General features: G+C 40.3%; 4 protein-coding genes and 1 long non-coding RNA gene across 10 annotated transcripts in view; all 5 read left to right on the top strand.

Moving 5' to 3' along the window:
• The first annotated feature begins 47,980 nt into the window (after positions 1–47,980).
• On the top strand, positions 47,981–133,989 carry antxrl (ANTXR like). Of its 2 annotated transcripts, XM_002940640.5 has the most exons (18): positions 47,982–48,211; positions 71,578–71,649; positions 74,842–74,913; positions 77,507–77,588; positions 78,997–79,030; positions 85,737–85,816; positions 88,069–88,137; positions 93,100–93,180; positions 95,186–95,246; positions 113,237–113,335; positions 113,459–113,528; positions 113,613–113,691; positions 117,292–117,387; positions 117,910–117,948; positions 127,859–127,957; positions 128,588–128,755; positions 128,831–128,911; positions 130,950–133,989. In XM_002940640.5, exons 1-18 carry the CDS (start codon positions 48,093–48,095, stop codon positions 131,139–131,141), a joined length of 1,593 nt encoding a protein of 530 aa, XP_002940686.2. In that variant the 5' UTR covers positions 47,982–48,092; the 3' UTR covers positions 131,142–133,989. The 2 variants fall into 2 exon arrangements, with proteins under 2 accessions (XP_017951356.1, XP_002940686.2); XM_018095867.2 differs by lacking the exon at positions 88,069–88,137 and having other exon boundaries at positions 47,981–48,211.
• LOC116412024 lies at positions 53,000–54,881 on the top strand. Its single transcript, XM_031905222.1, has 2 exons — positions 53,000–53,902; positions 54,323–54,881. The coding sequence occupies exons 1-2, from the start codon at positions 53,540–53,542 to the stop codon at positions 54,776–54,778; spliced, it is 819 nt and encodes a 272-aa protein (XP_031761082.1). The 5' UTR covers positions 53,000–53,539; the 3' UTR covers positions 54,779–54,881.
• Positions 96,107–101,395, top strand: LOC116412023. 2 transcript variants are annotated; one of them, XM_031905221.1, is made up of 4 exons: positions 96,107–96,209; positions 96,277–96,436; positions 96,518–98,148; positions 99,279–101,395. In XM_031905221.1, the coding sequence occupies exons 3-4, from the start codon at positions 97,585–97,587 to the stop codon at positions 99,630–99,632; spliced, it is 918 nt and encodes a 305-aa protein (XP_031761081.1). In that variant the 5' UTR covers positions 96,107–96,209; positions 96,277–96,436; positions 96,518–97,584; the 3' UTR covers positions 99,633–101,395. The 2 variants fall into 2 exon arrangements, with proteins under 2 accessions (XP_031761081.1, XP_031761080.1); XM_031905220.1 differs by having other exon boundaries at positions 96,107–98,148.
• Positions 133,990–137,247: 3,258 nt separating the features above from the next.
• Positions 137,248–140,356, top strand: LOC116412222. Its single transcript, XR_004223592.1, has 3 exons — positions 137,248–138,098; positions 139,093–139,143; positions 139,880–140,356. It is a non-coding gene; the product is annotated as an uncharacterized LOC116412222 (long non-coding RNA).
• A 645-nt stretch (positions 140,357–141,001) lies between these two features.
• LOC101733394 overlaps positions 141,002–144,179 on the top strand; it is an 8,822-nt gene continuing 5,644 nt past the window's right edge. For all 4 annotated transcript variants that reach the window (XM_018095854.2, XM_018095852.2, XM_012967726.2 and 1 more), the window contains exon 1: positions 141,002–144,179. This exon is cut by the window's right edge. In XM_018095854.2, the coding sequence (XP_017951343.1) occupies positions 141,209–142,321 (1,113 nt within the window). In that variant the 5' untranslated portion in view covers positions 141,002–141,208 and the 3' untranslated portion in view covers positions 142,322–144,179.

Here is a 144,179-nt window from a genome sequence, read left to right as displayed (position 1 = left end):
AGCACATAATACGCTGGACAGGGGGCTCTGTATGCAAAAGCTGGGTTTGCAGGCGAGAAATCCATATGCGCTATTTTCATTTTGGGGTCAGTACATACCACAGACTTTGGTATATCTATGCATATTGGGCATCAAACTGTTAAGTAGACCTTAGGTGTTCCTATTTGGGGTGATTTGCCTTTGTACGCAAGAAATTGTGTGATATAAATGCGGCAAACTGCAACATTTTTAGACGATTTTCTGAAATATTATAAAAATCGGCAAATATAGGAAAGCTTTGTGGCTTTGTACTTTGGAGTAGAAAGACATGGGTACCCATTTTAGATTCGGGGGAAGTGTACTTTCCAAAAAATATATGGCTTTCTGGGGTGAGCGTACTTTTTTGTAGCATTATCCCACATAAAGGATGTAAATGTGTTGATTTTTTTAAATGACAATTCATATGGGGGTATGTTCCCATTGGGGCCCCTACATGCCACATATTTAAATAAACCTATACATATTGGGCATCAAACTGTTCAGTGGACCCCTGGCATTCAAATTCAGGGTGCATTATCTTGGTACCTAATGCTATCTGGGAGATAAGATGCTGCAAAGTGGAAGCTTGGAGCGGATTTTTGGAATTGTCATCAAAATTGCTAACTTTAGAAATGCTTTGCGGCTTGGTACTTTGGAGTAGAAAGACATGGGTACCCATTTTAGATTCAGGGGAATGTGTTCTTTCCAAATATATATGACTTTCTGGGTGAGCGTACTTTTTACTAGCTTTATCCCTCATATAATGATGTAAATGTGTTGATTTTGCAGGAGCTGAAATGACAGAAATGATAGATCATATGGGGGTATATTCACATTGGGGCCCCTACATGCCACATACTTAGGTAAACCTATATATATTGGGCATCAAACTGTTCAGTGGACCCCTGGAGTTCAAATTTAGGGTGTTTTACTAGCTTTATTCCACATATAATGATGTAAATGTGTTGATTTTGCAGGAGCTGAAATGACAGATCATATGAGGGTATGTTCCCATTGGGGCCCCTACATGCCACATACTTAGGTAAACCTATACATATTGGGCATCAAACTGTTCAGTGGACCCCTGGCATTCATATTTAATGTTACTTTATGACCTGTAGGAGATAAGATACTATAGAATGGAAGCTTTGAAGCGATTTTTTAAAAACTTCACAAATTTTGATAAAAAACTATAATTTTAGGAAAGCATTGTGACTTGATAGTTTGGAGTAGACAGACAATTGTGCCTATTCTGGATTCCCCAGAATCTTTTCTTTCCAGAAATATGTAATTATCTGGGATAAACATTCTGTTAGTGGAAGTTTTGGCCTTGAAATCTAAAGTATGCAGCTTTCTGGAGAAGTGCTTTGGAAATTTGGTAGTGTACTGCTGGGAGTTTTTGACCTATACACGTGAGAAATCTCCATAAAACTATATATATTTGGTATTGGCACGTTCAGGAGACATGGGACTTTCCAAATCAGTTGTATTTTATGCATAAAATAATTTTTGTTTCTGGTATGTGTGTTTATATTATGAAAAATATGATTTTTTTAAAATTTTTTAGACATTTAGAGGCCTATATCTTGTTACAGAATTAGAATTACACCAAAATTCTACCATATTTTGAAAGCTTAGTTTGTCCTGAAAAAAACAATATATTGTTTTCCTGGGTAAACTAAAAGTCCCCCCGAGGAAAGGCCCCTAAAGTGAAACAGTGCAAAATGTTCAAAAACTGTCTGGCAGTAGAAGTTCCACTTTGGTCCAAAACGGCTGGCAGTGAAAGGGTTAAGGCAGTAAAGGTAAAGGAAAAAAAGTTTCTGTACAAAACATGGCACAATAAGATCCCTAAGTGAAACATTGTGCATACAAATTCTGTAGATTATATTGAATAATGTATCCCCTACTGTAATTTATAAAGATATCAGAAGGAGTTACGTGACCATACAAAAGCATAAGGGCCGCAGGCCTCGCACAAAATTCTTTGGTGACTTCCAATATCTTAATAAATTACAGTAGGGGGTACATTATCTACTATATAATACATAAGTCCAATTAATGTCCTGTAAATTATAGCCTTATAAACTGTGCCATCAGTTATAATTGGTACTTAGTGATGTCATGTCACATGACTCACTGGAATTTATTAAAATAAAGTACCCTCTGTTGTATTAATATTTGATATTATATTAATAATTAATATTAAAAGTAACCTGGCGTTCCATGACCTGTATTAAAGTAAGAGGTAGATTATTCCTTATATTACAAGACAATTACTATGTGGAACACCGAGTCTCCTGCACTGCAATTTGTTGATTTTCACTTCCAGCTCTGTTCTTTTATTGGTTGCAAAAGGGGAAAGGATGTAGGTAGTTAATCATGCACTGTTGTGTACAACAGAGTAGTATTAGAGAAGCAGCTGAACTATCAGCTTGCTGACAAGCAGTTATATGATGCTGTGCTTGCTTTCAGTGGAGCATACTTTGCATTTGTAATGGATGGTTATGGCAGACATAGTTACAGAGTTAAGTAGGGTTGAAAAGAAGTTTAACCCCTCCAAATATATATATATACTTATACAGATCTATCTATACACTCACATATGTAAACTATAAATACCAATATCTACACTACACAATGGGGCCGATTCACTAAATTGCGATAAAACGTGCGCTATTTATAGCGCGCGGTAAAAATTTTATTGCGTCTTAATTTTCGCGGCTTTTCGCACGATTCACTATAAGCATACTTGCTTGCTTGCTATTTTACGCGCGGTATTTCATGCGATAATTTTGTCGCGATAAATAACGTGCGCGGTATTTTTCACATGCACGCTATTTATCGCAAACGCTAATTGTCGCGTCATTACGCACGCGACAATTGCCAGCATAAAACTGGCGACATTTTGCCCTGGGAGAGCAAGAGAGGTGCTGTATAATTGTTTATTTGCAAAAAAAATCCCAAAAAAACAATAAAAATATAAGTAAGAAAAAAAACAAGTGCTAGAGATAATAAAATGGGGGGGGGGCACTGGGGGGCCGGTGGAGGTCGGGCCTTGGGGGCCGGTGGAGCCTGGTGGGCCACAGGAGCCTGGAGGGCCTGGGGTTGTGCCTGGGGATGAGGCGCCAGCTGAAGTTCTGTGAGATAGTATTGCAAGATGTTATTTTGTGTAATATATTATACATATATATATATATATATATATATACATTCATACACCATCATAAATAACGGGGCCCCTCACAACAACATTTTTTTGGGCCCCCCTCCTCCCACGCCCCCACTGACCCCTCCCCCTGTGAACCCTCACATCAATACAAAGGACACACAGACATTGTAAGCCAGGGCCCCCTAAAACATTCGTGGCCCTTCCCCAAATGACTCACACTATGGGCCGCTCCCTGCTGCTTCCCCCCTGCTTTAAACTTATTTATGCATATGTATTTGAAAATAGATGTGTATATATATATATATATATACAATACGAAGTGCTGGGAAGCTGCACACCATAAGGAACAATAATACCTGGGTGCCTGTGGCAAAACAAAATCTAGACAGGCATGGGGTGACGGCACACACAGGATTTTCACAAGGAGTCACAAAGATGTGAAATAATATTCAGAGGTTTATTGTGACCAACGTTTCAGTTCCTCACTGGCATTATGGTTGAACGTGATGGACGTATGTCTTTTTTCAACCCAACTTACTATGTTACTATGTCACTTTCGTCATCCCTGACATTTCTTACATTTGTACCTTTAGTTCAAATTACTTGCTAAATCTTTTACTGAACATATACTGTAAAAGCATAATAAAGTACAATAATTACCTTCCGCAATTTCAGCCACCAGGTCTGAATTCCTACGCTTCGGGTCAGACCATAGGCGCTGGAGCTGGCGGAGGTCAACATCAAGGGCAAACCCGGCGAGCAAACCTTCTCTTAGCTCGCGCAGGATTGCCCTCTTCCTCTCGTGGACCCCTAAGGGCCCCAGCGGCGGGTCGTCATATCCTGAGCATAGGAGAACGGTGATAATATAGCGCCTCTCCCCTGGTAGCAGATTAGAAACCCCAGGCATGATCCTCTCTGTATTGTGACTGCAGGCTCAATGACACAAAATGGCCCCAAGTCGCACATGTCACGAGATTACAAAATCGCTACAAAATGTCCGCAAGTTGCGAGATTACAAAGTCGCGACAAAAAAATCACCAAAATATACATAGTAATGTATTTTGTGCAACAAAATATTTACCGCTATAGTACTGTATATTATCGCGTCTAAATATTTACCGATATAGTACTGTATATTATCGCGACTAAATATTTACGCTATAGTACTGTATATTATCGCGACTAAATATTTACCGCTATAGTACTGTATATTAGTAGCAAAATTCCATACATGCCAAGACTTTAGTAAAATTGAGTAAAAAGACACATACTTGAATAAATAACACTGTAAGTCCATATTTTATTAGCAAAAACTCATTTACTGTACTTTTCTATAATTTTTCGCCTGCCTGTAGTAGGTGTTAATTTTCGCATAGACCAATGCGATATTTAGCGCGCCTAAGTGTTTGTGAATCATGCGATCGTATTCTTTTCAGTGCAAAAATTAACGAATGCGTTAAAACTAGCGCGAAAAATACCGCATGCAAAAATGGCAACTTAACGCACGCGATAATACTATGGTGAATCGCGCGCTAATTATCGCGACTTATTTAACGCAAGAAAGCGTACGATAAATTTTATCGCACTTTAGTGAATCGGCCCCAATAACTCTTTAGATCACAAAAGCCTTGGATATTATGCTTGGTCAAGAAATCATCCAAGCCACTTTTAAATGCATTAATAGAATCTGCCATCATAACTGCCATCACCCGGCAGGGCATTCCACAATCTCACTTGCCCTCACCATGAAGGAACCCTACACTGCTTCAAATTAAATTTCTGTTCCTCCAATTTAATGGAGTGGCCTCTGGTGCATTGATCTTTTCTATGAGAAAAAAGATTCCCCCATTATCTGTCTATAATGCCCTCTAATATACACTTAAAGAGTAACTAAACTAAAATAACCCCAACCTTGACAGTCTACCCTCATAGTTTGAATCATCCACCCCTTTTACCAGTATAGTTTCACATCTTTGCATTCTCTCTTTATTCAGCTTAATAATATCCTTCTTAAGCACTGCATATTTAAGGTGAGGGCTTACCAGGGATCTATAAAGAGGCAAAATCATTTTCATACCTTAAGTTAATGCCCATTTTTATGCAAAACAGTACTTTATTTTCTTAGTAGCAACTAACTGAACTGACACTGCTTAGAATTCCATAGCTTGTAACCTATCTGGCCCCTTTCTCACTGCACTCAGAAGCTTTTATCAATCCCCAACCACTTACTTGAAACTTCTGGGTCAAACAAATAAGCCAATCTAAAAAGGGAATGGGGCTAGACAGGGGAGCCCCCTCTCACCTCTGCTATATGCAATAAGCATCAAACCCCTAGCTAGCAATATTAGGAATAATCCAAATAATTCAGGGATACTTTTAGGGTCTACTGACTTTAAAATGGCACTCTTTGCCGACTATGTTAACAATGTCTAATCCCTTTACCTCACTACCTAATTCACATGTGACTTTAGAAAAATATGGAACTCTTTCAGGGCACAAATTAATGAATAAGCAAATCTGAAGCCTTTGAATATCCCATCTAATATGCTGCAGAACTTGAAAATTGGAAAAGGAAATCCATATCATATTTAGGGACACAAATTACCACTAGCTACAATGTTCTTTACAAAAATTATTTTACCCCACTAATACAACAGACCAAGAGTTTATAAACAAAGTAGGCCAGACACCGTCTCTCATGGTTTGGTAAAATCGCCTCCATTAAAATTAGCATTTTACCCAGATTTCTGTATCTATTTGAGACACTCCAAGTGGCAGTTCCCTACAACACTCTTAAAGAGATTTAACCCTTATGTCATAAATACTGTACATATGGGAGAGCTGCAGACACAAGATACATAAATCAGTCCTGACCTTATTAACTAGCAAAGGGGTGTGGGGCCCCTCTTTTGCTAAATACTACGTAGCCTTGAACCTGAGGCAAATTCTAGGGTGGTCAAGCTGGCAACCTGTCACAACATGTAGTCAAATTGAAAATCTGAGCTATAAGCGGGTTCATTTGAATTCTTTGATCTTGATCTGGACCACAACAAAACTGCTTGATTTGCTTTCTTCCACCCAGCTTACATTACATATATGGAATAGACTTAAATGGAATCTGAAACTCTCCTCTACAAAACCCTTAGGCACAATACATCTCAGTAATCCCTCTTTTTCCCCTAGTTGATCTTCTGACTTTTGCTCCACATGGGCGAGGACAAAACTATACTCTATCAGAGACATGCTGAACTCAGCTACCTGTAGGATATTTCCCTTTGCAGATATCATTTGCACTATCCCAAAAATATGCCTACAGCTTCCAATTAAGAAATTTCAATAGTGCCCCAACAGACACATAAACTACCTTTGAAGCCATAGCCAGAGGAGGCTTACCCTAAAAAAGACTGATCTCCAAAATCTATAAACTACTGTCTGATTCTCCATTCCAACACCCTTATATGCTGACATGGAACAATATACTTCCTCATCCATTAACTGATAAAGACTGGGACTCCATTCAGCAGCATGCTAACAGCTTAGGTACCTGTGTTAAACAGAAGGTGCACATATTCAAGCTTATGATGTTCTTGTATCATATCCCTTAAAAATTGAATAGTCTTATTCCAAATCACCCTCTGGACTGCTGGAGAGGATGTAGAGAGGTGGGTTCATATTTTCACATGTTCTGGTTGTGCCCACTAATAAAACCCTTATGGGACAAAACGTTGAATCTATTTAGCACTGTGATACGTCGTGTACAAGAATCCCAATCAGCAAGAATGAAAATGCATATTTTAACATATATGTGTACTCAAGCAACCCTGATCATCATACTTACCTGATTTTCCTACATATTTTTCCTATTTTTCCTTTCTTCTCTGTGTATGAATCAGCTGGCACACTAACAATAACAGAATGTTTTAATTATGTTGGGTTAAAAAACCCAACATACTGTTCTTCGACTTCAGCTTATTCTTCCGCTTTTTCTTATTATTATTCTTAGCGCCCCCCATTTTCTAAACGCTACTCCTCCTACAGTTTTAGGGGTACAACACCCGAACTCTCCACACTTTTTTGCCCTATAGCGGAGCAGGTTGCTTGTGCTTTCTAAGTGATCCCGCCCTCTGTCTTATTGTGGCTTTGCTCCGAACACCCCAATTTTTCCATTGACTTTGACAGGGAAGATTTTCAAACTGTTGCCACACTTACAGATTTGAAGCTACACCCCCCAAACTTGAATATCATAATCATGGGGTCCCCCCGAATAAAATAAGGACATTTGTTGGATGACCCCAAAGTGCGAGGGGCAACAACAGCCAATCAAATTTCACCCATTTATTTTAATGGGGAAATTGAAACTCCTGCCAATTTTACAGCTTTAAGGTTACACTCACTAAACAGATTTTACCTATTGACTTTTAATGGGGAAATTCAACCTGCTGCATTCTCACAGTATTTGCAAAGTTGGTCACTGGGGGACTGAAGTTTAAAAATAGGAAAAGTGGGTTGGGTCACTAACAGCCAATCAGATTTCATCCATTGAATTTTATTGGTTTAAATTTAAAATGCTGCCATTCTCACACTCATTCACACTTCTCATTTATGCCAGGGTGCCCACTGTTTGTCACTGGCTGACTTCGAGTCAGTGTTAGAAAAAGTGGGCACACCCACCAATCACAATATATATATTTAACAAGTTATCAGCTATGCATTAGATTTATCTTCGATGCAGTCTTTGAATGTATTAGCTGCCGTACTATGTTACCTTATTCTATTTAGGGTAACATCATATATACAGGATCCATAATATGCAGGGTCCACAAAAATGCACAGATAATAGACCTATTCTTATGCTTAAAATTGGCAATATTGCCAAACAGTACCTGGTAAGAAGAACCGCCTACCCCTTAACTGTTTTCAGCAATTCCAAGCTAAATAGATAAATTAGCAGTACAACAGACTGACAATATATCACTGAAAATGGTCCGAAATGTGTAATCAAAAGGGGTTGCTAGATGATTACCAAATGTTATTCTGACAAAGGTGAAACTGCTTTTATGCCTATACAGGTATGGGACCCATTATCTAGAATGCTCGGGACCAAGGGTATTCCGGATAAGAGGTCTTTCCGTAGTTTGGATATTCATACCTTAAGTTACTGTTCTATTTTTACAAAGAAAAAGAAAATCTAAAATATTTAATTAAAATGGAGTCTATGGGAGACAGGCTTTCCATAATTCAGAGCTTTCTGGATAATGGGTTTCCAGATAACGGTACAACTACAGGTTGAAAGTGAAGGATAACTTTGTGCAGGCACTATATGATATACTCCCAGGGGATGCTAAATGATAACCTAAATATATATAAATATAGTAAACCTCCCTCTACCCACGGCACACAAAGAAAAGCTATAGTGAGCAGGCCTTAAATGATATAATATCTGGGGCTGCCGTATTCTACATATTTATGCACAGATATGGTGAAATTTCATTTTAGCCCGAGACGTCTCCAAACAGTGTGCTGTGAAGTTTCAACTTTTGCAGGAGCGTAATGATATTTTCACAGGGGCTGCTGGATTGCAGCCTAAGTATATATAAATATGGAAGAAATGTACTGTAGGATATAACAGGGGCAGCTGGAATGTTGTCCAAATATATATACAGCTAGCCTAGAAGCTCTGCATGGACAAAATCATCTACACAGTGATTAATTCAGAGAATAAAAAACCCAGTAAAATTTGAGGATCAGGCTGCTGAATCAAGTAAATTTAAATCTGTGGAAAACCCGTGCAATAGGCAGACTTAAAGCAAAGGCCAGGACAGTTGCTGTGTTCAGGTTTTGCACCTTTCCCACAGCTCTCGGCATACTCTAATTACAGCTCTCTGTGTACCGTAATGAGTTGCAGTTAGCAGTGTCACAGCCTGGATTTTTATATAATATAATACAGTGGATATTTTTTGGGCCCAGACTGACTTCCATGCTGCCATAGTGAGATAAACTGCTCTAAAGCAGTTAATATACACTAATAGCCTGACAAGCAGTCTGCCCAAATAATTCTACTCCCAAAGCCAGCAGTATAGTGAGGAGTTAATGTGTATACACAGCACTTAATAACATTATATGACAAGGGAGGTCTGCCTCTCCTTTAACTCTTTCCTTCTCACCTACTTATGGTGGCACCTAATTCTGCCAATCTCTGAACATAAACCAGTGTAATCTGGCTTCTGGTTATTCAAATCCCTTGCCATACAGCCCCTGTGCTTATAGCTCCAGGGCTTTCCTTTTCTACCACTGATGTCAGACTAACAGACCTATAGTTTTCAGGCTGAGAAAATCATCCTTTTTTTAATAACAGCACCACATTAGCTATTTGTCAGTCTCTCTGTATTATGCCAGACCTCAATGAATCCTGAAAAATTAAGTGAAGAGGTTTGGCTAAACTCATTTAGTGCTAAGCTCGTTTAGTACCCTGGAGCTTAGCTCCAGTCTAGACCTTTGTTTACCTATACATGTTCAGGTCCCTTTTGAATTTCCTCCTGAGTGACCCATGCATCAGTAGATATATTGGGTCTATTAAAATGGAAACTTTCATCAGCTGGTTCCTCAGTTGGGTAGACACAACTTTTACCAAAGTATCTGCATGGCAGATACTTTGGTAATTCTATGCATCAAATTGTTTGGTGGATGAGCTAGCAAAGTGAAAGTTATGAGGTGATTTTTAAGAATTTTCATAATTTTTTGATGTTTTGTAGAAGCCTCAGAAAAGCTTTGATATTTGTTAATTAGGAGTAGAGAGACATTGCTACCTTTTTTTGGATTTGGTAGAATGTGTACTATATATATCTGATATCTGAACGTGTACTATACATATCTGATATTGGCATGTTTTAGAGACATGAAGCTTTCTAAATCAGTTGAATTTTTATGCTTAAAATAAAATATTTCTATAAATCCCTATATCATGAAAAATAGCAATTTTTCCTTTTTTTAAAAAAATGCTCACATCAAATGCCCCCTAAAGTGAGAATATAAAATGTATTGACATTTACTTTTTTGTGGTATAAAGCCATAATGAAATACCTTGACCTCTCCCAGATATTGGATCTATAGAAGTCAAATATCTCCATAAAACTATACTTATCTGCTATTGGCAGAGAGACATGAGGCTTTTTAAATCAGTTGAATTTGTTTGCAAAGAATAAAATATTTTTTATTTTAAAATATTGTTTTAAATCTCCATATATTGAAAAATAGCATTTTTTCTTTTTTTTGTATTTAGAGCTCTACATCTTGTTCTGAATCTTCACATTCACATTAGAAATCAATATGATTTATAAATATCTGGAAATATAGGGGGTGCTCATTTTAGTTGTTTTCTTCTTGCAGTGCTTTACTCAACAGTAACATAAGGTTAGCACATTTACTTTGCTAGCATTTTTTTTCATACAATAAATAATACTGTTTTTATTCTGTCCTGCTTCTCCTTTTGTTGATTTGCAGAAAAGGCCAGTCTACAGTGGCAGCATCCTGAGGCTAGTGTCAATGAGAGGAAAACAAAAACTGACAGTAGGGAACAGGAACAATGCTACTTAACATAGACACTAAATGACATTCATGCATGCTCATTGTTTTACTCATTTTGAAGTTTTCATTTTTTTCATATTCGCTAAATGCTGAAAGTGCATCTGAAAACAAAAAGATTATAAAATAACTGTATGTTAAAATAGTATCCTTGCAGACTGATGCAAACCAGAACATTTCATATTTCCACAAAACTAGTTTTATTTAAATATGACTTTTATACATCCAAACCTCATAATAGGCATATAGTCTTATTAGTGCTCATCAATACTAAACCCAATATAACCTAAAAATTTGTGGTAGTGGCAATTTTGTATGCTAAATGTTCACCCCTGCTCTTATGGGTTCTGCTTTTTCCCTATTTTACTGATGCCATTTACATGAGATCTAGCTTTCGCTCTGCTCTTATCTCCAACATTTACTTTATTTCCTTTGTTCTCACACCCTTTACCTTGCTGTTCACTGCACATTTGCTTTTTTTTTTCATTTATTTCTTGTTAGCTCTCTCTGGTCAGCTCCAGATGTTCTGTACCCTTCACTTCTGGGACATAAGATGGCAACCATAGGGCAAACCTATTATCTTTAAAACTCCAGATGGAGGGCGAAGTGTATGACAAAGGGTGGAGCTTCTGACATTGGGGGTGCGTCATTGCTGATTGAGGAGTAGGTCACTGTTGTTCAGGGGTGGGGCGATTACACAGTGGACTGTGTTTGGCTAAATACCACATCCAGGACCGTGGGAAAAGTAATCAAAATTGGAATTGTCCCATGGAAAATCAGGACAGTTTGAAGCTATGTAGTGATTTGAAGCCTCAAAGTTCCAATGCAAGTAGCGTCCCTAAGGGATTCATATTAGACTTCCGCTTGCCCACCCCCAAGCACGAACCAAGTGTTGGCGCTTTGTAGGAAGTGATGTAATACACATGCATATTACCACGCACACACACTACATCTCTCCATGGCCCTTCAAGTACCTACCCCCCTCCACTGCCAAATATAGTAGGCAGGTATCCAGCAGTGGCAGGAAGAATTTTTTTTTTGTTACCATATAGGCACACAAGTCCATCGCCCTTGGCTTGGGGCCTCAACTGTCTATATGGAAAATACAGCCCCATTTGTAAGTAGAAAGTGTGAGGGACAGCCAATAACAGGGTAAGGTATAGACAATAGGGTAACTATGGTTGTCACCATAGTTACCCTACTGTCCTATACCTTGTAGCAAAAAACATTTATATTAATGTTTCACAGACTCTGTGTCACTGTGTCACTCTAAAAAACAACCACCAGCTCTTAGATTGCAGAAGATTTGGCCATTACTGTTCTGGACATGTGAACCAATATCAAAAGAAGGCTGGTTGTATAATTTATACCCACTTTAAAGGAACAGTAACACCAAAAAATGAAAGAGCTTTAAAGTAATACAAATATAATGCACTGTTGCCCTGCACTGGTAAAACTGGTGTATTTGCTACAGTAACACTACTATAATTTATATAATGAGCTGCTGTGTAGCCATGGGGGCAGCCATTCAAGCTGGAAAAAAGGAGAAAAGGCACAGGTTACATAGCAGATAACAGATAAGTTCTATAGAATACAATAGTGTTTTATCTGTTATCTGCTATGTGCCTTTTCTCCTTTAAATGTTTGCCTCCATGGCGACATAGCAGCTTATTTATATAAATTATAGTAGACTTTCTGAAGTAAACACACAATTTTACCAATGCAGGGCAGCAGCACATTATATTTTAGTTACTTTTATACACTTTAATTTTTTGGTGTTACTGTTCCTTTAACCCTGATTTATAATAAAAGGCTCTAAGGCTCTAACAAGTGACTAGTAAATGCTACCTGCTGATTGGTTGCTATGGGTTACTGCAAACGTAATTCTTTTTATTACATAACGCTCTGAAAGTCTTAAGTTTGCCAACATCTAGTAATCCCTAGCAACCAACCAGATGGTTACTTTAAAACAGCGATTCCCAACCAGTAGCTCCTAAGCAACATGTTGCTGACTAACCCCTAGGATGTTGCTTCCAGTGGCCTCAAAACAGGTGCTCATTTCTTAATTTATGACTTGGAGGCATAAAAACCACATGCACTGCCAAACTGAACCTCCTGTAGGCTGCCAGTCCTCATAGGGCTAGCAAATAACCAGCCTCAGCCCTTATTGGGCATCCTCAGAAAAAAATGTCATGCTTGTTGCTCCCCAACTTTTTATGTTAAAATATAACATAAAAAAGCTTGGGGACCCCTGCTTTAAAACAAATGACATGGAATAAAATTGCTGGTAAAGCGCCACTACATATTTCAGTTCAGTTTTATCTGGAATTCTTTCTGTAGCAGTAGTACAATTCTATAAACACAAGGTGGTGCAGTTTGTTAAAAACTAATCATACTAATCAGCGTAAAACTGATGACCATAGTGGAAGCTTCCAGTAATTCTTAGCAAATGTCTTTCTAAGAAAACAGTTCCAGGCGAATAAGGAAATATATTCTGCGTAGAAATGATGGGCTAATATAGCCTGGTAAGATAAAAATCTGATAATGTATAAGGCAGCTTCAACTATCTCTGAAATTACAGGATCTGCCCAGTTATTACAGTGAATATTTTTTCTCACCTTAAAGACACAGTGGATGTTTCTTTCATCTGTGCATCTGACAGCAATGAAACTTATGGTATTTATAGCTGTGTTTGACACATCACTCTGACCAAACAATGACCCTTCCAAAATGCCATGAGTAGGGTTAACTTTGGAAAACATCTCTTTAGTCTGTGCAAGATAAGAAAGTTTAGGAAGATGTCTTACTTCCATGGCAAGGAGACCTTAAACATAGAAAATCCAGCATATCCATTAAATCCTTATTTAATAATGAGTTAATTAAAAATTAACATATTATATCTACATAAACAGCAACCCATATCACTACTAACTAAGGCAGAGCAAACAGAGCTTAGAATCCCAAAATTATATCATTAGTACTTTCTAGTGAGTCACAACTGGCTAGAATGCTGTTACCAGGGGGTTTATTTAATTTCTGATAATTTCTCGGCCAAAAGAGAAGGCTGTGCTACACAAGGATTTTTTATGTTGAATGAATAAAAATAAACAAATGAAGGGGCAGGGGAGTTGAGTATGATGCATAATAATTACCTTGGTAACACTCAAGTCCATAATACCTGAATATTTATTTATTATTTATAACATAAGGACACTAAAAGGATACACTAGTATAGGTATGGGATCCATTATCCAGAATGCCTGAGGTTTCCCAGATAATGTTGTTTCTGTATTTTGGATCATATTCCTTAAGTCTACTAAAAGAGATTTGAACATTAAATAAATTGTTTTCCCACCAATAAAGGTTTGTACTACAGGAAAAGAAGAAATAATTAAATTAGAATTATTGCTTAAAATGATATTATGGGAGGTGGCCTTTCTGTAATTCAGAGCTTTCTGGATATTGGTTTGTTATTTAATAGGCAGGGGCAATTGTAGTTGTTTGTCCACCACCGCAAGTTATTTGCATATTTGCAACAGGGTGTAGAAACTGCAGTGCACTGTGAATTCATATTTGAAAGAAATAAAAAAATAACACTAATTTACTCAATTAAAAGTTTTGTCTCGCTCTGTTACATTATAAAAACTCCAGTCATTTCATGATAAATGTGACATTGTTTACATTAATTCCATTATTCATATTTAGGGATTAACAACAGCATTTTATTTAACATTCTAAACATTTTTATAGTTATTTTGTCCCCTAAATTGTATTTATAATTCTATGTCTTTTCTAGAATATAATGCATATATGTATGCTAATGTGTATTCATTATAGTGTGTTTAATTCTCTTTTAAAAGTATATTTATTTCTCTACCAAAATCTTTAAAATCATGTTAGGCACTAAAAAACAAATATTGTATTTAAATATGTATGTATCCAATATACAAAATCATATGTGAACGTATAAATCAGAACATTACCTTTAACTGTGAATGCAGTTGATTCTTTAATACATTATCAACCTTAAATACATACTGATCACTCTATACTTTGCATATCATGAAAGCAATTATATGCTGTATATGCTTCTTAAACCACTCATAATTAACCATTACTATCTCATTAGCCTTTAAAACATCTTACCTATTATGTTTTTATTAGTATCTCTATTTATTCAGCATCAGCACAGTCAGTATGAAAAGGTTCCCTAACTAGACTGACAGTTGTTAATTTTTTTGCACCTGACATGAAAAATCAGTAGTTCATTGTTTGTGCTAAAGCCAACCCCTGCAAAGGGGGAATTGCTTACCTGCTGGGCTCCTTAAAAATGACACCTTGATGAGCTAAGGACCATCATCTGCTTAAAGTATCCAGCAGACAGCCAGGGACACTGACAGGGGGAAAAGAGGTTCCAAGCATATTATGGGCAGCCACCAAAGAGAGCGAGAGAGGGAGGGACCAGTGTCTACAGTGGGGGAGAGTGAATTTGAATGCCTGAAGGGGCTGACTTGACAAATAATATTAACAGTTCTGACTCTGTGCCATAATGGTTAGTTCCATTAAAGTATTTGGGGACCTTCCCATATACATGATGAACTCTTTGTGTTTGATAAAAGAATAGAAAAGAGATGAAAGCCTATAAGGGCTTTAGATCATTTCTAAAGACACAGCTGTGCATATCTTGCAGCTCAGATCTTATTAATGCATATCTCAGATATTCTGATAGAATTATTATAAATTATTTTCTTTTAGAGGTCCCCTTCTTGACTCTATCTACATAAAATAATATTTTTGAATGCAGTGATTTTAATTTTGAAAAATAAAAATACTTGAATCTCTTTGTAACATTCTAAAAAATAGCTAGTACAGTATTGCAGTATCATGAAATAATCACTGTTCTCTATTTAGAAGTAACAGTTTTCCATTACATATGGTATTTTCTGACATTGTCTAAGTGACTAGGGCTCATATCACACAGTAGCATTATGCACATTGTGGTAGAATGGCCCAGCAAATGAGAGAAAATGTGAGTTTTCCCTTCAAGTTCTCCATAGTGGGAGATGTAATCTTTAAGGGAGAGGATGATAAACAGAGAAGGTTTGCTCTGTTTAACCCTTTAAGTGCCAGCAGAATTTGACATTTCGGTTCCCCTCAGTGCCAGACGTTTTGTAAACATTCTGTTCTCTCTCAGTTTAGAGGCTTTTACTGGGGGCAGGGTTAAGTTTAGGTAGGCAAACAAATATGCCTGAGTTTTTGTGTATTTCCACTTCTGGAACAAGATTTAGAGCTTGAAATACAAAAAAAAAAAAGAAAAAATGCTATTTTTCATGATATGGGGATTTATACCAGAAACATATTTTATTTTATGGACAAAAATTCAACTGATTTGGAAAGCCTCATGTCTCCCAAACGTGCCAATACCTGATATGTATAGTTTTATTGAGATTTCTGACTTCTATAGATCAAAAACTCCCAGCAGTAAATTACTAAATTTTCAAAGCATTACAGCAGAATACGGCATACTTTACATTCCAAAGCCAAAAATCATGAAACATTAGGCTTACTCCAGGAAACCATACATTTTTGAAAACTACACATTCTGACGAATCTGAAATGGGTAACTATGTCTTCCAACTCCTAAATACCAAACGGCAATGCTTTACTGAATTTAGCATTTTCTATAAAAAATTATGAAAATTCAAAAAAATTGCCTCAAATCTTCTATTTTCAAGCATCATATCTCCCACATAGTATTAGGTACCAAGAAAACACATCCTAAATATGAAAGCCAAGGGTCCACTGAACGGTTTGATGCCCATTGTGCATAGGATCACTGATGTATCTGGAATTTAGAAACCCCAAAAGGAAGTTAGTACATACAAATTCCCCCGGAGATCTACTGTATTTTAGCTACTGAAAATTCAACACATTTACTGCATTTTCTGTGGGGTAAAAACACAAAAAAATACATTGACCCCCCCAAAACCATATATTTTTGGAAAGTACACATTCGGGCGAATTCAAAATTGGTACCCATGTCTTTCTACTCCAAACTACAGAGTCGCAGTGCTTTCCAAAAATTGCTAGTTTTGGTGAAATACCTGAAAATCACATCAAATCTTCCACTTTCAAGCACCTTATCTCCCACATAACATTGGTTACCAAAAAAACACACCCTAAATATGAAAGCCAAGGGTCCGCTGAACAGTTTGATGCCCATTGTGCATAGGATCAGCACTGTATCTGGCATTTAGAGACCCCATAAGGACATTAGTGCATAGTGATTGCCCCAGAGGTCTCTTTAGCTACTGAAAATTCAACACTTTTACTGCATTTTCTGTGGGGTAAAACACAAAAAAATACATTGACACCCCAAAACCATATATTTTTGGAAAGTACACATTCGGGCGAATTCAAAATTGGTACCCATGTCTTTCTACTCCAAACTACAGAGTCGCAGTACTTTCCAAAAATTGCTAGTTTTGGTGAAATACCTGAAAATCACATCAAATCTTCCACTTTCAAGCACCTTATCTCCCACATAACATTAGGTACCAAGAAAACACACCCTAAATATGAAAGCCAAGGGTCCACTGAACAGTTTGATGCCCATTGTGCATAGGATCAGCACTGTATCTGGCATTTAGAGACCCCATAAGTAAGTTAGTGCATAGAGATTGCCCCAGAGGTGTCTTTAGCTACTGAAAATTCAACACGTTTACTGCATTTTCTGTGGGGTAAAAACACAAAAAAATACATTGACCCCCCAAAACCATATATTTTTGGAAAGTACACATTCGGGCGAATTCAAAATTGGTACCCATGTCTTTCTACTCCAAACTACAGAGTCGCAGTGCTTTCCAAAAATTGCTAGTTTTGCTGAAATACCTTAAAATCACATCAAATCTTCCACTTTCAAGCACCATATCTCCCACATAACATTAGGTACCAAGAAAACACACCCTAAATATGAAAGCCAAGGGTCCGCTGAACAGTTTGATGCCCATTGTGTATAGGATCAGCACTCTATCTGGCATTTAGAGACCCCATAAGGACGTCAGTGCATAGAGATTGCCCCAGAGGTCTCTTTAGCTACTGAAAAGTCAACGCGTTTACGGCATTTTCTGTGGGGTAAAAACACAAAAAAATACATTGACACCCCAAAACCATATATTTTTGGAAAGTACACATTCGGGCGAATTCAAAATTGGTACCCATGTCCTTCTACTCCAAACTACAGAGTCGCAGTGCTTTCCCAAAATTGCTAGTTTTGGTGAAATACCTGAAAATCACATCAAATCTTCCACTTTCAAGCACCTTATCTCCCACATAACATTAGGTACCAAGAAAACACACCCTAAATATGAAAGCCAAGGGTCCACTGAACAGTTTGATGCCCATTGTGCATAGGACCACCGATGTATCTGGCATTTAGAGACCCCAAAAAGAAGTTAGTGCATACAAAGTGTATACACTGCAATATAAGCTACCGGCATGTGCATTATGCGGCATAAGACCCCCTAACAGTAAGGAGACCCTAGAAAACTATACATTTTCCAAAAGTACACAATCTGACAAAACAAAAATGGGTAAATACATCTTTCTACTGCAAACTACCAAACTACAAAGCTATGCTAAACAGAACGTTTTTTTTTACATTTCTGAAAATCGTCACAAAGCTTGCATTTTACCCCATTATGTACGCCACTAAAAATAGTGCATATGAATTTTCACATAAGATGCTTCGGCTCATGCAGTTTTTGCACCCGGTATGTGTATTATGTGCCATACGACCCCCTAACAGTAAGGAGACCCTAGAAAACCATATATTTTCCGAAAGTACACATTCTGACAAAACAAAAATGGGTAAATACATCTTTCTACTGCAAACTACCAAACTACAAAGCTATGCTAAACAGAACGGTTTTTATGACATTTCTGAAAATTGTCACAAAGCTTGCATTTTACCCCATTATGTACCACCACATTTTGTACCGTATCAACATAAAACATTCTAAATATGAACGCCAGGGGTCTACTGAACAGTTTGATGCCCTATATGCATAGATTTACCAAACTATGTGGGGTACAGGGGCACCCAAGTAAAAATAGTGCATATGAATTTTCACATAAGACGCTCCGGCTCATGCAGTTTTTGCACCCGGTATGTGTATTATGCGGCATAAGACCCCCTAACAGTACAGAGACCCTAGAAAACCATATATTTTCCGAAAGTACACATTCTGACAAAACAAAAATGGGTAAATACATCTTTCTACTGCAAACTACCAAACTACAAAGCTATGCTAAACAGAACGGTTTTTATGACATTTCTGAAAATTGTCACAAAGCTCTCATTTTACCCCATTATGTACCCCCACATTTTGTACCGTATCAACATAAAACATTCTAAATATGAACGCCAGGGGTCTACTGAACAGTTTGATGCCCTATATGCATAGATTTACCAAACTATGTGGGGTACAGGGGCACCCAAGTAAAAATAGTGCATATGAATTTTCACATAAGATGCTTCAGCTCATGCAGTTTTTGCACCCGGTATGTGTATTATGTGCCATACGACCCCCTAACAGTAAGGAGACCCTAGAAAACCATATATTTTCCGAAAGTACACATTCTGACAAAACAAAAATGGGTAAATACATCTTTCTACTGCAAACTACCAAACTACAAAGAACGGAAAACAGAACGGTTTTTATGACATTTCTGAAAATTGTCACAAAGCTTGCATTTTACCCCATTATGTACCTCCACAATTTGTACCGTATCAACATAAAACATTCTAAATATGAACGCCAGGGGTCTACTGAACAGTTTGATGCCCTATATACATATATTGGCCAAACTACGTACCATACAGGGGCACTCAAATAAAAATAGTGCATATGAATTGTCACATAAGAAGCTCCGGTTCATGCAATTTTTGCACCCGGTATGTGTATTATGGGGCATAAGACCCCCTAACAGTACCGAGACCCTAGAAAACCATACATTTTCCGAAAGTACACATTCTGACAAAAAAATGGCAAATACCACTTTCTACTGCAAACTACCAAACTACAAAGCTATGCTAAACATAACGGTTTATGTGACATTTCTGAAAATCGTCACAAAGCTTGCATGTTGCCCCATTATGTACCCCACATTTAGTAACGTACCAACATAAAACACTCTAAGTATGAACGCCAGGGGTCTACTGAACAGTTTGATGCCCAATATGCATAGATTTACCAAACTATGTGGGGTACACAGGATGCCAAATTGAAATACAGCAGACAAAATATCCATGTGCAAAGACAAGTAATAAAGAACAATGTGAAATGCAGTAAAATTGATAAAAATAAAGAAAAATCACTAAAATCATTTTTTTTTTTGTTGCCTAATAATATCTGCCGTCAGAATAACAGTTTGAGTATTTTGGTTTGGACAAATAAGTTTTACAGACAAAGCCAAGCGAACAACAACTATACATAACTGCAAATGCAATAACATGGCTAAACATGCAGTAAAATACCCCAAAATGCACCAAAATCACAGAAAATGTAGTAGAAACACCAAAATAATACACAAAAGGTATTGCACAGTGCAGTTAGCGAATACACTATCCGCAATGGCAATAAAACATTTTTTTCAGGCAAGAATAAAAACGATGCGATAAAAAAAAAAAATTACAAGTGTGTGTGTGTGTACACATGGTAAAATGTGTTTTGTGTGCATGTGTGCAAGTGTGAGTGCTATATATATATAGATAATTCCTGTGAATGTGTGAAAACGCCCAAAAATGCATGTGTGTGTGTGTAAGTGTGAGTATAAGTGTGTATTGGTGTAATAAGTGTGTGATTGTGTGTGTATTTGGCACCTACCTAGGCAGAAGTAGCCTGAAGATTGAAGAGACACGCTGGAGAGGCAGCTGCAGCCACTCGTGAGTAGGAAGTGAAGAGGGGGGGGCCAGAGCAGAGGGGGAGTGGAGGGAGGGAGAGAAACTGCAGGGAAAGCCCAGCACGTAGAATACACGTGTTAGGCTTTCCCTATGGGGCCCCTGGGCGATCGCGACCCAGGGGCCACTCGTTCCCCACCTCTGACTATTGTCTGGAGGCTTGAAAAGCCGCTTCTCTGCTCCCAAACCCGGAAGTGCACCAGGACGTAGAATCTACGTTCTGTGGCACTTAGGTACTTTAGTACCCAGGACGTAGAATCTACGTCCTGTGGCACTAAAAGGGTTAAAAGGTTGTGCTGTCTGGCCCTGGAAGCTATAGGGTTCTGGATAGAACAAGCGAATCAGGCGATCCATTCCAGTAGTCCAGCTCACCTATTGGAGCTTACTTTCCACAGGAAGTCTGTCCTATGGAAAAGGTATTTAATGGTATAGCAAGGTGTGAGACAGTCTCTCAGAGCAGGAAGGATACCTCTCTGTGTTAGGACTCCCAGAGGGGCTGGGGGTGCTGCCTTCCACTGCCAGAAGCAGAGGGAGCCCAGAATTGAGAAAGCTGCCAAGAGACTGAGGATCTAAGGAGCTGAAAGGAAAGCCAGGAGGCTGAGCTAATTCCCCAGAAGTGTTGTGAGTACAGGGGTGACCCCAACATTTATGTTTTCTTACTGGTAGTCCACAAGGGACCCAGGTTAGTGAGGGAACTAATCTAATATGTGAAGGTAGTGCCCAGAGGGCAGGATTTATTTTTATGATTTGTTTTTGTATGCTAGGAAAAGCAAAGGTTTGAAGATTTAAAGTGACAGACACCATCTTAAAGGCAAGGTTTAAAGCTGACCAACAACAGTGAAGTTGTTAAAAGTGTACTATGAGTTTAAAGGACACCTGCTGTGTGTTGCAGTTGCTGTGGGACTGTGTGAAGTAAATTTGGGCTAAAACAAATGTTTAAAATCCTATGAGAGGTGTGTGGAATTATTGCTTGTGATTCAAGCTGAGAGTCTGCTAACCGGTGCAGGACAATTAAAGTGGCTAATTGAGTCAGCCTGATTATTCAATGCTCAGAGTGCAAAATGGGCAAGCAAAGCAGAAAAGGTTCTGTGAAAGCAAAGTGTTTGCTGAAAATGTGTCTTGAACAAGAGAAAAGTTTGGGATACCAAAATTATGAGTGTTTACTGCAAAAAGATGTGAATTTTGTGATTAAACATGAAACTGCTGTTGGTGTTAAACAGAAATGGGGCATAGACTGTGCAATGCTTGGGGATGTGAATAAATGTGGTGCACGTAAAATATCTCTTTGTCAAGCTGAAAATTTTGCAGCTAAAGTGTGTATTTCACAGCCCAAGGGAGTTAACACAAAAGCAAACTTCCAGGTGCAGCAATAGTTAAATAAAGTGAAGACTGACAATGGGAGTCAGAAGCTGCAGTGCCTTGCTGAATTGATTCAGTGGTTAAAAGAAAGGACTGTAAAGTGTGTTGAAAGTTTTCCAGTACAGAGTGTTGTAGTTGCACTGGTTAAACTGCTGGAAATGAACCATAACTTTGATATTATGAACTTTACCTGCCAAGCATTAAAAAGTATTTTGGATGTATTTCCTCTCTTCTGAAGTAGTAGTTGATGCAGTCCACATACTACTGGAAGAGGTACAGCGTGCAAGAAACCTTGATGTGGTGGAACAAGCTTTTGCTATCCTTGAGATTTTGTCTCATACACATGGCAGGGCCATATTACTGACTAGTGAACTGGGTGATTGTTTCTATGACCTAGAATGCTTCAGCATCCAAGCAAAGAGAAATGCTTTAGCCATGGGGCTGCCCAATGTTGCCAGCAAATTCAGCCCAATGAGTTTCATTTGATTGCTAAAGCTTTGCCAGAATTATCACAAAGGTTAACCCATCAGGACAAGGCGTCAGTGGAAAGTATACTCCTGTGTTTCCTCCATCTCATTAACAACTTTCAGTTTAACCAGGTGATGTTGGGAGAAGTGCTGTGTCCTGAACTGGTGTCCCACATCCAGCAATCTGATGGCAAGGGGAGCAACACTGTGGCATCCCGACTCTCACTGGTAAAGGTATTGGCAAATAGTGAGGAGTGTATCCTTGGTGGGAAGTGTGCCCGGTATACAGAGTGAATATGCTGTAAAGTCTCAAGAGGTTGGTGCCTCAAATGTACCCAAGGCAAAAGAGGTAAAGTTGTCAGCTAAAGTGAAAGTGCCCACTAAAGCTGCGGTAAAAGAGACTGAAAGGAGTGATCAGTCTGAACAGGTAAAATACATTGAAAAGTTGAAAGTGATGTATGCTCAACTGGTCAAGGCTTTTAAAGAGAAAGAAAGCCAGCTTGAACAATCCCAAAGAGGAGTGTCACTTAAAGAGGCACACTCTATAGAGATTCTTGATATGGAAAGCGAGATCAAGTCTCTAAAGGAGAGTCTGGCTTCAGAGGGTAAGAGAAATGCACTGGAGTCAGAACAGAAAAATAAAGTTGTGATGGAGCTACAGAAGGAGGTCGCTGACCTGACCAAGAGGCTTGCTGAGGCCTCAAACCTTCACAAAGATACTGCTGAGAGACAGCAAAAATATGAGGAAAAGTGTACAGAGTTAGCCCAAGCAAATGCAGCACTGCACACACACGTAGTAAATTTGCAAAGACAATCTACAGAACTGACTGATGCCAAGGTCATATTGGCTGAGAGAAAAGAGTCTGCAGGAACAGTTGAGGAAAGACACTGCAGAAAGTGCAAAATTGGAGTTACAGTTAAATAACCTTTTCAAGTCACACGGGATGCTGGAGACTCAGCTGTGTGATTGTAAAGCCCAGAAAGAGGATCTGGAGCAGTGCCTACAGGTACAGGCCAAAGCTGTGGAGCAGCTTCAGGCCCAACTAACAGTCAGTCAGACTGAGGAAAAGTTTCTGAGGCATCAGAACTTTGATTTAAAAGTTGAGAGAGGTTCCCTGGAGCAAAGACTTTGCATGTTACAGGAGGAGCAACACAGAACCACTGTTCTGCAAGAGATGGAATCTTTAAAACAGTGTGTTGGTAAGAAGGATGCTGAAATCCAGCTGCTAAAGGAGCAGTTGCCACAGTGACAGGAAAAGCTGGAAGATAACCTTCCAAAGAAGAATCTAGTTGCATCATCTCCTAGGCCTGAGGAGGTAGGAGGGGTTAAGTTTTAAAGTCTTATCTTCTGATGAAGTAAGTGATGTGGTTGTGCCAGGACTGGAACCCCAAGCCTTAAAAGTGCCAACAAGGTTATCTGGGGGTGGGTTCTGTACAGACCAGGAAGAGAACCTGATGGTAAGATTCCAGTGGTGGTAAGTATACCTCAAGGTAAAGAACTGAGTGACTTTTGAGCTAGAAAGTCCAGTTTATAATGTGCAGCCATTTAGTAGTCCTCCTGTGGATTCTGATGACCATAGTCCTGATGCTGTAAAGACTTCAGATAAAGGATTAATTCTGTGTGACTTGCAACCAAAAGTAAAGCGTGCTAATGACATTGAACTTTCTCATGTAAAAGATCAAGAAGGACTGGGAACAAGACAGAACTATGGCAGGACTGTTGCACAAATATATGACAAATGTTCATGCTCTAGAACTGTGATGCCAAGTAGTGATAAGGAAGTGCCTTACGCAAAGGAACAGTTTAGAGACTCTAAAAGTGATGTTTTGTTGTCTAACAGTTTTTCTCCGCAGGTTCCAGACCTGGTTGTGTTACAACAGAGAAGTATTGTAAATGTAATGCCAATTATGCTTTTGAAAGGAGACTTTAAATTGCTGTGGGAGTCACTAGGTAGGAAAAATGTACCCCTAGGACAGGTGTCCCAAGCTGTAGGAATTCCAAAAATGCATTTAGGTCCACAACTATGTGGTGAAAGGGATGTTGAGATCACGGTGAGTAAAAATGGTCTCGCTCCAAGTTCCACTTTGTTAAAGGAGCAAGAGTGTGTGGAACTGAGCTTGAAAAGTCAGAGACAAGCTAAAACTGGTGAAGGTCCTGAAGGAAAAACCCCTAAGTCCCTAGAGCAAGAAAGCAATGTGATGGCTTATTGTGCTCACCACTATGGGCTGAATCAGAGGGGAGGGATATGTGGTAACATGGCCCAACAAATGAGAGAAAAGGTGAGTTTTCCCTTCAAGTTCTCCATAGTGGGAAATGTAATCTTTAAGGGAGAGGATGATAAACAGAGAAGGTTTGCTCTGTTTAAAAGGTTGTGCTGTCTGGCTCTGGAAGCTATAGGGTTCTGGATAGAACAAGTGGATAAGGCGATCCATTCCAGTAGTCCAGCTCACCTATTGGAGCTTACTTTCCACAGGAAGGCTGTCCTATGGAAAAGGTATTTAATGGTATAGCAAGGTGTGAGACATAATCTCAGAGCAGGAAGGATACCTCTCTGTGTTAGGACTCCCAGAGTGGCTGGGGGTGCTGCCTTCCACTGCCAGAAGCAGAGGGAGCCCAGAATTGAGAAAGCTGCCAAGAGACTGAGGATCTAAGGAGCTGAAAGTAAAGCCAAGGAGGCTGAGCTAATTCCCCAGAAGTGTTGTGAGTACAGGGGTGACCCCAACATTTATGTTTTCTTACTGGTAGTCCACAAGGGACCCAGGTTAGTGAGGGAACTAATCTAATATGTGAAGGTAGTGCCCAGAGGGCAGGCTTTATTTTTATGATTTGTTTTTGTATGCTGAAATGGGCACTCCTGTGTAAATAAACTGCCTTAAAGCCAAGAAAGTGTCTGTCCTGGATCCCGCTAGTCTACAACATGTATAAAAGATGATTCACCTTGATAGCAGATCAACTTGATGTCTCCAGAACTACAGAAATGATGCAAAAACATATGCCAGCCCATCCAAGTGCATTGTTTCTTGGATGGTTCTATGAGCCATTCGAGTGACTTTCTGGCAGGTCATAAGAAAATGCTTAAAAATAAATTTGTTTATACAGCAGCGTGTTCCCCTAGCAGCATTTGAAGCTTGACACTTGAGTATAACAAATAAAGGTGATTGGTCAGACTCAGGGATTTATAACAACTCAATGAAAACAGCATGCCCTTGGCACAAGTTCAAAAATATTAAGGGGCACAATGGCACATTTGACATGCCTGACATGACCTGCAAAACATTCTCAAACCTCAAACATGGAGTGCTACATACTGTATATCCCTTCTGTGTGAAAATCTTCTGTTTCACATGACTTGTTTTTTGTGCAGTTTCTATTAGTCATGTATAATTATGTTTGCACCAGAAGTATAGCTTTCACAATTTACAGTATATAAGTGCTCATAAGTAATGATATCTGTTACTATATCCTGTATGTAGCAAAGGTACAAAAGGTGCATGCAACATGACTTTGATCTGAAATCATCTGTCTGGTAAACTCTCTGGTGACCTGGCTGCTGGCTCTGGTGGTCATCATAATTATTGTCCTAATACACTAGAGACAAGGAAATTGAGAGATTTCCAGTGGCAAGTGACATGACCCCAATTGCAAAAATGTAATCTGATTCAGCACAGCTTTTTATGGTGCACAATTGTACAGAACATGACAGACAATGGTTAATATAGGCAGATGAGTTAAGTAACTTCACTTGTCCTTTTATTGTGGCAGTAAGCAAACTCTATCCTTAGTAAACTAAGGTCTATTGAAGTCATGCACATAGATAGAAAACTGGCTACAGGATCAGGTACAGAGGGTGGTTGTTAATGGTACATTCTCTACTTGGAGTAAGGTTCTCAGTGGGGTCCCTCAGGGTTCTGTACTGGGGCCACTTTTGTTTAATTAGCTCATAAATGGCTTAGGGGTGGGTATTTTAAGCAATGTATCAGCAAAACTCTGCAGACCAGTCAATTCTATCCAGGATGTGGCATCCTTGCAGCAGGATCTTGACCAACTGGCAATCTGGGCGGCTAAGTGGCAGATGAGATTTAATGTGGATAAATGTAAGGTCATGTACCTGGAATGTAAAAATATGCAAGCCACTTATACCTTTAATGGGACTGGACTATGAGTCCCTGTAGATAATAAACTTGGCTGTAGCAAGCAATGCCAAGCAGCAGCTGCAAGGGTAAACAACGTTTTGAGCTGTATTAAAAGGGGTATAGATTCACGGGAGGAGGGTGTTATTCTTCCCCTTTACAGAGCGCTGGTAAGGCCCCATCTAGAATATGCTGTTCAGTTTTGGTCTCCAGTGCTCAGACGGGACATTATTGAATTAGAGAGGGTCCAGAGAAGGGCAACTAAGCTGGTAAAGGGTATGGAAAATCTCAGTTATGAAGAAAGACTGGCCAGGTTGGGGTTGGTTACACTGCAGAAGAGGCGCTTAAGAGGTGACATGATAACTAGGTATAAATATATAAAGGTGATCATATAATAACCTCTCTAATGCATTATTTACCAGTAGGTCCTTCCAACTGACACAAGGGCACCCATTCCATTTAGAAGAAGGGAGGTTCCATTTAAATATTCGGAAAGGATTTTTTACTGTGAGAGCTGTGAAGTTGTGAAATTCATTCCCTGAACCATTCATACTGGCTGATACATTATATAGCTTTAACTTTTTAGCAAGTGAGGGAATACAGGGTTATGGGAGATAGTCCTTAGTACAAGTTGATCCAGGGACTGGTCCGATTGCCATCTTGGAGTGAGGAAGGAATTTTTCCCCTCTGTGGCAAACCGCTTCAGATGGGGTTTTCCTTCCTCTGGATCAACTAGCAGTTGGGCAGGTTATATATAGGCATTATGGTTGAACTTGATGGACGTCCATTTTTTTTCAACCTAGCTTACTATGTTACTATGTAAAGGAAACTGTTACTATGTAAATGTATCCTGCATACATTTCAGTACCCTTGATATTGAGTTTCTGTGTAACAGGTTTTGCTATTCATAAATGTAAACAAAATAGTATTAACCTTTTGCGATATGTAGGTGGGTGTTTCTCAATCCTGTGGTGAATAGGCACATTCTCTTTATATTTCTCCATTTTACACAATTTAGTTTTCAGTAATGTAAGTGTAACCCTATCCTCACCGCTTCTGGCACTTTTGACAGTGTTACACTCCACGTGTGGCGCTTACCTGATGGCACGGGACAAACCTGAATCACTCCGCAGTGGTATTGGGAGAGACTGGGTACCTGGTACTTATTAGCGCAGTGCCTCCACCTAGTGGGATCCGGGAGTGCACCTACGGGTGGCCCCACTAGGAACAATAATAATGCACACACAGTACTTGATAAACGAAATAACTTTTATCTGAATAAAGGGGAAACTAATACAGATAACACTCCTATCAAAGTGGCAATAAGGGCCTTACTAACTAGCTTTGCCAGCGCAAGCTATCTCACTAACTATGTACAGTCCTTTAGCTCCGTCCAAAGGAAAGTTTATATACTTTAATCTTCAAGCGCTCCTTTATTAGTTTCACTTTAATGATACTCACTCCAGGGATCTCTTTGGGCGATTCACACAGAATCTTCAGGCGAGTCCAGCACTCACAGCCATGCAGTGCGACTACTAGCCCCTTTAGGTACTCAGATGGGATTCCCCTGCAGGTGTTTGTTCCTCCAGTCAGGACTCCTCACAGGATCTCTGTCTCTCCAGGTACAGGGTCTGCCTTCCCTGTACCAGCCTGTTCCAAAGGCCAGCTTCTTCTTGTGCTGCTCCTCTCTCTGAGCCCACGTGCAGCTTCTGGAGCTCTAGGACTTTCTGTCTCCTCCCTCTGGCTTCCTCTCCCAGGCTGCTTTGCAACTTCCGGCAGCCCTGAGCTTGCTGTTCACCTTGTTGCTAGGCAGCAGCTCACAGCACAAAGTCTCAGTGCCAGCTCCCCTACAGGGAACAGCAGCAGGAGGGGGTAAGTGCAGGGACCCAGCACTACCTCCCTACATAAGGGTTTACAATAATGTGCTGTATTTAAAAAGAGATACATATACTGCATATATGTGCTGAGATATATGCAGGAACACATCAGGTATATTTATATCCTTCACTGTTATGGTAAAAGATTATAAGTAAAACTCCAACAGTGCTGTACAAAAAAGGGGTTTATACTTCAGGTATACAATGATATAGGGTAGTGCTGTCTAACTGGCGGCCCGTGACCCCCCTCTATGTGGTCCCCCACCTGTCTGGCTGCTTTGATGGCTTAACTTTGCATAAGCTTTAAATGGTATCAGTACTGATCTTAACTGGCCCCCTGCATGGTTCTCACCTCAGATTCAGGCTGTAATCCCCCTGTATTGTTTAAAAATGTAATCCCCTGTACCATTCACACCTTTTAATCTCTGCATTGTTTACCCCCTGCATTGTTCACACCTTAAGCTCAGGCAGTAATCACCCATATTGTTCTCCTGTTCACACCTCAAATTGTATGTACTGCCTGACCTATGCTGCCTGTGTGTAGGCAGCATGGGGTAGGCAGAGTATGGCACATAGGCAGCATAGGGCAGGGAGGATATGGCACACACAGGCTAAGAAAATTGCGTCAGATATAGAAAGCACTAGGGAATACACGGGAGCACTTACCGCTTAGACAGTGTGCTGCACGCGGATCCTCTCCCTCAGGATCCAGAAATCCACATAGCAAAAAGAACAAAAAGTGGAGCACCACTGAAGATAAAAACAGTCTTTTATTCCATATTTCTTAAAAGGCACAAGTACATCCCTTGAGAGGACTTTGGCGCTTGACGTGTTTCGTGGCCTCCCGCCACTTCCTCGGAAGCATTAAAATCCTTAAAGGGGAGGGGGATTATATACCCTTGACCTACAACCCCCGTTCAAAAACCAGGGACAGTTAACCCATACCTCCCCACAATAAAGCGGAATACACAATACCGTAATATAAAAACATTGCACAATACATAAGAACAATATACAAATCCATAGTAACCCGGAACCAGGAAGGGTGGGTGAATCCAGGGAATAATAAAATGTTATTTTGCCTAATAAAAACAGGACAATTCCCATTCTTTGTTCATACCACCCTTAGTATCTAAAGAATTTAAATTAAAGATCCAGAAAGCTTCTCTTTTTAGTAATCTCCTTTCCCTATCTCCTTTCCTCACTTGAAAAAGGGGTCTATCTATTATCTGGAAAGAAAAACTACATCTCCCATCATGCTTCTCTATAATATGTTTTGCTACTGCAGACCTTAGATCACCCCTTTCTAGAGCTGAGGCATGTTCTAATATTCGTGTAGCAACATTACGTTTCGTTTTCCCTACATATTGGGAGCCACAAGCACAAGTAACCAAATAGACCACCTGTTTAGATAGACAGTTAAAATACTGTTTAATAGCAAACTCTTTCCCTGTCTGGGTGCTAATGAAAACTTTAGAGACTTTCAAATAATGACATGCCTTACATCTATTCCTCCCACACCGATAGTTTCCTATAGTTTTTAGCCAAGGAGTTAACTCCTTCCGTGAAGTGTACATACTCGGAGAGAGCCAAGATGCCACATCCCTCCCTTTTCTATATACAAAGGATGGTTTCTTATCCAACACTTGGGCTAAAATGGGATCCTGTAAAAGGACTCCCCAATATTTATTGACACTTTTACGAATATAGTGAGCATCTTTATTATATACCATAGAAAACCGTGTCTTAGGTTCCTTCTTAACTTGTAAAGAGCGACTACCTGTATATTTAATTTTATGTTTAAGAAGGTCCCCTCTGTTACTACTCACTGCCCAATCATAGGCCATCTTAATAACCTCAGAGGTGTTTCCCCTTTCAAGAAAGCGATCCCATAAATCCATAGCCTGCTGTTGGAAGGCATCCCAAGTGGAGCAGATCCGGCGCAATCTAAGGAACTGCCCCACAGGGATACCCCTCAAACAGCTGGCCGGGTGTGCACTCCCAGAATGGAGCAAAGTGTTACGTGTAATTGGTTTTCTAAACAAATCACAATGTATTTGACCATCACAGACTGAAAAATTGACATCTAAAAAAGAAATAGTATCTATATGTATCTCAAAAGTAAATGCTATACCCATTACCTGGTCATTACAATACTTCACAAAACTCTGAAAAGTGATCTCATCCCCATCCCAAACACCAATGCAGTCGTCGATATAACGAAAAAAAGAAATAACATGTGCCCGAAAAGGATTACCATCTCCAAAAGCCTTTCAAACCAACCCATGAGGACGTAGGTGGACGACGCAGGAGGGCAACAGGTATTTGTAAAACGCTCCATGCGGAACAGGAAACCTCCGCGTTGGTAAGAGATATTTGCCATCCCGATAAAGAGGTAATAACTACATCTTTTTTTGAATTCACCCCGGAGTCTTTTTTGAGCCATATACCTGTAACCCGGTCCGATATAACTATTAAGCCTGACTATGTGAATTTTTCCCCGTCTGGTTCAGCACCTGTAAGTTCTTTTGTACAGGTTTCGGGGAACGTAATTGATAAGAAGTCTATTTGTAATACAGTGAAGCCTTCTAGTGTGATAAATTTATCATCTAGGTGTTTATCGGTCGAGGAAGAGAAGTTATTATCAAAAGGCCTTAACTTTATTCCTGATGACAATTTGGATATTTTCTCTACTATTTTGGACTTGAATAAGTTTGTGAGACTTTTGACAGTGAAACGCCATTTTGCTAGTACTGATAATATCGGAAATGGATGTATGTCTGATAATGGGAGCAACAGCAGTGTACCTGCACAAGATACATCTTCTCGATGTAATATCTTGGACGAACAGCCCTATGATAGTAATTTACCTGTGTCTCTGGATGATTTCCAGGATTTTTGTGCTTTATCTGATTTGCAGGATTTGGAACAAGAGAGTGCGACACGATCTGAGATTGTTTCTGGTGATATAGTAAAAGTGACTGGATTAAGAAAGAACTCTAAGTTCTACCCTATTCATGCAAAAAGTCAACAAATTGCAATGTTTCAGAAATTAGTACAATGTGATATTGAAATGTTGGGTAACGAGGCGAAATCTTAATGGATTTATGGGATCGCTTTCTTGAAAGGGGATACACCTCTGAGGTTATTAAGATGGCCTATGATAGGGCAGTGAGTAGTAACAGAGGGGACCTTCTTAAACATAAAATTAAATATACAGGTAGTCGCTCTTCACAAGTTAAGAAGGAACCTAAGACATGGTTTTCTATGGTATGTAATAAAGATGCTCACTATATTCGTAAAAGTGTCAATAAATATTGGGGAGTCCGTTTACAGGATCCCATTTTAGCCCAAGTGTTGGATAAGAAACCATCCTTTGTAAATAGAAAAGGGAGGGATGTGGCATCTTGGCTCTCTCCGAGTATGTACACTTCACGGAAGGAGTTAACTCCTTGGCTAAAAACTATAGGAAACTATCGGTGTGGGAGGAATAGATGTAAGGCATGTCATTATTTGAAAGTCTCTAAAGTTTTCATTAGCACCCAGACAGGGAAAGAGTTTGCTATTAAACAGTATTTTAACTGTCTATCTAAACAGGTGGTCTATTTGGTTACTTGTGCTTGTGGCTCCCAATATGTAGGGAAAACGAAACGTAATGTTGCTACACGAATATTAGAACATGCCTCAGCTCTAGAAAGGGGTGATCTAAGGTCTGCAGTAGCAAAACATATTATAGAGAAGCATGATGGGAGATGTAGTTTTTCTTTCCAGATAATAGATAGACCCCTTTTTCAAGTGAGGAAAGGAGATAGGGAGATTACTAAAAAAGATTACTAAAAAGAGAAGCTTTCTGGATCTTTAATTTAAATTCTTTAGATACTAAGGGTGGTATGAACAAAGAATGGGAATTGTCCTGTTTTTATTAGGCAAAATAACATTTTATTATTCCCTGGATTCACCCACCCTTCCTGGTTCCGGGTTACTATGGATTCGTATATTGTTCTTATGTATTGTGCAATGTTTTTATATTACGGTATTGTGTATTCCGCTTTATTGTGGGGAGGTATGGGTTAACTGTCCCTGGTTTTTGAACGGGGGTTGTAGGTTAAGGGTATATAATCCCCCTCCCCTTTAAGGATTTTAATGCTTCCGAGGAAGTGGCGGGAGGCCACGAAACGCGTCAAGCGCCAAAGTCCTCTCAAGGGATGTACTTGTGCCTTTTAAGAAATATGGAATATTTTGCTAAGAAAATTGCGTCATCTGATTTGCTGTTTGAACAGGCTGCATTAGGTCTTTACAAAGCGGTTTAAAGCAAGGGGTTACTCTAACCAGAAACTGAGCAAAGCACTCAATGAGGCAAGATATATCCCGCATGAGTCCTTACTAGTGATGGGCGAAAAGTTTCGCCAGGCATGGATTCGCGGCGAATTTCCGCGTTTCGCCATTGCCGGATTGTTTCGTGAAATGGATGAAAAATTTCGCCGCGGGAAAATTCGCCGCACGCCCAAAAATAGTGCGCGCGACGAAACAATAGCCGCGGGCGACGAAACAAGAGCCGCGGGCGACGAAACAAGAGCCGCGGGCGACGAAACAAGAGCCGCGGGCGACGAAACAAGAGCCGCGCGACAAAATAATAGCCGCGGGCGACGAAACAAGAGCCGCGGGCGATGAAACAAGAGCCGCGGGCGACGAAACAAGAGCCGCGCGACAAAATAATAGCCGCGGGCGACGAAACAAGAGCCGCGGGCGACGAAACAAGAGCCGCGCGACAAAATAATAGCCGCGGGCGACGAAACAAGAGCCGCGGGCGACGAAACAAGAGCCGCGGGCGACAAAATAATAGCCGCGGGCGACGAAACAAGAGCCGCGGGCGACGAAACAAGAGCCGCGGGCGACGAAACAAGAGCCGCGGGCGACGAAACAAGAGCCGCGGGCGACGAAACAAGAGCCGCGGGCGACGAAACAAGAGCCGCGGGACAAAATAATAGCCGCGGGCGACGAAACAAGAGCCGCGGGCGACGAAACAAGAGCCGCGGGCGACGAAACAAGAGCCGCGGGCGACGAAACAAGAGCCGCGGGCGACGAAACAAGAGCCGCGGGCGACGAAACAAGAGCCGCGCGACAAAATAATAGCCGCGGGCGACGAAACAAGAGCCGCGGGCGACGAAACAAGAGCCGCGGGCGACGAAACAAGAGCCGCGCGACAAAATAATAGCCGCGGGCGACGAAACAAGAGCCGCGGGCGACGAAACAAGAGCCGCGGGCGACGAAACAAGAGCCGCGGGCGACGAAACAAGAGCCGCGGGCGACGAAACAAGAGCCGCGGGCGACGAAACAAGAGCCGCGGGCGACGAAACAAGAGCCGCGCGACAAAATAATAGCCGCGGGCGACGAAACAAGAGCCGCGTGACAAAATAATAGCTGCGGGCGACGAAACAATAGCCGCGCGACGAAACAAGAGCCGCGCGACAAAATAGCCAATTTTTTTTGTCGCACGACATTTTCGCCGTTTCGCGAATTTTTCGCCGTTTCGCGGATCTTTTCAAAGATTCGTGAATTTTTCGGCAAAACGGAACAGATTCGCTCATCACTAGTCCTTACTTGTACATAAATCAAAACAATTAAATCCCAATAGGTTAACCTTTGTAAGTAAATATGTGAGCCATGGGATTGAGGCTATTAAACAATTTTGGCCACTATTACAAATTGATAAGGAATGTGGAGAACTCTTTAAAGAAATCCCACAGTTTGCATATAAAAGGGGACTTTAAAAAACCTATAGATTGGTAGGTGTGGGTTGTGTGTGCTGGGTTTACTTGGATGGGTTGAACTTGATGGACACTTTTTTTTAAACCCTATGTAACTATGTAAATTAACATTTATTTTTTTAAATAAAGGTGAAAAACGACACTCGGCTGGACACTCATCAAGTCAGCTCCACACCAACAGGCTCTTGAAATGGAAAAAAGAATGTTTAGTGGTGATAGTGCAAGATGTTGCTCGTTTTTCTGATGATGAGATCTCAGAATGTCCCCAACAACCACTTGTTACACATAAGGCCATCAGTCTCTGATGAAAAAAATGCGCGTTCTACACCTAGATTTGTGGGTTGCCACAACAACTTACAACGAGTCAGGCACGACTCATACGAGGCAGCTATGTTAAATCTGCATGAGCAGCACTTAAAGGTACAGGGAAAAAAATTGCTTTGTTGGAAAAACAAAATGCCATTTTAGAGAACATGAGTAATTCACAAAAGGAAATGAACAAAAACTTGCTAAATGTTCTAGAAACCAGTCGAGTAATGCCAACACGCTACTAAAGATAGTGCAGATAGTTCAGCAAGCACTTCTGCAGCTACAAATCGACAGCTGAGTAAAAAAAAATAAATGTCCATGTTTTCTTGATGTCCTGAGGGACAGATTTGTTTCAATTGTTTCATTATACTTCCTCACTGTACATTTGCAAGCAAAGTGTTATTTTACAATTTGTAAGAAATCTTTGATTTTTCTGTTTTTCAGGGGCAAATTTGATTTTAAGCAATAATATTAATACACGTTAGTCCTAGTCAAAGGGATATGAGCCTTAGTGGATCAGATCCATTTTTTTCATATACAACTGTTTTCAACTTAGCTGTTGCACCTTTAATGAGTTAATTATTATTAGCAATAAGCAGTTACTCAATCCTAGTTCCTGGCAATGCAGAAATGTTGCCTATTGCCACTCACTACTGCTTTGAGAAAATAAATAAATGAGCATTTCTTTTGTAAGTGTGCAACTATTCTCACTGTAAATAAAAACAGTATTGTTTGAGATGTTGTTTTGTGGTTCTTTTTTATCGATTAAAGATTGTAAGTACTTACAGTCAAAGTAATTGTTAACGATTTCTCCCCGTACTTAATTGCCTCTGTCATCAGCACTTTGGACAGGATGTATAGGATGAATTGGGTCATCCAGGTCCTCAGCCACAATCATAGGTAAGCCATGCCAGTTAGCTACATTGTGCAGTACAGCGCAGACTACAACTATCTGGGCAACTTTAGCGGGGCTGTACATAAGACTTCCTCCTGACTTGTATAGGCAGCGGAAGTGGGTTTTAAGAACTTCAAATGTTCTCTCAATCACAGAATGCGCTCGTCTCTGACATGAGCTTCATTAAAAGCACATTCGGCCCTTGTAGTTGCTTTGACTCTCCCACTGTCAAAAGAGGGCCCTTTTGCAATTGCAAACCATGCTTATGGCAGGCAGGCCCTGGTTTGACAGTGGGAGACAGAAAGCAAATGTGGGAAAGTTGTGCTAGACATGACACAAATACTTACCTTATGCAAGGAGTCTGACTGGTAAAATGGGAGAGCTGGAGGTACTGGCGTTGGAGCGGAAATATGACGTGATTGGTGTTGCTGAAACTTGGTTGAATGAGTCTCATGACTGGGCAGTTAATATTGGGGGTTATACATTGTTTTGGAGGGACAGGGGGAATAGAAAAGGAGGAGGGGGGGTGTCTGTTTATTAAGCAGGAATTAAAAGCAAATATGAAAGAGGAAGTGATGGGGGTAACAGAGGGAGATGAATCCTTATGGGTTGAGCTTCTCACAGATAGTAAAGAATCTACCAAACTAATTATAGGGGTATGCTATAGACCACCTAATGTAAGTGAAGAGGAGGAGGCCCAGCTCCTGTTGCAAATAGAAAAGGCTGCTAGTTTGGGGCAAGTGATAATAATGGGGGATTTTAATTATCCTGATATTGACTGGAGCCATAGTTCTGCCAGGACAGTAAATGGGGAAAAAGTTTATAAACTTGCTGCATGACAACTTTATGTCACAGGTTGTTGAGGAGCCAACCAGAAACCATGCTATACTGGATCTAGTGTTCTCTAATGACCCAGAATGTATAGGAAATGTGCAAGTGATTGAACCCCTGGGTAATAGTGATCATACTGTTTTTCATTTGATGTTTGGTGCAGGAAACAAATTTACACTGGGGCAACAAAGACACTGAATTTTAGGAAGACAAATTTTAGCTCCTTAAGGGCAGCACTTCAGGGCATAGATTGGGGCATTATGTTTTCTGATAAAAACACAGAGCAGAAATGGTTGTCATTTAAAATGATATTAAATCATTACTGTTCTCAATTTATTCCATTAATAAGAAAAAGTAGAAGTGTTAAGACTCACCCTATGTGGCTTAACTCTGAGGTAAAGAAGTTAATAGGAAAAAAAAGGAAAGCTTTTAAGAAATATAAGTCAGAAGGGACAGTAGCTGCGTTTAATGAATATAAGCACTATAACAAGTGTTGTAAAACAGCAATCCAGAAGGCAAAGAAAGAAAATGAGGAGCGCATCACGGCCGAGGCCAAGACTAACCCCAAAAAGTTTAAGTATATTAATAGTAAAAAGATGCAGGTTGAGGGTGTGGCCCCATTGAGTTATAGTAACAATATGGTTACAGCGGATACAGAAAAGGCAGATGTGCTTAACCAGTTCTTTTCTTCTGTGTATACAATAGAGGAGCCAATGGGCCAAGTCCCACCCAATAGCTGCACTGTTGCCTCAGCTCCAACTACACAGTGGTTGGCACAGGATATGGTGCTTAAAGGGTTACACACGATAAATGTAAACAAGGCACCGGGGCCAGATGGAATACACCCTCAGGTACTGAGAGAGCTTGGGGCAGAATTACAGTGGCCTCTGTTTCTGATATTCTCAGACTCGCTTTCATCAGGTATGGTACCTAGGGATTGGAAGAAGGCGAATGTCATTCCTATATTTAAAAAGGGAGTAAGATCTCAGCCTGGCAATTATAGGCCTGTAAGTTTGACATCCGTGGTGGGCAAGTTATTTGAAAGCTTGTTAAGGGATCACATACAAAATTATGTACTGGAGAATGCCATTATGAGCAGTAATCAGCATGGCTTTATGAAGGACAGGTCATGTCAGACCAATTTAATTGCTTTTTATGATTTGGTAAGTAAGAAGCTGGACAGTGGGGATGCAGTTGATATAATCTATTTGGATTTTGCCAAAGCATTTGATACTGTTCCCCACAAACGACTGCTTTCTAAGCTAAGGTCTATTGGTCTTAGTGAAGTCATTTGCACATGGATAGAAAACTGGCTACAGGATCGGGTACAGAGGGTGGTTGTTAATGGTACATTCTCTACTTGGAATAAGGTTCTCAGTGGGGTCCCTCAGGGTTCTGTACTGGGTCCACTTTTGTTTAATTTGTTCATAAATGACCTAGGGGAGGGTATTATGAGTAATGTATCAGTGTTTGCAGATGACACAAAACTCTGCAGACCAGTCAATTCTATCCAGAATGTGACATCCTTGCAGCAGGATCTTGACCAACTGGCAATCTGGGCAGCTAAGCGGCAGATGAGATTTAATGTGGATAAATGTAAGGTCATGCACCTGGGATGTAAAAATATGCAAGCCCCGTATACCCTTAATGGGACTGCACTAGGTAAATCCATAATGGAGAAGGACCTTGGAGTCCTTGTAGATAATAAACTTGGCTGTAGCAAGCAATGCCAGGCAGCAGCTACAAGAGCAAACAAGGTTTTGAGCTGTATTAAAAGGAGTATAGATTCATGGGAGGAGGGGGTTATTCTTCCCCTTTACAGAGCGCTGGTAAGGCCCCATCTAGAATATGCTGTTCAGTTTTGCTCTCCAGTGCTCAAACGGGACATTATTGAGTTAGAGAGGGTCCAGAGAAGGGCAACTAAGTTGGTAAAGGGTATGGAAAGTCTCAGTTATAAAGAAAGACCGGCCAAGCTGGGTCTGTTTACACTGGAGAAGAGGCGCTTAAGAGGTGACATGATAACTATGTATAAATATATAAGGGGATCATATAATAACCTTTCTAATGTTTTATTTACCAGTAGGTCCTTCCAACGGACACGAGGGCCCCCACTCCGTTTAGAAGAAGGGAGGTTCCATTTAAATATTCGGAAAGGATTTTTTACTGTGAGAGCTGTGAAGTTGTGGAATTCCCTCCCCGAATCAGTTGTACTGGCTGATACATTATATAGCTTTAAGAAGGGGCTGGATGGATTCTTAGCAAGTGCGGGAATACAGGGTTATGGGAGATAGCTCTTAGTACAAGTTGATCCAGGGACTGGTCCGATTGCCATCTTGGAGTCAGGAAGGAATTTTATCCCCTCTGCGGCAAATTAGAGAGGCTTCAGATGGGGTTTTTTGCCTTCCTCTGGATCAACTAGTAGTTAGGCAGGTTAGATATAGGCATTATGGTTGAACGTGATGGACGTATGTCTTTTTTCAACCCAACTTACTATGTTACTATGTATGTTACTATGTTACCAAAGGTATTTGTCCAGTTTGAAAATCATCATAAAATCCGGACTGCCTTAGGATGTAAACATCGTGTGAGGAGCCTGGAAATCCCGACACAATGCTCCTGATGTTCACAGACCACTTTGATGTTCAATGAATGGTAACTTTTCTGGTTCCTAAATATATGTTCTAGGGGGGGATTTAAAGCCACGTGGGTGCAATCTATGGCACCCAACACATTGGGGATGCCACCGACACCATAAAACTGTCTTTTGATGGTGTTCCACTTATTTCTATTGGTGGGAGATGTAATTGACACCGAATGTATGGCATCCAGGACCTGGTCTAGGCACCGTGAGAATGTGGGCTGTGACACTCCCCCGTAGATCCCTCCAACCTTCTGAAAACTTCCCGTGGCAGTTTTCAGACTTCTATAGCACAGTCAGAAGTTTTCAGACTTCTATAGCACAGAAGTTTGACTATGCCAGGAACAGCATGGCTTCTGCGTGTTAGTGGATGCAGGTAAGGCTCCAGTACCTCATACAGGTTGTATATTGCTGCTCTATTTAAACTGTAGGGCCTCACTATTTCCTCCTCTGTTAAGCCCTCTAGAGTTGACCTTGCATCACTCTAGGATGTTCACATACTTGTTGATAATCTTCTTCCAAATCCTTCAAAAATACAACTGCAAACTCCATCTTGTCTTCACAAACGCTCACAAATCAAAATGTTCTTTCAGTACTTAATATTAGCATAGATTATCGCAATATTTTGCGTGTTTAACACTTCATATGCGCTTGTGAATCATGCGTTAGTATTCTTTCTATTCTATAATTACCGCAATGCGATGTAAATAACGCATTTTTTAACGCATGTGATATGAGTGATAACACATGCAAAATTACATTGATGAATCGGTACTTATTTATCGTATACTTTTTAATGCAAAAAAGTATGATATAAGCGTTAACGACCTTTAGTGAATCCGCCCCATTGTTTATTAAATTATATTAAAAAAAAAAATGACAGGTTGATAAATAACTTATATGAACTGTCTGACTAAAAGACATACAAAAACCCTTCAGCAAGTGGCCCATGAAAACCTTTCACACCAGCCAGAGCATTTTACCTATTAATAAAAACTGATACTTGCTAGATGCCACCACACTGACTTATCAAGTGCTACCCACCAACCAGAACTCTCCACTGCACAGGAGGGGCCTATATATAAACTCCTCTATCTTCTCCAATTTGTGGAAACCTATAACCTGTTCCCATGAGCCACCACTTTTTGCTATAACAACCCATTAACCACCCATTGTTCCTTTGACCATATAGCCCAGTACTTGCTGTTACCCTGCACTTACACCCCTGGAGTAGGTGAGTGGGTGATAATTTCAGCTAATGTGTACTTTTGAAATGGTACCAAACTAACATTGTAAATCCAGTTCCTCTTACTCTGCTTAATCCTGCCCTGCAACCATTGGCACTGCATCTTCCCAGCTACTAATGGGATGGCTCCTTATGCTCCCTGATGCCTGGTGCTTCCAGGATTCCAGGTTCTTCCTACTTCTATCTCTATTTCTTTTCTTTTTCTAGATCTATTTCTTCTTTTCTAGAAAATTGCTATGGAATAAATAACAGTTAGAGTGATACATATACCCAAAGGTAAACTCCATGGGGCCGATTCACTAAAGGTCGATAACGCTTGCTTTTTTTCGTTAAAAAGCATGCAATAATTAATTCCCGATTCATCAAAGTCATTTCACATGCGTTAAGATGCATATTGCATGCACAAAAAAAACGCATCACAATGCATTATTTACCTCGCATTGCGGTAATTCTCGCATAGAAATAATACTAATGCATGATTCACAAAGAAATATGAAGCATTAAATGCGCTAAATATCGCATTAGTCTGTGGGAAGATTAACACCTACTTGGGGTAGGCGGTACTTAAAGAAAATTGTGGTTCGTGAGCTTTTGGCAACACAGCATGGAGTTTGCAGTCGGATTTTATCAAGTATGTGTTGGCCCTAGAGCGATGCATCCTCCAGTTTTCAGGGAAATTGTAATTTTCAGAACAGTAGTTTTCCAAAAGTAATGGTTACATGTGTAAAATCGTGCGCTAATATAGCATTCGGTGAAATATATCGTGCGCAGCGGGAAATAACGCACACGGTGGAAAATAACGCAAGAAAACCGATCACAGCGAGTTAAATAATGCAAACAACATCGCTTCTTAATTATGACGCATGTCCTTTTAGTGAATTGAGCATTAAGTCACAAAAAATAAGAAGCGATAAAATTTTTAACGCATGCTATAAATAGCGCTCGTTTTATCGACCTTTAGTGAATCAGTCCCCATGTGTATTATAGCCTCCCCTTCCAATCCTTATGATTTGGCGGCAGCTGGAGCAAGCATTCAGTTATGGCAAGGATGGCTTATGCAGATATATGTTCCAGCAGTAGTAGCTGAAAACATAAAATAAAACAAAAAAAACTTGTTCTAGATTGTAAAGACTACAATCACTATTAAGAGTAACTTTGCACTAATAACAACAGCTGTTAAGGAAACAAGCTAAGCAATGTTGGAAATATCTCTGAGCTTACACCAGGTTAAGGAGTGATAGATTAATTGCCATACTAGAAACCAAAGCTGATGACCTGGAGAATAGACTACGGAGAAATAATATCCATATACTAGGTCTACCAGAAAGAGCTGAAGGCAACACAGCAGAAAAATTCATAGAACAATGGTTCACAACATCCTTTGGGCATGCAAGTTTTCTCACCTGCCTTTACAGTAGAGAGAGCACACAGGGTCCCGGGCAGACCACCTCCCCCGGGTGCCCCTCCAAGACCCCTCATAGCACGCCTGCTAAATTATAGAGACAGAGACATAGCACTGATGGAAGCGAGGAAAGCGGGTGAACTCATATATGAAAATCAAAGAGTATCAATATACCCAGACTTTTCAACCGAAGTGCGAAAGCAAAGAGCTAAATACACAGAAGCAAAAAGACAACTGAAACTGAAACAAATCCCATATGCAATTTCCCTGCAAGACTAAGAATTACAGTCAACGGCAGAGCACACTTCTTCACCTCACCAGAAGAGGTAATAAGCTGGCTGGAGAAAAGACCTCTCAACTCACCCCGACGGGAATAAGCAACCTCAGCACATCCTTATTTCGCAACAAACAACAAAGGCATAATGGACAAATGACAGACCAGGATACCTGACTTTACAAACTGCCCTATTACCTCCACATCCAAAGACGACCGTGAAAAAGAGAAACGAAACAACCGAAGCGACAGATGAACCGCAGCAGAGGGCGGCAAAGAAACCAACTCCCCCCCAGAAGCAAGGAGACTCAAGCAGAGAACGACTTGGACAATCCATACTCGGACTCAATGAAGACACCAACCCCCAACAAGTTTGTTAAGTATACTAGTTACGGGTGCAAACCCACTCTACGGCAGTTCATAGAGTGGGTGGGGTGGGAAAGGGAAGGGATAACAATGTTATTCTTGCTTGTTTTAAGTTTAGATGGTGCAATTACTAATGATAATATACTTACGGTAAAACGGGAGAACCACATACTCCCACTAGAAAATAGTACCCTACCCTATAAACTACATAGCTACAAAAGTCATGGCCACACTTAAAGTCCTATCATGGAACGTAAGGGGCCTAGGTAATGCAATAAAAAGAAGACTGGTCCTAGACTTTATTCGTAGAACCAATCCACAAATGATAATGCTACAAGAAACGCACTTAATGGGAAGCAAAATTTTAGCACTAAATAACCATGGATAGGTTCGACTTACCATTCTTTGTACTCAAGCTACTCTAGAGGTGTTTCCATACTAATATGCAAAACCTGTCCATTCGTGACAGAGACACTTATCTCTGATAGAGATGGTAAATATATTATACTACGTGGTACAATACAGTGGAAAAAGGTTACCATAGTAAATGTGTATATCCCACCCCCATTTGCTGAAGGACCCTTAAGGGAAGTGATGAACAAAACTTTAACCCTCCCAATGGCGCCAATACTGCTAATGGGAGACTTTAATGCCATGATAGATGCAAAAATAGATAAACTAAACCCTCCACGGTCAATAGACCAGCATTCAATAAATGGTTTTCTGGTTTCCAATTAATAGACCTCTGGAGGGTACGTAACCCAGGAGTCAAGCAATACACTTGTTACTCACCTGGCTCCAACAATATGTCTAGAATTGACTTAGCCTTGGGCTGCGATGACATGAACAAAAAAGTACAAAAGGTTGAGATACTTCCCAGAGGTATATCAGACCACTCTCCTATAGTAACCACTATGCTTATTTCCCCAACCCCAGCAGATCAGATATGGAGACTCAGCCCTTATTGGGCATCCCATACCCAACTAAACGAAATTATCCACAACAGCATAGAAACATTTCTTGAAACAAATACAGATGAAGTACCTCCAGAGGTCACCTGGGATGCTTTCAAAGCATACATTAGAGGGGTCTTTATTTGCAATATTAAAGCATTGGAAAGTAACCTAAGAACTTAAATAACAATGAAATCCCAAAAGGTATATGAAACAGAAGCAGCCTATATAGCACACCCAAACACACAAACCCAGAAAGCATGGACAGAAAGCCAAAGAGAACTTAACCTAGCCCAATTAGAGCTCACAAAGAAACACATGCTATACCAAAAAGCAGGAGTCTTTGAACATAGAGACAAAAATGGTAAACTACTAGCTCTCCTCTCCAAAGACAACTCTGCTACTATGCTTATCCCGGCGATTAGGCTGTCTAACGGGGAAATAACCTCCTCCCCAGAGGAAATAAATAAAAGCTTTACGGAATTTTACTCAGATCTATATACTTCCAAATTGCAAGTCTCACCTGCAGAGATACAAAGCTTTTTAAGAGACATAGATATCCCTAAACTAGACATACAAACTTTCCAATACCTAGCTACGGAAATAACGGCAGCTGAAGTAGAAGCAGCCATAGGAACCGCCCCGTATAACTCCAGGTACAGACGGTATACCAATGGAGTGGTATAAACAGCACTCCAAACTTCTGGCACCACTACTAGTGAAGTTATAAAATGGAGTAAATGAAGGGAAACCCCTACCTAACTCAATGAAGGAGACTCTTATTATCTTAATTCTAAAACCAGGCAAAGATCCCCTAGATTGCTCCTCTTACAGGCCAATCTCGCTTATAAACGCAGATGCTAAAATCCTAGCAAAGATTCTAGCCACCAGAATAGCTCAAAATCTCTCCAAGGTAATTTCCCCAGACCAAACAGGCTTTATGCCCGGGCGCACAACAGATATCAACATTAGAAGGCTGTTCACAAACATTTTGGCAAACCACGATAACCCAGGTAGTAGACTGGTTGCCTCCTTAGACAACATCAAGGCTTTCGATTCAGTGGAATGGGAATACTTATGGGCCACAATGAAACGGGTCCGAATACATCCTATATACATCAACTGGGTAAAAGCGCTATATCACCTCCCAGTAGCCAATGTAAGAACTAATACTAAATTATCCACACCCCTCACTATAAGTAGGGGCACCAGACAGGGATGCCCCCTCTCCCCGCTTTTATTCGCACTTGCAATGGAACCCATGGCCTGTCGTATAAAAGCCCAAAACAACATAAAAGGTCTGAAACTGGGCCCCAATAAAGAAATCATTTCGATGTATGCAGATAAGCTAAAAGGGTTGAGGAGACCGCCTCATACGTATGCAAATAAGTCATAACAGGATTCTGGGAAAAAATTCCTTAAGGCTCCTAGAAAAGTCCCATTTACATGGGCTTTGTCCCATTTACATGGGTTTATCCTATAGGCTAAAGCTCACCCACTGGGTTTAAAGCAGAAGCCAGGATAATAGCTGATCAGATTCCCAACTACAGACCGGTTTCGCCCTTTTTGGGGCTCATCAGTGTAGTGCAGGGTTTTCTGATCAGCTTAGGTATATGTAAATGGGACAAAGCCCATATAAATGTGACTTTTCTAGGAGCCTTAAGGAATTTTTTCCCAGAATCCTGTTATGACTTATTTGCATACATATGAGGCGGTCTCCTCAACCCTTTTAGCTTGTTCGTGAATCCCCACTCCTGGCTCTACCTAAGCTGATCAGAAAACCCTGCACTACATTGATGAGCCCCAAAAAGGGCGAAACAGGTCTGTAGTTGGGAATCTGATCAGCTATTATCCTGGCTTCTGCTTTAAACCCAGTGGGTGAGCTTTAGCCTATAGGATAAACCCATGTAAATGAGACAAAGCCCATGTAAATGGGACTTTTCTAGGAGCCTTAAGGAATTTTTTCCCAGAATCCTGTTATGACTTAGATGTATGCAGATGACACCCTCATTTACTTACCCAACTCAGAACATGCACTAGAAACGGTACTGCAGGTAATTAACTCCCATACTACTTACTCTGGCCTAAAAATCAACTGGGAAAAATAAGTGCTATTCTCAATAGACCCTCGACCACCAGACGCCCCCACTCAGACTAAAGGTCTACAATGGGTAGAGTCCTTTAAATACCTGGGAATTTGGATACACGCTAACCTAAATAAATTCGAGGAACTCAACATACACCCAGTTCTTAAGCTAATAGAAAAAAAAACTGAACAATATGCAAAACTACCCCTGTCACTAATAGGTCGTATAAACCTGTTTAAGATGGTAACTCTCCCCAAACTGACCTATATTTTTAGACAAGCCCCAACTGTCCTTCACAAATCCATCTTTGCCAAACTAAAAAGCCTAACGACCACATTATACTGGAACCACTCACCCCCGAGAATAGCCCTCACAACCCTGCAACTCCCTATAAATAAAGGAGGACTAGCGGCTCCAAACCTATTTTTGTATTATCTTGCAGCGCAACTTACAACAGCCAGAAACTGGACAGTACCCACCCTAACCAATACTGCAACTATCCTTGAAGCCCAAGTAATAGGCTCACTGGAGGAGCTAAAAAACCTCTTATACAGAGGCACTAAATATACAAAAAAAGCCTCTCCACTAATGAAAGCAACTGTGAGAGCTTGGCAAACTGCAAATAGCTTTTACCCCAAGCCCCAACAACATTACTCCTTATATATGCCACTTTGGCACAATCCTCACCTAAAACACTTCAGATCAATCCCAGACCCGCAACTATGGGCACAATATAACATAAAATATCTGGAAGATATCGTGGAAAATGGCACAATACTTACTTATCAACAACTTAAACAAAAATTCTTGCTCCCTAACAAGATGCTCTTCAGATACCTACAGCTCAGGCATGCTGCAGAGGCCCAATTAGGCCGCATGCCAATTGATACAAGCCCAAGACAAACAGAAATAAGAACGCATGCGGAAAGCCTTAAGAAACCGCTATCGAGTTTCTATGCACAATTACTGGAAGTTCGTAGCACATCTCTGAATAGGCTGTATACGAAATGGCAGAATGATATCCCCCAGCTTACAACAGAGCAATGGGAGGACACTTTAGACTCTGCCTTCGAAGGGATCATTAGTAGTAAAGACAAGTTGACTCAACTAAACTACCTAAACAGAACCTATGTTACCCCACAGAGGCTACACAGCATGAACCCTAACTTATCCCAGAACTGCCCTAGATGCCAATATGCCCCAGCAAGTTTTATCCATATGACATGGGAATGTCCTAAAGTCAAACGTTTCTGGAGAAAGGTAATACAGTGCATAAAAGAAAAAACAGACATAATACTTCCAATGGATCCCAAAGTTACACTACTCAACCAAGTAGAAGAAATATTGCCAAGAAGGGCAAAAAGAACATTATTGTCAATACTATGTATGTACGCAAAAAAATCAATAGCAATCCACTGGAAATCCAATGGAACTCCATCTATTCACTCCTGGGAACAGTTAATAGAAAAGGCCATTCCGCTTTATAAACTCACCTATATGAGAAGAGGTTGCCCAGACAAATTTTATAAAGTATGGGAACCCTGGTTAGATGCAGACCCAGCAGTAGACTAAACCCCTACATGACATAACCAAACAGAACGAAACAAAACATACACTGAATGTTATCTCCCCCTAAGTATAGACATCAAAGAGAAACAGTAAGGAATAAGATACCATCAAGGTTAAATTCGGTTAAAACTTTATTTTTATTCTTTTTTTTATCTTTTATTTTCAATATTAAACATGGCATGTATAATACTATTACTTTGTTCTATTACAAGTAAATAAACAATGTAAAACGCAATCTTAACAATGCATGTAACATAACTGTATGTAATGCTTTGAAATGTTTAATAAAAGAATTGTTAAAAAAAAAAAGGAGTGATAGATTGCTAGTGTGTACAGCTCAGATATAATTCCCATTTTATGTTTAATTCTCTACAATAGGCCTTGCTGATATTTGTGTTGTATGTACTGCACAGTATATGTTTTCTCTATGCAAGGAATGTATCATAGTAACGTAGTAACTTAGGTTGAAAAAAGTCTCCATCTCCACCCTTTTGTTTCCCATTAGCCTTACCCTGTCCCATAGCAACCAATGCATTTTCTCATAACCTACAAAAAGCACTGAGAGTTATTCTTGGACTAATTACATAAATTCCCAGATGCAAAAGATGGGAATACAGGCAACAGTATTAGATCCTAGTTACACTAGGCTTTTAAGCTAAAATGTCTTTTTTGTTATTATATCTTATTTCTTAGTTGGGAGCAAGTTTAATGTACAGTTTTAATATTACAGAAAAGGAGATCAATTTAAAAAAAAAAAATGTAATTATTAATTATTTTATTAAAGTGGAGCCTATGGGAGATGGCCTTCCTTTACTTTGGAGCTTTTTATTTGTATATTGTGTCACATACTGTATGTATCACATACTGCCTTGCACAGTTGTTTCTCTGCTTGATTTACACAAAGTCAACACTGAAACCTTTAGTTGCTCATTACAGAAGTTAATTCTTTCTAACATAAAAGACCTGTTGTCTGTTTTGTAGGTCTTTAGTAGGCAAAGGGTTAATATCCTCTCCTCTAGCTCTCCAACACCCTCCCCCTGAGGTTTGGGTAGTCTGTGCATTCCTCTCCTCCTCCCTCACATCCCCTTCCCACTCCATCCCTTTCTCCCCCCACCTCTGGTTCCTTCTCCTCCTCCCTCTTTCTTTCTCTCAGAGTAAGCTGAGGAAAAGACACAAGGCGACGAGTGGGCCATGAAGGGAATTAGCCTTCTAGCCCTGGTGGCTATCCTGCCCTTGCTGTGCCAGACTCAAGAGACTGAAGAGCAGCGGTCCTGCCATGGGGCATTTGATCTTTACTTCATTCTGGACAAGTGAGTCACTGGGATAGAGTTTGTGATGCAACAAGGGGATATAAATCAGGAATATTATTATAAACTGGCATAAAGAGAATTAAAAACACTATCCAACACTTGACAAAGTTACAATACTAGAGAAGCAGTAAAGGGATTAGGCCAAAGAGCACTAGTTTACCAGATAACTGTGAGGGAAATATGTAACAGTACATTAAAAGACAGAAAAACAGGAAAGGCTTAGTATATATAGACTAAGCTATCCAGGCAGCTTCTAAAAACAGATATTCTGAGAAACAGGAACTGTACATTTACATTCATTTCTAAAACAAAGAATAGTCTATAAAAGACAGCTACACAAGGATAAAGATGCAAAAGATTGGTAAAGATGGTAAAAGAGACACCAGATTACAATTAATCAAGGACTACTATAGAAGTTTAAGAAAGTGGCCCTGAGCAACTATAGAAAAGGTAAGAAGACACAAAAACTCCTCCAAATAGTGTCTAGGTACATTACTTGCAATAGCTTATTAGCTTAGTAGGCTTCTGTTTTGCCTTCTTCTGCTTAATCATATTCAAGTTTTATAAAACTTAGTCCACCAACATGAAGGTTTTACATTTGAAATTATTAAATGTATATTAAATTGTCTGTTTTCTCTATTAGAAAATAAATAAGTTGTGATACCATTTGCCAGCCAGAGTTCACGCTGGAAAACATAAAACTTCCTTTGTTAGATTCCTTTACTGGTGACATGATGCTGCACAGCGCCTATGTGGTGTGAGTGTTTACACACAATTAAAAAAATCCCTAGCCACTGACACACCAACAGGAAGGCTGCAAGTTCCACCAAAACACATTCAGCCACTTCACACAGAACGGCAGACAAATATCTTTGTACTCTGATGTCACATTATGCTGTAGACAGTGATTGTGAGCTCTGTGAGTGCTAATTACTTGTGCTAATTATATGTGTGTGTGTGTGTGTCTGTAAAACCTCACATTTAAAAGGATGTTCTGAAACATATCCTATGCTTTTAGAACATGCTGGCAGACAAGGGGTTATTTTAGGTTAAATATCCCTGCTGCTCTATTTAGCTGCCAGATGAGGAGCTTCTTTAATGAAATATGATGGTTATCAAATTAAGGTCAGTAATTTGTGGTCCTTCTCATTTGCTGTGCTTGTAAGTCTGCTTTCATAACAACCAGTGTGTGTCTGTGTGGTTTAACAGACAGATAGGTTCTATGAGGTTTAACAACTAGGTATAGGTCCTGTAATTCTGTGTCTTCTATCCTGTCTGGTATACATTGGGTTTAAACACAATGCCTAAATAGGTTATCTAAATGCTGAAAATGAAAAGATTTTATAGATAAAAGATTGGGTAAATATGCTCTAGGGTTGTTCTATTTCCAGTGATGACAGACTGTTTCCACAGTCAGGAAATATGCCTTTATCTGTGGATTTGTTTACATCCTGACATTAAATCTGATTCCTTTTTCCTGCATTCTATAGAATACTGTTGTTTCTGTCATGCACGAAAATCATAACTTAATTTTGTGTATGTATATCTAGAGGATTCCCATATACTTAAAAAACAGTACACCTAGCAATAATACGCAAATCATCATAGTACATTTACCTTATGCTTTGTACAGTTCCCAGGGGTTAGAGGAACTACACAAGTGTCATGAATATCCTTGTATGTCTTCACTCATTAACAGCACTTAGTGAATAAAAATTGTGTGTTATAACAATAATTTTTGTGAAATGTGATTATATTAGATGACATCTCTGAGTTTGATATCCTATTAGAAAGCACATGATCTCATGCGACAGAAGTATATGACTATTATTACAATCATTTATTGATATACCTCTGACATTTTTCACATCAGTTTACAGAAAATACATATAACGTATATACTCGTATATAAGCCGAGTTTTCCAGCCCAAAAAATGTGCTAAAAAAGGAACCCTCGGCTTATACTCAAGTATATACGGGTAATTGTGTCCCACGAAGCAAGACTCCTCTCGCCTGTTTCTCACCTTATCACGGCTGCAGCCTTGCAGGGGAAGATGCGCTCGGCACGCAGGCACGGGGGGGGTGCGCTCGGCGCACGCAGGCATGGGGGGGTACGCTCGGCGCACGCAGGCACGGGGGATGCGCTCAACACGCAGGCACGGGGGTGCACTCGCACGCAGACAGGGGGGTGTGCTCGGCACGCAGGCACGGGGGGATGCGCTCGGCACGCAGGCACGGGGGGGGGCGCTCGGCGCAGGCAGGCACGGGGGGGTGCGCTCGCACGCAGGCAGGGGGTTGCGCTCAGCATGCAGGCATAGGGGGGTGCGCTCGGCATGCAGGCACGGGGGGGTATGCTCGGTGCATGCAGGCACGGGGGGGTGCGCTCGTCACACACAGACACAGGGGGTGCGCTCGGCACACGCAGGCAAAGGGGGGGTAGAATTACCAGAAAAAAAGAGATATGAGGAGTTCTTTAGAGCCTGCAGGGCCAGGTACAGGTAGAAAAATGGATCACAGCAACCTGTGTTTGCCCCATAAATACAGTCCTTCTTAATTTGAAGTGATTCCCCCTCCAGTCCCCTATCTTGTGTGTCAATTTAGATGCATTTAGGGAGTACCAGCAGTCACTTGTTACACGCAGGCTTGCGTGCGCACGCAGGTACGGGGGTGCGCTTGTCGCACGCAGGCATGGAGGGGGTGCGCTCAGAGGCACGGGCGGGTGTGCTGAGGCACGGGGGGTCCTTTCATTATATATTTGATTATTGAGACTTAGCAGTAGCGGCTGCATTTCCCACCCTAGGTTTATACTCGAGTCAATACATTTTTCCAGTTTGCTTAGGTAAAATTAGGTACCTCGGCTTATACTCGGGTCGGCTTATACTCGAGTATATACGGTAATTATTTTTAATAGATAGACCTATAAATGTCTCACTGATCAAATGGGATCCAGTTATAATGGTCAGGAGCTACCCTTGGTAAGCTATCAATGATATTTCTGAGAAGCTACCATTGGCAGGTCAGAAAGCTTAGTTTCCCATAAATCATAAAGAGTAATGAGTCAGAATATATGGTATCAGCATCACGTTATTTGCTTCAGTGAAGACAGTAAAAATAATTGAAAGAATCCCTTTCATTTTAAATATGGTGAAGTGCTGTCTTGTATAAAAAAGGGCATTGACTCAAGGGATGAGAACATAATTTTGCCCCTTTATAGGTCCCTGGTAAGGCCTCACCTTGAGTATGCAGTGCAGTTTTGGGCTCCAGTCCTTAAGAAGGATATTAATGAGCTGGAGAGAGTGCAGAGACGTGCAACTAAACTGGTTAAGGGGATGGAAGATTTAAACTATGAGGTTAGACTGTCGAGGTTGGGGTTGTTTTCTCTGGAAAAGAGGCGCTTGCGAGGGGACATGATTACTCTGTACAAGTACATTAGAGGGGATTATAGGCAGTTGGGGGATGTTCTTTTTTCCCATAAAAACAATCAACGCACCAGAGGTCACCCCTTTAGATTAGAGGAACGGAGCTTCCATTTGAAGCAGCGTAGGTGGTTTTTCACGGTGAGGGCAGTGAGGTTATGGAATGCCCTTCCTAGTGATGTGGTAATGGCAGATTCTGTTAATGCCTTTAAGAGGGGCCTGGATGAGTTCTTGATCAATCAGAATATCCAAGGCTATTGTGATACTAATATCTACAGTTAGTACTAGTGGTTGTATTTATAGTTTATGTATGTGAGTATAGATTGGTAGGTGTGGGTTAGGTGTGCTGGGTTTACTTGGATGGGTTGAACTTGATGGACACAGGTCTTTTTTCAACCCTATGTAACTATGTAACTATGTAACTATGTAAGTGACTTATCGTGATTGGAGAACTTACTTGCTTAGCGTAAAACTTTGTGAAAAGATTAAAAATGTTACTGATATGAATTGGAATCAATCAGAAAGCAATTTTAGTTCTGTGGTGTAACTCCTCTCCACTATGTTACATCTCTTCTTTACAGAAAGAAAGGGTCCTATATTGGCTAACATGGCACCTGAACAGCTCCTTAGGTAGACAGAGGGAAGGCTGGGGTGGACTTAGTTCCCACTGGTTGATGCAAAAGGGTAGAGATTTTTTTCCTGGTGAAATAGACCGCATCAAGAAATTCTAGTGTAGATGAGTGAAAAAGTTCAAAAATGTCAGAAAACTGCTCCACACCTTGTTATACAGTATATTCCAAGTGCTAAATACCATGGCGCATCTTAAGTTAACTTTTAGTATGTTACAGAATGGCCAATTCTAAGCAACTTTTCAATTGGTCTTCATTATTTATTTTTTATGTTTTTTTTAATGATTTGCCTTCTTTTGCTGACTCAGCTTTCAAATGGGGGTCGCTGTCAAACAAAAGCAAGCAATTGCTTAAAGGAATACTGTCATAGGAAAATAACTTAAAAAACTTCTCCAGCGGAATCCTGCATTGAAATCCATTTTCAAAAATGCAAACAGGCCATGTGACCTGTGCTCTGATAAACTTTAGTCACACTTTACTGCTGCGCTGCAAGTTGGAGTGATATCACCCCCAGCATCCGATCAGCAGAATAATGGGAAGTTAGCAAGATAGCAGTTCACAGTAGATTCAGACTAGCACTCAATAGTAAGATATTAAAGTCTGGCTTGGGACTCCTCCAGTTACATTGGAGTAGGAGAAAAAATAGGTTACCTAATAGCAGTTCTAATGTGTAGCACTGGCTCTTTCTGAAAGTTTAGACACAATGGGGTTGATTCACTGAAGTGCGTTAAAATGAGCGCAATTTATAGCATGCAGTAAAAATTTTATTGCTTATTTTTTGCAACTTAATGCACAATTCAGAAAAAGGACACGCATCAAAATTGACGCGGTAATTGGCGCACACGCTATAATTGACACACGCGGCATTATGGCGCGAAATTCTGCACGCAAGTGTAACGTGTCATATACCACATGACTAATACCATTTTGCGCAGTTGCGCTGTGAGAATGTAGAGGGAAAGCACGGAAGGTGCTGGTGCGCAATTGGCAAAGTGATACAAGGTGACCCAAGTGATGGAGAGCTGTGTGGAAGCCAGCAGTGGCAGAGGAAAAAGTGGCAAAAAGGAGGGAACAGCATGGTAGGCCACAGGAGTCTGAGAAGAGGCACAGGCACCCTGGAGGAAGCCTACAGGAACCAGGCAGGTTCAATGTCAGAACCCACACCACCAAAGCTGCAGAGGAAGGGACAGCAACCCACACCTGCAAGTATTCCCGCTTCTGCTTGTCACACAGCTCCAGCAGTGACACTGAGAAAGTGAGGTCTGGCTTCATCAGCAGCCCAGATGTGTCGGATGTGGAGGGCACTGATCAGCCACAGGAAGCCAGTGGAGAGGAAAGAGAGGAGCTTCCACCCCCCTCATCACCAAAAAGGAGCCACAAAGGAACAGCAGGAGAGCAGGCTGCGAAACCTGAAATTCTCAGAATTTGAGAATGAGGCTTTGGTGGAGAGGATCATGCCGGTCTTCCACAAGATAATCGGCAAATATCCCTTCGATTCCCACAGGAATGTCGGCAAAGGTAGGTGTAATGACATTAATACAAGTGTAATTACTATTAATGTAATCCAATGTTTTCTAAAACAGATTCATCCTTACCACCACCTGGCAAAAGCAGACGCAGACAATCGTCATCTGCTCCCATTCCAGGTATTTTTGTTACCAAATTTTGTTGGACATGTGTTTTGTGTTAGGCTTGTGCAATGGCGTAATAGTGAATTGTGTCCGTGTATATTGCAGGTGTTTCAATTACAGAAGTGCAATGTATTTTATATTATTGCTAGGTGTGTTATTGGACAAGTGTGTCTTGCTGGGTTAGGTGCAGCCAGTTCATCTTGTACTTTTGGACAGTCAAACTTTTCAACTTGATTTTGCCCTTGCACTCTGTATGGCAAAACATTTTACCTTTTTTGCTCATTTGGAATGAATCAATGTCCACAAATAGTTTTTGCAAAATAAACTTGGTCATGTTTTAAAACAAATGACAATCATTATTGTCCATGAAGTTTGCCTGGCATCATGAACATAATAACAAAAAATTAAATAAAGTCTTTTTCTTTTTTCCAAAAGGTGGTCACAGACGCTCCACTGCTCCACTCCCCACAATGCGATCCTGCAATTGTAGTGGATGTATCAAGTAACGTGGCCTTATTTTCGAATGAGGAGCCAGCACACATTCCCCAACAGCAGGTCACACCTCTTGCCAGAACCAGCACAGCTAATGTGCCCCCCAAAGAACCTGAGAAGGATCGGTTCCATAGATCCCTTAGACGCCACAACAAATCATTAATGAAAAAGTTGGACACATTGCATGTGGACTTGTGTGTGGCCACTAATGCCTACAATGTGAGTCAGGCACGCCAAGCTGTGCACGAGGCTGCCATGTTAAGCCTGCAAGAGGAGCGTTTACAAGTCCAACGTGAAAAAGTGGCATTGTTGGCTAAGCAAAATTCTCTTCTAGAGAAACAAATTGCATTGCACGAAAAAACCCCAAAAGGAAATTCAGCCAACATGCTCTACCACTAGAGATAGTGATGAGAGTTCAGCTACCTCTCCTGCAGCTCCCACTAGGCAGCTTCGTAAAAGAAAATAAATGTGCCACATTAGGGATCTGTGGAACCTATCTTTTCTTAGACCTATGTTCTTTGTAAATAGTTCTTTCTCTTTTTGCTATTTGTGTTGGGGGAGGGGGAATCACCTGCTCAAATCCACATCAGCCTTAGTTGCCACTCACTATTGCTGTGACAAATAAAAGAAAGGAGCATTTCTTTTGTAAGTGGGCAACTAATTTCCCTGTAAATAAAACCTATTTTTTTGGAGAAGTTGTTTGTGGGATTAAAGACTGTAGGTACTTACAGGAAAAGTAATTGGTAACGATTTGTCCCCGGACTTCATTCCCTCTGGCTGCTCTCGGACATTATCTTGGGGATGTATGGGGTCATCCAGGTCCTCAGCCACATCGCCTGGTAAGCCAAGCCGGTTCGCCAGCCACACGCAGCCACAATTTTGGCAAATTTAGAGGGGCTGTACATTAGGCTGCCTCCTGACTTATCCAGGCAGCGGAAGTGGCTTTTAAGGACCCCAAATGTCCGCTCAATCACAGAACGCGCTCTGACATGTGCTTCATGTGATGAGCCACCAAGAGCATGGGTAGCCAGCATCTCCTAAAATAAAATAAGATGTCATAAGATGCTGCAAACAAATAAGCTGCTTCCAGTCTCCCTGTCAAAACACGGCCCTTTTTTTTTGCAACAGATGTGACAGTGTGAGACAGGTGACACTACAAGTAGCTGCTTTGACTCTCCCACTGGCAAAAGAGGGCACTTTACAAATTGCAAAACAAGCTTATGGCAGGCAGGGGCCTGGTTTGACAGTGGGAGACAGAAATCTGCCCCAATGAATTGAGAATTTTCCTGTCGTTTCGCAAATTTTTCGGTGAAGCGAAACAGGACAGAATTGCTCATGATGGGCGAAATATTTCGCCAGGCATGGATTCGCTGCGAATTTCCGCGTTTCGCCATTGGCGGATTGTTTTGCGAAACGGATGAAAAAATTTGCGCGGAAAAATTCACCGCACGTCAAAAAATTGTCGCGGGCGTCAAAAAAGAATAGTCGCGGGCGTCAAAATAATAGCCGCAGGTGACGAAACAATAGCTGCGAGACAAAATAATAGCCACGCAACAAAACAATAGCCGCGCGACGAAACAATAGCCGCAGGCGACGAAACAATAGCCGCGCGACAAAACAATAGCCACGGGCGACAAAACAATAGCCACGGGCGACGAAACAATAGCCGCGCGTTACTGCTGGCTTCTGTTTCATTGTCTCAATAATCAATAACCAGCAGTGCAGAAATGGACAGACAGATGCTACATTAAATAGCAATATTAAATAGCACATTGTGTCTCAGAGCATAGTTACATAGTTACATAGGGTTGAAAAAAGACCAGTGTCCATCAAGTTCAACCCATCCAAGTAAACCCAGCACACCTAACCCACACCTACCAATCTATACACTCACATACATAAACTATAAATACAACCACTAATACTAACTGTAGATATTAGTATCACAATAGCCTTGGATACTATGCTTGTTCAAGAACTCATCCAGGCCCTTCTTAAAGGGGAATCTGCCATTACCACATCTCTAGGAAGGGCATTCCACAACCTCACTGCCCTCACCGTGAAAAACCACCTATGCTGCTTCAAATGGAAGCTCTGTTCCTCTAATCTAAAGGGGTGACCTCTGGTGCGTTGATTGTTTTTATGGGAAAAAAGAACATCCCCCATCTGCCTATAATCCCCTCTAATGTACTTTGTACAGAGTAATCATGTCCCCTCGCAAGCGCCTCTTTTCCAGAGAAAACAACCCCAACCTCGACAGTCTCACCTCATAGTTTAAATCTTCCATCCCCTTAACCAGTTTAGTTGCACGTCTCTGCACTCTCTCCAGCTCATTAATATCCCTCTTAAGGACTGGAGCCCAAAACTGCACTGCATACTCAAGGTGAGGCCTTACCAGGGACCTATAAAGGGGCAAAATTATGTTCTCATCCCTTGAGTCAATGCCCTTTTTTATACAAGACAGCACTTTATTTGCTTTAGTAGCCACAGAATGACACTGCATGGAATTAGACAACTTGTTATCAACAAAAACCCCTAGATCCTTCTCCATTAAGGATTCCCCCAACACACTACCATTCAGTAGATAGTTCACGTTTATATTATTTCTACCAAAGTACATAACTTTGCACTTATCAACATTGAACCTCATTTTCCATTTTGCTGCCAAGTTTTCTAATTTTGTCAAATCGCTCTGCAAAGCGGCAGCATCCTGCATGGAACATATAGTTTTGCACAATTTTGTGTCATCAGCAAAAATAGAAACAGTACTCTCTATGCCCTCCTCCAGGTCATTAATAAACATGTTAAAAAGCAAAGGACCAAGGACTGACCCCTGTGGTACTCCACTAACCACACTGGTCCAATTAGAAAATGTTCCATTTACCACCACTCTTTGTACTCTATCCTTCAGCCAGTTCTCTATCCAATTACAAATATTATGTTCTAGGCCAATATTCCTTAATTTGATCATTAACCTTCTGTGAGGTACTGTATCAAACGCTTTAGCAAAGTCCAAGTAGATGACATCAACTGCCATTCCAGCATCGAGGTTCCTACTCACCTCCTCATAAAAGGTCGACTAAATTAGTCTAGCAAGATCTGTTACGCATAAAACCATGCTGGCATAAACTAATAGTATTGTGAACTGCAATGTATTCAAGTACCCTATCCCTTATTACAGTGCTGTCCAACTTCTGTGGTACCGAGGGCCGGAATTTTTCCGACCTACGAGGTGGAGGGCCGATAATGGAAGCCAGTTTTGACCACTCCCCTTTTTGAAACCGCACCCACTTGAAAACACACCTGTGTTATCACATGACCATACCCATATTAATGGTTGTAGTACAGCAAAAACCTGCCATACTCTGCCTTCCCTACCCTGCCTGTGTGTGCCATACTCTGCCTTCCCTACCCTGCCTGTGTGTGCCATACTCTGCCTTCCCTACCCTGCCTGTGTGTGCCATACTCTGCCTTCCCTACCCTGCCTGTGTGTGCCATACTCTGCCTTCCCTGTCCTGCCTGTGTGTGCCATACTCTGCCTTCCCTACCCTGCCTGTGTGTGCCATACTCTGCCTGCCCTACCCTGCCTGTGTGCCATACTTTGACTGTGAATGCCATTCTTGGCTGGTTTGTGCCATACTTGGCCTGTGTGTGCCATACTCTGCCTGCCCTACCCTGCCTGTGTGTACCATACTCTGCCTGTCCTACCCTGCCTGTGTGTACCATACTCTGCCTGCCCTACCCTGCCTGTGTGTGCCATACTCTGCTTGCACACACAGGCAGCATACAGTGACACAATGCTGGCACTGCTCCTACAATCTGCACAATAACTATTGTCTGAGGTGTGAACAGCAGAACAATGTGGGTGATTACAGCCTGAGCCTGAGGTGTGAACACTGCAGGAGGTGAACAATGCAGAGATTAAAAGGTGTGAACAACACAGGGGATTACATTTTTAAACAATACAGAGGGTTAACAGCCTGAATCTGAGGTGTGAACCATGCAGGGGGGGCAGTTAATCTCAGTACTGATACCATTTAAAGCTTACACAGGTGGGGGGGCCACACAGAGGGGGGTCGCCAGTTGGACAGCACTGCCTTATTACCCCTTCCAAAAGTTTTCCTACTACTGATGTCAGACTAACAGGCCTATAGTTTTCAGGCTGAGAACGGGATCCCTTTTTAAATAACGGCACCACATTAGCAATCCGCCAGTCTCTCGGCACCATGCCAGACCTCAATGAATCCTGAAAAATTAAGTGAAGACGTTTGGCAATCACAGCGCTCAGCTCATTTAATACCCTGGGATGAATCCCATCCGGCCCTGGACCTTTGTTTATCTTTACATGTTCAAGTCTCTTTTGAATTTCCTCCCGAGTGACCCATGCGTCAGTAGCTAAATTACTAGAACTGGGCATATTAAAAAGGAAGCCTTCATTATCTGGCTCCTCAGATGTATAGACAGATGAAAAATAAGAGTTCAAAATTTCAGCTTTTTCCCCGTTCTCATCTACCAACTTACCCCCCCCGTGATAATAAGGTTCCCACCCCTTCTTGCTTCATTTTTTTACTATTCACATAATTAAAAAATAATTTTGGATTCTTTTTACTCCTAGCTGCAATATCCCTTTCCATTTCTATTTTAGCTTGCTTGATAGCTTTTTTGCATGCTTTATTTGCTTCCTTGTACATAGAAGCTAAATATGTAAATTAATATGGACGTCACTATTCTGCTTAAGTAAAGATGTTTACTGCTTTATAAATCATAATAAGGTGTCATTTTATCTTCACCCAAGCACAAGTGCTAAAGCAATAGTGCACCCTTTAGAGTACATTTAACATTTAAGTATTTGCCCCCAGGGGAATGTAGCACTTTAGATGCAGCGTCAGGGGGCACAGGCCAGAGCTGTCCTTACCGCCTGTCCTAATGACAGTCCTGTCCTTACTGCATGCACAAGAATGGTTAGGGGAAAGGATGCTTGTGTGCCTCCCACCCCTTACCATTACAGTGCTGACAGTGCTGGGGGTATGTCTTTGCTTTCCAAAATGGAGTGCAGAGATCTGCAGGAATAAGTAAATAACAGAAGGCGGTCTGCAAAAAATTGCACTTTTTTGCACTTTTTACACTACCTTCTCCAAAGTAAAATGATCCCTGTTATGTATCATCTGCACATATAAAGCATTAGGCCCGGATTTGTGGAAAGCTCACATTAGGCCCGGGCCTTACATTTATCCACATTAAATCTTATCTGCCGCTTAGCCTCCCAGATTACTAATTTGTCAAGATTCTGCTGCAAGGATGCCACATCCTGGGTAGAATTAATTGGGCTGCAGAGTTTTGAGTCATCTGCAAACACTGATGCATTACTTATAATACCCTCCCCTCAAGTCATTATTGAACAATTTAAACAAAAATTGACCCAGTACAGAACCCTGAGGAACCCCACTGAGAACCTAACTCCAAGAAGAGAATGTACCATTAACAACCACCCTCTGTACCCGATCCTGTAGCCAGTTTCTATCTATGTGCAAATGACTTCACTAAAACCAACAGACATTAGTTTAGAAAGCAGTTGTTTTTGGGGTGATTTGATGTGTCTTTGTGATATAATTGGATTAAACACCTATTGGCACAAAAGCGAGTCCACCAAATGACAGGGATAATAGGTATATGCAGAAGAAATTTTAACACTGCAATGCATATTATAATAATTATATGGAAAAGCATGCTCATTATTTAAAATTCCCTGAAAACCACAGTTTAGAAAATATATGCTCTATTTTGGAGAACATATTTAGCAATATGTGGTTATTTCAAATTTAAATTATTCTGAATCTTTGCTTTCCAAATACAAATGACTGTGGTCACTAACACAAGAGTTTAGTTCAGATAGACTGAAAATGGCAAAAAAAAAATATATATATATACAAATCCACAATTTTGACCAGGAACATTCTGTGAGAAGTGAAGAAATGTAGTGAGGAGCATGAACATACTGATGCATGGGTCACTCAGGAAGAACTTGAACATGTAAAGGTAAACAAAGGTCCAGGACCGGATGGCATTCATCCCAGGGTATTAAACAAGCTTACTGCTGTGATTGTCAAACCTCTTCACTTAATTTTTCAGGATTGATTTAGGCCGGGCATGGTGTTGAGAAACAGGCGAATTGCTAATGTGGTGCCGCTATTTAAAAAGGGATCCCGTTCTCAGCCTGTAAACTATAGACCTGTTAGTCTGACTTCAGTAATAGGAAAGCTTTTGGAAGGGGTGATAAGGGATACATGGCAAATTACAATACTATATTGCAAATTACTATACTGTAAGTTTGTACCAGCATGGTTTTATGTGTAACCAGGCCCGGATTTGTGGAAAGGCCACAAAGGCCCGGGCCTAGGGCGGCATAAGTTTAGGGGCGGCATGCCGCCCCGCCGCAACAGAATTTTTAAATTTGGCTCCCATATGGAGCAGTCGGGACCTCTCCCCACTGCTCCGTATGGGAGTTTAAATGTGCGATTGCGCATGCGCATTGATCGCGCATGCGCACTCAGGGGTAGAGGGCGCCGCGCGATTGCGCATGTGCACTCGGGGGGGGGGGGGGGGCGCCGCAAAGTTAAATCTGGCCCTGTGTGTAACAGAAGTTATTCAGAATCTTTGCTTTCCAAATACAAATAACTGTGGTCATTAACACAAGAGTTTAGTTGGATAGACTGAAAATGGCAAAAAAAAAATACAAATGCACAATATATATTTTATGGTATCAAGGAGTTACAGACTTTGGGTACCCTAATAATTTGTGATATCTATTTGCTGAGGAGAGTTGTAAAATTCATAAAAAGAACATTTTAGGGGTCATTTATGACATGAAAATAGGCAGACTTTGCCAGTATAAGGGCATCTCTGCAATGTGTCAACTGGGAAAGGCTTTTCATGGGGTTAGACACAGAAGGAAAATGGAACATCTTTAAAACATTGCTTTGCAAGTATACACAACAGTATATTCCCCTTGTAAGCAAGGAGAGGCATCGCAAAGCAAAACCTTTATGGCTGAATAAAAGAGTTAAGGTCGAGGTTGGTAATAAAAAACGTGCTTTTAAAGCATTCAAGTTAGCTGGGACAGCGGAAACTTTCATCAGGTACAAGGAAGCAAATAAAGCATGCAAAAAAGCTATCAGGCAAGGTAAAATAGAGATGGAAAGGGATATTGCAGCTAGGATAAAAAGAATCCAAAATTATTTTTTAATTATGTGAATAGTAAAAAAAAGAAGCAAGAAGGGGTGGGAACTTTATTATCACGGGGGATGGGGGTACGTTGGTTGATGAGAACGAGGAAAAAGCAGAAATTTTGAACTCTTATTTTTCATCTGTCTATACATCTGAGGAGCCAGATAATGAAGGCTTCCCGTTTAATTTACCCAGTGCTAGTAATTTAGCTACTGACGCGTGGGTCACTCAGGAGGAAATTCAAAAGAGACTTGAACATGTAAAGGTAAACAAAGGTCCAGGACCGGATGGGATTCATCCCAGGGTATTAAATGAGCTGAGCGCTGTGATTGCCAAGCCTCTTCACATAATTTTTCAGGATTCGTTGAGGTTTGGCATGGTGCCGAGAGGGTATTAAACAAGCTTACTGCTGTGATTGTCAACAAGCTTACTGCTGTGATTGTCAAACCTCTTCACTTAATTTTTCAGGATTGATTGAGGCCGGGCATGGTGCTGAGAAACAGGTGAATTGCTAATGTGGTGCCGCTATTTAAAAAGGGATCCCGTTCTCAGCCTGAAAACTATAGACCTGTTAGTCTGACTTCAGTAATAGGAAAGCTTTTGGAAGGGGTGATAAGGGATACATGGCAAATTACAATACTATACTGCAAATTACTATACTGTAAGTTTGTACCAGCATGGTTTTATGTGTAACCAGGCCCGGATTTGTGGAAAGGCCACAAAGGCCCGGGCCTAGGGCGGCACAAGTTTAGGGGCGGCATGCCGCCCCGCCGCAACAGAATTTTTAAATTTGGCTCCCATATGGAGCAGTCGGGACCTCTCCCCACTGCTCCGGGGAGAGGTCCCGAATCTTTGCTTTCCAAATACAAATGACTGTGGTCACTCTTGCCCACTACCCGTCCCCAAACTTCATCATTTAAATGCTCAAGTTCTGGAGTGGCAGCAGATGAAGGCAACATGGGCCCTAAGGATAGTGCTGGCTTGTGTCCACTGAAGCTGAGGTCTGCACTCGTGGCGGATCTTTTTTTCCTGTGTTAGGGTCAGAGTGCAGCCACACCAAGCCAATACTCATGATCTGCATTAAAGGGCAGCGTTTTGTCTTTGTACCAGCATAACATGTTATAATGCAACTTTTTAATTTATTTTAAAATGTTTCAAGTAACTTGAACAAACATTTGAAGTTTGCTAGTTTGAAGTATAAAGTTACCTTTTAACAGTGACGGTTTTAGAAATATGTTGTTTTCCATGGTCAGCTTATTGTTTGTGGGGTGGGTTTAATACACATAAAAGGCAGTTTTGTATTTGTAGGGTTTGAACTATTTGCCATGACAATTAATATGAGCAATTTATCTTTTGGGATCTCTACTTGCCACTTATGTACTTATGTACTTAACTATCCTATAACATTCTGGGCCCCGTGGCTTTAGTTTTCAAATTTTGCCCTGTTTAGAACAAGAAATAGCAAAAACCATAGCTATTTCCTAGTAAAAAATAAAGTGAAAAAGTATGTTCATATGTTTGTTTCACCAAGTGTTGAAAAAGGGGGCATACTGTCCCTTAAATCTCATCTATTTTAGCCTCCCACATCCTTCTACTCCTGTGGGGATTATATCAAAGCAGGAGCAAGGCTTGCATTGTCCACTACAACAATGGCCTAAATTGTTTTGCAAGCACTTTAGGCGATGGTTGTCTGGAAGAATTACAATTTGCTCATGACTGCTTTCATGAATACTTTCAGGCAATTGCTGTAGTGGGCAATGGGAGGGTGAGATAGCACAGCCTGATCTACTAAAAAATCCTGTTAACTACACTACCCAAATTGTTTTGTGTGTCATTGCCCTTACTGGACTGCTGTTTGAGGGTAAATATCTAAGCGGGTTACGTAACTAAGCAACTAAGTAAGTTTGCCCAGGAGAAGTAACCCATAGCAACCAATCAGTGGGTAAAATTTACTGGTCACCTGTTTAAAAGCAAATATTCTATTGGTTGCTATAGGTTACTGCTCCTGTGCCTTTTGTTATACAGTATATGGAATACAGGGATGCACAGTATGTACAGTCTCACAATATACAAAAGTACAAACATGGTAAAAAAAAGCACTACAAAACCATACCCCCAACTGTCCCGCTTTGCGCAGGACAGTCCTGCTTTTTATAGCGCATCCTGCTGTCCTGGATCGTTCCATGAATGTCCCGCATTTCCGTAATAGATTACGGAAATGCGGGACATTCATGGAACGATCCATGATAGCGGGATGCGCCGGCTGAAGCTGGGCGCGCCTGCTCCTTGCGCGGCTTCTCTCCTTATGTGTCTTCTTCTCCAGCAGTGCGAGGCCCTTTTATAAGGTTGCGCCCCATGCATACTGACGTCACACGTACACACGGGGTGCAACCTTATAAAAGGGCCTGGCACCTCCGCACATGGAGCCACATAAGGAGAGGAACCGCTGAAGAAGTAGGAGCATGTATTGGGGGGCTCTGTGTATAGGGGGCTTTGTGTATAGGGGCACTGGGTATGGGGGGTACTGTCTATGAAGGGTACTGTGTATTGGGGGACACTGTATGAAGGGTACTGTGTATGAAGGGTACTGTGTATTGGGGGGCACTGTGTATGAAAGGTACTGTGTATGGGGGGCACTGTGTATGGAGGGCACTGTGTATGAAGGGTACTGTGTATGGGGGGCACTGTGTATGGTGGACACTGTGTATGGGGGGCACTGTGTATGGGGGGCACTGTGTATGTGGAGTACTGTCTATGGGGGGCACTGTGTATGGGGGGTACTGTCTATTGGGCCATTGGGGGCACCGTGTATGAGGGGGCAAAACTGGTACATATTTATAACTCATAACTGACTGCCTTCTCTCTATATTTGTATTTTATATGTAGGAGTTGCTATATTGCTATACTGTAGTACAGTATGAGGGTATAGCACATTTGCATCTGATCTCACCATTTCAACTATATAAAATGAATATTTTTAGAAAAAAATGGGGTGTGTTAATTGGGGCATGGCCACAAAGGTGGGCGTGGTCAAAAAAATTTGCTGAAATCTTTTTCTCCCTCTTTTCATTTTTCAAATGTTGGGAGGTATGCAAAACATACAATAAACAATTATAAATACACAGAAATTAAGTGCCATGTGGTAATAGACACTGTAAGAAGGAGGTAAAAGTGGGTATCATACAGGCACAAATTGGAGCCTGTAACTGCCAGGACTATACTAGATTAAATAATGTTCTAGTGCTCAAATACAAACCGGATTCCAAAAAATTTGGGACACTAAACAAATTGTAAATAAAAACTGAACACAATGATGTGGAGGTGCCAACTTCTAATATTTTATTCAGAATAGAACATAAATCACGGAACAAAAGTTTAAACTGAGAAAATGTACCATTTTAAGGGAAAAATATGTTGATTCAGAATTTCATGGTGTCAACAAATCCCAAAAAAGTTTGGACAAAGCCATTTTCACCACTGTGTGGCATCTCCCCTTCTTCTTACAACACTCAACAGACGTCTGGGGACCGAGGAAACCAGTTTCTCAAGTTTAGGAATAGGAATGCTCTCCCATTCTTGTCTAATACAGGCCTCTAACTGTTCAATCGTCTTGGGCCTTCTTTGTCGCACCTTCCTCTTTATGATGCGCCAAATGTTCTCTATAGGTGAAAGATCTGGACTGCAGACTGGCCATTTCAGTACCCGGATCCTTCTCCTACGCAGCCATGATGTTGTGATTGATGCAGAATGTGGTCTGGCATTATCTTGTTGAAAAATGCAGGGTCTTCCCTGAAAGAGATGATGTCTGGATGGGAGCATATGTTGTTCTAGAACCTGAATATATTTTTCTGCATTGATGCTGCCTTTCCAGACATGCAAGCTGCCCATGCCACACGCACTCATGCAACCCCATACCATCAGAGATGCAGGCTTCTGAACTGAGCGTTGATAACAACTTGGGTTGTCCTTGTCCTCTTTGGTCCGGATGACATGGCGTCCCAGATTTCCAAAAAGAACTTTGAATCGTGACTCGTCTGACCACAGAACAGTCTTCCATTTTGCCACACTCCATTTTAAATGATCCCTGGCCCAGTGAAAACGCCTGAGCTTGTGGATCTTGCTTAGAAAAGGCTTCTTCTTTGCACTGTAGAGTTTCAGCTGGCAACGGCGGATGGCACGGTGGATTGTGTTCACTGACAATGGTTTCTGGAAGTATTCCTGAGCCCATTCTGTGATTTCCTTTACAGTAGCATTCCTGTTTGTGGTGCAGTGTCTTTTAAGGGCCCGGAGATCACGGGCATCCAGTATGGTTTTACGGCCTTGACCCTTACGCACAGAGATTGTTCCAGATTCTCTGAATCTTCGGATGATGTTATGCACAGTTGATGATGATAGATGCAAAATCTTTGCAATTTTTCACTGGGTAACACCTTTCTGATATTGCTCCACTATCTTTCTGCGCAACATTGTGGGAATTGGTGATCCTCTACCCATCTTGGCTTCTGAGAGACACTGCCACTCTGAGAAGCTCTTTTTATACCCAATCATGTTGCCAATTGACCTAATTAGTGTTATTTGGTCTTCCAGCTCTTCGTTATGCTCAAATTTACTTTTTCCAGCCTCTTATTGCTACTTGTCCCAACTTTTTTGGGATTTGTTGACACCATGAAATTCTGAATCAACATATTTTTCCCTTAAAATGGTACATTTTCTCAATTTAAACTTTTGTTCCGTGATTTATGTTCTGTTCTGAATAAAATATTAGAAGTTGGCACCTCCACATCATTGTGTTCAGTTTTTATTCACAATTTGTTTAGTGTCCCAACTTTTTTGGAATCTGGTTTGTAGGTAGAATCTGAAATTCAGTGATAAATTCCAAAGGTAAGGAGCTGTAAGACAGAAAGGTTTACGATAAGAGATGGCAATAGGTGTGATTGATGTAAAAAGATAGTGGCTTTAAGAGGATTGGGGGATAAGACCAGGAACTTTCTGTGAGAAGTGAAGAAATGTAGTGAGGAGCATGAACATACTGATGCATGGGTCACTTAGGAGGAACTTGAACATGTAAAGGTAAACAAAGGTCCAGGACCGAATGGCATTCATTCCAGGGTATTAAACAAGCTTACTGCTGTGATTGTCAAACCTCTTCATTTAATATTTCAGGATTCATTGAGGCCTGGCATGGTGCTGAGAAACAGGCGAATTGCTAATGTGGTGCCCTTATTTAAAAAGGGATCCCCTTCTCAGCCTGAAAACTATAAGCCTGTTAGTCTGACTTCAGTAATAGGAAAGCTTTTCGAAGGGGTGATAAGGGATAGGGATACTTGAATACATTGCAAATTACAATACTATACTGTAAGTTTGTGCCAGCATGGTTTTATGTGTAACAGATCCTGCCAGACTAATTTAGTTGCCTTTTATGAGGAGGTGAGCAGGAACCTCGATGCTTGAATGGCAGTGGATGTCATGTACTTAGACTTTGCTAAAGCTTTTGATACATTACAATTGAGGAATATTGGCCTAAAACATAATATTTGTAATTATATAGAAAACTGGCTAAAGAATAAATTAAAAAGAGTGGAGGTAAATGGAACATTATCTAATTGGGCCAGTGTTGTTACTGGAATACCGCAGGGGTCAGTCTTTAAATGGAAGCTCCATTCCTCTAATCTAAAGGGATGGCTTCTTATAGGCAGATAGGAAATCTGCCTATTTTTCCCATAAAAATGACCAGCACACCGGAGGCCACCACTTTGAAGCAGTGTAGGTGTTTTTTTTTACGGTGAGGGCAGTGAAGTTGCGGAATGCCCTTCCTAGTGATGTTGTAATGGCAGATTCTGTTAATGTCTTTAAGAGGGGCGTGGATGAGTCCTTGAACAAGCATAGTATCCAAGGCTATTGTGATACTAAAATCTACAGTTAGTATTGATGTTGGTATATAATGTTTATGTATGTGAGTGTATAGATAGGTCAGTATTAGTGATGAGCAAATCTGTCCCGCTTCGCATCGCCGAAAAATTTGCGAATCTTTCAAAAGATTCGCAAAACATTGGAAAATTTGTGAAACATCAAAAATGTTGCGCGTCAAAAAAAATTGCCGCCTGCGACTATTCTTTTGTCGCCTACGGCTATACTTTTCTTGCGTGGTTATTCTTTTGTCGCCCGCGGCTATTCTTTTGTCGCCCGAGGCTATTCTTTTGTCGCACGGCTATTCTTTTGTCGCCCGCGGCTATTCTTTTGTTGCCTGCGGCTATTCCATTGTCGTGCGGCTATTCTTTTGATGCCTGCGGCTATTCTTTTGTCGCCCGAGGCTATTCCATTGTCGTGCGGCTATTCTTTTGATGCCTGCGGTTATTCTTTTGTCGCCCGCGGCTATTCTTTTGTTGCGCGGCTATTCTTTTGTTGCGTGGCTATTCTTTTGTTGCCCGTGGCTATTCTTTTGTCGCCCGTGGCTATTCTTTTGTCGCACGGCTATTCTTTTGTCGCCCGCGGCTATTTTTCCACGGTGAATTTTTTCTTCCATTTCGCGAAACATCACTAGTCAATATAGGTTTCTGTGTCATTGGTTTAGATGGAAGGGTTGAACTTGATGGACTCTGGTCTGTTTCAACCCTATGTAACTATGTAAGAAGTATTTTGTATGCTATCCTTTGCCTAAGAGGCAGTCATGAGCAGTCATGATGACAATTTTACCTGAGACTGAACAGGTTGTGGATGCAAAGGGTTACTAAACCCAAAGCACACATTCAAAAATCTATAGGTGCACTGTGTGCAATTTGCAATTTGATGCAGGATAGAAACAGCAACACCATTTCCATTTCCAGCATCTATAGACATATCTATATTCATTTATAAACACTGAGCAAATTTGCACATGTTCCAGGGTCTCTGGGCCTTTAAATTTTGCACTATTCTTCGGAGCTGGCTTAAGTATAATTAGGGATAAGGCAACACACTGGTTGGGATTGTGTGTCAAGCCAGAACAGTTTTTAGTAAAATTATTTCTGATTCATATTTCAAACAAAAAGCATAGGATTATCATAACAATGAAGCAGTCTTTTAACCCTTTCACTGCCAGCCATTTTGGTCAAAGCGGAACTTGTATTGCCAGACAGTTTTTTAACATTTTGCACTGTTTCACTTTAGGGGCCTTTCCTCGGGGGGACTTTTAGTTTACCCAGGAAAACAATATATTTTTTTTTTTCAGGATAACCTAAGTTTTCACAATATGGTAGAATTTTTGTGTAATTCCAATTCTGTAACAAGATATAGGCTTCTAAATGTCTAAAAATGAAAAAAAAAAATTCCATAATATTAACAAACATACTGGAAACAAAAATTATTTTATGCACGAATATACAACTGATTTGGAAAGTACCATGTCTCCTGAACGTGCCAAAATCAAATATATATGGTTTCATGGAGATTTCTCACTTGTATAGGTCAAAAACTCCCAGCAGTACACTACTAAATTTCCAAAGCACTGCTTCAGAAAGCTGCATACTTTAGATTTCAGTTTGATGCCTAATATGTATAGGTTTACCTAAGTATGTGGCATGTAGGGGCCCCAGTGTAAACATACCCCCATATGATCTATCATTTCTGTCATTTCAGCTCCTGCAAAATCAACACATTTACATCATTATATGTGGGATAAAGCTAGTAAAAAGTACGCTCACCACAGAAAGTCATATATTTTTGGAAAGTACACATTCCCCTGAATCTAAAAAGGGAACCCATGTCTTTCTACTCTAAAGTACCAAGCCGCAAAGCTTTTCTAAAGTTTGCAGCTTTGATGACATTTCCAAAAATCCCATCAAAGCTTCCAATTTGCAGCATCTTATCTCCCACATAGTGTTAGGTACCGAGATAAAACACCCTAAATTTGAACGCCAGGGGTCCACTGAACAGTTTGATGCCCAATATGTATAGATTTACCTAAGTATGTGTCATGTAGGGGCCCCAATGGCAACATACCCCCATATGATCTATCATGATCATACGTCGTTGGCAGTTTAAGCCTTTTTCTGCCATGACGTATCTCATACGTCATTGGCAGAAAAAAGGTTAAATGTCTGTTTCAAAACAACAGCTTAAAGAATAAGTAAACCTTTTTTTTTCTATGAGTAAAATTACTCTAAACAGCCCCCATAATTACTTACCTTTGTCCCAGCATTCTCTCTGACCTGTTTCCTCAGTCAGAAGGTATTCTTTATCATTGCTTCCTTGTGCAGAGTGAAGCTCCGCCCCCACTTCCTGTTCAGGTCTCCACTCCGACAACCTTGTTGAATTGAAGAGAGAACTGAACAGGAAGTGGGGGCAGGCTTCACTCTGCACAAGGAAGCAACCAAAAAGACTGGTCAGTAATTCTGGAGGCTGTTTATAGTAATTTAACTCATAGAAAAAAAAAAGGTTTACTTATTCTTTAAGATATTTAGACAAGTTTTAATTGGTTTTCATCAAAAATGAAAATTTCCCACTGAGTGACAATTTCTGAACAGTGAACATTTAGCCAAAAGAATCATGAGCAGTTCCTAGATGTAATTAAAGAGGTTGTGAGGCTACAATTTAATTATTATTGTTACTTTTTATTCCTTATCTTTCTATTCAGTCTCCTATTCATATTTCAGTCTCTCGTGCAATCCACTGCCTGGTTGCTATGGTTTCAAGGCCCTAGTAACCACATAGCTGCTGAGTCCAAACAGAGAGCTTATGAGCAAAAAGCTGAATAACAAACACAAAAAACACAAAAAATAATAAATGAAGACCAATTGCAAATTGTCTTGGAATATAAATATCTATTGGGGCACTATCATCATGGTGTAAAGGTAGAACATAAAGTGATTATTTCTGCTTATCCACCATAATTACATCCTTACAGTCCAATCATACTTTATGATTATATACTGCACTTGTAAAATTCTTACTATTTTTATAACATGTTTTAAATAAAATACTATAAAAGGATCATAAAACAAAAGATAGTTAAATGCCATTGTATGTAATCCCCAGGACCTGATACCCAGGTGATAATAAATTTATTTCAAATCATTCTGTGTTCAGATTCAATTACCAAAACTCCCCTCCCAGGCTAAAGAAGCCCAAGAAAGTGTAAAACAACTTTCCATATAACCAACAAGATCAGGCCATAAACTTTAGGACAAATGAAAAAAGTGCAACTTTCTGTTGATGACTTCCATCTAATGCTTCTAACGTGTTATATTACCTGATATCTGTCTTTCTGATATTTATTACTACAGCTGCCTATTTCTGACCAAACTTGTGGATCATCATTCCAGACATGGCAACCTATAAAAGGATGTTTGGACTGTAGAATAGAAAACCTGCATGGCAGTGGTCCCCACTTGCAAATATACATAGTCATTAATCAACCCTAAATTTGATATTGACCATGTTAACTGTACATAGTGATCATCTTTGCCCCTTGTATAATAAATTTGATTGGTGCAGACTATTCAACTAGCGATGAGCGAAATTTTTCAGCAGGCATGGTTCCATGGCAAATTTCCGCTTTTCGCCATTGCTGGATTTTTTTGAGAAACAAGCGGAAATATTAGCTGCGGAAAAAATGATGTGCATTAAAAAAAAATGTTGCACGTATCATTTTTTCCGACATGCGCATAATTTTTCTGATGAGTGTGGCAATTTTTTTTTACGCTCATCATTTTCCACATTTCGCAAATTTTTCACCGTTTCAAGAATCTTTTCAAAGTTCCGCAAATTTTTCACAAACGGAAACAAAACAGATTCACTCATCAGTATATTCTACTTTAATATGTGTATTCACCACACAAAACATAAAAAAAATATTCAACCAGTCAAACCTGTGTCTAATCATCATCATTGATATCCAGAAAGTTTAGTTTGTCATAAAAGTCAGTTTTCATGCACATTGCATTACATAGCTGCCCTCTGAATATTTGAACTCTTTTCTCATATCTTTGCCTCTGTAGGTCTGGCAGTGTTAAAAACCACTGGATTGAAATCTATTCATTTGTAGAGAGCCTTGCTGAAAAATTCATAAGGTGAGTATAAACTGCCTTATACAAACAGCAAAATAACCAGCAAATATTTATTGTTTCTTCTGTGCAGAAACACACGTTCTAACCTGAATTATTTTGTAAATAATTTAAATATTTGTTCTGTGCGCCACAATTTACAATAAGGATAACCTTTTTTCCTTTCTATGTGTACAACATGCCAAGTATTTTCTGCTAGCCATTTATAGAATATTCCTGCCAGTAAATCACCTGAGCATGAGGTTACTTCACAGTTTTAGGCCACAGCACAATTTTTTCTAAAAACATTGTAGATGCTGATCTTCAATTAAGTTTTCTGCTTGCAGTTGTATAATCCTGGATATACAGTAGTATATTTAAGAAAAAACATTCTGGGTGAAACAGATGCCCCCATATGTAACGAAGGGCACATAGTCAGCCAATGTGCAGTTACCTATAGCAACTAGCGATGAGCAAAATTTTTCGGCAGGCACGGATTCGCAGTGAATTTCCTTGTTCTGCCATTGGCAGATTTTTGCGTAATTTTGCCGTGGCAAAATAAGTAGTGCATGGCAAAAAAAAAATATTTGCAATGTTTTCTGAAGTGTTGCAAATTGTTTGCCGAAGCTTAACAGGACAGATTCCCTCATCACTAATAGCAACCAATTAGATTGACCAATGACTACAACTGCTGATCTTTTGCTATTAGTGTCTAGACCTGTATCAGACTTAAGTTTTATTACATAACACCTTTTGTAACATAGCTCTTAGACTATATATAACTGAAGGACTTTTTGCTGCACCATTACACCTCTATATTGTCTGGCATTTGACATATGAAGAAAAAGTGCTTAAAGAAACAGTTTCACCAAAATATTAGTGTTTAAACATAATATGCTGTTACCCTGCGTTTGTAAAAGCTTAGTGTTTATTTCAGAAACACTACTATAATTTATATAAAGGAAAAAACATCACAGGCTTACATTGCACATCTAAGCTATGTAGAACACAATGGGTTTTGTTCATAAACAAGATAAACAGTCCAATGTCATTCATTGTACATTCTAAAAACCTTTCTGATATAAAACAGGACATGTGTTGCCACTCTGTCACTCTGATTTAAGCCACCTCACACAGTCATCTACAGTAGCAGGTGTGTCACCTTACCTTACCTGCCTTATTGAAACACACAAAATCATCTCCAAAAATCCTCTGTTATTTGATAAAGCAGCAGAGCAGGAAGCAGGGAGCAGGGCAAAGATGCAGCCTCATCACTTTGGATCCAGGTTGGCATCTCTGATTGTGAAATCTGTTTTTTTTCACAGATAAATTAAATTACCCACTATTAACATATATGCCAGCTGGATGCCAAATACAATAGTGTATCTTTCCTTTTACACCAGTCATCAGTTTGTGAGATGAACTCCATTTTAATTTTTTTATTATCAAAGCCAACATACAGTGGTGTGAAAAACTATTTGCCCCCTTCCTGATTTCTTATTCTTTTGCATGTTTGTCACACTTAAATGTTTCTGCTCATCAAAAACCGTTAACTATTAGTCAAAGATAACATAATTGAACACAAAATGCAGTTTTTAAATGAAGGTTTACGTTATTAAGGGAGAAAAAAAACTCCAAATCTACATGGCCCTGTGTGAAAAAGTGATTGCCCCCCTTGTTAAAAAATAACTTAACTGTGGTTTATCAATTTCAATTTTCAATTTCAATATCAATTTCTGTAGTCACCCCCAGGCCTGATTACTGCCACACCTGTTTCAATCAAGAAATCACTTAAATAGGAGCTACCTGACACAGAGAAGTAGACCAAAAGCACCTCAAAAGCTAGACATCATGCCAAGATCCAAAGAAATTCAGGAACAAATGAGAACAAAAGTAATTGAGATCTATCAGTCTGGTAAAGGTTATAAAGCCATTTCTAAAGCTTTGGGACTCCAGCGAACCACAGTGAGAGCCATTATCCACAAATGGCAAAAACATGGAACAGTGGTGAACCTTCCCAGGAGTGGCCGGCCGACCAAAATTCCCCCAAGAGCGCAAAGACAACTCATCCGAGAGGCCACAAAAAACCCCAGGACAACATCTAAAGAACTGCAGGCCTCACTTGCCTCAATTAAGGTCAGTGTTCACGACTCCACCATAAGAAAGACACTGGGCAAAAAAGGCGCAAACCACTTTTAAGCAAAAAGAACATTATGGCTCGTCTCAATTTTGCTAAAAAACATCTCAATGATTGCCAAGACTTTTGAGAAAATACCTTGTGGACCGACGAGACAAAAGTTGAACTTTTTGGAAGGTGCATGTCCCGTTACATCTGGCGTAAAAATAACACAGCATTTCAGAAAAAGAACATCATACCAACAGTAAAATATGGTGGTGGTAGTGTGATGGTCTGGGGTTGTTTTGCTGCTTCAGGACCTGGAAGGCTTGCTGTGATAGATGGAACCATGAATTCTACTGTCTACCAAAAAATCCTGAAGGAGAATGTCCGGCCATCTGTTCGTCAACTCAAGCTGAAGCGATCTTGGGTGCTGCAGCAGGACAATGACCCAAAACACACCAGAAAATCCACCTCTGAATGGCTGAAGAAAAACAAAATGAAGACTTTGGAGTGGCCTAGTCAAAGTCCTGACCTGAATCCTATTGAGATGTTGTGGCATGACCTTAAAAAGGCGGTTCATGCTAGAAAACCCTCAAATAAAGCTGAATTACAACAATACTGCAAAGATGAGTGGGCCAAAATTCCTCCAGAGCGCTGTAAAAGACTCGTTGCAAGTTATCGCAAATGCTTGATTGCAGTTATTGCTGCTAAGGGTGGCCCAACCAGTTATTAGGTTCAGGGGGCAATTACTTTTTCACACAGGGCCATGTAGGTTTGGATTTTTTTTCTCCCTAAATAATAAAAACCCTCATTTAAAAACTGCATTTTGTGTTTACTTGTGTTATCTTTGACTAATAGTTAAATGTGTTTGATGATCAGAAACATTTTGTGTGACAAACATGCAAAAGAATAAGAAATCAGGAAGGGGGCAAATAGTTTTTCACACCACTGTACCTCTGCTTGTTCTGGTATAGCAAAAGTATATGTTTTATATATATATCTTAGCTACAATGACATACATGTTTACAATTTGTATAGCACTGATCTGCTTTCTTTGTCTCTATATTTTATTTCTTTCATAATCCTGAATTTTGGAATAGTCCTATGTTGAGAATGTCTTTCATTGTCTTCTCTTCTCGAGCAACAACCATTCTGAAGCTGACAGAGGACAGGTATTTATATTAGCATGAAGTGCAATAACTGTCTTCTATGTAGGCACTATACCAGTATCTACTCTCCTGGAAAAGTTTTACACTAGACAATGGAAATTTGTTATGGGGATATGCTTCCATTCAGGCACAAGAGCATTAGGCTTGGTTCACAGTTGCCATTCCAATGCATTCCAAAGATATTCATACATATTCAAAATGTATTCAAATAAAGAAATACATACATACATATTCACTATATTTAGGATCAGAGCTCTATGCAGGTCAAAAATCCAACATGGCATCACTTTGTGAATTTGTGTAGTCACGAAAAGCATAAAGCCTGTGTTATCCCCTGCATTTTTTAAGTGAATTAGAAAATTTCTGTTTTAAAATATGAGCCAGATCAGTAAAGGCTTCTTGTGGTTAAGCTTGTTATGCACCTTCTCTTACCCACTCTTTTAATTATGGAGATAACATTTACCTTTTACTGACTCTGTGCAGGTTAGTAAGTTCATTCATATTCTCCATATTTTACTTTGCGATGAAATATGTTCACTGTGTGAATAATTCTGCACTGAACAAAGCTTATAAATGAGTCCCACGGTGTTCCTCAATGTGGCAACATTGTCAATATTTGTTGCTGGTGATTATATGGTAGTTTAGTTAACCACCTGGGTGACCAATAGGTGTTGCCTAAAAATGTTTAGTTCCACTAATAATAAGTAGAGCCCTCAATGCTACCCAAGTCCCCCTGGGCACTGAGAATGAATGATGGCTAAGATAGCTTTTGGATCATACACTTTAAAGTAGCTCTATCTAAAATTTCTGCCTTGATGCAGATATGCGTCTTACCTCTCACTTTTCATATCCTTAACATTTAAATTAAATCCAAACTTAACGGAAATCATGCATATAAATTGGTAGCATAAGATATTAGAATTACACTTTGCATAACAGCATTATCGCATTTTGGGAAAATGTTGCCTAGCACAATGATATCGTTTATACTATGTTCTTTGCCAAATATGGAAACATATGCCTTATACTTATACACAATTGTTGTTTTATTGCAAAAGCAAATTTTTAGATAGATTGAAACTGCTGTATCACATTAGGCATTTCCCTTTTTACTGAATGCAGTTGCAGATTAAAGGGATATGAGGCCCTTAGGCTACACTTTCCAAAGGCACCCTTCTTTGTGCAACTGCAGCCTGCTGGGTCAGTCCAGTCACATGACCCAAATGGGGTTCCTGGCTGGTGGCTGCCTGCGGGGGGGGGGGGAGACCTTCTCCAGTATTGAGGGGCCCATTCTGCTGCCTGATGCCAGTTGCATAACTCACATAGGGTATCTCCTGGCTGGTGGCTGCCTCCCTTGAAAAGAAGCAGAAGAGAAGTGACGCGTGACATGTATACTGTATCTGTGCAGGAAAAAGCAAGAGACAAGTGGTGCATATGTTCATGTGCCCTGATGTCGCATCATGTTTGGCACGTCAGTCATGTCACAACATGCCATGCAACAACAGGGCCACTTGTCTTCTGCGGCCCCCTACAGGAGGTACCCTATGCGTGTAATGTGACTGGCATCGGGCAGCAGGCAACACCTGCACAAATAAGAAAATTATGTTTTTAAACAAGCAGAATGGGCCCCTGATAACACTGGGCCCCTAGGCTTTAGCATTAATTTACCCCTGTATAAATGTGGTTAAAAAGTTTTTGCCACTACATTTGAATAATGATTTTCGTGCCTTGAAATTGCCAAAATTTGGGAAATTCAAATCCAACTTCTTTCCACATTATATTGTTGCCTAAGGATGCAGGACATGCAAAGATAAAGATAATATTTTTGTAGTGAGGGCACTTCTTTACAGTGAATTGGTCTATTCACTGAAACAGCATCAACAGGTACATAAGGGGGCACATTTACTAACCCACGAACGGGCCGAATGCGTCCGATTGCGGTTTTTTCGTAATGATCGGTATTTTGCGATTTTTTCGTATTTTTTGCGATTTTTTTCGGAGTCTTTACGATTTTTGCGCAAAAACGCTAGTTTTTCGTAGCCATTACGAAAGTTGCGCAAAATCTCGATTTTTTCGTAGCCTTTTAAGTTTTAACGCTACGAAAAAGGTGCGGCTTTGCGCGCAAGTTTTAACGCTACGAAAAAATCGCGACTTTGCGCAACTTTCGTAATGGCTACGAAAAACTCGCATTTTTTCGCAAAAATCGTAAAGACGACGAAAAAATCGCAAAAAATACGAAAAAGTCGCAAAATGTTCGTTTCCAATCGGAATTTTTCCAATTCGGATTCGAAATCGTGTCTTAGTAAATCAGCCCCATAGAGTGTACTTTCTCTAGCCACACGGATATATTTGTTACATTTGCTAGTCAAGAACATCTATGTGTTTATCAGCTGTAATATTCAGAATGCAGGACAGTAACACTGTAAAACACAATGTAAGATTACTACTGTGAAATCTGTCACATACAGCAAAATAGTAAATAAAATAATAAATAAATATAGTTCCCCTTTCATGTTAAGTAGACAAATTAATATGGGAACTTGATTCAGCATTGCTTTCCCTGTTCTATATTTAAAATGTTTTGCTTTTTCTACAGAGAAGCAATACGAGGTGGATTGCAGATTCTACGCACAGAAGTTCCTGGAGGGGATACATTTATGCATGAAGGATTTAAAAAGGTTAGCACACAGTATATCTGGGTTTGGTTGTGAGTTCATGGTGCCAATGTCAAAAGTCATCACATGACTTTTTCAGCTAAGCCTTAGGGGCTGATTTACTAACCCACGAATCCGAATCCGAATGGGAAAAATTCCGATTGGAAAACGAACATTTTGCGACTTTTTCGTATTTGTTGCGATTTTTCCGTAGCCGTTACGACTTTTTCGTAAATTGTCGCGACTTTTTCGTAACCATTATGACTTGTGCGAATTGTCGCGACTTTTTTTTTGCCGTTACGATTTGCTCGTATCTTGTCGCAACTTTTTCATATTGAGCGCTCGTAAACTGCGGGCAAAACTTTCAGACTTAGCATGATTTTGGAAGCCTCCCATAGGACTCAATGGCACTCTGCAGCTCCAACCTGGCCCAAGAAAAGTCACGATACTGAAGCTTGAATGAATCCGAAACTTTCGTACTCAGCGCGAAGGCTACGAAAAGGTCGTGACAATTCGCGCAAGTTGTAACGCTACGAAAAAGTCGCAACATTTTGCGGAAAAGTCTTAACGGCTACGAAAAAGTTGCGACAATTTCCGAAAAAATCGCAAAATACCGATCATTACGAAAAAAACGCATTCGGACGCTTTTCGGACGTTCGTGGATTAGTAAATGTGCCCCTTAGTATTAAAGGATATATTATGAAAATTCGGATACTGAAGGTCATTTGAGGTACAAAAAAAGGTGAAGTGTTTTTGACACGTACATAAACCAACAGAGCAAAGACAGCACAGGGTTTATATAGACTTTGTTACATGGGAGTATACGACATAAAAACATATGAGTATAGGTGTTATTATTTTACCAGTGTAAGTGCAAACATTAATAATGTTCTTTCTGTTCCCTTAATCACTTACCATATTAGTAACAAAGGGAATGATTTTAAAGTGATACTGATACTTAAAAACTACTCTTCAAGTGTTAATGTATATTAAAAGTTACCTAATGGTCATGTGATTGTTTTTGCTGATAGGTCGGTTTTTATAAGTAATTGTTACTTAAAGTTCGTAAACCTGACTGTTCCTTTTCAACCTGTCAGTTATAGCTTTTAATGCTAACGCAATACTACTGCGCAAATATGGTGAGGCCACAAAGGTCCGGGCCTAGGGCGGCATGCCCTTTTTGCTCCCATACGGAGCAAAGGGGACTTCTCCCCACTGCTCCGTATGGGAGTTTAAATGCCCGCGCATTTGCACTTGCAGCGGCGCGGCAGGGGTAGCCAAGAGGGCTATATATGAGTTAGGCTCATTGAGCACACAAGTAATCATTTTTTTTTTCTTTGTGCAGAATGTACCATACATTCAATTATGTAAAAGAATACAAACTTCAGAAACTACTAACTAACCCATTACTAACCCATTTTGTCTGTTATAGGCAAATGAACAGATTTTTCATGAAACCCATGGCGGTATGTATGTATAATGTGATCTGATTGATACCACTGCAGGTTTATCTGTTTAAATCAGATTATTTTTATGTAACTAGGGTATATAATCTGACAGGGTACATGATACGGTCTTTGTTGGTAAGGAAAGCTCAATAATAGTATATAGTATAGAAAACTATAGCACATTTCTGAGATGCAGCAGAATGGCAGATTTGGCAAAGAAAAATGTGCTTCACATTCGAATATTACAATTTTTTTCTGACGAGCAACATTTTTGCCGTTTTGCAAATCTTTTGAAAGATTTGAGAATTATACGGCAAAACGGGACAGATTCGCTCATCACTAGTCAGGTGCCCACCACACTTCTCTATGTCTGGTAGGGCTCAGTTCCAATTCCCCTGTGGTTCACTCTGTAATCCTCCTTGGCCATTGTCACTTCCTTGCAAAATGTCCAGGAGTCCCACAGATCCAGTACAAGATGGAGTGGGTACCCTTTGGATTCCAGCAGCCTCGGTTAGCCATGGGACATGCAGAATTGGCCCTACAAAGGTTGGCATCTGGAATGACTGCTAGTGGCTTCTCCAATTTTTTAACTGCACCTTTCCAGCTCAGCCTATTTCACAAGTTCAGTTTTTTCTAAGGGGGGTGCTACCCTAGGCCTTGATGATGGAACACTTTGGATTTGGCTTTTCTTCCTGTACCCTTTCAATAGCCTCTCACAGGATCTCAGACAAAATCACAGTCTGTACATAATCCTGCAGCACTGACCCTAACCTTATGTTCCAGAGGTCATCTACTAACTTGTCCATCAGTAAAATTCAATTATATATTATTTTTGTAACTACTGGCAAAAAGCTGACAACTTTACATTATACCTCTGCTTCCTTAAAAAAAAAAATGTTACAAAAAAAAAAAAGAAAAATCTGACAACTTTTCTTTAGCTTCTAAAATAAGTAAAGTACACTGTTACCTACTGTGGTAGAATGGCCCAACAAATGAGAGAAAATGTGAGTTTTCCCTTCAAGTTCTCCATAGTGGGAGATGTTACCTTTAAGGGATAGGTTGATAAACAGAGACGGTTTGCTCTGTTTAAAAGGTTGTGCTGTCTGGCCCTGGAAGCTATAGGGTTCTGGATAGAACAAGTAGATCAGGTGATCCATTCCAGTAGTCCAGATCACCTATTGGAGCTTACTTTCCACAGGAAGGCTGTCCTGTTGAAAATTATTTAATTGTATGGAAAGGTGTGTAGCAGTCTCTCAGAGCAGGAAGGATACCTCTCTGTGTTAGGACTCCCAGAGGGGCTGGGGGCTTCCTGCCACTGCACGGAGCAGAGGGAGCCCAGACTTGAGAAAGCTACCAAGAGACTGAGGCTCTAAGGAGCTGGAAGCAAAGCCAGGAGGCTGAGCTAATCCCCCAGAAGTGTTGTGAGTACAGGGGTGACCCCAACATTTGTGTTTTCTTACTGGTAGTCCACAAGGGACCCAGGTTAGTGAGGGAACTAATCTAATGTGTGAAGGTAGTGCCCAGAGGGCAGGATTTATTTTTATGATTTGTTTTATATGCTGAAATGGCACCCCTGTGTAAATAAACTGCCTTAAGCTACGAAAGTGTCTGTCGTGGATCCCACTAGTTTACATATGGTAAAGCATGCGGGCAAACGCAAAAGTTTGCTTAAAAAGAAAAGTTTGCTAGGAAAAGCAAATGTTTGAAGATTCAAAGTGACAGACCCCATCTTAAAGGCAAGGTTTAAATCTGACCAACAACAGTGAGGTTGGGAACAAGTGTACCGTGAGTTTAAAGTGCACATGCTGTGTGTTGCTGTGGGACTGTGTAAAGTAAATTTGGGCTAAAACAAATGTTGAAAATCCTATGAGAGGTGTGTAGAATCATTGCTTGTGATTCAGAAGTTTGCTGAGTCTGCTAACCGGTGCAGGACAATTAATGTGGCTTATTGAGTCAGCCTGTTTATCCAATGCTCAGAGTGCAAAATGGGCAAACAAAGCAGAAAAGGTTCTGTGAAAGCAATGTGTTTGCTGAAAATGTCTTGAACAAGAGAAAAGTTTGGGATACCAAAATGATGCTGTTGAAAAGTGTTTACCACAAAGATGTGAATTTTGTTAAAACATGAAACTGCTGGTAGTGTTAAACAGAAATGGGGCATAGACTGTGCAGTGCTTGGGGATGTGAATAAATGTGATGCAAGTAAAATATCTCCGTGTCAAGCTGAAGCAAACTTCCAGGTGAAGCAATGGTTAAATAAAGTGAAGACTGACCATGAGAGTCAGAAGCTGCAGTGCCTTGCTGAATTGATTCAGTGGTTAAAAGAAAGGACTGTAAAGTGTTTAGAAAGTTTTCCAGTACAGAGTGTTGTAGTTGCACTGGTTAAACTGCTGGAAATGGACCATAACTTTGATATTATGAACTTTACCTGCCAAGCATTAAAAAAATATTTTGAAAGTATTTCCTCTCTTCTGTAGTAGTTGATGCAGTCCCCATACTACTGGAAGAGGTACAGCGTGCAAGAAACCTTGATGTGGTGGAACAAGCTTTTGCTATACTTGAGATTTTGTCTCGTACACATGGCAGGGCCATAATACTGACTGGTGAACTGGGTGATTTTTTTGTATGACCTAAAATGCTTCAGCATCCAAGCAAAGAGATTTGCTTTAGCCGTGACTGCCCAATGTTGCCAGGGAATTCAGCCCAGTGAGTTTCATTTGATTGCTAAAGCTTTGCCAGAATAAGCACAAAGATTAACCCATCCAGACAAGGAGTCAGTGGAAAGAATACTCCTGTGTTTTATCCATCTCTTTAATAACTTCCAGTTTAACCAGGTGATGTTGGGGAAAAAGTGCTGTGCCCTGAACTGGTGTCCCGCATCCAGCAATCTGATGGCAAGGGGAGCAAGACTGTGGAATCCCTACTCTCACTGGTAAAGGTATTGGCAAATAGTGAGAGTGTATCCTTGGTGGGAAGTGTGCCCGGTATACAGAGTGAATGTGCTGTAAAGTCCCAAGAGGTTGGTGCCTCAAATGTACCCAAGGCAAAAGAGGTAAAGTTGGCAGCTGGAGTCAAAGTGCCCACTAAAACTGTGGTAAAAGAGGCTGAAAGGAGTGATCAGTCTGAACAGGTAAAATACATTGAAAAGTTGAAAGTGATGTATGCTCGACTGGCCAAGACTTTTAAAGAGAACGAAAGCCAACAATCCCAAAGAGGAGTGTTGCTTAAAGAGGTGCACTCTATATAGAGATTCTTGATATGGAAAGAGATATCAAGTCTCTAAAGGAGAGTCTGGCTTCAAAGGTAAAGAGAAATGCACTGGAGTCAGAACAGAAAAATAAAGTTGTGATGGGGCTACAGAAGGAGGTCGCTGACCTGACAAAGAGGCTTGCTGAGGCCTCAAACCTTCACAAAGAGACTGCTGAGAGAGCGCAAAAATGTGAGGAAAAGTGTACAGAGTTATGGTCATGTTGGCTGAGAGAGAAGAGTCTGCAGGAACAGTTGAGGAAAGACTGCAGAAAGAGCAACATTGGAGTTACAGTTAAATAACCTTTTCAAGTCACACGGAATGCTGGAGACTCAGCTGTGTGATTGCAAAGCCCAGAAAGAGGATCTGGAGCAGTGCATACAGGTACAGGCTAAAGCTATGGAGCAACTTCAGGCCCAACTAACAGTCCGTCAGACTGAGGAAAAGTTTGATTTGAAAGTTGAGAGAGGTTCCCTGCAGCAAAGATTTTGCAAGTTACAGGATCAAGTGTTACAGGAGGAGCAACACAGAACCACAGTTCTGCAAGAGATGGAATCTTTAAAACAGTGTGTTGGTAAGAAGGATGCTGAGATCCAGCTGCTAAAGGAGCAGTTGCTACAGCGACAGGAAAAGCTGGAAGATGATCTTCCAAAAAAGAATCTAGTTGCACCATCTGCTAGGCCTGAGGAGGCAGTAGGGTTAAATTGTAAAGTCTTACCTTCGGATGAAGTAAGTGTTGTGGTTGTGCCAGGAACAGAACCCCAAGCTTTAAACATGCCAACAAAGTTATCTGAGGGTGGGTCCCGTACAGACCATGGAAAGAGCCTTGATGGTAAGCTCCTGGTGGTAAGTATACTGAGTGACTTTGAGCTAGAAAGTCCACTTTGTAATCTGAAGCCAGGCAGTACTCCTCCTGTGGATTCTGATGACCATAGTCCTGATGCTGTAAAGGCTTCAGCTAAAGGGTTAATACTGTGTGACTTACAACCAAAAGTAAAGTGTGCTGGTGAAAATGACATTGAACTTTCTGATGTGAAAGATCAAGAAGGACTGGGAACAAGACAGAACTGTGGCAGGACTGTTGCACAAATATGACAAATGTTTATACTCTAAAACTGTGATGCCAGAAACTAGAGATAAGGTGGTGCCTTACACAAAGGAACAGTTTAGAGACTCTAAAAGTGATGTTTTGTTGTCTAACCATTTTTCTCCACAGGTTCCAGACCCGGTTGTGTTACAACAGAGAAATATTGTAAATATAATGCCAGTGATGCTTTTGAAAGGAGACTTTAAATTGCTGTGGAGGTCACTAGGTAGAAAAAATTTACCCCCTAAGACTGGTGTCCCAAGCTGTAGGAATTCCAAAAATGCATTTGGGTCCACAAAGATGTGGTGAAAGGGATGTTGAGATCACTGAGTAAAAATGGTCTCACTCCAAGTTCCACTTTGTTAAATGAGCAAGACTGAGCTTGAAAAGTCAGAGATGAGCTAAAACTGGTGAAGGTCCTGAAGTAAAAGACCCCAAGTCCCTAGAGCAAGAAAGCAGTAAGATGGCTTATTGTGCTCACCGCTACGGGCTGAAGCAGAGGGGCGGGGGGGGGGGGGGGGAATATTTGGTAGAATGGCCCAACAAATGAGAGAAAAGGTGAGGGTTTTTTTTTTCCCTTCAAGTTCTCCATTGTGGGAGATTTAACCTTTAAGGGAGAGGTTGATAAATGGTGAAGGTTTGCTATGTTTAAAAGGTTGTGCTGTCTGGGCCTGGAAGCTATAGGGTTCTGGATAGAACAAGCGGATCAGGTGATCCATTCCAGTAGTCCAGATCACCTATTGGAGGCTGTCCTGTAGAAAAGTATTTAATTGTATTGGAAGGTGTGTAGGACTCTCTCAGAGCAGGAAGGATACCTCTTTGTGTTAGGACTCCCAGAGGGGCTGGGGAGATTCCTGCCACTGCACGGAGCAGAGGGAGCCCAGACTTGAGAAAGCTACCAAGAGACTGAGGCTCTAAGGAGCTGGAAGCAAAGCCAGGAGGCTGAGCTAATCCCCCAGAAGTGTTGTGAGTACAGGGGTGACCCCAACATTTGTATTTTCTTACTGGTAGTCCACAAGGGACCCAGGTTAGTGAGGGAACTAATCTAATATGTGAAGGTAGTGCCCAGAGGGCAGGATTTATTTTTATGATTTGTTTTGTATGCTGAAATGGCACCCCGTGTAAATAAACTGCCTTAAAGGAGAATCAAAAGCTAAGTCACTTGGGGGTGGCAAAATGTTAGGCACCACCAAGTGACTTGAATCGCTTACCTTCTTACCCCGGGCTGGTGCCCCTGTATGGAGAGAACAGCACCAGCCCGGGGTAGCAGCGATCGCTTCCTCCTTCCTTCTCCGCTGCGCGCGCATGTGCAGTAGAGTGAAAACCCGAACTTTAACAGAGAAGTCGGCTTTTTCACTCCACTGCGCATGCGCCAGACTTTGGAGTCGCAGCGAAACGAAGGCGGAAGGAGGAAGCTCATTGCCCCAGGTGCTCCGGGCTGGTGCAGTTTTCTCCTAACAGGGACACCAGCCCGGGGTATGAGGTAAGCGATTCAAATCACTTGGGGGTGCTTAACATTTTAGCACCCCCAAGTGACTTAGCCTTTCCTTCCCCTTTAAGCTAAGAAGGTGTCTGTTGTGGATCCCACTAGTTTACTCTACATATCTGAATATTGAAAAATGCCTGAAAAAGTTTTTAAACATTTCTGTCAACAAGATCAAACATATAATAAAGAGGTCCTGTCTAAAATGGCATCATTAATATAGACTTTATAGGCTCTTTTAAAGGGATACTGTCATGATTTTTATGGTATACTTTTTATTTCTAAATTATACTGTTTACATAGCAAATCATTCACTCTACCATTTAAAATTATATTCTTAAACCAACAAATATATAATATAATATATATATATATATATATATATTATATAATTTTTTTTTTTAGTTGTAATATTGGTGTGTAGGCAGCCATATCAGTACATTGTGCCTTAATCTGAGCTTTCAAAAAGAGCCAGCGCTACACATTAGAACTGCTTTCAGGTAACAGATTGTTTCTCCTACTCCCATGTAACTGGAGAAGTCGCAAGCCAGACTTGGATTTCTTACTATTGAGTGCTATTCTGATTCTACTGGGAGTTGCTAAATTGCTCACTCCAACTTGCAGCTCAGCAGTAAAGTGCGACTGAAGCTTATCAGAGCACAGGTCACATGGCTGTGGCACCCTGGGAAATGAAGAATATAGCTAGCCTCATGTGAAATTTCAAAAAAATCTGTTTTTGAAAAACAGATTTCAATGCAGGATTCTGCAGGAGAAACTCTATTAACTGATGCATTTGAAAAAAACATGTTTTGCCATGACAGTATTCCTTTAACACAGTTGTCATTTTAACATAGTTGCTGACAAATGTTTGATGCTGTTTATATTAACAATTCTCCTGTTTCCACCTCAGGTGTCCGTACAGCTAGTGTTATTATTGCTCTAACAGATGGAGAGCTACAGCAAACACAATTCTACTATGCAGAACAAGAAGTAAGTGCAATCTTGTGTACAAATATTAAGGCCATGACTATAAACAGCTGGACTTTTTTTCCCAATTTAAATTATTTTTGAAGGAGGCAATGTTACATGCACTCTAAGGCAATACATGTAATTTCTCCTTCAGATGGCTATCTTACACCCCTACAGACAGGGTCACTGCTTTGGCAATGGTAGAGAGGTCACAATTGTACTCTCCGCACTAGAAGAGCTGAAATTCTGATTTAAAAATGTAGTGTTCCTAAGACTGCATGACCTTCAGGAAACACTCCTGCCCCTGGTAACCTGCAGGGCACTGCTGCCTTGGGCAAGATCTTGCTCATGGTAGCAGCAGCCCTGCCTACAGGAGTGTCATATAGCCTCAGGAACAAACACCAATTTAAGAAGTGGGTATTACAGGTGCACTTGGGGTTTGAGTTTTTCTATAACTAGAAATCACCATATTGGAAATGTCCAGAACAGACCAGAAATGTCAACTCACATTTTATTTGTGAGTTGCTCTGTTTTACCTACATGTCACCCAATCACCAACAGGAACAGCCCAGTCTCCTGCTCCCAATAATTTGGTCAGGGGCTGCAAAAGATGATGACAAGGGGACTCCTCAATTGCCCTTCCCCTTCAGCCATCCCTCTGAACCCCATTGTTACATACATTAATAAAACACCAGGAGCCAGAAATGGGTAAAAAGAGGCCACAGCATTTATTTACATTTTATCAAATAAATAGGACCTTGCCTGCCTCGCCCCAAGGCAATATTCAAAGCTAGAATTCCATAAGAGATCGCTACTATGCTCTGCTGTTCCTTACTGAAGGCTTGAGATCAGCACTATGTCATTATATCCACCACTGAGTATTAGGCTGCCTCTACCTACAAAGAGGATGGCCCCAAACTCTGCTACCAGCAGGAGCTGCATCTCCCACCATGAGAGAAGTTCAGAAGCCCTGCTGCCGGTCCTGAATCTGCAGTGCCTCGATGATAGGAAATCCAAGCAGGCTGTCACCTAGCACAAGCAGTAGTAGCGTCTGTATCAATCAACCCACCGTGCAGTCAAAGGAGAGAAGCTCCTCTCTCCCTCTTCTAAAATTTCCTGTGCAGTACTTTAGCAAGGTCCTACCGCTGCTGTGACAGATACAACTTAAAATAAATTAACATATATCCACTGTTTTGATCCAGAGGTAGGCAAAAAACCCAGCCTGAAGCCTGTGCCAATTATTCCTGACCCCACCTGGCGATCGGAAAATTCCCTGGATCAAGGATTTGACTTTCATTTAACATATATAATACCATGCAGACTCTCCTATTCATACTGTATAGTGTTACCGAAACCACAATATAACAGTGCATATAGGAAAACATTCACATTGTTATTAATAGATAATATGAGAGCATAAAGAAGAAAATATCCTGGCATTTTACAAAATATGCAAAAAAGAGGGGAGGGTGGGCAGGGTGTTTCTACCTGTTCAGAAGATAGGAAGTGAACTTCTTCTCTTGTGGCATCACATCCCTATCCTTCTCCACCCCCAGCCCAGCTTTCCCCCTACTTAACTTATTAATTCTCACCCAATCACAACTGCATCTGATTTTTCCAATCTTTAAACATAAACCAGTGTAATCTGGCTGCTGGTCATTTGGATCCCTTGTCATGCAGCCCCTGCGTTTATAGCTTCAGGGCTTCCTTTCTGCTTAGAGGAGGTGGGGTTAGTAAGCTTCATTGTGGTATGCAGCACATGTTGCACTGAAAATTAACTTGTTCCCACCCACATATCTGGTTTCAATGCCAATGTTTTGCATTAAAATTAAAAGCATCAGCCATAACTAAAAGTCTGAAACAAACGTCTATGAAGATTCTCATTCATCCAGGTCATGAAACATGCCCAAATATACTGCAGTGTTGGTCTTATCTGTGAGTTTGATGACCTGCATGGACCAGTATACAATAGTATACAGTAGTTTTTTACACTTTTTTAACTCCGTAGAAGGTCATTTAAGATACTAATTTATTTTCAGAAAAGAGGAATACTGTTTATACAATAAAATGCTGGTATGTGTTTAGATATTCTGTTTGGGTTGAATGAATTTTGTTCAGCTTTGGGAATAACAATAAAAAAATAGTTTTTTAGCCCTCTTACAAAAATAAAATAAAAACATTTCAGAACAGAGATACAAAATTGCTAAAATGTGTTTCTGTGTCTAACAGGGAGATTGTTTCTTGAGTTATATAAATATGTTGCTTCATTGTAGGCTGAGAGAGCAAGAAGTTTTGGTGCCATAGTATACTGTGTAGGTGTAAAAGACTTTAATGAAACACAGGTATGTATGTAAACCTATATAAAACATTATTATTCTGTGTCCCATTATTTTTCTGTTGCCAGAATATACAACAGACTGACCACTTATTATAATGCAAATTCCTACCATTACTCTTTTTAAAGCTTCATTAGAAAGTAACACAACAAGCTCTCACTGTAAACAACCTTTTCAGTGCCCATGTGTCTGCTGGAAAGATGAACTGGTGAATAAAGTAAAAAAAAAGTTTATTATATGGTCACAACATGGTCTCCTTTGAGATAATGCTGCAGAGACAGCGCTATAAGGGAGTAACTAAAACACTCAATTTTAGACGTGCAGACTTTGCCAGTATAAGGGCATCTCTGCAATGTGTCAACTGGGAAAGGCTTTTCATGGGGTTAGACACAGAAGGAAAATGGAACATCTTTAAAACATTGCTTTGTAGGTATACACAGCAGTATATCCCTCTTGTAAGCAAGGAGAGGCATCGCAAAGCAAAACCTTTATGGCTGAATAAAAGTGTTATTGTCGAGGTTGGTAAGAAAAAACGTGCTTTTAGGGCATTCAAGTTAGCTGGGACAGCGGAAACTTTCATCAGGTACAAGGAAGCAAATAAAGCATGCAAAAAAGCTATCAAGCAAGCTAAAATAGAAATGGAAAGGGATATTGCAGCTAGGAGTAAAAAGAATCCTAAATTATTTTTTAATTATGTGAATAGTAAAAAAATGAAGCAAGAAGGGGTGGGAACTTTATTATCACGGGGGGGGGTACGTTGGTTGATGAGAACGGGGAAAAAGCTAAAATTTTGAACTCTTATTTTTCATCTGTCTATACATCTGAGAAGCCAGATAATGAAGGCTTTCCTTTTAATATGCCCAGTTCTAGTAATTTAGCTACTGGCGCATGGGTCACTCGGGAGGAAATTCAAAAGAGACTTGAACATGTAAAGGTAAACAAAGGTCCAGGGCCGGATGGGATTCATCCCAGGGTATTAAATGAGCTGATTAACCTCTTCACTTAATTTTTCAGGATTCGTTGAGGTCTGGCATGGTGCTGAGAGACTGGCGGATTGCTAATGTGGTGCCGTTATTTAAAAAGGGATCCCGTTCTCAGCCTGAAAACTATAGGCCTGTTAGTCTGACATCAGTAGTAGGAAAACTTTTGGAAGGGGTAATAAGGGATAGGGTACTTGAATACATTGCAGTTCACAATACTATTAGATTGTGCCAGCATGGTTTTATGCGTAACAGATCTTGCCAGACTAATTTAGTTGCCTTTTATGAGGAGGTGAGCAGGAACCTTGATGCTGGAATGGCAGTTGATGTCATCTACTTAGATTTTGCTAAAGCGTTTGATACAGTACCTCACAGAAGGTTAATGATCAAATTGAGGAATATTGGCCTAGAACATAATATTTGTAAATGGATAGAGAACTGGCTGAAGGATAGAGTACAAAGAGTGGTTGTAAATGGAACATTTTCTAATTGGACCAGTGTGGTTAGTGGAGTACCGCAGGGGTCAGTCCTTGGTCCTTTGCTTTTTAACTTGTTTATTAATGACCTGGAGGTGGGCATAGACAGTACTGTTTCTATTTTTGCTGATGACACAAAATTGTGCAAAACTATAAGTTCCATGCAGGATGCTGCCGCTTTGCAGAGCGATTTGACAAAATTAGATAACTGGGCAGCAAACTGGAAAATGAGGTTCAATGTTGATAAGTGCAAAGTTATACACTTTGGTAGAAATAATATAAACGCTAACTATCTACTGAATGGTAGTGTGTTGGGGGTATCCTTAATGGAGAAGGATCTAGGGGTTTTTGTTGATAACAAGTTGTCTAATTCCAGGCAGTGTCATTCTGTGGCTACTACAGCAAATAAAGTGCTGTCTTGTATAAAAAAGGGCATTGACTCAAGGGATGAGAACATCATTTTGCCCCTTTATAGGTCCCTGGTAAGGCCTCACCTTGAGTATGCAGTGCAGTTTTGGGCTCCAGTCCTTAAGAAGGATATTAATGAGCTGGAGAGAGTGCAGAGACGTGCAACTAAACTGGTTAAGGGGATGGAAGATTTAAACTATGAGGTGAGACGGTTGAGGTTGTTTTCTCTGGAAAAGAGGCGCTTGCGAGGGGACATGATTACTCTGTACAAGTACGTTAGAGGGGATTATAGGCAGTTGGGGGATGTACTTTTTTCCCATAAAAACAATCAACGCACCAGAGGTCACCCCTTTAGATTAGAGGAACGGAGCTTCCATTTGAAGCAGCGTAGGTGGTTTTTCACGGTGAGGGCAGTGAGGTTGTGGAATGCCCTTCCTAGTGATGTGGCAGATTCTGTTAATGCCTTTAAGAGGGGCCTGGATGAGTTCTTGATCAATCAGAATATCCAAGGCTATTGTGATACTAATATCTTCAGTTAGTACTAGTGGTTGTATTTATAGTTTATGTATGCGAGTGTATAGATTGGTAGGTGTGGGTTGTGGGTGCTGGGTTTACTTGGATGGGTTGAACTTGATGGACACTGGTCTTTTTTCAACCCTATGTAACTATGTAACTATATATTTATTGTTGTCATAGTTCCCCCATTAAGCTACTCTTCTCCAGCATAAACATTATCCAACTCGGCCAGCTTTTCTATATAAGAGACTTTTTGTACACTTTACTCGCTTAGTTTTCCTTCTTCTGGACGCTCTCTCATTCAATAATATTCAGTTTAAGCACAGTTTGAAACCAAAATTGTGTGATATAGTCTAGATGAGGCCTTACCACATATTTTAAATGGGAATAATTACCCTCTCTTTCCCTTTTTAATACAGCTGAAAACTTGCAGCTGCTGACTGGCAATTGTTTGCCTTAGCCAGATTTATTATCTACAACAGTGCTGTCCAACTGGTGGCCCCCGGGCCCACTCTTGTCTGCCCCCCCAACCTGTCTGGCTACCTCAGATTCAGGCTGTAATCCCCTGTATTGTTCACACCTTTCAGTCTCTGCATTGTTCACACCTCGGGCTCAGACTATAGGCCCCCACATTGTTCACCTGTTCACCCCTCAGATTAGATTGTAGGAGCAGTACTGGCATTGTGTCACTGTATGTACTGCCTGCCATATGCTGCCTTTTTGTATGGCACACACAGGCAGCATAGGGTAGACAGATTATGGCACACACAGGCAGCATTAGACAGGCAGAGTATGGCAGTATGGCACACACAGGCAGCATAGGGAAGGCAGAATATGGCACACACAGGCAGCATTAGACAGGCAGAGTATGGCAGTATGGCACGCACAGGCAGCATAGGCCAGACAGAGCATGGCACACAGACAACATAGGGCAGGCATAGTATGGCACACACAGGCAGCATAGCTAAGGCATAGTATGGCACACACAGACAGTACTTTGCCTGCCCTATGCTGCCTGTGTGTGCCATATTCTACCTGCCCTATGCTGCCTGTGTGTGCCATATTCTGCCTGTCCTATGCTGCCTCTGTGTGCCATACTCTGTCTGCCCTATGCTGCCTGTTGGAGGTAAACCTGGCAGGGGTTTGTTCTGGGAGTTTGTTAGCATTTATAAAAGTGTGTGTGTGTGTGGTTTTAAAAAGGGGAGTGGTCAAAACTGGCTTCCATTATCGGCCCTCCACCATGTATGCCAGAAAAATTGTGACCCTCTGTACACAGAAGTTGGACAGCACTGATCTACAAGTAAACCCTAGGTCCTTCTCCATCATGGATCTGTCTAACATTTTACTATTAAGGGTATAAGTGGCTTACATATTTTACATCCTAGGTACAATGCCTTACATTTATCAATACCTGCCAGTTAGCTACCCAGAGTGCCAGTTTGTTCACATACTTTTGCAAAGATGCCACATCCTGGATGTACCGTTGACGGCTGTCCACACAATCCTCCATCCTGTTTCCTTTACCTGTCCTTTATGTGCCACTGGTTTGTTTTTTGTTTTTTTTGTTTTTGTTTTTTTATTGCGACTTAGCCAGATGCTAAGCACAGAAAACTATAATAAATTATTTAAAAAATATTGCATTTGTGAATGTAAAATACAGACCTATCATTAAAACGAATGTTTTTAAAGTGGACCTGTCACCCAGACATAAAAAGCTGTATAATAAAAGCCCTTTTCAAATTAAACATGTAACCCAAAGTCATTTTTTTATTAACACATCTATACCCATTATATAAGCATTTAAAAGTCCCAGCTGTCAATCATATATTGCCTGACCCGCCTCTATGCCTTAGGCATAGGGGTGGGGCAGACAGTTACTTTCACTTTCAATTCAGAACTTCTTAGATGTCACTGCCCTCCTCACATTACCCCTCCCTCCTCTCCATCTAATTGTGTTACCAGTGCATGGATATTGGTATCAGGCCCCCCCCCCATACTGGCACAGAAACAAGATTTTTAGCAGGATGCACAGCTTGCCTTAATAACAGTGTCCACAAAATGGCACCTGCCTGTTTTCTGCAATTGTGAATTCCAGTGCTAAAGGTAACCTGTTTAAAATAATTTATATAGTGTAACTGAAATTTATTTTGCTTGACAAAGACAATAGAAAACAATTTGTAATTATTTCTTAGGGTGACAGGTCCGCTTTAAGTAATATAAGCACTTCCAATACTGTATAGCAAGTATTGAACTTTTTTTTACATCCTTTGCAACACATCTTTTATAAATGAGCCGTAGTATTATATAAAAATACTACTAGAATTTAAAAGAGAAGGACAGTAAGAGCCCTGGGCAAGGAAGTGGATTTATATGGACAGACAGGATGGAGACAGCTGGTAACTGATAGGCCAGGCAAAGAGAAAAGGTGACCATAAAACTTTACAATGTATTAACATACTGTAGTCATTTATATTTGAAGGTTTTTTTGTACAGCACAATGTAAAAATTATAAAGCTTAATCTAACAATTTGGCTAAGTTTGAAATAATATTCTACACTGTTTGCTAATTACACTAATTTTTACCACAGCTCTCTACTATTGCTGATAGCATTGACCATGTGTTTCCTGTAACTGGTGGTTTTCATGCTCTACAGGGAGTTATTGACTCGGTAAGTTCATATTTAATAAGAAAATAGAGGTAGAAATAACATGCTAAAAATATAGTAATAGAAATATTTGTATGTGTAATCATAGGCATCCAGGGTTTCATTCTACAACAGATCTGATTTATTAAAATAAGGGGAACTGAAAACACCATATATTTTCATTTCAACTGAATATGATTATTTCCTAGTAATACAGGAAACAGCATTACTTTGATTAAATTCAAACTAGAATTCTCAATTTGATTTGTCCAGGAGTTTGTATTAATCAAATGAATCAATTCATAAATATCAATATATATCCCATACCAGTCAATATAAAGACTGATTTGGCATGCTGAACTCCAGCAATGTTAAAGTGTGTAAATGTGTTTTGGTTTTTTTTTTGTTTTTTTTCAGTGGATTAAAACTAATATTGATCACATCCACTTTCCTGAAAGCGAAATGGATTTCCAGTAATGCTTTTAAAATGTAATCAGTCCTAAAAGAATGTTTCATGAGCAAATATAGTTGAAATATTTTAATGGAAAGCTCTAAAGAACTAGAGATACCATGGCAAGTACATATCCCTTATTTGTCCATGCTTTGGCTCAAAACCCAAGATATGTAATCAGAGGAACACAAAATCAGCTGAACACATATATAAAGAAGTACATTACATAAATAAGTAAATACACCTCCAGCATTCCATGTTGGGAATGATATGCATGAACCCTCTACCCTTGAAAATGATAACTTGAAGGTTAATTAATTAATGATATGAGCTTAACATTTTTGCTTTGCTAACATTTGGTTTCATGGATCTTTTTAAAACTAATGGCAAATACAACAATGTTGTCACATAAATATACACTTGTTATGATAAATGGGGACGTAACCTAAAATTTCACCTCAAGGCTTAAATAGGTGCTTGAGCAAAAACAGACTTCTACATGACAAAAATGTAGGCAAATACACCAGAAAAAAACACTTTACCAGGCATTTATCATTGTATGCTGGGTGGTAAAGGTTTTGCACATATACTCAGTTTAGAGCACTGCTACATAACCAGAATACCAATTGATGTGATGTGCCTAAAAAGGCAGTATAGACACCTGTTTTAATCTAAATGTATAAAACAGTGTAATGTAGTGTTGATTAAACCAATCCTTTATAGAACAAGAATGGTGGCTGTGCAGTTTAAAAGCATTTGCAGAAAGGGTCTAAAGGGAATTGTTTTACACTTAGCATTGCTTTGAGGCATTAAAAACAGGTCAAGCCTTGCTCTCTCACATGATATCTACTGGCAGATTCACAAGCACATCGTCTGGCTTGGAGACCATGGTTAAATCACATTGCACCTCACCCCACAAAATTGTAGATTTCATTTGGCCAGGTAATACATTTTAAGAGGCACAGTTCATACCCACTTCTGTAAATGTTTACTTTAGTTTGAAATATAATCTGCACATTTGTGGACTGTCTGTTTTCTTGCAGCACAGACCACGTTACAGTAGAACCTAGTATTCATTTTGCTGCAGACATAGGAGAAGCTAGTGGTAAGGTGAAAATTTTACAATTAGGGTTGGTTAAAGTAAGGTAAACATTATTTCTTGCCAGAATGTCTAATAATGCTTTTAGGCTGCACTAATATCAAAGTACATTTAAAGTAAATGCAACTGGGTCAGCCCTTCTAGCTGGATTTTCTAGAAGTTTCCCCAATCATTATCACCATCTGCTTACGTTAGTGGAAGATGCACTGGAAGAATTGTGCTTTATACTGTGCCTTTAAATGAAATAAATTCCTTCGATATCTGATCTCATTCTAGGAGTAATTGCAATTTAGCATGTATGCTTGTAAATCATCCCCACTGTTGGTTCGCTAATTTTTAGTTTGCAGTGCATTGATACGTTTCCTACCTGAGAACTTATAGATTGAATACAATAAGCATTTTAGACCCACAAACTAACTAAGCCAAGGAACCTTGTTTCAATTTAGCTCAGATGTTGATAGAGTGTTGTCTTTTTTTAGATACTGAAGAAATCCTGTATTGAGATTCTGGCTGTTGAGCCATCAACTGTGTGTGCAGGGGGTGAGTACAATCTTTTAAACAGGATTAGAAAGCTCACAGGGCATTCAAGCTATGTTCCCTCTAACCTTTTAATATAGCAGTGTTTCTTAAACTGAGGTTAGCATGCAATCCTGTAAGGCCCTAGTTGGATCCTCTTCTTACACTACTTATAAAAGTTTGAAATCAAACAGAAATGTCCATGTTAATAATGAATTCTTCATTCACCTAAGTAGCATATATACTTATATGCTAACAATAACCAATACTCAATGCATTGACAATGGCCAAACATTGAGTTTATGTAACTATTCTATTCTTTAACTTGTATCAAATAAACTTCCATAGGCAGCTGTCCCAGTATACTTTGGAATTGCATATCTCCCAGTATACTTTGGAATTGCATATCTTTGGAATTTGAGTTTTTTGGGGTGTTTTTTTTTGTTTTTGTTTTTTTTTAAAGGAGAAAGAATGGGTTAACCACTGGGAAGTGCCATATGCCCTGCAATTGTAATCACTTACCTGGTTCACTGGGCTAGTGCTCAATGTTAAAATAAGTCTGGCTGTGAGATGTAAGAAAGGCTTGCATAAAACAAAATTAATAATCCCTTCATTAGATGACCACCAGGGGCATTTTCCCTCACGTCCTTTGGCAGCACTTACTTAGAGAGACATCATACCTAGGGTAGGAAAAACACCGCCTACTCCAATAAATTATTCCGCCCCCCTTTACCCATAAAACCCTCTTCCCTCCACCAACCTTCAGTGTTTTTTTTCCTATCGGAAGGGATTACACTGTTAATCTTTGCCTGGGCGCTTGTCAGACTACCGTGCCCCCAGATGCTGCGGAAGTCCAGGGCGTCATTCAGACGAGTGTGCCCCCTGTGATGTGGTATTGGAGTACCCTTACGCTGAGGCCCAGGAGGGCTTGAGATGGGTCGCCAATCGAACTATTGTGCCTCCCTTAAGCGAGTGTTGGGCACGCTGGTAAGTATCCTGGAAGTTGCCGCATGACACTGGCGATGACGTCACTAACTCGTGCCGCGCTGTGTAGGTGGAACGCAGACGCGAGGCAGATGGAACGTATAGAGCAGTGGAACGCAGGGTGTCACATCCGGAAGGCTGGTTCTTAGGCCGGCGGTAATGGCGGCATGTAGCCGCTCCCGGGTCTACTTCTGCTGCAAGTACACAAGTGAAGCGCTCCATCTCTGCATGTAAGTACGCATCTTTATGATGCTGTTAGATATTGTTCTTTTGTATCTGACACGGAGGCTCTCTTTTTATTATTGTTTCAGCAATGGCTGACCCTGCTCCAGAGAAAGTGGAAAAAGGGAAAACTAAAGAAAAGACTAAATGTAAAGAGTTTGAGTCCCCTAAAGGGGAAAAAGGAGTTAAAAAAAGCCATCTTTAATCTCCTGCTTGGGCTGTGAAGTCAAATTCAGTTCCTTAGAAGCGGAAAAGTTATGTTGTACCTGTAAAGAAAAGCTCAAAAACCCTATTAACCCCTCAGGTGGTGCTGATGAGTTTGTATCCTGGATGAAGGGGGCTATGCTTCAGGCATTTGAATCATTCAATCAGCAGAAGCCTAAAGAATCTCTGCAAGCTGATGGGTCTCTTTATGAAGATCTTTATGAAGGTCTTCTGATTCTTCCCTTGGGGAAGGAACTTCAAAGTGTAAATTTGATTCTGACTCTGAGGAAGGAGAAATTTCAGATTTGGAGGAATTTTTTCCTGTAGATGACATCTACAGGCTGGAAGAGTCTTCTGAGCCTCCCAAAAAATCAAGTAAATTATTTGCTAACATAGGTAAACGCAAAGCATCTTTTCCAGTTGATGAGGTTATTAAAAATAAAATCCTAAATCAGTGGGCAATATTGGATAGAAAATGGGGCCTGCAAAAGAAATTTAATTTACTTTTTCCCTTTGATGTTTGATGAAGATGCAAAGTTTTGGGATACAGCTCCTAAACTAGATCCTCCAGTACTGGCCTCAAGGATAGAAAGGCAGAAGGAGCTTTAAGGAAGGCTTAACTGGCAGCCGCAGCTGGGTTTAAACCAGTAATAGCAGCAGCATCATTAGCTTGGTCACTAAAAGTTTGGATTATGCAGTTAGAGAAGGCCTTAAAGAAAGGTATTTCAAGAGAAAATCTTTTATCGGATCTTCCCATGTTGATGTCTGCATCAGACTTCTTAACCGAAGCAGCCTTAGCCTCAGTTGATATATTGACAAAAACAACTTCTTTTACCACTACTGCTAGAAGAGCTTTATGGCTAAAACCTTGGAGAGCTGATAATGCATCTAAAAATCGTCTTCTTAACCTACCCCTTTTAAAGGGGAAAAACTTTTTGGATCAGAACTCGAAATGCTAGTGGAGAAAAAGTCAGATGATAAGGTGAGAAGTCTACCTCAGGATAAAAGATCTTTTAAGCGTCCTTTTTTTCGAGGCTCAAGAACCTCTTATGGATTTAGACAAGACTGGAAAACCAGAAAAACGTCTAAAGATAGAACCTTTGGACAGTCCAAAAGAAAAAACTTCAAACTACAATACAAAACATCAGAAGTTTTTCTCTCTAACAGCTGGACAGGGGGAAGAGGCAGTAGATGCTATGGCCCCACCATGGCACTTCACCCGAGCTTATGTGTTTTCACCAATTCCAATGATGGCAAGAGTGGTCAAGAAAATTGCTCTTTGTTCTTTGGAAGTAATTCTGATTGCTCCCGCCTGGCCCAGGAGAAATTGGTACTCCGATCTCCTCCAATTATCTATAAGTCCACCTTGGCATCTCCTAGTAAAGGAGAATCTTCTCTCCCAAGGTCTAATTCCAGCAGCCTTAAATCTCACAGCTTGGAGACTGAAAGGGATGTAATGAGATCACAGGGAGTTTCTTCTCCAGTTATTGAGATCCTATTACAAAGTAGAAAGAAGGTAACAAATTTAATTTACCAAAGAGTCTGAATTTCTTTCAGCAAATGGTGTGCCGGAAAGAGTTTGCATCCGGAAACAGCGCCAGTATCAGTTATTCTGGACTTTTTGTATGACGGATCCAGTATAATCTCGTGCCAGCTACACTTAAGGTCCAGATTGCAACCCTATACCCCTATTTTCTAAGTAAAACATTGGCGGAACATCCTCTTCTTAGAAGATTTATTAAGGCTGCCCAGAATATTAAGCCAAAAAATTATACCCTTAAATCAAATTGGGATCTGGATGTGGTTCTTAAATCATTGCAACGTGCTCCCTTTGAACCTCTAGAATAGAGATGTAGCGAACATCGCCGAAAATGTTCGCGAACCCGTTCGCGGACTTTCGCCAAAACTCGCTAATATTCGCGAACTTTGCGAACCCCATAGACTTCAATGGGAAGGCGAACTTTAAAACCTAGAAAAGCCATTTCTGGCCAGAAAACTGATTTTAAAGTTGTTTAAAGGGTGCCACGACCTGGGCAGTGGCATGCAGGAGGGGGATCAAGCAAAAATTTCTCTGAAAAATACTTTGTAAAAAAAACACCAAAAAAACCGCCAAAAAATAACGGCAAAAAAAAAAACGCAAGCTATTCCTATGTATATGCATAGGCGATAAAACGTGGTGGAAAAACGCGGCGGAAAAACCAAGGCGAAAAAACGCGGCGCCAAAAAAAACCGCGGCGAACCCAAAGTGCCGAACATCGGCAAAAGTCCGCGAATTTTCACGAACGCAAACACCCGATGTTCGCGCGAATTAGTTCGCCGGCGAACAGTTCGCTACATCTCTACTCTAGAAGAAGCCTCTATGTTTCACATTGAGGCTTCTATTAAAACGGTATTCTTAGTAGCCATCTCTTCAGCAAGACGTGTAGGCAAAATTCATGCCTTATCCTGTAAGGAATTGTGTCTGCAGATTTTTCCAGATAAGATAATTCTTAAAGCAGATCCCTTATTCAGACCAAAAGTTTCATCTAATTTTCATAGAAATTTTGAAGTTATTCTTCCAGCTTTTTTCGCTAATCCAAAGAATGAGGCAGAACGAAAACTACACTTGCTTGATGCATGAAGATGTGTTCTTTTCTATTTGAACAGAGTTCATCCTTTTCGGAGATCACACCTGTTATCTCTTTTTGTGGCATTAACAAGGGCAAAGTCGCTTCAAAAATTGCCATTGCCAAGTGGATAAAGCTTGCAATTTCTATTGCATATTCTTCTTCAGAAAGACCAGTTCCAGTGGATCTCAGAGCACATTCTACAAGGGCAGTGTCAGCCTCACAGGCAGAACTTGGAGGTGTTTCAGTGGACCAAATATGCAGGACAGCTTCGTGGGCAAGTTTCAAGACTTTTGCAGAACATTACGGTGTAAATATGAGTACTCCCGGGAAAGTGGCTTTTGCAAATACAGTTCTCCTCTCTGGTTGTAAAGTCCCCCCCCCCCCCCCTTGATTACTGCTACTCTCTAAGTAAGTGCTGCCAAGGGACGTGTGGGAAACAAAGAATTTATACTCACGTAAATTCCTTTTCCCTCATTCCCGAAGGCAGCACAATATCCCTCCCTTAGTAAATATTTAACAGCATTGTGTGATGTTGTGTTTATTGCTTGAGAAATCATTGAAGGTTGGTGTAGGGAAGAGGGTTTTATGGGTAAAGGGGGCGGAATAATTTATTGGAGTAGGTGGTGTTTTTCCTACCCTAGGTATGACATCTCTCTATTAAGTGATAAGTGCTGCCTTCGGGACTGAGGGAAAAGGAATTTACGTGAGTATAAATTCTTTGTTTCGCTGCCGCCTGAGGCGAGTTTCCCTGATGACCTCTGCCGTGGCAAATGTGAACAAAGAAAATATGTTTTGCTTTCATTTAAAGCACAGCCTTTTCAAATGAAACAAATCTATTAGTTAATTGATATACAAATTTGAATTAAAGCAATACCACTGGCATCCTGTGAAACTGCTGCACTGACACATCTACTTAATGTTAGGAGGGTCTTATAACACAGAACAAACATTGTTTTAGTTTTAATAGCTGAAGTGTCAGCAATGAAAATGTCTATGCATTTTCATTTTGTTGTCTCTATATGCCACATACTTTAGCAATCCTATGCATAATGGGCATTATACTTTTAAGATGGCCCTTAGCATCTTGATGACATGATGCTGTAAATGGCATGCATTTGGGTGATTTATAGACATGAAATAAAACCTGCTAGTTTTAGCAGCTTTGCAGGATGAGAGACACTTGCCCTTCTGAATGTCAGAGTGTACTTTCCAAAAATATGGTTTTTAGGGGTAAACGTAATGTATGCTTGTATCTAATGTGGTGCTCTGTATATGTCAGTCCATATTTAGTATTGCTGGGCTCAGGGCTTTTCAAATGATTGTGCCTGTAATAAAACTTATTTCTGATATATTACTCTATGAGTGGATAGAAGGATCAGAGATTCTGTTCTGGAATTCTTTTCAATACTTTTACATTGATAGCCAGCTTAAAGGGAAAGTTCACCTTAAAATTAAGGTTTAGTATGATGCACAATAGACTGCTAAAAAGTCTAAACACTGCATTTGGATTTCATTCTTTATCTGTTATATGTTTAATTAATCTTGCATGAGTAATCACAACATGTCAGACCTAGCTATTTTTTACATATAACAAATTTTGAAAAGGTTTGTACTTTTATTTTAAGCAGCAATAAAAAGACACAGAAAACTACACAGTGGGGTTGGGCAAACTCTTAGCACTCTTCTAAAAAGTTACAACTTTTTTCTTTGTCCTGCATAATTTATTTTAGCTTTCATTTGGAATGATAAGTATACTGGGGCCATTATACCTGCAGTTGGTGCTAAGCCTCATTAATCATCTTTTGTAAATCATCTTTTGTACCTGTCTGCCATTCAAACCACTACCTGGTAGTAGTGTAAGTCAGACCCTAGTATCAGGAAAGTTGTGAAAAAACTGTGCAAAGTGCAAACACCACAAAAAGGTACATCATACTAACACCATAAAAAAATACTAAGGGGCAGATTTACTAAAACTAGAATTTTTCTGCCTTAAAACTCACATAAACACAGAAAATAATAATGGGATTAACTTCCCCTTGAAAATGTGTAAAATAGAAAACAATATTCGGATTAATCTTCCCTTGAAAGTATGTGAAATAGAAAACAATGATGCAATTAACTTCCCCTTGAAAAATCTGTCAAGGACAGGCTGTCACTGACTATTCTATTCCTCTACTATTCTAAGCCTCCATAGGACTCAATGGTTTTTGGCAGCTTAAACCTGGTGTACTTTTTGTCAGTCAAAAAAAGTCACATGAAATTTTATAAATCTCGAATGTGGTTTTTAAAAAAAATCTCAATTTTTTTCGCAAAAATACTCTCGTATACTGCCAAAAACATATATGTAAATCTTGGAAAAAATGGAACAAAAAAACCCCAAACATTTCTCCGTAAACCTTATATTGCCCATAAAAGCTAGCAGGGGATGAAATGCACTTTAATAGGCCATTTTTATTTAGCAGGGGATGACATGCCACTTATACAGTGCAAAAATGTCCAGCTTGACAGCCACGTTGCTGTAACTGCATGCCTGGTTGTAGAATATAAATGGTGCCATTAGAAGTCTAAGACTAAAGGTGGCCATACACGTGGCGATCCGACGATGTTTCGTGCGACCATCGGTCGCACGAAACATCGTAAGATCCGCCACACACCATTCAGGACTGAATCGGCAGGTAAGGAGGTAGAAACAATAGGATTTCTACCTCCTTCTGCCGATTCAGCTCTGAAGGGAGAATTTTGGTCAGGCGCCTTCTATGGCGCCCGATCAAAATTTTCAAACTTGTCCGATCGGCGAGTCGTCCGATATCGGCAGCTTCCTGCGATATCGGTCGACTCGCCGACATGCCATACACGCACCGATTATCGTACGAAACGAGGTTTCGTACGATAATATCGGTGCGTGTATGGCCACCTTAAGAGAGGCAGCTTTGCTTTCCTAAGGGTTTTAAGTAAATATGTTTTGTGGAGGGCAATATATTGTGCCACTGCTGATGTTTATTTTATCACCAGACCTGTGCTTATAGCATTGCCCAGATTTGTATCAACTGATGACCTTTTCCAGCCCCTTGCTCTATTGTCAAAATCAACAAGGGTCAGAGTGACAGTAAGAATGACGGTAAGCAAGAAAGAAAAGGATGCAGTCAGTGCATTTGATTGGCCATTTGGTAGTGCACTACAAAAAAATACAAAATTAAAAAAACCTGTTGGACAGTATTAGTTTAATGAGAATATTAAATACGGGTTCAGAACTGAATCATATGTTCTTCTGCTAACAATAGATGTTGTTGAGGAAGTCTTTTGGTCTTCCTTTTAAAGCATACATCAATTATGAATGCAGATTATCAAAATACAACTATAGAATACATGTGTGTCATTGTATACTCTTGCTAAAGAAAAAAACTGCCTTTTTAGTGGCATTGTGCAAATGGTTGCTTAGGTTCTATAATAGGGTATGGTGCTTATTGTCATGAACACTTTATTTCAGATACATTTACAGAGGTGAATTGCATCCGAGGGTAAAGAATACTTTTGCTAAATCATAGTTCGACTTCGTTTTTCCTCTCAGAGCTTGTTCAATGCCACTGAAATTGAGGAGTTAAAATAGGAGTTAAAAGTTGAGGAGTTTGAAGAGGATGTAGCCAAAATGCAATTTTTACCACATTAACTGGATCATAACCCAGATACCACCAGTAAGGACTATTAAAAAATGTGTCTTGTTTAATTATTATTTCTTTATTTAGTTATATTTTGTATGCATTTGCTAAAATGTTTATTTCTAGGGTCTTAATTGATGTACACACAAAAAAATTAAACACCAAAGTAATTGTAAGACTTTTCTTACTACATATAGCTTTTTTTAAAAAAGATTTACCCACAGCATACGGCAATGATGAATAATATATAATGCCTTATTTCCAATCTAGTCTAAAAAGGATTGGTAACTTTTAAAATAACACCAGTATAGAGCCTCTATGGTCTGTTGTCTGTCACAATAAAATAAGTGGGTGTTTCTAATTGGTCCTTGTTCAAAAAGAGAATAACAGTGACTGTTCACACAAGCAAAGAATAGGCTGCAGTTCTCTGTCAGGCCCATCTAGCTCAGAAAGGTGAGAGCCAATGACTGCTCTCTTGCAAATCATAGGAAAACAGTCAGCAAGGAGTGGGACAGCTGACTGCTGTCAGCAAGATTTTGGGCATTTTCAGATGAAAGCAACACAAACCACAACTTCTAATAGCACATTCCTTCTATTTTTAGAAAAGTATACTTCTTGTTTTTGAAACATTATTTCCCATAATTAAAAACTGTCAGTGTTTTAAAAGTTATTTGTAAATTAAATTACAAGCCATTTCTGAAAAGTAGATTGTCTGTCCTTTGCTATTGCCTTCTCAGTTTGCTAGACTACAGAAACAATGTATTAAAAAATTGTCTCTCTTCTTTGATATTCCTTCGCAGATCTGTTAAAGGAGAAAGAAAGGTAAAAACTAAGTAAGCTTTATCAGAAAGGTCTATGTCAATACAGCCATAAGCACTCACAGAAACGCTGCACTGACTTCTCTAAAAGATTAGTTGTGCCTGTAATTCCTGTACCAGAGATGAGCGGCTTTCTGTTCTCTGCTCTTTCCTGTTCCCCCCCTCCCTCAAGAATGCTAAGAACTCACTCCCCCCCCCCCTTAGGAATGTGGATCTGAGCCAATCCGCAGGAAGCTGAAAATTCCCTAATTCCCATAATGCCAAGCTCTTGCACCAAGACCAAGACCCCTGCCCATGCACAGTTTGTAAGACTATGAGAAAGCTTCATGCTGTATGGCTCAGATCACACATTCCTAAGGGGGGGGAGGGAGTTCTCAGCATTCTTATGGGAGGGGGGAGGAGGAGAGAGCTGCGCAGACTCTGGCACAGGTAAAAAGGAGACAAGAAATCTCATGTTTCTTTTGGTAGAGGACTTATGGCTGTATATACATAGACCTTTCTGATGAAGCTTACATAGTTTTTACCTTTCCTTCTCCTTTAAAACTAACTTAAAATATCATAAAAATACATAGTAACATAGTAAGTTAGGTTGAAAAAAGACATACGTCCATCATGTTCAATCATAATACCTATATATAACCTGCCTAACTTCTAGTTGATCCAGAGAAAGGCAAAAAACCCCATCTGAAGCCTCTCTAATTTGCCGCAGAGGGGAAAAAATTCCTTCGTGACTCCAAGATGGCATTCTGACCAGTCCCTGCATCAACTTGTACTAAGAGCTATCTCCAATAACCCTGTATTCCCTCTCTTGCTAAGAAGCCATCCAGCTCCTTCTTAAAGCTATATACTGTATCAGCCAGTACGACTGATTTGGGGAGGGAATTCCACAACTTCAAAGCTCTCACAGTAAAAAAAAACCTTTCCGAATATTTAAATGGAACCTCCCTTCTAAACGGAGTGGGCGCCCTCATGTCCATTGGAAGGACCTACTGGTAAATAAAGCATTAGAGAGGTTATTATATGATCCCCTTATATATGTATACATAGTTATCATGTCACCTCTTAAGCGCCTCTTCTCCAGTGTAAACAGACCCAACTTGGCCAGTCTTACTTCATAACTGAGACTTTCAACCCTTTACCAGCTAAGTTGCCCATCACTGGACCCTCTCTAATTCAATAATGTCCTGTTTCAGCACTGGAGACCAAAACTGAACAGCATCTTCTAGATGGGACCTTATCAGCGCTCTGTAAAGGGGAAGAATAACACCCTCCTCCCGTGAATCTATGCCACTTTTAATACAGCGCAACACCTTGTTAGCCCTTACAGCTGCTGTCTGGCATTGCTTGCTAGAGCAAAGTTTATTATCTACTAGGGCTCCAAGGTCCTTCTCCATTATGGATTTATCTAGTGCAGTCCCATTAAGGGTATAAGTGGCTTGCATATTTTTACATCCCAGGTGCATGACCTTACATTTATCCACATTAAATCTCATCTGCCACTTAGCCGCCCAGATTGCCATTTCGTCAAGATCTTGCTGCAAGGATGCCACATCCTGGATAGAATTGACTGGTCTGCAGAGTTTTGTCTTATCTGCAAACACTGATACATTGCTTATAATACCCTCCCCTAAGTCATTTATTAAACAAAAGTGGATCCAGTACAGAACACTGCGAACCTTACTCCAAGTAGAAAATGTAACCTTAACAACCACCCTCTGTACCCGATCCTGTAGCCAGTTTTCTATCCATGTGCAAACGACAAAAAAAGGATTTTTTACTGTGAGAGCTGTGAAGTTGTGGAATTCCCTCCCCGAATCACTCGTGCTGGCTGATACATTATATAACTTTAAGAAGGGGCTGAATGGATTCTTAGCAAGTGAGGGAATACAGGGTTATGGGAGATAGCTCTTAGTACAAGTTGATCCAGGGACTGGTCCGATTGCCATCTTGAAGTCAGGAAGGAATTTTTTCCTCTCTGCGGCAAATTAGAGAGGCTTCAGGTGGGGTTTTTTGCCTTCCTCTGGATCAACTAGAAGTTAGGCTATATATAGGCATTATGGTTGAACGTGATGGACCTATGTCTTTTTTCAACCCAACTTACTATGTTACTATGACACAGACGTCCATCTTCTTCCTTACCTCATCATAAAAAGCAATTAAATTGGTCTGATATGATCTGTCCTTCATAAAGCCATGCTGATTACTGCTCGTAATGCCATTCTCCAGTACATAATTTTGTATGTGATCCCTTGACAAGCCTTCAAATAACTTGCCCACCACGAATGTCAAACTTACAGGCATCAAAACAACATTTTCATAAAACTTGGGACACCGTAAATATGAATAAAAAGAGAATGGGATGATTTGCAAATCATTTAAACCCTACATGTAACTGCAAATAGTACAAAAATAACATCAAATGCTAAACTACACAGGCAAATAGAGTGCAGGGCCAGCCAGCTGGCAGCTTAGGCAACCCGGTCAGCTACATTGCTCCCCTGTGCGCATGTGCAAACGACCACATGTGTGCATGCGCTGCCGCAGGGTCCAAAGTAAACAACAGAGGAACAAGGTCCTGGATTACAGGTAGACAACAGAAGAGGTATATGCCTACCGGCCCTATTGTGACCTAGGCATATGTCTCTTCTGACTATACCTACTTCCAGCCCTGGTCAAACTTTCCAGGGACTATCCTTGTCAGGACTGGCCTCTGGCGAGAGACCAGCAGGTAGGAGCCTATGTGCAAATAACCCCCAGAACTCCCTTTAAGGGCCAGACAGCCAAGTGTGATGAAAAAGGTAGTTTAATGAAAACAAAACGAAACAAAAATAAGAGTAAAGTACAAGCCTGTGATGAGGTAAGATAGAGTCCGGCAACAGGCAAATCCGTAAAAAAAACAGGCAGGGGTCAGTCCTGGCAGATCCGTTAATCAGGCAGGGTTCAAGAAAATCCAGAAGTCAAGCAGAAGTCAAATCAAGGAAACCAAACAGGGACCAGGCAGGGCACAGACAGGGAACACGGAATCGGAAGTGGCAAGACCTAGCTCAGTAGCAACGATGATCAAGCAACTGGGTAGCCTAATTCAGTTGGAAGCAGTGGATGCCTTAGTACAGTGCTCTCCCCATGATTTTTCTTGTTTTGCAAAAGACAATTATGTCTCAGGCCTTTGTTATAGCAATTCTTCCAGACTGGCTTCATCAGCTGTGGTATGCTCTCCTCAGAAGGGAGAGGTTAATAAACCTGGGCTTTGCAGAAGATGTTATTGCTACTTTTCACATTTTCAAATGTGAGACCGCTTTCGATCTTAGGCAAAGGACAATAGTCTTGATTTTCAGGAGCCTTTTACAAGTATGGTGTTACAATCTTTACAAGTAGGTTTAAAGGACAAGGAAAGGCTAAGTCACTTGGGGGTGCCAAAATGTTAGGCTCCCCCAAGTGACTTAAATCGCTTACCTTGTACCCCGGGCTGGTGCCCCTGTTAGCAGAAAACAGCACCGGGGTACCTGTAGCGCAGCGCTTCCTCCTTCCTATTCGCTCGCTAGCAAATTGCCCCAGACAAACGCATGCGCAGTAGAGTGAAAAGCTGACTTCTCTGTTAAAGTTCGGCTTTTCACTCTACTGCGCATGCGTGTACGATCGATCAGGAAGGAGGAAGTGATCACTGCTACCCCGGCCTGATGCTGTTCTCTCTGTACAGGGGCACCAGCCCGGGGTAGAAGGTAAGCGATTAAAGTCACTTGGGGGTGCCTTTCCTTCTCCTTTAAACAGAGGTGTATTATGGAATTCACTTAAGGTACAGATTTGGCATTATTAGCTATCTCAAATACCAGATGGGATGAAAATCCATAAGTAATCCACTTCCTAAAAGCCGTCGAGAATTTGTCCCATTCTACACTTTGGGGTCTTCCTCTCATATTGAGGGCTTTATCTATGAAGCCATTTTCTCCAATGGAGATTCCTCTAAAGGCATTTTACTCTAAAGACATTTAGACTTTTTAGTAGTAGTCTTTTCAGCAAGGAGAATTGTGTTGTATCCGGAGAAAGTTGTTTAAAGACCTAATGAGATTATAGTTCCATCCTTCCACTCTGAACAACTTATGGATCAAGAGACTTTGTTGAAAAATTTGAATGTTAAAGCGATACTAACACCTAAAATTAAACTGTTTTTTAAATATATCATAACTTACCATGAGTTTTATAGTTTTGTCAATAAAGTACTTCCTGGTACTTTTACATTAACCACCTGATCCCCATGTTGCTCTATGAGGGGGCTGCCATATTGAAGCAGCAGGGGTCCATTAGCATTAGAAGCTATAACTGACAGGTTGGGAAGGAACAGTCAGCTTGCCAAAACAGTTAGGCTTAGGAACTTCAAGTAACAATTCCTTACAAAGGCAGAGCTATCAGTGAAAATTAATCAATGTGACCTATAGGTAACTTTTTATGTACATTAATATTTTGTGAAGCATTTTTTTCGTGACAGCATCACTTTAAGGATTGTCTTGAAAGTTATATTTTTAAAACTCCATACATTAGGAAAGCTTCCAAACTCTTTATAAGGAGTTAACAAGGGCCAGGTAGCCTCCACTTGAAATTTCAGAAGATGGATTGTGACTGTCATAACTACAGCCTACAGAGGACATGCACAACCATTACCTAGTGGGGTCAACTAGAGGCATGGCAGCATCCTGGGTGGCAAAGTCACAGACCGCCATAGAATCTATATGCAAGGCTGCTACTTAAATATCTACCAATACCTTCCTCAGAGATTTTAAATTAGATGTAGCTGCTTAAAATGATTCTTTATTTGGCCTTAAAGTTTTGCAAGTCCTTAAAGTTTTGCTCAGGTACTTACCCACACGTTAAGATGCTAAGGAGGGGATGGCCAGGAAAAGAGAAAATTGTTTCATGCTTACTCTAATTTTCTTTTCCTAGCCAGATACTACTAAAATCTACAGTTAGTGTTGATGTTGGTATATATGGTTTATGTATGTAAGTGTATAAATAGGTCAGTATAGGTTTGTGTCTGCTGGGTTTACTTGGAAGGGTTGATGAACTTTTTTCAACCTTATGTAACTTTCTGCCATAGTAGCATCTTCCCACACTTGAGTTTTATTTTCCAGAAGCTTGTTATTAAGACACAGAGTAGGAGAAGGGAGGGGATTTTATACTGAGCAGTCTTTCCTTCTACTCTGTGAAGGACTACCCAACTATTAAGATAGTCAGGATAAGAAAATGGCAGTATGTGCGAAACAATTTTCTCTTTTTGGATAACATATGCAACAAAAACTTAGGACTATATTAGATCCAGAAAGTAATGACTATAGTAGTGACTACTTTGGCCCCCTGGCATTCACAATGGCTGCCCATTAGGGATGAGCGAATTTCACCAGGCATGGATTCGCAGCGAATTTCCACATTTAACTGTTGGCAAATTGTTTTGCAAAACTTCCATGAAAATTTGCTGTGTAAAAATTTGTCGCTTGTAACAAAATTTGGGCATGGTCGTGTCAAAAAAAGGGGTGCGGTTGCATAAAAAAAAAACCCTAATTTTCTTGCCGTTTCGCTAATTTTTTGGCGAAACAGCACAGATTCGCTCATCACTACTGCCTATTCAGTACTTCCTAGTTTCATCCCACACTTCTTAACACATTTCAAAAATTATTTTTTTTTGTTAAGGCATAATTACTTATTATTAAACTGTTGATACAGTACAGGTATCGGACCCCTTATCCGGAAACCCGTTATCCAGAAAGCTCCGAATTACAGAAAGCCCGTCTCCCATAGGCTCAATTTTAATCAAATAATTCAGAATTTGTAAAACTGATTTCCTTTCGGTAGTAGTAAAACAGGACCCTGTAATTGATCCCAACTAATATGTAAAGAATCCTTATTGGATGCAAAACAATCCTGTTGGGTTTACTTAATGTTTTATTGATTTTTAAGTAGACTTAAGGTATGGAGATCCAAATTACAGAAATACCCCTTATCCAGAATACAATTGGTCTCAAGCATTCTGGTTAACAGGTCCTATACCTGTATAATATATATCATATATAAAGCCTTCTAACAATCCCCCGGCTTGGTAGCCTCTGTAATGAAGCTTATAGAATTTGCTGATTTCAGTCATTTGACACGAAGAAGTTTTTATTTTTTTTGTCTTGAACTGATTTTTATCTGTTAACTTGTATAAACACAGATGTCCACTAACAGAAGGTCAGGCCAGAATACCCAGTCTGCTGTTTGTGATGCTATGCGTGAGTTAAGGATAATCTGTGGTCATTTCATCATGAGAAAGGCATGACTTGCATCCTCCAGATGAATCTGGCAATTTTTCCATGAAGCTGACAGACTGTTTCAGTGTAATGCCAGGTTGGCGTATTTATAGGAGATTGAGGAAACTGTGGTGACTTAAGAATTTTTGCAGGCAGTATGTGGTGGTTGTAAATAACTCATGCATTACTTATTGTTGTTTCAGAAACAGACATTGAAAGGTTGATATCTGGACCCAGCTGCAAATTTTACATATGTCCAGGTTTTTTAATTGATTTGTAGCTGTTGTTTTTAAATTCTAACTTTGGAGCTCTGCAAAATCCTGACAGGCTGTAGATACCGTTTATATGGTACTCCGGTTAATTAGTTCTTTTGTCCTCAGGAATTTAAAGAGTTTAATTTTTTTTAAAATTAAAGCAATAGTTAGTGATATTGGGCACTGCTGGGATCAGGAAGTACCATATTAAATAAGTGAAATTGTACTGTTGGTAGATACTTAACAATTAGGTTATTTAAACACTGGTGGCAGGTGCTGTAGTTGACATGCATTGTGTTTAATGCATTGCATGGGACTGGCTTGCATGGCTCGTACTACATAGTTGAAAAATAACATAGGTTGAAAAATAACACGTCCATCAAGTTCAACCTTAATGCCTATATATAACCGGCTAGTTTATCCAGAGGAAGGCAAAAAAAACCCCATGTGATGCCTCTATTATTTGCTGCAAATTCAAATATATCAACTTGTACTAAGATCAACTAAGATCAAGAGCTATTGTCCATAACCCTGTAATTCCTCACCTGCTAAAAAGCCATCCAACCCATTTTTGAAGGTAACTAATGTATCAGCCAGTATGACTGATTCAGGGAGAGAATTCCACAACTTCACAGATCTCACAGTAAAAAATCCTTTCCGAATATTTAGACAGAATCTAAATATCTAACCGGAGCACTGGAGCTTTGGAGAACAAAACTGCACAGTATATTCAAGATGGGGCCTTACCAGCACACTGTAAAATGGTGTGGAAGTGGAAGACATATTCTGATCCCTCATTGCCTGATTGCTAAGGTAAACAAGTCCCTAGCAACCAGATAGTTGCTGAAATTCCATACTGGAGTGCTACTGAAGAGAAAGCTAAATTACTGAAAAACCGAAAAAAAATAAAAATGAAAACCAATTGCATATTGTTTTAGAATATCAATGTATATGCCATACTAGTTAATTTGCAGGTGAACAACCCCTTAAATAAGAATGAAATACGTTTTTATTTGCAATCCCCTGTAGTAGAACACAGGAAAGGGAAGTTAAAAATGTTCATCAGTCAGAGTCGTAAGGCACCACATGTAGTAATTGGTCAAATCTACATAGTAAGTAACATAGTAAGTTAGGCTGAAAAAAGACATACGTCCATCAAGTTCAACCTTAATGCCTATATATAACCTGCCAACTGCTAATTGTTTCAGAGGAAGACAAAAAACTCCATTTCAAGCCTCTCTAGTAAAAAATTGGGTGCCTCATATCACCTCTTAAGGGCCTCTTCTCCAGTGTAGACAAACCTAACTTGGCTAGTCTTTATTCATAACTGAAAACAGAATAGGAAACAAATGCTTTGTGCAAAACAAAATAGATCAATGTAACAACATGGTTTAAAAAAGACCCACGACAATATACCATCTCCTGTGTTATCAAAGCAGGCTATGTGGCAATGGCCATCAAAGAGAAAGCAGATGGATGTACTGTAATAAAGGGATTTCAGTTATCTGTATAATTATACCGCCTGATATTTTTGTTTTAGCATTAATATATCTTATCATAGGTAAGCACCTATTTCTTTGCAGTGACAATAAGTTTTTGGTTTATTACATAAATATATAGAATCCACAATTTCCACATAGATAAGCTGCAACATCTAGAATAATAAAAAATTTTTTTTTAAAAATACAGTGTGACAATCGTGAAAGCATTATAAACCCTAACATTAAAACTATAATTGCATAGGCAACTTAAGCTTTCCTGTGAAAAGGCTCCAGTTACAGACACTTTCAGTAAATTGATTATCAAGCCATATAAACCCTAACATTAAAACTATAATTGCATAGGCAACTTAAGCTTTCCTGTGAAAAGGCTCCAGTTACAGACACTTTCAGTAAATTGATTATCAAGCCATTTCAAAGTGCGTGTTTTGCTTAAGGTTAACATCTGTCTCTGATAATGGACTGCAAGGGCTTGCAGCTGAGATAAAGGTATTGCATAAAATGGTTTTTGTTAATTATTATTTTTGTATAGCTTCCCCCTTCAAAGTATTTCTCAGCGCCTCATGGTTGTCATAAGAAAAAAAGTAGTGTATAGATTTCTATAGCAGAAAAGATTGCTTAATTCTAACAGACACAGAGACCATTGCACTGTATTAAAGCCTTTTAGTTGTGCGTAATATATATAGACTCCTAGGTACAACTGGACATGTGTTTGGTGTTGCAGAAACTCTTTACAATGTATTACTTGTCTGTAATATGGTAATAAGTACAAGCTTTTTGCTTTGTGATAGGTCTGATGGAAATATTAGAAAAAAAAAATCTTTGGTTTGAATCAATGGCCTTCACATTAGGCTAATACCACAATGGGCTCTTCCTCGGCCTGCATGTAAGTGCAGGCTAAAGAAACAGCCCCTCCGCTCGACTGTGTACGCTTCTCTGTCTGCAACCAGAGGCACTGCGTCAGCCTGGTTGCAGAAACATATAGCTGATTTTGCCAAGGAAACACATGATTATGATATTTCACACAACAATCTGCTACAGGTGGAACACATTGTCTCTGGGTGCAAACACAGGAGAGAGTGGATGCAAGCAGAGGGGCTGTTTCTCAGAATATGCATGTACATAGATCAAAAATCCCTGTACGGCAGTAACCACATATTAAAAATCTGCCTGGGGTAATTTGCACAAAAATCATTATTGTGCTAATATCTGGAATATCTGTGAGCCTATCTGGAATGATATATACACTCATATCTCTATATCCTAATGCAAGGGGTATAATGCAAAAAGCCACTGTGTTGTCTTGCTGACTTGCTTTGGATAACATTAAAAAAGCCCTTTTCACTGGCAATGTACTTGTTCATAAGTTTTAGTTCTGCATTGATCCTCTTTTTTGCTATGTTTTGTTTCCTGCATTAGGTCACATAAGCAACTTTGAAGAGATACTAGTTTACAGGAACTTACAGAGTCTTTTTTTTTTTTTTTTTTTACAGAATCCTTTCAGGTTGTGGTACGAGGGAATGGATTTTACCATGCACGCAATATTGACCAAGTGCTCTGCAGTTTTAAGATAAATGATACTATAACCCAAAGTAAGACCTGAACCCAGTTCTATAACACCATTGCTGACATTGTCTGATTTGACATACACATATTTCTGAAAGTGTTGTTTAATAAGGGGTGGACAATGACAACTATTTTATCCTCTCTCTCAGATGAAAAGCCATCAGATATACAAGATACATACCTACTTTGTCCAGCCCCTGTGCTAGAGGATGTTGGACAGTGAGTTTAATTATTTTACAATGTTTATGATGCTTTCCTGTGTGCTGCTCTAAATATTCCATTAAATATCTTTCATTTCTTTAGGGTAGTGTATCTGCAAGTTAGTATGAACAAAGGACTCACCTTCATCTCCAGCTCTGTGAGCATCACCAGCACACATTGTGTACGTATAGGGCACTTACATAAGGATTCATGGTAATGCTCAGTGTAAAGCATTATAAAGGGTTGATTCTACATCTACTTGTGGGTGCACACATAAGTAGATGTTTGTAGACCATGCCTCAGTGAATTGTTGCAAAACATTTATTTAGCCCTAAAACCATACCCCCCAACTGTCCCGCTTTATGCGGGACTGTCCCGGTTTTTATAGTGGGACAGGGCCTGTCGCCGCTGCACAAGGAGACGCATAAGAAGGAGCTTTTATGGGCGCTACTGTCTATGGGGGCACTGAGTATGGGGGTACTGTCTATGGGGGCAATTAGGGGCACTTTCTATGGGGGCATTGTGTATAGGGGGTATTTTCTATGGGGGCACTGTGTATGGGGGCTACTGTCTATAGGGTCAATTGGGGGCACTGTCTATGGGGTCAATTGGGGGCACTTTCTATGGGGTCAATTGGGGGCACTTTCTATGGGGTCAATTGGGGCACTTTCTATGGGGTCAATTGGGGGAACTGTCTATGGGGTCAATTGGGGGAACTGTCTATGGGGTCAATTGGGGGCACTTTCTTTGGGGGCACTTTCTATGGGGGGCACTGTGTATGAGGGGTACTGTCTATTGGGCCATTAGGGGCACTGTGTATGGGGGCGCAAAACTTATTTAGTCCACTATCAACTGAAATTGTTGACTTATAAATAAGTGTAAGGGAGCTGTGTACACTTGTCTCTCCTCTGTGTTGTTACTGTGCAACAAGGAGGAGCCCCCACCCTCTGTGTAAGCTGACAGGAAGGAAGTGAGAAGGAGGTGCTGCTGGGAACAAGGAAGCAGAGAGACAAGCAAGGTGCTGGTAGCTCACACAGTGTTCTGTATAAGAAAGTAATTGGGAACCCCCCCCACCCCCCGTGGCACTCTCTTTTAGGATGTGGAAGGGGATTCCCCTCAGCAGTTCAGAAAGTACCAGATAGGTTATGTGAGTGAACTTGCCCCTGGCATGGTGTATCTATCGATGCAAATTTAAAGGTATAGCGTCCTGCCAATAAATCCATCAACCTTTCCTGTGTGTGTGTGTTGTGGATCAGAGAAGTTTCCCAGGGAGGGGTACCACAGTTCAACCTGTCCTGACCCTGAGTGGAGACACACCATTTATCAGTGTACCTCCTCTTCCACATAATGGAGGCATGGGACTCCTGTAGCGCAAGTGAATGCATGCTGGATCCATGCAGTAGCAAAAGAGGGCTACATAAGCATGAATTATTTGTGAAAAATATCTTTCACTAATTCAAGGCAATTAAATGTAGCCCAATTTTAAGATGTAATAAATAGCTATACTCCATTGTTAAATAAACATTTTATGATCATGCACCAACATATTGTATAATAAATACTAGTGGAAACATTTTAAAACATTTCTACTTTGAACTGAAAGTATAAAAATAGGAGGGGGTGGTCATGGATGATGAGAAAACATGTTATACTGCTTATCAAAGCATTTATTTAGATATAAAAAATATTAGCTGTACACTAAGTACATTGGAACAATGGGAATTCAGAAAGTTTATCTGGGGTTTCTGAGAATCTTTGATAAATAGGGTATATTTTGATAAGGAAAGACAGTATTTTTCAGATAGCTCCAGTGGGTATACATAACGGCATCAAATCTTTCAGATTTTAATTTCCCCTTTGCAATAAAAGGCACTAAGGGTGTGTTTACTAAGATTGGACATAAATATCACTGGAGATATTGTCCATAGCAACAGATCTTTCCTTTGATTTCTAAGTTGTAGGTGACTATTTAAATCTAATTGCTGGTTGGTTGCTTTAGGCAACATCACAGGTAATATTTATCTCCAATCTTAGTAAACATGCCTGCTAGTTTGCCTAGGTACACTAACCTATAGCAACCAATAAGATGTTTAATTTTCAACATAGTGGCATAACTACAGAGGATGCAGACCCCATGGGTGAGCTGGAGCAAAAAGGGCCTGCGAGGACAGGGTTGTGGATGACCTGCGACGCATTAAAATTTTTGGATGACCTTTGATTTTATGCGCCTTGATAATTAGCTGTTCTGTCATGGGGAGGGTGGGACTCGCAAATAATATTTTTTTGCAGGGAGATCCTGGCCTGCAGTGTTGCACCACTGTTTTTAAACAGTTATCAGTAAATGCTAACTGCTAATTGTTGAAGGTTTTCTGCATCTGGGTAAACTTAGTAGGGGTAATTTACTTAAACGAGAGAGAAATCCTAAACATAAGTGTGGCTTGAAATGCCATATTTTATATTCTGAACTTGCACTAGCCTATAGGTATAGCATCTCTCTAGTAGTAATGAATTAGGCACAGGTGCACATGAGTTCCACCATCTTGGATTGTGTAAGGAGTGACACTGCACATGCATAGAGGGGCCCTGAGCAGCTGCTGCGAAGCTTAGTTAAGGGGTCCTTGCAAATTATCAAGAGGAAAATATAGTTTTCTTGTCATAGGAGCTGATGCTACAAGGCAAACTATTACATTCTGATGCTAAGTGCACTGGTTTCTGAGCTGCCATGTAATGAGAATCTTAATTATGAATCAGTCCTGTATTATAAAGTATATAATATATATATATATCCAAAAAAGACCAGCAACACAGAGTTATATTCCAAAAACAATCAATTGTGTATTAAAAACGCATGAACAGCCAACGTTACGTTTCGGTCCCCATCGGGACCTTTCTCAAGGCCTTCAGAAAGGTCCCAATGGGGACCGAAACGTAATGTTGGCTGTTCATGCATTTTTAATACACCATATACATATATATGTATATACATACACAGTATATTATGAGGTACTTGTGCTAAATGTGGCTAAATATGCCGATCAAGGACTGAGAGGGCAGGTTGAGGTCTAGGAAAGCACTGAATCTAAATACAGTCCTGGGTACAAGGTATTGGGACACCAGTGCTAAGGGCTAAAACTGATACAGAACTGCACATGCTTGGACATGATTCACAAAGGTACTGGATTCATGCACCTTACGACTTATCCATCACGCTCTAATGGGCACAGGTGCAAAGTACAGTCAGCACAAAGTAAGGAAATCTTGAAATTATCACCTGCCTTGAGGAAATTTCCAATATTTACTTAGAGAATTGCCCCAACACACATATACAACTATTATAATTCTTATTACACGCTTATGATGTTATTGATAGCACACAATGGAAGTAATGGTATTCACATACAAATGCAGTAAAAGAACATGCACCAACTTGTGTATGTTTTACCAAAGCAGACACTAATTTGCATCTACAGTACATTTGTAATTATGCACAAGTTAGAGTGCGTGTTGGTTAACAGGTGCCCACAATGATACTGGAATTCCTGAAGGAAAAAGCTGTATTTTGTGTAAAATACATTGCGATTTGCATCCACATTTTCCACCTTGCATGTTGCACATTATTAATAATAAACTATACAGAGGTTTAGCCAAAGCATGGAGGGGTTAAATTGTGCTTAATGTTGGTAGGCCCCTAGCTATGTACCTATTAATCGGGTATCTACACATTATTTGTTCATTTTTTTGTGTCTATCCAAATAATAATTGTGCTCCATTTATTACTCAGCGCACTGGGATCATTCTCTTCATTGCTCTGCTGGTGCTCTTTCTGCTCCTTCTCCTGGCTCTGCTTTGGTGGTTCTGGCCACTCTGCTGCACTGTGGTGAGTAATATTTGTAGATCAATCTGCATCTGCTGTGCCTTACCTGATGCTACTTCATCCACCTCCAATTTTAACATTATACAAGAAAACAGTCAATAACTTTTTAATATCTCGGTGCTCATAGGAAGGGGTATCACCGCTATTCCATTAGCAGTTGCAATGTTAAAACTCTAGAGACTCAAGGGCACAGGGCCAGACTTAATAGAAATGTTACCTTTTATTGAACAGAACAACATATGCACTTTCTTCCAAGCATAAAACTACTTCTAAATTCACAGATAATAACAACCTTCCCAGACCCACCCAAATGTTCAATCCCACCTGTATTCTTAACCCTCTAGTCACTATATTCCATTATTTCTTCAAAGATTCTGGTATCTTTTTAGCTCAAATCTCGCATTGTTCTCTGGTAAAATAACTGCATGATCATAAAGAGCTTTATTATATTAAACCTAATTATACATTTTGCTTGCAGTGTTATTCTTTCCCAACATTTAATTTAATCAGTTGTTTTGATTATAGGTTATTAAGGAGCCGCCTCCTCCTCCTCCTCCAGAGCCTGTGAGTATCCAGTATTGTGTTATCCACCAGACTCATGCTGAGTGTTGAAAATGTTAAATTACTAGTATATTAAAGGAGAAGGAAAGGCTAATAAAGAGTTAATCTCAAGCTGCAGACATACCTTCAGTTGTCTCAGTAGTGCCCTTAAGTCTCCCTATTTCACCTGTTCAGATTCCAAACAGGAAGAAAAAACACTGACCTGTACATGCTCAGTTTGAGTCAGCTTCCTGCTGATTGGCTCAGATCCACATTCCTAAGGGGGGGGGAGTGAGTTCTTAGTATTCTTGAGGGAGGGGGGAGCAGGAGAGGGGTGAAAGCAGAAAGCTGCGTGCCTCTGGCACATTTGTAAGGGGGTGGAAAAGAGTGTTAGTATAATTATAGGGTAATTTCTAGCTGTGGCCACAAGGTGGAGCTAGTGGGTCATGTAAAAAGGTTCTAGTTGTAATTACAATATAGGGGCCTCTAGAGGGAGCTAGAGGGAGTTAGTGAGTGTTGGGAAAGTCCCAGAAGGAGGAGTTGAAAAGGGTATAAAAGGAGGGTAGTGGCAGAGCAAGGAGAATGTGTCATGGGAAACAGGCACACGCGGGAAGTCATCTGCCCGGCAGAAGGGACTAAAACAGGAAGAGGTAGGCAAACTAGCTAGCGAGGGCCTAGCTTGTGTTATAGCACACTGTAATGGTGTGAGGAAGCCCAGGTTAGTGAGAATGGGCAGCTAAAAAGCCCCACCCAGGAGTGAGTGGGAGTAGCTTCCCAGCGGGTACCCCGCCAGTCAGGGTTGAAGTGGATAGTGAGGGTGTAGGAAGGCCTTCTGGGATTCGACAAGTAGTGGCAAACAATGTTGGACTTCCACTGCAGAGCACCTGGCAAGGCTGGTGTTTTGGGCTAAGCCCTGTAAAGGGGGGGGGAGTGCTGACTGGACCCCTATGAAGGCACTGGAGGCTGATGGTGAGAGTGGCAGGGAACACTGGAGGGACCAGAAAGTAAACTTGCCTGGGGAAAAGATTTGCACCCTGACTGTTACACTAATCTGGCATGGGTAACTGTAAACTGTATCCTGTTGTGTTATGATCTGTGTGCCTGTGGTTGAAGAGCAAGGGCTTTATTGGTGTGCACTTTGGTGAAGAAAGAAATAAAGAGTTGATTGTTCCAACTCCCAGCACTCTTTGTGTTTCCTGGTGTAGGTGACGTGATTAAAGGTTAATTACTGCTTACACATTAATTACAGACACAAGAAATCTTTTGACAGAGAAGTCAGTGCAACATTTCTGTGAGTGCTTATGGCTGTATTTACATAGACCTTTCTGATAAAGGTTACTTAGTTTTTACCTTTCTTTCTCCTAAGGTTCCTTTCTTAGGTGGACAACAACTTTTATTTAATGCATTTAATATTGCTACCTAGCAGCAATTCCGTGCATCAGCTGTTACCTACTATATTTAATATTACACCCTGTATTTATGCCTCAGCTTTTTTATTGTGCTGCTGTAGTATAGATCAAATATATTTTTGGTTTGAGTATATTGTTAGCATAATTGATAACATAGCTAACCAAAGGAAGAATGGCATAATGAAAATATTTTTAGTGAAAAACATTTGAAATTAAGGCAAGCCTTGTAATTCCAGGATTTACTTAGTGTTGTATCTACAAACACAACTGACTTGATTTAGATCTTACAGGATGTTATTGCTGTTTTATGTGATATGTGTCATTCATACTGCAGCCTCTTTGCCGGGGTCTGTGACTATAGTAATTTGATTTCAATTAAAGTTGAAAGGAAAAACTTGAGATCTACACAATAAAATGTTTCAAAATTTAAAAAACAACAAAATGAAGTTCAGGAGCCTTAGGCTAATGTCAGACCAGGAATATGGTGTCTATTTTCGGCAAGCTGAAAAACGCTTATTGAAAATACCGCCATATGCCTCCGACCTGTGCCTGCACCCAAATGAATGGAATACACTCGGGTGCAGGCACATAACATAAAATGCAAGAGAATGCAAAGTCTCACATTTTTATGTGTATTTCGGCTACAAGTGCCTGCACTCAGCACCGGATTTCTTGACCGGCACCCCGAGGCCTCATTCGTCCCCCTCCGCACCCCATGCACGCATGTGCGAAACACGGGGCCCCATTCCCCCCACCCCAGGCATGCGCAAGAGTGACAGCGATCTTTTAAACTCCCATACGGAGCAGTGGGGAGAGGTTTCTGTGCGGCGCACCTAAATTTGTGGCGCCCTAGGCCTTTGTGATGAAAACAGAGTCCCTGGTTCTTTATACTCTAACACTTTGTACAAACTAGATTTGCATATTTATGTACAACGTGCAAGCTTGGATGCAGCAGATGATGAAAAGCACTGGGGGCACTTGCACTTCCTGGCCATCTATGTATTCCAAACATTGCATAACTTTTTTTTTTGCAATTAAAAATGCAAGTATGTCATTTAAAGTATGCTGTTAATTAATAATTTTAGCTGCCACATATACTAACAGCAAGGTTAAACCAAACACTGAGACCATTCACTGCTACTCTGGGGAAACGCAGTGACTGCATTGCATGATTTTAGCATTATGGGTGGGCTATGTAGTTTTTGTTCCTGGCTGTACATTTTACAAAATGTGTTTGTTCATTCAGCAAATTTATTAGGCATAATACTTGCCAACTTTTTAGCCTGTAGCCCTCCACCTAGCTATTGTAAATGACTCTATTGGTCTAAATGCTGTTAGATCAGCTGCCTGTAATGTAGATTGATGTAAGTGCTTGCAACCACTGACTTGACTAGTGAAATCAAATGTCCTGAACTCAAGTCTGCAGTGGGAACAAGCCCTTTCTGTGTGCCAGTCTAACTGGTTCAGAACATAGAAGAATATAGTTGGTGGAAATGAATAGATGAATATAGTTCGGTGGACATCAATATAATTTTAGGAACAAAAAGAATTATGAGCTAATATTCATAGAAGTTCTTGAACATATGAACAGTAAAAAAAAATATTCTCACAGAAATTATGAATCACAGTCTTATCACATACTTATAAGTAAGTATAAGTATGTGAATGTTCAGCATATAAAAAATGTAATAGAAATAATTTAAAAAACTCAAAACATATGATTATTATCCGTATCCTGTCAAAACACAGATTTCAGTTTTAGAAGGGGTTAATCCATTTAGTTAGACTCCCTTCTCTGCTATTCATGTCACATCCAACAAAATCCTCATTCATAACCTAGTACATTATATCTCCCCTCCTCCTGCCAGAGCACAACTAGACTCACACTCTATACTCTGATTTCCTGTCATACCCCCATCCCTTAACCACCATTTTCCAGACCTACTTTTAAAATTATATAAATTGATATTAAATGTTGCTACTTTAGAGATCTTACTTTTAGTTAACCAACATATTGAATGTACAGTATCAGTCTGCTAATTAAACATTGGAGATTTTCAATGAAATAGCTATACAGTTAACTCAGAAAGCAATGTATGTTTTGTTTGTAACATCCACAATGTATAAAGCAGTGGTAAACTATATACTAAATTCAGGCTGGCATATATGTATTAAATTGTTTAGTAATCTGCTTTGCTTCTGACTGCTTGCAGTAACTGCCTACATATGAAAGAAAAGTCTATGAAAGTTGGGGTTATTGTAGAAAAGGTGCTTGTGAAAGGACATATTTACTTTTTGTCAAGATCTTTTTCACATAGAAAGTGACAAGAGGACGCAGCTTTAGAATTCACAAACTGAATTTTACAGGGCTGCAGTTAGTTTTGTATATAATTGTGTATTTGTGTGTGTGTGTGAGTATTTATATATCAAGATAAACAGTTCCCTAATATTTATTAGGGAACTGTTTATCTTGATAAAGGTCCTCTGTGTAGGAACAAAACGAAATGAAAATACACATACTTTAAAGGAGAAGGAAAGGCTACCAAAGAGTTAATCTCAAGCTGCAGGCTTACCTTCAGTTGTCTCAATAGTGCCCTTAAAGCTGGCCATACACGGGCAGATCCGCTTGCTTGGCGATGTCGCCAAGCGAGCGGATCATCACCCGATATCCCCACCTACGGGTGGGCGATATCGGGTAGCAACTGCCATGGGGCAGTCGGTTCGGCGACTGCATCAACGAGCCGATGCGGTCCCCGATCTGACTGGATTTTCTAACCTGGCTGATCGACATCTGGCCAATTTCAGGCCAGATATCGGTCGGCCAGCCCGCTCGTTTCTGCCCCTACACGGGCAGATAAGTTGCTGAGTCGGTCCAAGGGACCGATCTCGGCAGCTTCTATCGGCCCATGTATGGGGGCCTTAAGTCTCCCCAAATTGCAATTGTTTAGATGATCAGAAGCCAAACAGGAAAAAAAAACACTGAGCTGGGTTAAGAGGATTCCCATAATGCATCGCTCCTGCAACAACTCTACGACCAGGACTGTAGGCGGAGCATGCGCAAACGACCCTATGCAGCAACAAGCAGGAGCCCCCCTTCAGCCACGCTCCTGCACAGACACCAACCGGCACAGTCACACCAACCCCCCCGCTCCCCCCCTGTACCCTCACCTGCTTGCTGCGTCCCCGCTACTGCACAGACTGAAGAAACTCTGTCTCCCCGCGCGCGCTCCCTTCGGCACAAGCAGGCAGCACGTCACCATGGCAACCGGAGCACGCCTGCTTGTGCTGAAGGGGAGCGTGCGCGGGGAGACAGAGTTTCTTCAGTCTGTGCAGTAGCGGGGACGCAGCAAGCAGGTGCGGGGACGGAAGGGGAGCGGGGGTTTGGTGTGACTGTGCAGGTTGGTGTCTGTGCAAGAGCGTGGAGCGAGGAGAGGGGAGCGGGGGCCGGGTGGCGTGGGATAACAAAGACACAGCCTGCAAATGCTTCAGGAAGTGGGCATCCCTATTAAAGATGGTGGCGCTGTTCACTGAAAATAGTCTGTAGTATGTAGTAAGTGTATCTCAGTAAATCTTTCTCTAGGCAAGCCAGAAATATAGCGTTTCTACATAGCGATAGTAGTACTATTGAATAGTGTGCTTAATTGATTTTGACTTTCCTTGTCCTTTAAGAGCAACACAAGCATTCAAAAAGTTCCAGGGGGTGCCAAACATGGGCTGTAATTGGCTATAGGAGCCCCTATGTGGACTGGCTTACAGAAGTCTCTGTTTGGCAGTACACATGGATTTTAATGCAACTAAAACTTGCCTTCAAGCCAGGAATTCAAAAATAAGCACCTGCCTTCAAGCCACTGGGAGCAACATCCAATTGGATGGTGAGCAACATGTTGGTTGGGGATCACTACCCTAAACCATATACTTTCACCACAGCTTGCATAGCCTGTTCCAAGGGGATTAAATCAGTTTTCTTTTTCTAGTTTTTGGGGACCCATGTAAGTTAGCATAGGACATTACTTGCCACAACTGCATTGCTACAACTGGTGTGTTTGCCTCAGAAAGACTACTATAGTTTATATAAATAAGCTGCTGTGTAGCCATGGGGGCAGCCATTCAAGCTGGAAAAAAGGAGAAAAGGCACAGGTTACATAGCAGATAACTAGTAGATAAGCCCCATATAATGGGGATTTATCTGTTATCTGCTAAGTAACCTGTGCTTTTTCTCCTTTGAATGGCTGCCCCCATGGCTACACAGCAGCTTACTTATATAAACTATAGTAGTCTTTCTGCAGGGCAACAGTACATTATATTGTAATTACTTTTATACACTTTCATTTTTTGGTGTTACTGTTCCTTTAATGGAACATATTGTTTACCCTGTAACTGAGGTTGCCATGTATCTGACACTGTAACGCATAAAAACACGTGTAATTAGGCAATAACATGAATAAGGCACAAATGTGCAGAAATTTTTCATAGTTGTGATTCATCAGGTATGATCGATCTATTGACACGAGTCATTGGAGCTCCTTCTGCCCTCATATTGGTGGTTGCTCCAGATTTCCCCAGGATCAATAGACTTGCAAACAATTTGCAAAAGCATGCGGGACAAACATAACAACAGCAAGCATGATTGTGTGGAAGTGTAGGGAGCATCATTTGATGTAAGCACTTTTAATGAGCATTATCGTTGTGATGTTGTAGCGGTACGACTTTCAATTATTGCTGAGAGGAGTTCACTTGGTGATGGTTCTGGTGTCTCCGATTCCATTCCTAGTGATGGTGGAAGCGAGTTATTGGGTGAGATAGATTGGGAGCTCTGTGGTTCAGTACGAGCAAGCGCTCCAATCGTGTGGCAGCTTCTGTCTTTTGCTTTTGAGAATGTTTCCCCATTGTAGTGATAGGTATTACAGACAATGTTGAGTTATATATATTGGTACTGCTGGTGGGTCTGTCTGGCAGAAATAATAAAGAAGGAACGCTCTGTGCGTGGTGCTGTTATATCTTGAGGGTCAGTTCGCCATCTCAGGGCTGGACCCCTATTCAATAGATACTAGTTTCCAATTGTCACACTTGAGACTACGTAGGTGGGCCTCTGCTATTTATCTTTATCTTATGATCTGCAGCCTTTACAGCTTTGTGTCAGGCTGTCAAAGGCTTGGAGTGGGGCTTGAAGTGGAGCACGTTGCTGCCCTGGGTTGGGGTTGATGATGGGGATGAAGTGCGTCCCCGGGGTCAGGGTTTACTCACGCTCCTCTTATTTGCAGCTCCTGGAGGTTTTGGGCTGTTCCAGGGTGTAAAGACCCGCGTTCCGCGCCGCTGTGCCACTATCGCGGGTAGGCCCTCAAAATTTAGTCCGCGGCTTCCGTGGCGCGCCTAGGCTGCAGTCGGATCTTTGCTGCAGCGACACCTAGAAGCTTTCCCGATGCGGCGGGTAGGAGAGGGAAGGCAGGGGGACCCTTTTGCTATGGTGGAGTGAGTATTGTGAGGGGGTATCACCTGTTTGTGTTCCTCAGCACGGCCAGACCCCAGGAGCGCCAAGAAATGCACCTTGCTCCATGCTTGGCTGGACACGCCCCCCCAATGAGCATTATCAATACAAAACTTTATCCTCAATGTTTTTAAAGGACAAGGCAAGCCTTTATTAATGTTTGTGCCTATAAGGTAAACATGTCTTTGGTGTACTTAATCGCTAAAGGTGGTCGCACACGTGGTGATTTTCGATCTTTTCAAAGATCGTTCAATCCGCCACTAACGTTCAGGGCTGAAACGGCAGATAAGGAGGTAGAAACAATAGGATTTCTACCTCCTTCTGGCGAATTAGCCCTGAAGGCAGATTTTGCTCAGGTGCCTTCTATGTCGCCCGATCAAAATCTTTTAACCCGCCCGATATGCGAGTCGACCGATAACAGCAGCCTCCTGCAGTATCGGTCAACTCGCCGACTTGCCATACACACACCGAATATCATACAAACAAGGTTTCATACGATATTATCGGTGCGTGTATGGCCAGCTTTAGTCTATATTTGAAAAAAGGGCCTCCTTTAGTTACATTCAGCTAAATTGTAAACACCTGATGCCGTCATAATTTATCTGGTGATCATCAAGATGGCAGGTGTGCCCTGTGTGTGTGTGTGTGTGTGCGCATGCACCTCCATAACCTGTCCCCCTGATCCCACAGCACCATTCGCTCACATAGGCTGTAATGTGTAAGTTTACTTACATTATACCGCATGAGTACAGATTACAGCATAAAAAATTTGAAAAATTCCCCAGATAAGGCTGAAAATGTTCTCCCTTGAAAATAATTGTCTTGCAGGCATTTAACTTACAGCAGCAAATTTGTCAGCCACACTGTTTCATCTCACTCATCATAATCATCACCATCTCAATCACCCCTCAGATACTACCATTACAATTCACTCATCCTGTCATTAATTTTTATAATTAATAGTTCTTCACACTTACTTTCAATCAGTCATAAACATCAGATTGCAGTCACAATATAATGATGGTTGCCTAACACAAGGCAACACTAACCTGACTAATAACCATAGCCTGCTCTTTAGCAATAGCACCAAACATAATGGTGGTACAGGTATGAAACCCATTATCCAGAATGCTCGGGACCTAGCAGAATTCTGGATAAGGGGTCTTTCTGTAATTTGGATCTCCATACCTTAAGGCTAATGCCACACGAGGCGTAGGGCTGAAATTTTTGGCAAGCGGATAAACGCTTGCCGAAAATTCAGCCCTACACCTGCTACTTGTGCCTGCACCCGAATGAATGGGATACGCTCGGGTGCAGGCACATGTAGCCGATATACGCATGAAAACGCGAGACTTTGCATTCTCTCGCGTTTTCGTGCGTATATCGGCTACATGTGCCTGCACCCAAGCGTATCCCATTCATTCGGGTACAGGCACAAGTAGCAGGCGAAGGGCTGATTTTTCGGCAAGCGTTTTTCCGCTTGCTGAAAAAATCAGCCCTACGCCGCGTGTGGCATCAGCCTAAGTCTGCTAAACTGAGCGTTAACACCCAGTCAAAATAGAATCAGGTGATTATCAACCCACAGTTAGGATTTAGGCTGTTAGCATACCGTAATTATAGGAAGTGATAGGCTACATAGGCTTGTAAGGCTACTTTTTCACGAATTGAAAAAAATGACCGCAGTATGTATATATTCCGGTCATTTTTTTCAATTAGTGAAAAAGTAGCCTTACAAGCCTATGTAGCCTATCACTTCCTATAATTACGGTAACAAGTGAAATCCACCTGTATCTAGTGGTTTATCAGTGGAAACAGACAGATTCCATGAATGCAAATGAGAGGGTGCATTATCACTTTAAGGGCTCTACCAGCATGATAAAGTCAATACTTCTGTTCTCCTCAGGAAACTCTTCAACCTTCAACTTTGAAACATTAATAGGGGCTGTGCATCATCTGTTGAAATCTCTGTTGCCCAATGTCACATGTATTGCATTATACTTACTCATTTAATGTGAATGTTGCAACTAATTCAGTTGATTTAGTGCATTATGCTAAGCTCCTTTTGTAAAAAGGTGCAGTTTTGAAGGCTGGAAAGTGTAACTAACTAACAGTTTCCAGTATACTCCTCTGTTATTATTAAGCCAAGACATGCAGAAAGTTGTAGTTTAACAGCTGCTCCTGCAGAAAACAAAAACTCAAGCATGTCAAAAACACCTTGAGAAAGGCACTTATAAGAATTCAGTTTGCAGGTTTATGCTGGCTACTAATTTGGTCACTGAATAAAATTACATACGGTACCTGTCAAGAATGGATTTTTTGATACTTATATGTATTTATGACACAACACCTAAGGGTGTCAGAGGTGTTGCCACATGATTTGATTTTGGGCACCTGAGTGTATCTCTATCTGCTATATAAAAGTACAAAACAATACCATTACCTATACACCATCAGATGCTTTTCCTGGAGGAGATGGGGCCATACAATCTTCCAGTAGTACAGCCATGCCTGCTCCCTCCTTGCTCTTCTATATAGTCTTATTCTTATTGCAGCCAATACAATTAATACTATGCCAATGAGTTAGTAAGAGATGGGGCATCCTTAGTAATAGAAGCTGATGCTGCCCTTTCTCTTCTAGTCCAATTTAGGGACAAGAGTACCGTTTATCAGGTAAGCATTGTCTTTATCACAATATATACAACAAGGTGAAGAATTTTTCAAAATTAAATTCCTATTGCAAAAAAGCTTATTTTGGCATTAGGTACATAACAGGAGGGAACTTCCCCTTTTAGGGTTATTAACAGAATCCCTTAACTTTATGGGAAACATTTTCTTTCCTTGTTTTGGTTCTCAGACTAGATCTTCATGCTATCTGTTTTTTTTCTTAAATTGTTATGAATGTAATCTCTGCCATGTCTGATATTTCAAAACAAAAAATTGTATGTGTAATACCAGTCACATATAGCTAATGGAAAAAGCTGAAATGAATCAAGCATTTTTTCACAACTTCAGAAAAAAAACTTATTTATTTATTTTACAGGAATCTGATGATGAGGATGGCTTACCTAAAAAAAAGTGGCCCACTGTAGATGCTTCTTATTATGGAGGAAGAGGAGTAGGAGGAATTAAAAGGATGGAGGTAATCAGACAAGTCTAAAAAAATCTATTGTTAAAAATATGAAGACAGCTAAGATGATTCAGTGGAATTCATGAAATATGATTGCTTTATAATCAGTGGCATAACTACTATAGAGTACCTAGGTCTGCTGTATGGTTACACCATGGTCCCTTGCCACCTGTCACAAGCTAGTGCATGTAGGGGAGGTGTGATGTGCTGTTGAGGGTGCAAGCTGCTCCTACCCCCCCCCCCCCCCCAGTAGCTCCCTAACATTACATCACTGTCTATAACTTGGTAAATTTGGTAAAGCTAGGTAGATTTGTTATATCATAAAGAGATGTTTTGACACGTTATTGCTGTCCCTGTTTACGTCTTGTATTTGCAGTGTAAATATTCTAATGTTAAAGAGGGCCATTTTTAAAATTAGTAGTGCAACATGCAAAATAGTGTGGTGGGCAACAAAAATCTATAAAGTAAGTGTCTACATTTTGGTTTTCATTGTTTTATAGGGGACAAATTTCTAGTCTGACACACTGCTAAAAATAAAAAGGGCAATCAGCCACATTTTATTCAATTATATTGTTTGTCCCAGTTTATAAAGACTTTCATAATTTAATGATAAATATTTTTGTTTTACTTTTTATGTTACAGGTAAGATGGGGAGATAAGGGTTCAACAGAAGAGGGGGCCAAGCTGGAAAAACCCAAAAATGCCATTATAAAGTTACCAGAGCAGGAATTTGAACCATGGGAGCCTAAGCCAAAGAAGAACTCTGCACGTAGATTTCCACAGCAGAGAAAGTGGTACAGTCCAATAAAAGTAATAACCTTTTCTCCTTATGGATTATTTCAAGTGTATCAATTAGGTTATTCATCCTTATACATTTGTATCTAGGGCAAACTAGATGCATTGTGGGCTCTCCTACGAAGAGGCTATGACCAGGTGTCTTTAATGAGGCCCCAGGCTGGAGATAAGGTAAGTTCATTTATTAATCCATATGTAAAATAGTTGAGGGTAGTTATGGTCATAAAGGTCATAAGTTTCAGAAAGGTCCTACACAGTAAAGAACAGAAAGCAGATCAATGCTACATCTTATGCAATTTTGCAGAACATGTCATATGATGTGAACTGTTCTTATATGATTTGTGACATTTTTGTAAATCTTAAAAAAGATAAGTTACAAAAAAAAGATAATTTTAAAAAGTGGAAGCTGGGGTGTACAAATCTACCATATTTTTTCACTTTGCACCCTGCTTTCTACCAAATTTAAATTGCTGCATGTCTCTTCACTCTGTTTTGTGCAGCTGCTCCATGAATACAGCCCTGCCTGTGTTCAGAAAGTTGGAGGCACATAGTCAAATCCACTCTCTCCCATGTCCTAACTTGTGCGTCTTTGAGACACACAAGTTTAGGAGCATCTACGGATGCAGGCTACAATGGAGTCCTGTACCACCTGCCCTATAGTGGTAAGGACAGTTCTTGCCTATGCCTGCTTATGTTGCACTCTGTACCTTGCTTACACTGCATTTTTTATTCAGTGTGAGGTTGAAGTGCAACCAGACCCCAGACAGAAGTGCTTTCTGTGCAAGCACTAAAGGATGTGGCATCTGTTAGTATCAATGCACGACACGACACGACAACATTTCAATAGTATATTAAGCACAATTTTATATACAATCACAGGCAGCAAATATATTAGACTAAACTCACACTTGCGGTGGTATACCTTCAGAGGTGGTATCCCCTGCCTTAGTGCAGATCTCCAGGGTAGTCTGGCTTTACAGTAGTCTTAACCTTCTATTTTCCTTGTTGGAGCTTTGAGCTGCTCATACTATCTATCCGGTGTCTTTCACTCCTGGAGTGACTATTACAGAACTAGTCTAACCCTAAATTTTCTAACCTGTAACCACCCCCCAGTGAGGTGAGGTCCCAGGAAAGACCCCGAGCACTTGAATCCTCTTCCTTTTATACTGGAGTAAACTGACACCTATTGGGCATTTCTAGAACTACAAAGGAATTTGCTTTTAACCTGGAAAGGGAAATAACTTACACATAGAACTTAGGACCATGCTTAGGTATCCAAAAATAAAACTCATAATACATGTTTTAATGTTTATTTTTTTTTTTTTGCCACATTCAAATTGTAATTATAAATTTGTGTGTGAGAATTGTTTGTTCAGTACTCATATAATTACAGTTGTGCATATGTTTCCTTAGGTTAAGCATGCTTATTTAAAAGGTCTGACACCCTGCTGAATATTTAGCTGCTGTTTCAGGGTTGTTAGAGGGTCCTGTGACAGCAAGTAATAGTTTGTGACAGGAAGAGCAGACACACAGACAGAGGATTCCTGTTGTATACAAAACCCAGACTGGTACAAGGTGCATCTTACTACACTCTTCCCACACTTGGGCCTTGATTCTCTGGTACCTTACACATTAATTACATGCTGAAAATTTGCATGCAGTGTTAATATCACAGGATATTTCCATGAAAGTTTGAAATGAGGAAGCATCATATGCTGCTAAATCATTTAGGGCTATGAGGCATGTGGCATTTCCTCTGCTGTATGTTAGGTGGTGGAGAAGTATATGAAACCAACAGTCCTGGGCCAAGCCAGCCAGGATCTATGCATCCCTCATAAAACAGTCTTATTTGCTTTGTCTGCAGAAATCTACAAAGATATTAATAAAACAGTTGTCTAGACCACCTAATGTACTGTCACCTGAAAGGACCACATATGCAAACCAAAGCCAGTTAATTAATATGGAAGACACTTTGGCCATTTAGTTAGATAAAAAATATCTCAAAATATCACTGAAAACTAGTAGGGAAAATATGTTTGTCACAACGAAACTTATTTTCTTACAATTAGTGCCAAATTGTTAGTTAGTAAGCCCAAATAAAACAAAAAGATATAAATAGAGTTATGCCGAAAATGTTTGCATAATGAAGTTATTATTATATAGCCTTGATTATGCATGTTTATCATTTACAAGACAAGTTTTTTAACAGGGACGCTGTATTAATTTTACAAGAGTGAAAGCTGATGGCACATCAACTATCTATACACCATCTGCCACCAACCCGACAACAAATAATATTCATAAGCCTCCTCCACAAAGGCATCCACCACCAGGACCTCCACCTTCACGGGTGCCTCCAGGACCTCCACCTGCTCGTCCACCTCCTCATCCAGTTAATTGAGCCCAATCTTCAGTGTTATTATTGTTGGACTGAAACTGGTATAATTCTGGCAGCTGCATGGCCGATACCCCAGTGTAGCTCTGGGCAAATAGATGAACAAACTGCACTTTGACTAACAATCTCCAAAATAATCTTCTTCAAATTATACTATACAATGTATCACTGGTTTGCAATACAATAGGTTATATATATATATATATATATATATATATAATCGCAACTGAGGGCAAAACCTGGTCTGAAGCCACCTCTTTATTTGTTGAAAAAAGGCAATTTTTTTTATCTGAATCAGAATGACTGAGGACCACTGCTGGTATAGCATCCAGTCATTTTGGGATAAAAGTATAGTAGATTATTTGATGTCACAATGTAAATGGTGAAGATTAGCAGAACATTGTGACTGCAGTTCATAGAGGTCCTGTAACTTTGCACAAAAACATACAAGTTGGGCATAAGAAAAACAGTTCATAGTTTGCCAGAGTGAAATTTTTGCTGTCCAGAAAGTCTACCATCTTTGACCATGCAGCTGTCATTAACACTTTTACTGCTAGAATGACTTGCACGTGAATCATTGTTGTAATACAATGCTGGTATTTCTGGCGGGAAATGGGTTATTTGAATCCAGTCTATTTATTCTGTGTCTTGATTTTTAAGATAAGGCAAATTGAGTTTGTTGCTGGCCAGCAAAATCAGCCCAATTTGTGCTCAGGTTACAGCCTGACCTCATAACATTCCACACTTACTCATCTCCTTTATTGCCATACAGGTATATGTTGTATATAGTATAAAGTCTCTGTTTTTCATGTGACTTCTTCAACTCTGAATCTTATGTAATTGCACAGTGGAAGAGAACGACGTTATCTTGTATGTTGCTCAGGGCTTGGCAGTGGGGTTCTAGCCTCCAGTCCAGCAGTTGAATACAGCTAGAGCCTTCTGTGTAGTTGGATGGTGCAAGTTATGTTTATTGTATTTTCTATGATAAATATGTATGTGAAACAGTGAAGGTTCTGTACAGAATATAAGAAAAGCAAAGAAAAATTAGTGGTACTGCTGGTTCAGTAAGAGTAATTTATATTGTGCTGAAATGTTTACCTTCCCCTGTAGGTGGGAGCTATGACATGGAGATTCAGAGTACGTCCTTTTGGGAAATCTTCATTGAAGACTCCTATTTAAAGGAATGCATTTGTTTTTGGAAAAGCCAAGTATTTTCTGTATAAAATAAGCAAGACATTAAGTAACTGTAGCCCTGCCTTTGCTTAAATAAAAATTCCTTTATAAATGTTAAATATGGAGAATCAAGTTGCTGGTGACCAGCAGATGTTTAACTTGAATTCCTATAATTCTAACTCAACTGTGGTCTTTATTAAGATTCAGAAAATTGTAGTTCTGCTGTGGTACATTCCCACGCCCTTTTTTTGCAGCACAAATCTGTAACCATGTTGTTTCCAAATAAATGATGATCTCATTTTTTTTTTTTTTACTAATAAGCAAATGTTTCTACTCCTTTTCACAGCTGGTTGATGGGATGCCTGTTCTTTTGAACTAGCAACCCAGAAGTATTTTCATTCTTAGGGTGAAAATCAGCCACACAGTAACATAAATATTTTACATTTTTTTTTCTGATATTTGGTTTCAGCATTGTTTTTTTAAAATATTTTTTTCATCTTTGTACTAGGGTCTGAATGTCACTTTTGTATATCAATGATGAAAGAATGCATCTGACACCAAATTTCATGCAATTATATCAGTTTATCGTAATGAGAACCTCTGACTTATGGGCAGTGCATAAAAAAACAACACTGGTAGCATAATATCCTGCAGCAGATGGTAGTCCTATTCATTGCTGGGCTTTGACCATAAGAAGGTTACATCTTCTGGCCACATCCTTAATTCTCTTTCCAAGAGATTTGTATTAAAACCAGAATCTGCTTTGTGTCTTACAGCAGATGCTGCCAAACAGAATAGAAGATCAAAGTGACATGTTCATATTAAGTTTGATACAAAGTTCCCTAGGGAGTATTTTTTATTTCCTTTATGCTCTTTTTATTTTTTATATATATATATATATATATATATATAGTTTATTTTTCACCTTCTGCCTTATGCTGTATTTTTTTCTGCATCGCACCTGGAGCGATCTTTTTTGCCTGTTATTTTTGTGTATATGTATGCTTTAATTTCATAATTACTTGGGTAGCTTTTTAAAATATTAAAATATGTTTGCAAGCTTATGACATCTGACATGCAAGCTGGCTTAAAGGGGGGTGTAAGCACACAAATGTTCAATGGTTTTAAAGTGATTTGCAATTATAATTGCAATCTAATGCAGTATATGTCTACCCCTTTCTGTAAGACAGGCTCTGACTTTTGAAATAATTTAGCAGAAGTTAGCTCTTCTTCTTCCAAGGCTCCAGTTTTGTACAGTGTCTTGCATTCATATTCACATGTCTGTTTATCAGCTGGCTTCTGCTTCTGCTACTGCTTCTTCTGACTTTTTAGTATAGTCAGAAAAAGCAGTGCCAATGATAAAAAGTGGCAGCAATTATATTTACAAATAACTTTTAGAACATTAAAAAAATATTTACTAAATTTTTTTTAATGGCAAGTTAATTAGAATTAAGGTTTTTCTTCAGTAGGTAAAATGTATTTTTGGTTTACATCTCCTTTAAGAAAATGAATAAGAACGCTTTTTACTCCACTTGTAAATCATAGAGTAAGCAGGAAGGTGGTATATGCCAATATTTCATAGTCTTCAACAACATCCAGGTACATGTATATACAAATCACATTATAATCATTTTCTATCTAATGGTCAATAAACATTGTCAATAAAAGAGATTTCATTGCATCCTTCCTGTTCTATGTGATCAGTAGTACATAATGTGATGAGAAAAGTGATATTTAATCTTCTACGAAGACACGGAGCCAGGGCCAAAACTAGGGGTAGGCAAAAGAGGCACCTGCCTAGGGCGCAAAAGTGAGGGGGCGCTAGGCCGGTACCTCTGTTGCCAACCGCTAGTTTGGGATCTCTTACCTGACGCTTCCTCCTGCACGGCGTTTGCACGCCTTGTGCACCACGCTCCCCCCTCTGTGGGGGGAAGCGGTGGGGGCAAGGTGGTCGGCCAGGTTGCCTAGGTTGCCTGGCCAACTTGGCCCACCTCTGCACGGAGCTACTTAGTAGCAGTTACTTGTCACAGCTACTAAATGCCTCTGCTAAAACACATGTAGGGACAATTATCAGTAAATGATCAGCACTGTCTATTTTTGTAGCAGTGACAAGTATGTGCTACTAGTAACTCCGTGTGTCTTCACCTTAAGAGCGAAGACATATGAGGCCCGTGATTTTTAATATCTACTTGCGGTGACTGAACGTCACCACTAGAGTAGCCACATCTTGTACCAGTGTGGGTACCTTTGCAAGTGGTGACTTGCATGTTTAAGAACCGAGGTAGCATGGCAATGATTAGTCACTTGAGGACTGAATGGATATTGGGAAGTTGTATCAGGAGTCAGAACCAGCAGTGCAGAAAAGGGAAAGGGACAGACAGACACAGTGACAGTTACACATAACTATAAACCCAGTGAGAATGAGGAATGAATGGATATTGGGAAGTTGTATCAGGAGTCAAAACCAGCAGTGCAGAAAAGGGAAAGGGACAGACAGACACAGTGACAGTTACACATAACTATAAACCCAGTGAGAATGAGGAATGAATGGAGATTTGTAAGTTGTATCAGGAGTCGGAACCAGCAGTGCAGAGAATTGAAAGGGACAGACAGACACGGTGACAGTTACACAAAACTATAAACCCAATGAGAATGAGCAATGAATGGATATTGGGCAGTTCTATCAGGAGTCAGAACCATCAGTGCAGAGAAGAGAAAGGGACACACAAAAACAGTGACAGTTACACATAACTATAAACCCAGTGAGAATGAGGACTGAATCGATATTGTGGAGTTATATCAGGAGTCAGAACCAGCAGTGCAGAGATGGGAAAGGGACAGACAGACACAGTGACAGTTACACATAACTATAAACCCAGTGAGAATAAGGAATGAATAGATATTGGGGAGTTGTATCAGGAGTCAGAACCAGCAGTAAAGGGAAAGGGACAGACAGACACAGTGACAGTTACACATAACTATTAAACCCAGTGAGAATGAGGAATGAATGGATATTGGGAAGTTGTATCAGGAGTCAGAACCAGCAGTAAAGGGAAAGGGGCAGACAGACACAGTGACAGTTACACATAACTATAAACCCAGTGAGAATGAGGACTGAATCGATATTGTGGAGTTATATCAGGAGTCAGAACCAGCAGTGCAGAGATGGGAAAGGGACAGACAGACACAGTGACAGTTACACATAACTATAAACCCAGTGAGAATAAGGAATGAATGGATATTGGGGAGTTGTATCAGGAGTCGGAACAAGCAGTGCAGAGAAGAGAAAGGGACAGACAAACACAGTGACAGTTACACATAACTATAAACCCAGTGAGAATGAGGAATGAATGGTTAATGTGAAGTTCTATCAGGAGTCAGAACCAGCAGTGCAGAGATGGGAAAGGGACAGACAGACACAGTGACAGTTACACATAACTATAAACTCAGTGAGAATGAGGAATGAATGGATATTGGGGAGTTGTGTCAGGAGTCAGAACCAGCAGTAAAGGGAAAGGGACAGACAGACACAGTGACAGTTACACATAACTATTAAACCCAGTGAGAATGAGGAATGAATGGATATTGGGAAGTTGTATCAGGAGTCAGAACCAGCAGTAAAGGGAAAGGGGCAGACAGACACAGTGACAGTTACACATAACTATAAACCCAGTGAGAATGAGGAATGAATGGATATTGGGAAGTTGTATCAGGAGTCAGAACCAGCAGTGCAGAGAACATAAAGGGACAGACAGACATCGTGACAGTTACACATAACTCCAAACCCAGTGAGAATGAGGAATGAATGGATATTGGGGAGTAGTATCAGGAGTCAGAACCAGCAGTGCAGAGAAGGGAAAGAGACAGACACAGTGACAGTTACACATAACTATAAACCCAGTGAGAATGAGGAATGAATGGATATTGGGGAGTTGTATCAGGAGTCAGAACCAGCAGTGCAGAGAACAGAAACGGACAGACAGACAGCTATAATGACAATCTTATATAACTATAAACCCAGTGGGAATGAGAAATGAATGGATATTGGGGAGTTGTATCAGGAGTCAGAACCAGCAGTCACTGAGGGTGTCTGTGACCATATAAAGGCACAAGGCTGCAGGCTGAGTTATACAGGGAACTCTGAGTATCACTCATGTATTATAAGGGATAATGTACCCCCTACTGTAAATGATAAGGATATTAGCAGTCACTGAGGGGTTCTGTGCCCATATAAGGGCACAAGGCTGCAGGCTGAGTTATACAGGGAACTCTGAGTGTCACTCATGTATTATAAGGGATAATGTACCCCCTACTGTAAATGATAAGGATATTAGCAGTCACTGAGGGGTTCTGTGCCCATATAAAGGCACAAGGCTGCAGGCTGAGTTATACAGGGAACTCTGAGTATCACTTATGTATTATAAGGGATAATGTACCCCCTACTGTAAATGATAAGGATATTAGCAGTCACTGAGGGGTTCTGTGCCCATATAAGGGCACAAGGCTGCAGGTTGAGTTATACAGGGAACTCTGAGTGTCACTCATGTATTATAAGGGATAATGTACCCCCTACTGTAAATGATAAGGATATTAGCAGTCACTGAGGGATTCTGTGCCCATATAAAGGCACAAGGCTGCAGGCTGAGTTATACAGGGAACTCTGAGTATCACTCATGTATTATAAGGGATAATGTACCCCCAACTGTAAATGATAAGGATATTAGCAGTCACTGAGGGTTTCTGTGCCCATATAAAGCACAAGGCTGCAGGCTGAGTTATACAGGGAACTCTGAGTATCACTCATGTATTATAAGGGATAATGTACCCCCTACTGTAAATGATAAGGATATTAGCAGTCACTGAGGGTTTCTGTGCCCATATAAAGCACAAGGCTGCAGGCTGAGTTATACAGGGAACTCTGAGTATCACTCATGTATTATAAGGGATAATGTACCCCCTACTGTAAATGATAAGGATATTAGCAGTCACTGAGGGGTGCAACTGTAATTGCTAGTGAAAACAGCATTCTGTCTGGTGCATGCATTCTCTGCATTTGTTGTTCTGACTCCTGAACAATGGACTTCTTATTCCAGAAACTTCAAGAATGGAATTTAATGGAGAAACAGTATTCAAAAAACAAAAGCAAACTTTATTGATGTGGGATGTAGAGAGCACCCTCTAGTGATCACTGAGGGATATTATAACTAAGAAAAAGAAAGTCTCCAAAATAGCCACTTAAAAGTAACAATTTTATTTTAATCCATTAAAAGCATAAGTAACCCCTTACAAACATAGTCTTACGCGTTTAATGCTTTCCCAGGTGGATTGATTTTCTCATACTCTTTATAGGGGTGCACATTAGGTAGGGATACCCACCCTGTATGGGATTAATCTCTAAAAACAATTAACATTTCTGGCTTTCCTAATTGCCTCTTTGCAGCTGTGACAGTAGGAGCAGAACATGTGAGGGGATCAGTCGGGGGGACAGTGCTATTACCCTGCACTTACCCTGTTACTGGAGGTACCACCAGTATGTGCTGGGGTCGAGGCCATTGACCAAATTCCAAATGTCTGGATCCGATCCTCAGGACTGAAAGTGATGGGAAGGAAGTTACCTGGCACCAATCAGAGAGATACAGATTATTGGGGAACATAGAACAGGGGGACGTGTCTCTCACCATCACCCAACTGACCATCAGTGACTCCGAAACCTACTGCTGCAGGGTGGAGATCCCTGGTTTGTTCAACGACCAAAAGGTGGAGATGGAGGTGGAGTCAGTGTAGATGAAGGTGAGTATTTGCCTCAGTTTAGAAACATTAGTTTTTTTACATGAAAATCAGTTTTTAGTATGATGTAGAGCTTGATATTCTTAGACAATTTGCAGTTGGTGATATATGATAAGGTTTTTGTTCAGCAGCTTTCCATTTTTGGAATTTTTTTTTTACATTTTATTACGTATCTTTCTATTCAGTCCCTCTCCCATTCTTATTTAAACTGCCTGGTTTTGTCCTAGCAACCAGGCAGTTTAAATTAGAACGGGAGAGGGACTGAATCAAAAGATAAGTAATAAAAAGTAGCAATAGCAATAAAATTGTAGCCTCTCAGAGCACTCGTTTTTTGGCTGCTGGGGTCAGTGTCCCCCATTTGGAAAAAGTAATAAAAAATGAAGACACCAAAAATGCACGAAAAAGAATGTTTTGCCTTTAATTATTCACTCAAGAACGTAACAGGGAGCTTTCCCATAATTCAGTGTTTCTGGGTAACAGGCAGGTTCAGACTGGGCCCCCGGACATCGGTTAAAATCCCGGTAGGCCCCAGCTCTAGTGGGCCCTGTCCCAGACCCGACCCTTGCCAGCGATCCCCCTGGCCGACCACTCCTCCCGACGCCTTAAATTACGTGCGCCCGGGGGACGTCGGGTGGGGGGCCCTGCGAGGGGGGTTAGGGGCCCCTGCAGGGGGGACGAATTAGGGGACGCGGCCGGCGGGGACACCTGCAGGGCCCCCGGGGCGGGAGCCCCGGTGGACCCTTCACCCCTCAGTCTGACCCTGATAACGAGTTTCTGGATAAAGGATCCCAGACCTGTAAAGCCCATTTTAATGTACAAATCCAACTCTGGGCTGAATGTTAGTTGGGTAGAGGGGGAAAGAGGGGAGAGATATTAAGCCCCACACTCCCAAAAAATCCCATTAAAATATGTGATTTCAGTTTTGAAAGGTAGGAAATTCCAGTACATACTATTGTACAATAACACTTTTTTAAATCTGTGTGGCATTCTTTTCTAGCACAGACAAATCTCTCTAGCCCTGTCATTCCAACCAGAACATCCAGTGAAGGTAAGGCTCAGCTCTCATCTGCTGGGATTTCTATTCCTATGTCTGTTTATATTACATTTTCTACCCTTTAAACATCGGATCTTTAATGACCCAAGTGCTGGACCACATCTGTTTCATATGATCATTTTGCCCACAGACCAACTATATGCTGGGAGGCCTGTTGGGAGAGCAGGACAGCCAATAAGAGATGTAGTCTTTACCCAATTGTACTTTTTAACCTTTTCACTGATCCCAGATCATATAGTGGTCGAAGAGGCTATAGTTTATATGCTAAGTTGGCAGCCAATGGTGTTGGCTGTGGAGGACTTAGAAAATGTTCCATTGTTACTTTAGCATTCCATCTCCGATATTGTCGCACTACAGCTGTCAGTATTCTGGGAGTTGTAGCACAGCAACTTTGGGTGGAGCAACACTGCTATGGAAGGTTTATGTGCCCTTTAAATGATCTCCCATTATTACTGGGTCATGTTAGCTCACTGGACCATATCTTCTCCAGAAAAAATAAATAAAGGCAAATAAACCATTCCAACAGTACAAGTATTTTATAAACATGGAATAATGCATGTTCCCTTTACCTGCTGATATGTTGCACTTTCCCTGGGCTCTGTTTCCCTTTTGTGGCCTGAGCCCTGCCCACTCTGCAGCTGCTTTGTATTGTCACTAATATATCTTTTTAAACTAACAATATTCTTGTTCTCCTACATTATCATTTATCATGTTTATTTCTTTTTATTAGCAGTATCAAATAGCTCAGCATCCCCTGCTGCATCCAGCTCAGATCATGTGAATACAGGTAAGACTGCAGTCAGAACGACAAACACCTAAATAAAATTTTACTTAGGGGTTTCTCCATATTGAGATCCAATATTTGTTCAAAGCTATAGGGGTGTGCTTCTCCCAATACAAGGTTGTTCGGCTTGTAAGCAGCCGGAGAACTGAATGCACCCTTGAAATAAGTGGTGTGCTGAAGAAGGACATCCTCCCTAAATCTCACCCTAACTGGCATTCAGGTTGGGTTCCCTCAGCCACTGCTCCAGGCCACCGTACAGAGGAACAACCTCATAATTTTGGAGCAACTACATAAAGCCTTTGGGATGATGGGTCATGCCCCCTGCTTGTTTTTATTAAGGAAATGATTACATTAGAGGAGAGCAATTGGGGTAAAGTATGACATGCACCAAAAAATACATGTACAGGTATCGGACCTTGTAGCACGGTGGATTTTCTATTGATTTTATGATTTACAATATATACATCTGCTTTGACATATGAATCAAATCTTAGGTTTGAGTCAAGTAAAAGCAGCAGATTTTGGGACAGCTATTGTCTAGTGTTCAAGGTACAATGTCTTTGTTCTATGTATATTGCTGGGTAAACAGTAAACACAGGTATTGTTACCCAGCAAATATCCTTGGAATAAACAAACAGACAGCATATAGACAATACACTTTATGTACAACTTATTTGAGCAACAAATAAGGCCTTCTAAGTCTAGTTAATAGGTTTTGTTCATGACAAAAGTTTGTACACAAGTCAGCACTTGGTGTTGGGGGTTTGCTAAGAACTCTACTATAAAAAGGAGCCTCCACCATGGGTCGGGAGCTTCGCCTAGGACTCCTGAACGAGTGCCGGGACATTTGGATCATCGCTGGGTTATCGGGAACCTGAAGGTCTTGCGCCAAAGGTTGTGGGGCTCCCTGATTGTGCTGAATTGTGCAGAACTGGCTATACTTGTAACTAATCATACTAAGATAAGTAAATCTATTTAATTCTATTATTACTTGTGTGTAAGTTATTGCTCACTAACAGTCTATCAGAAGGTTTAATCATTGATCCTGCATATTTATTAATATTTGTCATTAATGTCAATTAATACAAATTATTAATATTAATAAAGGTTCACCCCCTTTATTACATTTGGCGTAGTCGGCAGGATTAACCCTTTTGATGCTGGGAAGTGCAGTAATAACTTGTATAGAAATTTATAGTGCAGCTTGTATGGTAGTGTAGTGGCAGTATTGTAGTGGCTTGTGCAGGGCAAACATACTGTTGAAAGTTAGCAATAATGTTCTGTTGGTTGAAAAACAAAGTTAGAGGGGTAGATGATCAAACGAGCAACCTTCCCACATGGGCTAGTTCCGGACCCTGGACCCATGTTGCTCGGGATGTGATAGGAGATCAGCAACTCTCTCAGGTGACTCACCCCGATCACCTGTTGCTGAATTTGGATTTGTCTATGTGTTCCAAGGAGCAGAAGTCCTCAGCACAATTGGGTTGGTTGTGTTTTCAGGCGCTCAGGGAGGAGACAGTCCAAAGGGAGGCAGTTGAGCTTGAGCTGCAGGCAGTTAAAGATCAACTAGCCATAATGAGAGAATGTTTGCGCTCCTCATTAGCACACAATGAGGAGTTGGAAATAGAATTTACAAAATATGTGGTAAAAACTATGAGTAACAATCACCATAGAAAAGAGACAGAACAAGAAGAAAATGCTGCATTAGTTAGAGTAAGAGCTCTTGTAAGTAAAGGAGACAGGGGGGAGTTAGCCCAGTGGTCAGGAGCACATGAGGAAGTTCAAGAAGACATGATAAGACCTATTGTGACTACAAGACAAGTCAGTCAAAGTGCAGGTATTGTTGACAGATCTTCAGGAAATACAGAAGCAGCAGATCAACAGTACATTGAGCAACCAAGTTTATCTGCTGCAGTAGTTAAGTTGGGTCAGCCAATTTCCCAGGTAGGAGGAGAAAGTGGTGTGCTTACAGATCCAATAACTTCAGTACTCCCAAACCCACATACAGTAAAAGAAGAATGGGAAAGGCCAGACAAAGTTCCATTTACTGCACATATGAAGAATACATTGCTAGTAGGTTCTCCCACCCATTTAAAAGCCCCGTTGTTACATAAAACTGACATATTGTTGGGTAGATTAGAATGTGCAGAGGAAAACATTCCTAAGCAAAGGGTAGTAAAAGTCTGGGGTACAAAAAGGTTAAAAAACAGTCGCAGGCAAATGTTTTTAGATTTGCTTCAATATGGTGTACCAAAGCCTGAAATTGATGGTATTCCCACTGCTGATTTGTTGAAGCGCTCACAAAAGGTGAGTTTGAAATTACCACAACCACAGAATGCGGCAACCTGTAATGTAGAGGACCTATCTTTCCTTTTATCCCATACATAGAAAAGGAAATGGCTAAACATATGGGAGGAGGACATCTAGGAGGTTATATGAGAGGATAACTAGTGATAGTTTAGGAAAAATACAGAAGCAAAACAATGTTGAGAATGGTACAATTCTACTGGTTTAGTAATAGAACAGCTGTATATCGTAAAAGGTGTTTCTCTTTGTATGTAAAGAATTGCTGCCCCCTCCCTTTAGACACAGACTAGTTCAACTGAGGGAGTGATTTATTGCTCAAGATAAGAGAAACAAAAACTAAATGTTACAGTGTGTTTAATTGTACTGTATGTTAATGTCATATGTTTTTTTGTTTCAGGATTTAAGAATCTGATTATTTTGAGTTAATATGTTTTTTAATAACAGGCATCAAGAGTTGATGGATCCATTATTTTTTACACTTTATTTGTTTTGTTTTTAAGTGCACAAATTTGTGCGTAAAGGCCTTAAGACATGTCTATTTTGTTAAAAAGTTTTTTTAAAACTGTAGTACTACAATTAACAATGAAACTTGAAAGTTTTTAACACTTTTTGTTGTATGTTTCTGAGAATGTGTGGGCCCACATGTATGTTGTTATAGTTTGTCTTGTCTTAATTTGACAATGACTTAAATGTGACAGTGACTGAAAAAAAGTCTTGACAAAATAATACAAAATTAAGAAAGTTGTTAAATTTGACAAAAACAGATCTTAAATGCTAAGAACTGATGTTGCCTTGATCTTTTGTTTTATAGATGTTTATCAAGTGCATTAACAAATGGGTTAATAGCAAAACAATGGACAGCAAACAAGGATTTGGACATTGTTTATCTTCAATGGACATCAGTACAAAGTATTGAAGAACCTGGAATTCATTTGAATGGTGACCTGGAAACTTAAATGGACATTGGTTTTGGACTTGGACTTTGGATAAATGAATATTTATGTTTTGTTCAATTGTTTCTACCGGCTGAAATTAGCATTGCATACACTATTGTACTAATGGTAATAGGAATGTTATGGCTTGTTACATGAACTGTAAAGTGCTAGTTAGTGGGTTTTAGAGCACAGGCAGCACAGCTGAACTGTATATCTCCTATGGTATATAATATTGTGCAGTGAACCTGCAGTATAGAGCAGGCCCTGGCTGACAATCTGTAGATTTAGGCAAATGCCAGAGGTGCTGCTGTAAGATGCCATAGACAGTCACTATTTATTGGGCTGATGGGGTCTGTTTGGGTCTCTGTGTATTTGAAATGCCAGGGTCTGTTTTGAAATTAGTGTCAACAAAACTCTTTGATAAAACAGAAAGAGTGAAATTTATTATTCTGAGGGAGAAATTGTTATGTGAAACTAACAATGTCTGTAGACAAGCATTATGGTATAATTGTTGTAAGTGTGAATAGGGTAATGTAATTTTATGAGTTAGTACTATGTTATCAATGGAGTTAGCTGAATGTTGGCTGTAAGAGAGTTTGGACAACTCTATATGATTGAAGTGAAAGCCTTTTAAAGACTACAAGTTAATATACAATTCTGTTGAGGGACACGTTAGTTTACAAAAAGTCACTGTTAGACTTGATAGTATCATCCCAAGTGATTTGAATGCCCTGGGTGATTTGTGGCCTTATGGGTGGAATTTGTGGCTACTAGTGATCGACTGATATTTTGGAAAAGCATTGGCAGAATGTGTATTGGGACTAAAACTCTGCTGAAAGGAATTCAGTTGCCATTTGGTCTATAAGAGGGGGGTTAGGTAGAAACAAAGTGCATGGCAGATACATAATATAGTAAACATATTGCTTATCAAAGAAGCATTGTTTAACTATGTGAGCTGTAGAGCCTGCAATGAAACCTGCTCTTGGCCTAATTGTTTTAAGCAG

The sequence above is a fragment of the Xenopus tropicalis genome, chromosome 7 (assembly GCF_000004195.4).
Source record: "Xenopus tropicalis strain Nigerian chromosome 7, UCB_Xtro_10.0, whole genome shotgun sequence".
NCBI lineage: Eukaryota > Metazoa > Chordata > Amphibia > Anura > Pipidae > Xenopus > Xenopus tropicalis.
Note: the sequence above shows the minus strand (reverse complement) of the source record. Positions and strands in the feature narration are given on the sequence as shown.

Bases quoted from the DNA above. Each gene is read 5' to 3' on its own strand.
- LOC116412024 (XM_031905222.1), top strand. From the start codon at position 53,540: ATGTGTCGGATGTGGAGGGCACTGATCAGCCACAGGAAGCCAGTGGAG. The intron at 53,903-54,322 runs GTATTTTTGTTA...TTTTTCCAAAAG, and splicing joins GTCATCTGCTCCCATTCCAG to GTGGTCACAGACGCTCCACT.
- LOC116412023 (XM_031905221.1), top strand. From the start codon at position 97,585: ATGCTAGTGGAGAAAAAGTCAGATGATAAGGTGAGAAGTCTACCTCAG. The intron at 98,149-99,278 runs GTAACAAATTTA...CTATTTGAACAG, and splicing joins TATTACAAAGTAGAAAGAAG to AGTTCATCCTTTTCGGAGAT.
- antxrl (XM_002940640.5), top strand. From the start codon at position 48,093: ATGAAGGGAATTAGCCTTCTAGCCCTGGTGGCTATCCTGCCCTTGCTG. The intron at 74,914-77,506 runs GTATTTATATTA...CTTTTTCTACAG, and splicing joins CTGAAGCTGACAGAGGACAG to AGAAGCAATACGAGGTGGAT. The intron at 88,138-93,099 runs GTATGTATGTAA...TTTTTACCACAG, and splicing joins AAGACTTTAATGAAACACAG to CTCTCTACTATTGCTGATAG.